Source organism: Mixophyes fleayi, chromosome 8, assembly GCF_038048845.1.
Source record: "Mixophyes fleayi isolate aMixFle1 chromosome 8, aMixFle1.hap1, whole genome shotgun sequence".
Classification (NCBI taxonomy): Eukaryota; Metazoa; Chordata; class Amphibia; order Anura; family Limnodynastidae; genus Mixophyes; species Mixophyes fleayi.
The window spans coordinates 45,974,065-46,118,243 of NC_134409.1; the positions used below are offsets into that span (position 1 = coordinate 45,974,065).

The 144,179-nt window shown below is 40.5% G+C and overlaps 2 protein-coding genes across 9 annotated transcripts; one reads left to right on the plus strand and one right to left on the minus strand.

Moving 5' to 3' along the window:
• The first annotated feature begins 5,034 nt into the window (after positions 1 to 5,034).
• On the plus strand, positions 5,035 to 14,558 carry UAP1 (UDP-N-acetylglucosamine pyrophosphorylase 1). Of its 5 annotated transcripts, none has more exons than XM_075182497.1 (11): positions 5,035 to 5,137; positions 5,659 to 5,955; positions 6,826 to 7,030; positions 9,321 to 9,496; positions 9,585 to 9,757; positions 10,049 to 10,242; positions 10,405 to 10,545; positions 11,158 to 11,346; positions 12,400 to 12,447; positions 13,284 to 13,350; positions 14,057 to 14,558. In XM_075182497.1, the coding sequence occupies exons 2-11, from the start codon at positions 5,676 to 5,678 to the stop codon at positions 14,153 to 14,155; spliced, it is 1,572 nt and encodes a 523-aa protein (XP_075038598.1). In that variant the 5' UTR covers positions 5,035 to 5,137; positions 5,659 to 5,675; the 3' UTR covers positions 14,156 to 14,558. The 5 variants fall into 5 exon arrangements, with proteins under 5 accessions (XP_075038598.1, XP_075038597.1, XP_075038596.1 ...); XM_075182496.1 differs by having other exon boundaries at positions 5,099 to 5,196; XM_075182495.1 differs by lacking the exon at positions 5,035 to 5,137 and adding an exon at positions 5,202 to 5,291.
• Positions 14,559 to 30,400: 15,842 nt separating this feature from the next.
• Positions 30,401 to 110,291, minus strand: NOS1AP (nitric oxide synthase 1 adaptor protein). 4 transcript variants are annotated; one of them, XM_075182500.1, is made up of 12 exons: positions 110,008 to 110,283; positions 102,940 to 103,011; positions 82,663 to 82,755; positions 80,478 to 80,536; positions 79,232 to 79,340; positions 67,419 to 67,560; positions 67,046 to 67,203; positions 65,987 to 66,136; positions 65,728 to 65,893; positions 65,310 to 65,450; positions 37,674 to 37,974; positions 30,401 to 31,685 (listed from the first exon to the last, which is right to left on the minus strand). In XM_075182500.1, exons 1-12 carry the CDS (start codon positions 110,110 to 110,112, stop codon positions 31,172 to 31,174), a joined length of 2,010 nt encoding a protein of 669 aa, XP_075038601.1. In that variant the 5' UTR covers positions 110,113 to 110,283; the 3' UTR covers positions 30,401 to 31,171. The 4 variants fall into 4 exon arrangements, with proteins under 4 accessions (XP_075038601.1, XP_075038603.1, XP_075038602.1 ...); XM_075182502.1 differs by lacking the exons at positions 102,940 to 103,011; positions 110,008 to 110,283 and adding an exon at positions 83,692 to 84,480; XM_075182501.1 differs by lacking the exons at positions 82,663 to 82,755; positions 102,940 to 103,011; positions 110,008 to 110,283 and adding an exon at positions 80,795 to 80,914.
• Between the last annotated feature and the right edge of the window lie 33,888 nt (positions 110,292 to 144,179).

Below are 144,179 nucleotides of genomic sequence, written 5' to 3' on the forward strand. Positions count from 1 at the left end.
ATCCGGTTTCCCATTAGGAACTGATATTGTGCGGACTGGGTACGCACCCACTGGTTCACTGACTTCAGGGGACACTACAGGATTTGTTGTTTCAAGATTTAGAACGCTTTCACTCCTAGTGATCACGCTACTCTCACCTATCTCAGCCATTTTCTCATACTTGCGCTGAGCCTCTAGTACACTAACAGCATGGGCAATGGCCGAAATCACAGTGGGTTCATCTTCATCTTCGGATACACTTGATTTAAACTGGCTTAAAACAGGATACAACTTAGCAATTTTTCTTTTTTCAGTTTTAATAACGGCTGTACTTACCGCTCCCGCCACAGAAGGTTTGCGCTGCGTTCGCCACGCTTCTCAACGGCCACGTCCGTTGAGCGCGCGCTTTTAGCCACGCCTACTTCCACTGTGTATTCGCTGCTCTGCCACGTGTTACCTTCCATTTGCCACAATTTTAAACAATCATTATTTCTATTTCTCTTTTTCGTTGACTTGACTAACCATACTTTATCTTTTACAGTATTTAGTACCTCTGCATTAAAACTTCCTATTGTTGGGAAAGGCCTATCACAATCTTTGGTCATCTTGACCCACGTGTCACAATACACAGTTGCGTATGCACCATATTTCTTACACATGAGAAACCTCGCTGAACCAATAGGACCTTCCTTAGGCAGTACACTGACCTTCTCTAGCGTATGCTTAGCACCCATGTTGAACAACTCCAATCTACACGGAACACAGACACACCGCAATGCTCTGTTCCTTCCGGCCAACAATACTTTTCTCTGTGGAATACAGACACACCGCAATGCTCTGTTCTTTCCACCCAACAATTTCAACCCTGTTGCTACAATCACTGCTAGAGATCTCTAATGCCCACCAGGGATGAAACCCAGCGTCTGGTGATGTCTATGTGTTCCAGACTTCAGGCTGTAATTGACTGCAAAGGATTTGCAACAAAGTATTAAAAAGTGAAAGTTTGATGTAGGATTGTTTAGTTTGTCCCATTACTTTTGGTCCCTTAAAAAGTGGGAGGCACATATAGAACCCAATGTACTTCCTCCACTGTTCAACTGATTTGGATGTAAATACCCTCAAATGAAAGCTGAAAGTCTGCAGTTAAAGCACATCTTGTTAGTTTCATTTCAAATCCATTGTGGTGGTGTATAGAGCCCAAAATCTAAGAATTGTGTCGATGTCCCAATGTTTATGGACTTGACTGTAAATGGCCATAAAAGCGCCCCAATCTGCATGACTAGAGGGACCTGCCAGATATACCCATTGTCCCCATTACTATTGGCCATTGATCCTTTACTTCGTATTCTAGAGGCCATGTTTGACTTTAAGGGTATCCAGACTAGTACATCTTAAACACTCTCTCTCCAATTCTAGATGCCATTACATAGTTTGGCATCGTATCTGGATTTACCATTAACCGAGACAAATCGATTGGCATGATCATTAATTCTACTTCTACACCCCATTGCCTTAAACATCTAAAATTATCTTAACTCAGCCATTACTTATTTAGGAGTTCAGCTTCTTAAAAATATCCACCAGCTGTACTCTGTATATATGAGGTTTCTTATCAAACAGGTCCTGGGAGAAATTCGTAGTTAGTCACATCTTCCCTTGTCATATCTGGACCAAACCAACTTACTGAAAATGGTCAGCTTTCCAAATACTACATATAATTTTAACCTTAGCTGATGAGACATTTCTTAATGGTGAATTTCGCACATTTATCTGGCACAACAAATGTCCACGTATCAGTCTTATTAAGCTCCAACAAAGACGTTAACCTCCTTACTCTAAAATTGTATAATTACGCTATTCTACAAATTATTTAAGACTGGCTACATTCTACAACCTCTTATACTAATGTTCTCTTAGACTACTCCTTCCTGTCTGACTCAGACCTTGTCTCTTTCATTCACACACACAAAGCTGAATTATCTCAGGAAATCTTACATAATCCCCTACTCATGTCTACATGGAGAACATGGAAAGCTGTCCGGAAAAAAATTAACCTTAATAGCTATCAATCCTTGTTTCTGCCATTTTTAAAAGAACCCTGCTTTTCATGATGGTAAAGCCCAACGTTCAGTGAGGAGCGGCACAGAGAGGATTCGGCAAGAAGAGAAGACAGAAGAAGAGAAGAAAGAAGCCGATAGAAAAGGTAAGTGCAAGAACGGAAGCAAGGGGTAGTAAAGGCAGCATGGCAGCGTGTGAAGGGGCAAAGGCAGCATGGCAGAGAGTGAGAAGGGGCCAAAGCAACATGGCAGAGAGTGAAGGGGGGCCAAAGCAGCATGGTAGAGTGTGAAGGGGGGCCAAACCAGCATGGCAGGGTGTGAAGGGGGGGCCAAAGCAGCATGGCAGCGTGTGAAGGGGGGGGCCAAAGCAGCATGGCAGAGTGTGAAGGGGGGCCAAAACAGCATGGCACAGGGTGATGAAGGGGTGCCAGGAGAAGGGGGAAGCAAAAGCAGCATGGCTGTAAGTTTACAATCTGATAAACGTTTTTTACAAAGATTGGTACTTCATCTGCACTTGCCCATTGAAGTCACATCCTCAGCTATCCTTCTCCAAACAGATTATTTGGCATGCGCACCATAACTCTGCCCAGTTAGTCTCCCAAATATTACCCTTTAGTGTCAAAATACTATGTTGACTAAGGCCTCAATCTCAGATTGAGAAAATCGTGGCCCCATTATTTTGTTTTTCAGTACATCCTTTGGTCTTGTATACAGTATGAGATTTATGGAAACTGGGATCCTGGGGAAAACTCATTTCCATGGGAGCAGTCTCAAACTCCTCCTCACTGCTTAAGTATGAGGACATCTAAAAAATATTTGAAAGCAAACATAAGCACTGAAAATACAATTCAAGTTATATTAAATACACATTTTTTTACATCACTCAATGGTACATGTGTGTAAAATAGGTGTTGAGCATTAAGTTCAAACTAGTTATTGTTTAATATAAATCATAAAAAGCAATTCATATGCCATATAATGTACTATATTTAGTTTATTTAGATTTTTTTTTCAAAATTGTAAAATAAATTATGATTCAAAAGAGGCATTACATATACAAACCATAATTACATTTGTATATAATGCAATACAAGAAGCAGTAACCTTTTTTATGTCTAAAGATATATTTTTTTTATAATCCTGTGATTCTTCAGAATAATGCAACGATATAGCTTCTGAAAACTCTAGAAATACAAGAGTGAAAATAAAAAATAAATTGTAATGAATGGAAAAAGACATTGCCAATATCTAAAAGTTTAAAAGTAATGAGCTAAAGATAAACAAACTAAAATATTGCAGTGTCCATGTCTTCAAAAAATGCCCACCATCCCCCATCTGTTTAGATTGCATTATCTTAATAAAATATATATATTTACTTAGTTCATAGTGATAAGAAAAGGTGTACAACCCTACACTTTGGAGACAAACCTTTTAGATACAGACAAACATGAAGCTGCTATCTTCAACCTCACAGTCTATTGTTATGTGTTATCAGACTATTTTGCATTTCAAAGAGTGAGAAAGGTTTAAAGTCAAGTCTGTGGGCTATTTCTTGGGAGAAAACATTAAATGTTTGCCATGTTTACATACAATATATATATATATATATATATATATATATATATATATATATATATACTACATTTGAATTTTTTTAATTCCCTGTAACTTAAAATAGTACGTGTCAGTCCACTACTCTCATTAATGTATTAGGGCCATAGTATTATTATTGCAATATTCCATTTTTCGTTGTTAGTAAACAATTTCTCTCGTCATATTCATATTATTATTATATTACATGCATTTGATCCTGTACTAATATACTAAAGTCCGAACATGGTACCTTTATATAATTTTAAACATATAAATTGTGTATGCCGGTCATGAGAGCATATGCTCTACTATTTGACACATGAAACTATTATTTATTTTCAAAAAAATTGCGCCAGTTACCATGTTAAGATAAATTCACAAATTCAGCCCTTACATTTTTAATAAAACGATTGACCATGTGCTACTAACTTACTAATGTAACTAGGTTTAAATTTATTTTAAACAAAATTATTTAATTAAAAAAAGGATGCTGGGATTAAGCCAGCAGAGAAATTGATTGGACGCTGAAGACTGTAACCAAATTGCTCTGACATCAAATGCCCCGATATTGATGCTCTCGTATCAAAAATGAAGCAACATCATTTCTCCAAAATCTGAACTTTGAAGTTGAAGCTTTCAAAGAAATTTTGAATAGATTGAATACAATTTTTAATTCCAATAATTAATAATATATGATTTCCTTCCTTTCAAATCAAGGGGGTAACATCAGCGTATCTAAATATATTTTGGGGTAAAAGGTAAAAAAGTTCCCTGACCCCTGATCTATAGTCTATGAAAACTTTTAAATCTTTGTGTACACAAATCTAATTTCTCTGTTGAAATAATAATGGTGAAAACTGGCAAATACACCCTAATTTTAACCAAAGGACAGCTTTATTATTGGCAGCTGATTATACTGCTGCATTGTAATAATAACACATTTCCCTGTCCAGTTGCAATTGTTGCTCTACTTCCTATGTATCAGTTGTTCTCCAAACCACTTAGAAAAATGTATTATAAAAAGAAAATAAGAATACATCTAACCTACACAACACGACTAATTTTATTACGCAATTGGTTAATACTGAAGTATACAGACATTTTAAAGATCAACCATCTGTAAGGACACATCTATAAGATCGGTGACCGGCCGGGACATTAGCGGTTATGTTAATGAAGCAGAACATGTACCCCATATGCTGCTGCTAACCTATGAGGTACATAGGGTGGTCCTGCACTGACGCCGCCCACCTCATACGTTCTCCTTCTAGGCATCACAATGTGCCACGCTGCATAGGGGGCGGGGCGGGACGAGCAGCGAAGTCTTAATTGGACGCATTATCCTGACGTAAAAAAGAGCCTACCAATCACAGAGCCTATTTCTGACACGGCCCCTTAGTGTAGCACAGGGACCTGACGTAAGGGGTTCGGATAGCGCCAATCACAAGATGGCTACAAACGTCACGAAGTGCCGTGGAGACACGACCAGCTAGCTGTTTATGGGCGAGGCCAGTACTGTATTAAATATAAAAGGTCACAGGGCGTGTGTGGATGAAAATCCTGTTTGGTGAGTGCAGAACAAATGAGGTGGGGTATAATTGCTACATTTACACGTCATATACATATATGTGGCTTGACTTCCACTGCACTAGTACATTACAGGTAATAGGGGCTTTATATTGCTTATAAGACAGTTGTGAGAACGGTGGGAAGTGATTTTAGAGAGAGTATTGGGGATGAGTATTAAGGTGTTCTAATGGAATGGTAAATGTTTGTCAATGGAAAAGAGGGAGACATGGAAGGGTAGGATGTATGGGATGTTCTGTAAGTTACAAGAGAAGTTGGTAAAAAGATATGGAGTTTGATTTTTGAGATATGTATTATTGGAAGGATAATATCTGAAGTAATGTGAGCAGAGTGTAACTTCATCTGAATAAGATGTGAGAGTTTAGGAGGCTTCAGGAATTGGTTGTTTTGGTGATGTTTGAGATGTGTTTTTTAATTAAGAATATATATATATTCTCTGCAGCCCCTGAGATCTGAAATATGGATGTGGATTCTCTACGACAGTGCCTGGCTGAGGCTGATCAGAGCCATGTGTTGCAATTTTGGGATGAGTTGTCTGAGTCACAGTGCTCTCATTTACTGGAGGAGTTACAAGGCATGGACTTTCTGGAGCTAAATGTCTTCTTTCGTAAAGCTATGGATGCTTTTTCAGTTTCTTCTGCACAAGAAAAAGTGGATGCCAGGATGGAGGCTGTCCCCCGAGAGGTTCTAGGCAGTGCTACACGGGACAGAGAGCATCTTAAAGACTGGGAAACTGAAGGTAATTACTAGACTTGATTCTTATAGCTTTTACTCTTTCCTGCTATCATTGATATGAATAAGATGAACTTATATGTGGCATTTACTGGCATCTGATCTTAGACTTGCATGTTTTGGGTTACTAGAGACAGAAAAAGGGGGTAGAGATTAGATGTTTTATAATGTTAGTTGTGTTAGCTGTTGAAGGTGGATGGATATAACTTAAAATTGTAGCCAGAGGAAAAAATCTGGACACTTGGATTATGTCTCTCCAGCCAAAAAGGAACGGGGCTTTTTAGAAAATTATGGCTCAATATTTACTAATATATGGCATTAATTTGTATTGGGAGGAGACTATTATATGATAAAAAGTAAACTTATCAAGATGTTATGCGTTGATTATAAGCCTAACTGAAATTAAAACTTCTGTTTGTAGTTCTAGCAATCTCTATAGTAATGGATGACCCGGATTATATATGTTGATTAAATGTTAATAATTGCTTATAGGAACCAGTATTTACCATGAACCTGTAATATCTAACTCCATATTAGCAGCATGTAACTTTTTGTAAAAGAGAACCACTTTTTAAGATTTGTATAAATACAAATATTACATTAATTAGATTGTACATTCTGTTGGGCATCTAGATTCCTTTTCATTTTATGGTTATTTTCTACTCAATTATAATTGTAATTTCTCCTTTCAGCACTACAGATTGTGTTGCTGCTATATAAATTTAGGGTGATAGTATGTTCTGGGTATTGGGGCTTGTTTGGGGATGTAACTTGTATAAGACACTACATTTATATAGTGTTCAATGGCATGAATTCAGATTCATGTACAAATGTATTTTTGCCTTTTACTATCTAATAGTTTATTTAATTTCTCCAGGTTTTACTCAGATTGCACATGGTAAAGTGGCTGTGCTGCTGCTAGCTGGTGGGCAGGGAACCCGCTTGGGGGTGTCCTACCCAAAGGGTATGTGTGATGTGGGCCTGCCTTCTTCTAAAAGCCTCTTCCAGATCCAAGCTGAGCGCATCATAAAGCTACAGAGGCTGGCAAAGGAGCAACATGGGAAAGACTGCATAATTCCTTGGTGAGATAGATAATGTGTTTGCTTGTATCTGTCTGGTCACTCCCCTCCCCCTCTTATCATCAAGCCTATAAAAAGCAGATAAAGTTTGAATCTAAAACTGAGAGCAGATCAAAATAAATTTATGGTATATGTCTAGAGCAAAATATCCCTGAATGTAATTTTTCTTGGAGCAGTGCAAACAAATCCGTTCAAGTTAATTCTTATTTTCTGAGTGGTGCTTTAAAATGACCCTGGTGCTGGTGATATTGGTTGCAGACAGTGGAAAGCACCAAAGACCTTAGGCAGACAGACCCAGGATATTGCATTCTTCCCAGAAACATTTGCCAGAGGGGTGGGAATTAAGTAGCTGGTCACACTTATTATTTATAAAGACTCTGGTTGTCATCGCCAACACTTATATCATTTATGCAGACTCTGACAGTTATTGGCCACTTACTGGTTGGACTCTTTTTAGAAATGATTAAAAAAAAAAAAAAAAATATGCTTGCCGGCCAAGCCTCTATCTGGCAGTACTGGTCAGCCTTGTCTTCGGTGGTTTAACCATACATACATGCCAACTTTCAAAACTTCTCACCTGGGAGGTCCCAGGGGAGAAGTCATGTGACAGGGGGTAAGAGGGGGTGTGGTGACGTTGTTGCATCACCATAGCCCACCCCCACTATAGAATGCTGAACTTCACGGCATTGAATAGCGGGGGCGGGGCTTAATGGAGTAATTAAGCCCCGCCATTCAATTCCTTCAATTTCGGCGAATCTGGGAGGTTTGCCTACTCGTCCGGAAGGACTCCCTGAAATTCGGGAGCCTCCTGGGAATTTAGGGAGAGTAGGCAAGTATGGGTTTAACACACTCTGCTGGCTACAGTGCCTATTAGGGCAAACAATTGTTTGTCATACTCTAATATAGCCTGAATCCCAAGAGCCGGGTGACAAGTAAAATCAGCTGGGTGGAACGGAAATAGGTTCTGGAGAGAACACTGCACATATCCTGTTGGATGATGTATCATGTGCAGCTTTGGGTAGGGGCTGAATGCATAATGGATGCCTGCCTCCTTAGGAGACTTCAGCAGATTATGGAGCATTTGATAAGATTTGTGGCCTTCAAAGAAACACAAATGGGAGTTCCAGAGACTTTTTTGTTTTATCTAGGCTGTTTAGACCCCCCCCCCCCCCCCCCTAGCCCCTCTGTTTGAAATAAGATATTCAGTAAGCCTCTTACCTGTGAGGTGAATTCCAATTGACCCTGGCCTGATATACAAAGCGTCAATACACTAGCAGGCTCCTAGATGAAACGATTATGGTCCTTGTTCCTAGTCTGACTTCTATGCTTGTACCAGAAGAGAACCTTGGACTTCCTTGCATCATAACAGTTAATACTTATATGGGGTACTCAGGGACTTGGACAGTAAGTGAGGTGACTGGGGGCCTGTGTTGACCACCTGTTTGGCTCACCTAGGCTTTGTCTACAAAAGCATTGTCTAGCTTTACAGCCTTCAGGACCATGTGATTGAGAAATTAGGTCTACATCATACTACAACACTGCATTTTTTAAAAGAGAAATGGTTGCAAGAATGAGCTCCTTTCTTCTAAATCACAGACTAAGCAGGGAAGTATTTTAGTTACAATTTGCGCGTGTTTCAGATGTACAAAGTGCTGCTAAATTAATATTGTGGGCAAGAATTTGATGGAGCAAAAGTATATTTAAAGTTAAAGGATACTGAGCATTACACAAAATTAAATTCTCTAATTGGCTTTATTTGAAGTATTTTTTATTTCACCTTGTATGGTTTAACTCAAGGAATATAGTACTATTATATACTTTATTTGATGTGTAAGAATTGGCTTTCTCTTCTTAAAAACAAAAAAACAAAAAAAAACTAAGCTTGTAGTGGCAATGACGACTAGAAAGCTTTTAAAAACCTCTTTATCAAAATCTTCCTTATCAACCTATAAAAAAAGGAGCAAATCTGAATGTGTGAAACTTGAGTCAGAGTATATCAGGGTAATTGTTTATATAGTATACTGGGGCAGAAATAAATGATAGAATATCTATTTGTACATGTTTATTTGGTTAGTGTGAAAAACTAGTTAACAATCATCTGGGTTTTCTAGCATCCTCTTTAATAGGACTGTGCTACTGGTAGCACTGTACTTCTGTGTTTTTCATGATATGTTGACTTATTTCTTCAAGACTTCTAGAGCTAGACATCTGGTTTAAGATAAATCAAATCCTAATGTGTGTTAAGGGCTTATTATGACCACCAAATTTAAAGATCATTCTTTGCATTTCACAGGTACATCATGACTAGCGGTCGTACTATGGAATCCACCCGTGCATTCTTTCAGAAACATCATTATTTTGGGTTAAAAGAAGAAAATGTAGTACTTTTTCAGCAGGGAATGCTGCCAGCCATGAGCTTTGAAGGAAAGCTCCTCATGGAAGAGAAGGGCAAGCTATGCATGGCTCCAGGTTAGATTGTTGATTGGAATTTACATAAATAGCAGCTACATCTTGGAGAGACCTTTTAAGTAATTAACTGCCTTTTTCTTGTATGCAGATGGTAATGGAGGTTTGTATAGAGCTTTGGGTGCGCATGGAGTGCTAAAAGATATGGAGCAGCGAGGAATAGATTACATACATGTGTACTGTGTCGACAACATCTTGGTGAAGGTGGCAGATCCTGTGTTTATTGGATTCTGTGTGAACAAAGAGGCTGATTGTGGAGCAAAGGTATGGAAACGAGGTCAATTGTAGGGAGTGCAAAAAAAACCCACCACATTGAAACCTGTTTGTTTTTTCAATTGACCTGTAGATCACATTATGTGAAAGCAATGGTCTCTTAACACAGTGCAATGTAAGCACATTTTAAAAATAAACCCTTAAAGTTGTATTTTTTTTTCCTACGTAATCTATGTGGTAATTTCCTATGAAGTTGATGACTCCTTCCTATTTATTTAACAGCTGAGTTATAAATCATTACGCTGCATTCAATATGAACGGTCATGTTCGCTCCTATTCCAGGTGGTGGAGAAGATGAATCCCACTGAGCCAGTAGGTGTGGTTTGCCGTGTCGATGGTGTGTACCAGGTAGTGGAATACAGTGAGATCACATTGGCCACAGCACAAAAAAGGAGCGCTGATGGAAGACTACTGTATAATGCTGGCAACATCGCCAACCACTTTTTCACCAGACGGTTCCTACAGCAAGTGGTGGAGTAAGTGACTTAACAGCTTATATCTGGGGTGCAAATAGAGTAGAAGTGAGGCATATTGGAAGCTTAAACAGTGAGAAGGCGCAAAAAGACTAAAGTTGTGTTTTTGTTTGGTTTGTTTTTCTTTTTTATGGTCTAATATTTTATTTTCAAAATAATGTGCAGGGTCCACGAACCTCAACTGCAACACCATGTTGCTGTGAAGAAAATACCTCATGTGGACACAAAGGGATTGATTGTTCACCCAGAAAAACCCAATGGAATAAAAATGGAGAAATTTGTCTTTGACATTTTCCAGTTTGCCAAGTGAGTACACATGAAAGTTAAATACCTCTTATGTACCTGTGCCACTTTCTTTTTGCTTTCTCAGTATTATGATACTACAGCAGTGCACCATTTCTTTTCAACACAATCTTTTCATAGTTCCTCTGTAGCATCCATTGACTGAATTCAATGTAGCTTCTTTTGCTAAATATACTTAGGGGTAAATTTATCAAGCTGCGGGTTTGAAAATGTGGAGATGTTGCCTATAGCGACCAAGCAGATATAAAAAAGTCTCTAAAGTAGGCTAGCATTTAGCTAAATCTACATTTGAATTATCAGTCAATGGATGATATAAAAGGGTCAGCAAGAACTGTGACTCTTAAGATTTGTGTTGAGAAATATAGTCTAAAATAAACCCCTCCCCCTTTTCCATAATTTGCGTATTACATATCAAACTGTTGGTCATTACCCTGTATTTGGGTTGGAAGCCCACATACTCCTATATGATAGCAATAGGTTATATAACGCTAAAATTCGGTAAGCACAGGCAATATACAACAATGATCACCTGTACGTTTACCCTGTCTGAGCACGCTGGACTGATCTTTAGTTAATATTGATAATCCTTGTCTCACTCGTGTCTTTCATGCACAGGAAGTTTGTGGTGTTTGAGGTCCTGCGTGAGGTGGAGTTCTCTCCTTTGAAAAATGCAGACAGCCAAAATGGAAAGGACAACCCTAGTACTGCCCGCCATGCACTTATGTCTCTGCATCACTGCTGGGTCCTCAATGCAGGAGGACACTTTGTGGATGAAAATGGTACACGCATCCCAGCAATACCCCTGTGAGTATCTTCATAACAAAAAACAATTTTGTACCTTGACGCAACATTCATAAAAACCAGCACCAGTAAACGAGCTCAGAAAGTGGTGCACGCTAGGTGTGACTTGGTTATAATCTGCTGCAGCTGTCAAGATCCTGGTCAGTCTATCTTTTTTTTTTTTTTTTTTTTTTTTTTTTTTTTGATGACCCTACATTTCCTCCATTTAAGTCTGTACAGCCTTGGTGTGCATTCTTTTGTGGACCACCTTAGAAGATTGTTTACCTAAAATGCTGATCTATGGTTGTGACTAGCAGAAATCTAATCAAAAATGTAATGGAAACCAGATAGATTTCAAAATTCCAGACAAAGCCCGTTATATATGTTAAGAAATAACTCGAGCCACAAACAGTTGGTTTGGAAATGTAATGTTTATGAGGAAAACACTGGTTTGACGGTTCTTCACATTATTATAATGTATGCAAATAGGGTAATGTGACTTTTTAGCACTTACTCCAAATACTGTCTCCACACTAGGAGTAAGTATACACACTTGTAGGCCTGATGCAAATATTATTTTTTTTTCTTTAGTTGAACATAATTTGAGAAGCTTCCAATGCAACATATACATATGCTCTCATTGCCTGCACTCTCCTCTGAACATTCCCTGTGCAAATATGTCTAATCAACAGTGCGGTGGCACAGTGGTTGGCATTGATGTGTCACAGAGGTGGGGTCATGGGTTTAATTTCAACCAGGGTCCTATCTGTGTGGAGTTTGCATGTAATCCACACAAGTTATAAATAATTGAATATTCTGTGAATAAAAAAAAAACCCAAAAAACTATGATCCTTACACTTAAAATAGGTAGTGGTTAATAAGTCATGATGTCTAGTGTAATTGGATGGATAGTTACTTTTGTCTTTAGTACACATTTTGGTATAGCTTGATCTGCATTTTTCAGTAGTGACAATAGTTTTTATTTTTGTTTGCATTCCACCTGACTCTCCTGGTATATACAGGTAATTACACAGAAGGATACAATCCAGTATTTTCACATGTTTATTTTTAAAACAGCCACCCCAGACAAGAGAACGGAACTGCGCAGGACCACATGCAGAACAAGTAACTATGGGTGCAGGGTGTCACTACTAACAGGAGCATCTGCTTCATGGTGGAGGGAATTAATGGCACAGATGCTGTCTTTCCTCTCTGCTTAGTCATTCACTTGAATGCAGGAACTACACAAAGTAATCTTTGCATGTACACAGCTAGCTCAGGGTTACTCTGGGGTAATCTACAGACATGCTGCGAAATGCAAGACTGAGTAAAGAACGGTGCTTCATGTTTGGATCTCTCAGCAGCTAGTAAACGGGGAAACTTTCACCTTCCCACATAAATCCAAAAACTGGCTGCTATGGGTTACAAACATGATATCCTTCAGGGTTTTTTTGTTTAATGTTTGGTCTTAAAGTACTAATCAAGTTTCTATCTTCTCACATTGAGACACCTTAAGTTGGCCAATCACCTTGTCTTTTTATTAATGGAGCCTAATGGTTGTGAAACAGACCTAAACATTGTCTATGTAGTGTATTGGCCTACTAGAGGTTTCTTAATTCCATAGCTGGACTCTTACTAAATCCAGCAATAAAATTCACAGATGGAACTACAGCACAGTCCTGACTTCAGGAGGCTAATGGGCAGCTTTGACTCAAGTCACCTAGTCCGAGTGCTCTGTAGCCCCTTCAGTGAACGATCTGGTTACTAATCTGATAATATGCATGAGCTTTTTTTTTTTTTTTTTTTTTGAATTGTTTTTTCTAGTCGTGTCTTCTACCTGCTGGCTGGGGAATGTATCCTATCACCTATACCTTTCTAATATTGTCAAACACTGTGTAATAGCCAACAAACATAGCTAATCATTCTGACACATCTATTTTTTTTTTTTTTCCTCACTTTAGCATGCAGGATGTTGGTGACCTACCCATTCACTGTGAAATATCTCCACTGGTCTCTTATGCTGGAGAGGTAAGTTTCTGGAACTACACCAAAATTGGAGTCTGCTTTCGATGGATAGATTTTTTCATTCCAATGTTTGTTACAGAAATAATTTTTATTGTGAACCAGGGAGCTCTCAAAGTAAATGTATTATAAGTTTGAGACTTTACGTTAAGAGCCCACTGGTGCACACTGAAATACTGTCTTGAACAATCTGTGTAAGTGACACTAGTAATATGGACAAATATGTTGACTTTTCTTTTTGGGGGTTGAATACTTCTGTAAGCCACTATATATCTCTATCTCTTGAAATATCTGTGTAGTCCCTTCCTAATGAGGGATGGGGACCAATTAGTCTATCAAGCTGGGCCAAACAGATCTGAGGGCAGAAATGTAAGGTAAAATTTCTTCCAGTACCTTTTACATTTTTCAAAATGGATAGAATAACACCCACTCCCTATCTTTTTGGGACAGACTGGCTTGGGCTGCCACGAAATTCAATTATGAAACCCAAGTCTAATTAGATATTGTATTTATGATATACAAGATGTGTGCTACAGAACGCTCCTTTACAAGAGTATTTACAGATAGGCCCTGCATAACCCACTCTGACACTAGGTGGGCAGGCCCACTTCCATTCAGGTTTCTCAGTGACTATTTTCAGTGGAATCACAATCATGTCTGTTTCTAATTGATCAATGCTTGACAAGCCAATTTGTTTTCTTCACCTATTCAGGGCCTGGAGCCGTATGTCCAGGACCAGGAGTTCCACTCTCCTCTTATAATAGATGGAAACGGAGTCCACCAGTCCGTGAAGAATGGCATCTCTTTTTAGAAGCTGCTATGAACATGATCCATATGTGCATAGTTAGTCTTATATTTATAGTTGGGGAGACTATGGTGATTTGAAAGGTACTTTAAAAATATGAATCGCATGCGTCTTCCCGATCAGTCTCTGCCAATGCAGGACTACTTCTCTGGAACATTTTAGCCAACATTTTAAATGCCAAACATATGTAAGAAATAAGCATAATGTATTTATAGTAGACTCCATATGAAGGTGAATATTAACTATATTTTTTTTAAATTTGTACATAGTACGCTCTTGTACATTTAAAAATTATTTTAATGGTACTGTACAATCTTTTACTTTGTCTTACTTTTGTGTATTTAATTGCTGAGGGGGGAACTTTTTTTTTTTTTTTTTTTTTCTTTCAAAATAAACTTTTGAAATTCAAGAGTTGTCTTTGCTTTAACTGTGAATGTAAGCTAGAATGTGCTTTTATAAACTTTATTTTTACTTTTTGTCATATACAAATATCAATCCTTTTTGCTTAAAAGTAACTCCATGTTGCAATAGATTAGAGGCCAATTCCATTTTGCAATAGAAAATCTTAACAGTAATACTCCCAACTCCCTTCAGTAAGTTATTTAAAACTTCTATAGTATTGTAACTGTTTGGATGGGTAGGACTAGTGTTGGGGTTAATTGCTACTTTGTAGCACATTTGGGCAACCATGTGACTGGAGCTCTGTTCCTCCACCCCAGGATCCTGTGCGTCAAAGTTGGCAAATACATGCATTAACAGGAAAACATGTCATGCTGCTGTAATGATGAAGTTACCACCAATGAAAAGAATGTCTGCCAGGTCATCTTGTGTGGATAAATAAATTATATAAAGTTTAAGTTTAGTACAAATCTTTTCACTTCACTTTTTTTTTTTTTTTTTTTTAAAATTTATAAGATAACATAAAAGGTCCAACACTATACATAACACATACAGATCCATAACACGTTACATGAAATACAAAGTGCAGACATGCTGTGTAAACAAAAAAAAATACAGCCAACATGATAATACAGGGACCTTGAGTGAGATGTCTAACGTAAAGTAGGTCTGTGCTTAAGAAAACAGGACTAGGGAAGCAGGCCTAGAGGTACAGAGAGTGATGTAATAGTAGAACTCAAAAGAATGCCCTGGTCCTAAAGGGAAGACACAAATAGGGTGGTACTGAATGGGGGAGTGAAGATGAGCGTTTAGGATGAGGACTGACAGACTTTAATAAAGAAATGAATGGCTTACGGGCACACACTGGAAGCCTTGGAGAGTAGAGACTAACCTGATGGGACGTGGGAGATTAGTTGGGAGCAGAATGAGCAAAGTCCTGTTGGATGTTGTCCTCATGTAGCAAAGTTTCCAGATAGAATGTTCCTCTCCTGTTCAACATAGCATAACTATACTATAAAAAGTTAGGTACACACCAAAGAAAATTTAATCGGATGCGATTTCTGTGACAATTTTTCCAACGACAAAGGCCCGATGAGCATGCTGATGTGTAGGTGTGCGTTAATTTTCTTTTATTAAAATCTAAACCCAACTTCTTAACATATTAAACACTATATATATATATATATATATATATAATATAATATACACACACTATATGACTATTACACCAACAGGGACTATAATGACATTGTATTCAAGTACATATACTTTAATATGGAGTTAGTCCCCCTTTTGCAGCAATAACAGCTTCCACTCTTCTTGGAAAGCTTTCCACAAGATGTGGGAGTTTGTGTCAATTTATTCTGTAGACCATTTATGAGGTCAGGCACAGATCTTGAACAAGAAGGCCTGGCTTGCAATCTCCATTCCAGTTCATCCCAAAGGTGTTCGATGGGGTTGAGGTCAAGGCTCTGTGCTGGCCAGTCAAATTCTTTCACACCGAATGCCTCAAATCATGTCTTTGTAGTCCGTGCTTTGTGCACTGGGGTACAGTCATGTTGGATTAGGAAAGGGACTTCCCCAAACTGTTGCCATAAAGTTGGAAGCATAGCATTGTCCAAAATGACTTGGTATGCTGAAGCATTAAGATTGCCCTGCACTGGAACTGAGAGCCTAGCCCAGACCCTGAAAAACCGTCCCATACCATTATCCCTCCTCCACAAAACTTCACAGTTGGCATAACGCAGTCAGGCAGGTAACGTTCTCCCAGTATCCGACTGCCAATCGGAGAAGGGTGATTCATCACTCCCCTGCTTCACACCTCTCCATCCGAGGCTTGGCATTGATCTTGGTGATGTGAGGCTTGCATGCAACGGTTTGGCCATGGAAACCCATTTGATTAAGTTTCCTTCTCATGGTTTTTATGCTTACATTAATGGCAGTGGAAGTTCAGAACTCTTCAGCTATGGAATTGGCAGTACGTTGGCAACTTTTACGCACCATGTGCCTTAGCAGTCGTTGACTCCGCTCTGTGATTTTACATGGACTTCCGCTTCGTGGCCAAGTTGCTGCTGTTCCTAAACACTTCCCCTTTCTAATATCACTTACAGTTGACCGTGGAATATCCAGTATGGATGAAATTTTGTGAACCGTCTCATTGCAAAGGTGGCATCCTATCACAGTAATATGCTGAAAGTCACTGAGGTCTTCATACTGACCCATTTTGTATCACAAATGTTTGTAAATGGAGACTGCATGGCTAAGTGATTGCTTGTATACACCTCTGGGAACAGGTCTAATTCAATAATTAACAAGTGTGGCATTATAAATATATATATATATATATATATATATATATATATATATATATATATATATATATGAGCCACACTCTACATCCAAACATAAATTGCACATAAATTCCTATCCAGACAAGACTAGAAACCAGCACTCCCTATAGAAATAAACATTATTGTTACTTTTTACTTCAATAAATTTTTATTGAGTTTTTCAAAGTTAAATGGGGTACAGAAAAAAGAAAGGGTAACAAGCACAGTTGAGGTAACAAACAAAAGGGTAATGAAAAAAACAAAAAAAGAACAAGAGGGGACACCCCCACGCAAAATAAAGGCAATTCAGCAGCAATTAAAAAAAAAAAGACAGATAAGCAGCATAATTATTTCACAATATACTCATCTTGTGCTGGTACTGAAGGAACAGAGGTCACGATAGTGTGTCATAAAATACCCAACGGCCGTTTCAGTGCGTGTGTGTTTAGCACTTCTGCTCACAACGCTGGGGTCATGAGTTTGATTCTTGACCATGGCCTTAGTTGTGTGGATTTTGTATGTTCTCCCCTTGTTTGCGTGGGTTTCCTCTGGGTGCTCCGGCTTCCTCCCACACTCCAAAAATATACTTGTAGTTTAATTGGCTGCTATCAAATTGACCCTAGTCTCTCTCTCTCGCTCTGTGTCAGGGAATTTAGACTGTAAGCCCCAATGGTGAGTGCTCTGTACAGCGCTCTGCAATTAGTGGCTCTACCTAAATAGCTGCTGCTGATACACACATACTCACACACATGCACTCACACACAGAAACATACACACATAAACATATATACACACACACCATCACATACACACATATACATATACACACACAGATAAACACATGCACACACAAACACATTAACACACATATACTCACAGACAGACACATATGCACACACACACACACACATACATACATATATACATATACATATACATACACATATATACATGCATACACACACACACACACAGATATACATATACACAAAAACACATTTACACGCACATACAAATACCTACACATACATATAAATACACACACACACATACATATAAATACACACAAACACACACACATATTTACACGCACATAAACACGCATACATATACACATACACACATATACAGACACACATACATAAAGATACATACATACATACACACATACATATACACACACATATACATACACACACATATATACATACATACACTATACATACAAACATACACACATACATACTATATACATATACATACACACAGTACTGTACAAAAGTTTTAGGCAGGTATGGAAAAAATACAGTAAGAATGCTTTAAAAAATTGAAGTGTTATTAGTTTATGTGTATCAAGTAACAAAATGGAAAGTGAATGAACAGAATATAAATTAAATCAAATCAATATTTGTAGTGACAACCCTTTGCCTTCAAAAGAGCATCAATTCTTCTAGGCTCACTTGCATAAAGTGAGGGGTTTTGTAGTAGTCTAGTCAGGTGTATGATTAACCAATCAAACTAAATAGGTGATAATGATCTTCATTTTCATTTGTAGGTTGAAACACAGTCATTAACTGAAACAGAAACCGCTGTGTAGGAGGCTTAAAACTGGATGAGAAACAGCCAAACTCTGCTGCAAAGGTGAGGTTGTGGAAGACAGTTTCATGTCACAGGTCATACACCATGACAAGACAGAGCACAGCAACAAGACATAAGGTAGTTATACTGCATCAGCAATGTCTCTCCCAGGCAAAGATTTCAAAGCAGACTGGGGTTCAAAGATGTACTGTTCAAACTCATTTAAAGAAGCACAAAGAAACAGGCAACGTTGAGGACTGTAGATGCAGTGGTGGACCAAGGAAACTTAGTGCATCAAATGAAAGACACATCATGCTTACTTCCCTTAGAAATCGGAAGCTGTCCAGCAGTGCCATCAGCTTAGAACTGGAAAAAAACAGTGGGACACATGTACACCCACCTACTGTTCTGGGAAGTCTGGCCAGAAGTGGTCTTCATGGAAGAATTGCGTCCAAAAAGTCATACCTTTGACATGAAAACAAGGCCAAGCGGCTGAACTATGCACGAAAACATAGGAACTGGGGTGCAGAAAAATGGCAGCAGGTGCTCTGGATTGATGAGTCAAAGTTTGAAATATTTGGCTGTAACACAAGGCAGTTTGTTAGCGTAAGGCCTGGAGAGTTGTACAATAATGAATGTCTGCAGGCAACAGTGAAGCATGGTGGAGGTTTCTTGCAAGTTTGGGGGTGAATTTCAGCAAATATAGTTGGGGATTTGGTCAGGATTACTGGTGTCCTCAGTGCTGAGAAATACAAGCAGGTACTTATCCATCATGCAATACCATCAGGGAGGCATCTAATTGGCTCCAACTTTATTCTGCAATAGGACAACAACCCCAAACATACAGTCAATGTCATTAAGAACTATCTTCATCGTAAAGAAGAACAAGGAGTCCTGGAAGTGATGATATGGACCCCAGAGAGTTCTAATCTCAACATCATCGAGTATGTCTAGGGATTACATGAAGACACATAAGGATTTGAGCAAGTCTACATCCACAGAAGATATGTGGTTAGTTCTCCAAGATGTTTGGAACAACATCCCTGCCAAGCTCCTTCAAAAACTGTGTGCAAGTGTACCTAGAGGAATTAATGCATTGGTGCTGTTTTGAAGGTAAAAGGTGGTCACAGCAATGTTAATTTGAATTAGATTTCTCTTCTGTTCACTTTGCATTTTGTCAATTGATAAAAATAAACTATGAACACTTCTATTTTTGAAAGCATTCCCACTTTGCATTGGAAAACAAGACTCAACCTTCTTGGAACCGTTGCCGTGGGTTAGGTCTCCAATGCCCCCAAGAAATAAAATGTATAAGTATTTGTATGTGTGTATCTATCTATCTATATATATATATATATATATATATATATATATATATATATATTCAGTATCAACTCCAAGTTCTTCCAATCATACTAACTTAAACGGAAGAAAATCTTATAATCAAAACATTTAGAAATTGTATTTGGAATGATAAAAACGTAGAACAAGCAAAACAGATGGAGGAATAAATTTTGCCGGATATTTTACTTTATCGTCAGGCTGCTATTTACCAATATATAAAAGACTGATTGCATAGGCATGAAATATACAAAAATACATCACTGGACAGCAGTTTATACCTTATATTGATTTATTGATAATGTCAACTTGGATTACTTGGCATAAGGTACTAAATATATGGAATTTGAACAGTCACCACACTTGGTTCCTCCCTCTGCTGGGTAAGAAGGAATTTCAACGGGGTCAGGCTGGGTACCCTTTCACTAATTGGGCTAAAGCAGGTCTATATTAAGTCCCTAGTGGATCCGCACACTAAGAAGCCGCAAACATTCTCACAAGCTAGAATTAAATTTGAAAACTCATTTGATTCCATAACATGGCCTTTTTACAGGCTCAACATATATAAGTACACAGTCCTGATCACCTTGTCAAACTCTGATTGGAATAATCAGCTTGATTATGTCTTTCACGATCTTCAAACTCTACAAAAGGCTACCTCATACTTTTAAACAATACTACGGATCCCCCACTATATAAATGAATGGAGAAGTGGTATTTCCCAATGTATATTACAATTAGAGATGCTCAAGCTTGGTACCCCGTGAACCAAACACACCCGAATTTAGCATATCCGAGTACCGAGCAGAGTCGGCTCGGTACTTTCGCGCTTTTTTGGAATTGAAAACGAGGTAAAACGTCATCATTACATCGTCAGATCTCGGATCTTGGATCTCGCGAGTTTTGAAATCTATAAGTACCGCCCTCCACGGCGATCTAGCGCCATTTCACAGAGGGACACAGAAGGGGTAGCACAGTCTGTAGAGCAGTTGGGCAGCAACATAGAATAGAAAGAGGTGGGGGTAGCAGTGTTCAACAAAGTCTACAGTGACAGGAGAGCTCCATTGCGAATTGTCATTGCTGAAATACAAATCCTAGTGCTGGCAGGCTTGGTGTAATTCTGCAGTCACATTCTACTGTGTTATATAGGTAACACACAAAGAGGACAGCTCCATTGCTATTTCTCATTGCTGAAATACAAATACTAGGGCTAACAGGCTTGTCTTCTGAATTTGCAGTCAAATTGTACGGTGTTATCAAAATGGATTCACAGCAGTACACAGAAGAGCAGGAGCACCAAGCAGCTGCTGGCACCAGACATAATGATAGTAATCCCTCTACGTCATCTGGTAAAGCCTATGTAAAAGTGCATAGTGTTTTTAAGTCGGAAACAAAAATGTAAAAAGACTTGTAATCCAGGCAAAGTTATCTACAGAAAAAAATAAAATTGCCAACATGCCATTATACACACGCAGTGAAAAAGAAAGAATGAGGCCTTTCTCTATGAGTGCGAGTTCTGCAACTGTCACTGAGGAATCTTCTTTTAAGGTCAGTCATGACCAAGCAAGACCTTGTCATTCGGACTCCAAAACTGGTGTCCAAGTACTTTTACATGTAAAAGCTGAGCTGGAAGAAAACAGTAAGGCATTAGAGGAAAATGTATGTTCAGATTCAGAAATGACACAAATCCCTGAGGAGAGTGCTATGTGTAATCATGACCATTCTGATAGTGTACCTATAAAGTAGGCCCCTTTTAGCATTTCTGAAGATGTGTGTCTGAACAGCACTTCTGCCTCACAGCGCTGGGGTCATGAGTTCAATTCCCGACCATGGCCTTATCTGTGTGGAGTTTGTATTTCTCCCTGTGTTTGTGTGGGCTTCCTCCGGGTGCTCCGGTTTCCTTCCACACGCCAAAAACATACTGGTAGGTTAATTGGCTGGTATTAAATTGACCCTAGTCTCTCTCTCTGTCTGTGTGTATGTTAGGGAATTTAGACTGTAAGCTCCAATGGGGCAGGGACTGATGTGAGTGAGTTCTCTGTACAGCGTTGCGGAATCAGTGGCGCTATATAAATAAATGGTGATGATGATAGCTGGTAATACACCAACTGAGGATGCCACTTTGGAATTGCAACAGGATGAGGGGGATATTTGTGTAGCCGACGAGGACACTTATGAGGATGTTGATGAGGATGATGTTGTTTATGTAAGTCCTGCACCAGTGGAAGCAGTCCAATTCTTATGTGTGGAATTATTTTCACCCAAATCCTGACAACAGTTGTCTAGCCATTTGTAGCGTATGTAAAGCCACAGTCAGTAGAGGTAGGGACCTTAACCATCTAGGAACCTCATTCATGATACACCATATGAAGCGAGTTCATGACAAGCTGTTGGGAAAATCAGAAACTTATGCTAAAAAAATAACACGCAGTCCATCATCAGCTTGGACCCTTCTCTCACCTACATCCCGATGCCTGCAATCTACACCCACAACACCGTCCTCATCAATATCCTCAGTAGCGATTGGAGTTAGTCCTGCGTCCAAGTTGCTAACGGTAGATGACTCCTCCACTATCCTGGATTCCTCAGATTTCTTGAGTGTCAGCCCCACTGTTGCTGCTACTGCTCCTGCTGTTGGGGGTGAATCTTCATGCCAGAAGCAGAACAAGAAGAAGACTACTAGTAGTTTACAACAATTGACTGTTAAACAATCCTTTGCAAGAGGAAGTAAGTATGAAAGCTGTCACCCAGTCGCAAAGCGGATCACAGACGCCATGGCGACTATACTAGTGTTAGATCTGCATCCATATCCACTATTAATGCAGCTGGTTTTAGACAGTTACTTGAGGTCTTGTGTCCTTGTTACCAAATTTCATCACACCATTTCAGTAGAAAGGCTATTCTTCACCTCTACCAAAAGGTTCATAAAAATGTAATTTGTCTACAAAATGCCATTCTACCCACTGTACACTTAACCACAGATATGTGGACAAGCGGAACTGGGCAAACTAAAGATTATATGACTGTGACAGCCCACTGGGTTGGTGATTCGCCTTCACCCAGCAGGAACAGCAGCAGCATGTACCAAAGTATGTCACATTTGTCAGAGGCAGGCTACTGTGTGTATCACCGGCTTCACTAAGAGGCATATAGCTGACAATCTGTTACAAAAACTAAGGGATGTCATTGCAACATGGCTTATCCTGCTTGGACTCTCCTCAGGATATGTCACTTCTGATAATGCCACCAATATTGTGAGAGCATTACAGCTGGGTGAATTCCATCACATTTCCTGTTTTGCTCACACAATAAACTTGGTGGTGCAGAGCTTTTTAAAAATAGCAGGGGCGTGCAGGAGATGCTGTCTGTGGACCATATAATATCTGGACATTTCTGGCATTCGGCAACAGCGTATAGGAGATTGCAGCAGCTGCAAGAGAAATTTAATTTGCCCTGCCACCAACTGAAGCAAGAGGTGGTGACAAAGTGTAATTACACCCTGTATATGCTTCTGCGGATGGAGGAACAGCGAAAAGCCATCCACGCTTACTCCACAAGCCATGACATTGGGAATGGAGGGCGGATGTATTTTAGTCAAGCGCAGTGTAGAATACTTTCTGTGTTGTGCAAGGTGCTGAAACCAATCGAAGTAGCTACTTGTGAAGTTAGTTCAGACCTAGCTGCTCAAGTTATTCCCTTGATTAGACTTTTGGAAAAGCAGCTTGAGAAACTGAAGGAGATAAAATAAAACAATTACGCTAAGTATGTCAGACTTGCAGATCAAGTACTTTATTCGCTTCGCCAGGATCCAAGAGTTATCAAAATCTTGAAATCGGATCACTACATTTTGGGGACTGTGCTTGATCCTCGGTTTAAGAGCTATGTCTTCTCTTTGTTTCCAACTGACCCAGATCTGAAGTGATGCAAGGAGCTCCTGGTGAGCAAGATGACAGCTCAAGTGTTATGTGACAGGATGGCATCTCCTCCTTCAGTTTCTCACTCAACTGCTGCTAGGAAAAAACTTAGGTTTTCCCAAGAGACCCAGGGATGATGCAGATGACTCAGCACCAAATTTTGACATCTGGGGGTAAATGTATCAAAGTTCGTGTTTTTTCATCTCGCGGGAGATCGGCGACTTTGCAACATCCAAAGGATGGTGGAGGATTATTTTCACGACAGCATAGAAATAGACACATCAGACAGTCCCTTTACATACTGGGAGGAAAAAAGGGAATTTGGAGACCCATGTACCAACTCGCTTTGCACTGCCTTTGCACTGCCTACACACTGGAGACCCTCCAGTGTGTACACGGAAAGAGTTTTCAGCACAGCCGGGAACCTTGTCAGCGATCGGCGTAGGAGCCTACTTCCTCAAAATGTGGAAAAGATGATGTTCATAAAAATGAACTTCAAGTTCCACGAGGAAGGCCTTTCCCGCCAATTACATCAAAATACTGAGACTTCTGTAATGGTGGATTCCAGCGGTGATGAATTAATAATGTGTGAGGATGATGTACACACTGATGAGGGTGAGGATGAGGCTGAGGATGATGACAACAACATCTTGCCACAGTAGTGTTCAGGTGCCTTAAGCCCATTGTTAGCTTGTTTTGTGGGGGCCCAAACAAACCAAGCACTTCAGCCACAATGAGTGGCACTTTTGTGGCTGAAGTGCTTGGTTTGTTAAAGTGTGCATGTCCTTGTTAAGAACCAACATAAGGGTGGGTGGGAGGGCCCAAGGACAATTCCATCTTGCACCACTTTTCTTTTCTGCCACTGCTGTGTGCCAATGTATCCTAGATGTGCTAGGAACTGCCGTGTGTTTGAGTTTTTGACCTGTTGCTTAGCATCCAGCAAGATCGCTGCAGTATTTGTCCGAAAGTGTATGAAAATAATATTGTGACCTGTAAGGTGGTGAAAACTGACTGCAAATGACTTGAAATTAGTGTTATTGAAGTTAATAATAATATAGGAACAAAAAAAAAAAACCACAATTAGGTGATTTTAGCATATTTTAGCAATTTTTCTAAAAAATACAGATCCAAAACCAAAACACACTAGGGTGGTTTTGCCAAAACCAAAATTAAAACACGAAGCTAACCCAGATCCAAAACCGAAACCACTTCACGGGGGTCAGTGAGCATCTCTAATTACAATGTTGAGGATACCGAATACTGAGGCAAAACTTAGGAAAGATAGTGGTAATCTAGATTATTAATTTTGTTGGCAGCAGCCCAAAAAATTATTTTCCATTGGATACAAGACAACGCACCCTCACTTTGTTTAAAGAAAAACTTGTATTATTTTTTAAGATGAATTGGTTGAAAACATCCCTCCATAAGGAGGAAATGATGAAAAAGGTGAAAGCTTTCTTTTAAATTTTGGAGTTTCATAGAAACTATGCCCATATCCGCAATAAAAATGAAAACAGGTTTCCAAAAGAGCTGATATGAAACCAGAATACTTTTGGATGACCCACCTATTTCGATATGAACCGTACTAAACTATGTGTTATGCAGTGGCATTTTCTTTATAAACCTCATTTCTCCCCCCTTGTTCCCATAGAAGGACTTTCTCTCACCCTTTTATTTGTTTGTTCTATATATTTGAATAATTTGAGTATCTATCTCAATAACAACATATTTATGTAGTTACACTATTGTCAATGTAAATGTAATTTAATTATAAGGTTAGATATGTACTTCAACTGTAAATGGAGATTTTTTTTTCCAATACTCTGTTCCTTTAATTGATTTCACTCTTCCTTATTTTTTGTTGCTGTACCATAAAGTTTATTCTTATAATAACAAGTTTTGCTTAAAAAAAAAGGAAGAAGAAATAATGAATCAGTTGTGGAAATAGAGATGTTGTTCCAGGGGAAAGGAGGGGGTGGAAAGACCTGCCTTCAGCTGGGCCAGCAGAATTGTACAGTACACATATGAACCTAGATGTAGTCAACAAACTAGCTATTAGTATATGTGTACATTATATTGTAATGAGAACCATGTGTTCCATAATGGAAATGTAGGGTATAGGTCTAGCTTGAAATGGGGCCAAGGGAACAGGGGAAATGTTGTAGGCATATGTATTTGTTTATATAGGAAGAGATGTTGAATTGCTTTTTTTTTTCTTTGATAAAATATAAGGTCTATTTTGAACACTATAGGCGGTACCTGGTGCTAAGGATAACAGTGATATTCAGACAACTTGGACATTTACTCATACTTGCCTACTTTTAGGCACTGAAGTCTGCGTCATTTTGGCCCCACCCCCTGCACAAAAAAAGATGTCTGTAGAGAGTCATTAGCTGCTTTTCTTTAACGCATAGTTACCTACTCTCCCCTCTCCCGGAATGTCCGGGAGTCTCCCGCATTTCTGGGAGACCTCCCAGGCTCCCGGGAGAGCAGGGCAACCTCCCGGTTCTCACCACTGCAATAGATAAGTCACGGGGGGCGAGGCTTAAGGACGCAAATATTGCATCATCGTAGCCCTGCCCCCTGCTGTAATTGGCCCAAATTGTTACAATCGTTTAGGGGGCAGGGCTAAAATAATGCAATTCGTAAAGCCCCACCCCAACACGCCCACCTCCCTGAGATCTCCCTGAAGCCAATAAGGAAAAGTTTGCAAGTATGCTTTAAGCATATCTGGCTATTGAATGTTATTGACACTGTTCTTTTACCGATTGCTGTATTTGTAAATTGCCTAATGTGCCCAAATATGAAACAAAATATTGCAATCATGTTACATTACAATATCTACATGTGTGGTTGTTTGTTTCTTAAAATGTTCATGAATAAAGATTTAAAAAAAAAAAAAAAAAAGCACATCAGTAATGATATGGACACTGATTGAATTTGTTTTTATTCAGTGTAGATCCTGGTCAGATGGGGGAAACTTTGGTGCAGCATAAAATGTATTGTAACATATGGAACCAGCATTTCCCATTTTTGTGTGCATTAGAAATTAGCTACATAGCTTATAATATCTTCTTTAATATATTGCTAAAGATGAGTGCAAAATTGACTGATCTCTTTTTCGGTCACAATACCAGAAATGTTTCACAGATAATAATATATATATATATATATATATATATATATATATATATATATATATATATATATATATATATATGTATATGTATATATATATATATATATATATATATATATATATATATATATATATATATACACGCACACACATAAAATGAGCATGTACTTTCTAGTTTCAAATCAATAGATACACAAAATTACATTGTAACTTTGAGAAACAGGACAAAATACATTTGTACAGATTAAAACCCTCCATATATCAGTTTTCCACAAATATATTCCTTGTCACCTGGCCCTGCCAATGTGCTATGCGTCCAGTGGTAGATTTAACCCTGCCAAAATGCTGGGTATTATGCTGAAAAAGTAGGGCATTATTTAGGGAAAGTGGTAAGGACGAAGCCAAATCCCTGGAATAATCGGGAATAAACAATGAATTAGAAGATGTTGAACCATATTTTGTTTTCTTGGGAAGTGATTGTTGCAAGTCTACAATGTAATAAAAAAGTGACCTTGCTTAGTTATAGTTTATAACACATTATAAAAAAACATTGTATTTACACATTTACTGCAAGTAGGTATCAGTACATTTTGCATACACAGCTGTTCTCTGTTATGATTATGTAAACCAGGGATAAAAGGTGGAGTTTTGAAGGCTGTGTATGGCCATTGGCTGCTGCTCTGAGTTTCAGTTAAGTTTACACATAAACTGTTCTATATGACATTTTACAATAATATTACACAATTTAGCAGTGGAAGTTGTAATTCTCATGTTCTCTAGTGGTGATATGTACAACTGGGGTTAAAATGAAGCCAACGACTTATAATCATTACTAATAGTCACTAAATATCTATCTGTTTTCTAAAACATAAAGGATGAATGAATCATTTTTTTTTTACAAGAATGGACTTCATTTCCAAGAGCAAAATAGCTGTGGCACAGTTAAAGTTCCTTTTGTTTGTGCTATGTGGCCAGGCATGCGCGATTGTGTGGCAGCACAGTGACGTAGTGGTTAGCACTTCTGCTTTACAGCACTGGGGTCATGAGTTCAATTCCTTATGGCCTTATCTGTGAGGAGTTTGTATGTTCTTCCCGTGTTTGCGTGGGTTTCTTCCGGGTGCTCCGGTTTCCTCCCACACTCCAAAAACATACTGGTAGGTTAATTGGCTGCTAACAAAATTGACCCTAGTCTGTGTGTGTGTGTGTGTGTGTGTGTGTGTGTCTGTGTGTATGTTAGGGAATTTAGACTGTAAGCTCCAATGGGGTAGGGACTGATGTGAGTGAGTTCTCTGTACAGCGCTGCGGAATTATTGGCGCTATATAAATAAATGGTGATGATGATGATGGTGTCTAGATTTCCCCCAAAGAGGTTTTATTCAATGAAACGGGTGGTTGTGAAGTAACAGGAGGTTCTATTTTCATGCGACACATCTTCAGATTTTTCAACCTAGGTGCCCTTCTAATTTGTGGAGGCATCTCCCGAAAGCAGAAAGTACATTGAGGAATGCTAGCGCATTTCGTAACTAAGGTCCAGTGTGTGTGGTCCTCATTAGAACTAACTTTTCCTCACCAGGTTTAAGTAACTCCATTAGAGTTTGACATTACTACTGTAGCCCATTTTACTCATCTCATTAAAGATGCTTCCAACCGTGCACCGTGGCAACATAGGTACATTATAATAGAGTCTTTGGAGTAAAAGAGATCTAATTAGTATTGTTTCGTATTTGCACTGTAGATTAAAGATGTACAATTTTTCACTGACAAATCATGACATTGGATAACATTTTCCTATGATGACAACAACCACTATAAATAATGTCAGAGAAATCCTCCCTGTTCTAAAGCATGAGTGTAATTATACATGAATCACTATAGGACAGGGATGAAGAACCCAGCACTAAAGCTGCTACAGGGCACAGACTTGGCAACACAGGGCCTAACCTAGTATCACTGGATATGTAGTTCCCCAACAGCTTCAATCCTGTAAGTAGACTATCCCTGCAGTTAGCTACAGTACTTACTGCTCTTGTGTTCAGTGCTCAGTCAATCAGAAATCAAGAGATATAGAAGAAAATAAAATGCTTGGAGGAGATGACAAGTCTCCCCATAGAAGCTAATAGAGTTTGGTGTTTAAAATGACATCACTTACTGGCCCCTCATAATGATTTTGCAATGTGGGAAGGGAGGAACGCTTTGGAGTAATGTTTTGCTTGGAATGTGCTTCTCGCAGAAGTATGTGTCATGGAATATTATTAAAACATTTTTGTCATATGCATAAGGCAATACTGAAAGGCAATTCCAGCAATCAGGAACTTTAATTGGACAAACTACATGAACCTGATAGCATGTCTGCTGTTCAACTTCCATGAACTTCATTTCACTCAGAGAACATTGTGCTGTCTTACCATTTGCTATGTCCAGATAAATATCACCTGTAGTCTCCTGTAACTATAATTATTATGGAATGGCAGAATACTTGTTTAAAGTAACCAAGAAGAAATAGTTAAATAAATCATCAAATGCAGTGGATTATATACACAATGGGGATATAGACATCCCATAGTTCATTCTGCATTTAATGTACTTAGTGTGTGATATATACATTTTCTTGCATATCTTGTTTTTTCTTAAAAGAGTTATAAAACATAAAATACAAGTTGCTATAGCATGAAAAGGCACATTGGATCATTCAGATGCTAACCATAAGATATCTGAAACTGTATGTGCCGGTAACACATAGCAAAGTGCAACATGTTGTTCTACGACATCCGTCATGCTAGGATGCACAAGACTAGACTGCGGTCCTTCATTGAAGGCACTCTGAGCCCAATTAATTTTGTCAAATATAATATTAATATTAAGGGATGAATGCATTAAAATATTCTTGTTCTGGGTCTGTACTGAATAGTGTGTTCTGCAGACCTACTAGAACTATCACCAAAATTATGCAGTTTCCACGGTTGGCGTTCCACCTAGTTGCTTTATAATCAGTATATGCCATGGAACTATACTTATAATTTACATTAGTCCACCTTACATCTCCCACAGCATTGCTGTCAGTATCCAATACAACTGCTTGGGGTGCAGCAGGAATATGTCTGACATCACTGGGGGTGGGGAATGATGTAGTTGGGGGTACGGTCTGTTACTAAAAGCTCCAAATATATCACCTCAGGAAAGAGGTGACAGGCACAGATCCCTATATTCTCACAGCCTTCACAGAAGTAACCAGCTAAGTCTTAGCATATCCTGCAAGGCACATTTATAGAAAGAACATTTCTGAGGTTATATCCCTTTACATTTATAGAAAAGACGTCTGTCATGCATATAAATTAGGCTTCCTCCATAATCACAGCCTTACCTCAAATATATTTAGTTCTCCCTGTACTCTTCCAGCATTATTAGATATACAGCTTGTTTTGGAATGTTACAAATAGGTTTGTAGGATTAAATTGTCCATTATATTTTTTTTTTATGTTTAGATATCACTAGAGACCTTTAAAGTCCTTAAAATATCATTGGGAGGCAAAGATACCACAGAAAAATAAAATTAAATTAAACTGAAATAGTTCATAAATACAATGCACTTCACATTATCAAATATTAGCTATAATTATTCAATAATGTTACAGTGCCCAGATAACTGACAACTTTTCATTTTGGGGCACAAATACACAATATTTGCAAAATCTGAAATTTTAATAGACCCTTTTTTGAAATTATTTTGAAATGTTGTCTCAAGTGCCCGATAAAAGTTGTCCTGGTCTTGAGACACATTTAATAGATATAAAAGTTTCATCTAAAACAAAGGCATTTCCCAACAATAGATTTGGTTACCACTATGCACCCCAAAGTGGTTGAGATGATGCAAAGTTGTTGAGAGGTGCAACAGAAAACACAAAATACATTTAAAAGCTGTGGCAACAGTAGAAAGACCAACTTGGTTTTTGGACCTGAACTGTTTGAGGTTTTAGATAGTGTCCAACAGAAGTCTACATATCCAACTTGTCACAGACTATGTTTAACTAACAAACACGGAAAACGATCATGAACGTGATGATAGATGTAGTTCAAAATGGCTGCCCATCACCACTGTAACACATGGATAACTAACAATATGCAGGACAATTAAAGATGAGCAGTCTAAAGAATAGCAATATGCATATAATGCATTCCAGTAATGTGGTTGAAAAGCAAAACAAAACAGGTTGACATGATTAATTACATTCTCTATACAACATTTTGGACAGCGCAGGTCATACTGACCAGCTTTAATTATAGGCTCCAGTGATGAGTCAGTCTGTTTTACCAGAAAAGAGTTCTATTCGAAGGATAAAAGGTCAGGATGTGGACCCTCATTATCTAAGGTAGAGTTTCTTGGCCATGAACTCCAGTCAGAATTATTGGCTTCCCCTTCTATTAGGTCCTCCTGGCTGAGGCAGACCACTTTTTTGTCGGGGTAGTGAGCAGTCTCCCTGAAATTGGTGTCTGACACCTCCTTGTGAATAATGTCAGGGACTGAGAGAGAGAGCTCAGAAAAGACTTCTGTTTGGTTTTCTGCATGCTCCGAGATGTGAGCCTCTGCTTTCCCATTGGTCAATGAACCTACTAGGCATTTGGACGGTTCTAATTCATTCTCTTCAAGAGCAATTTCAGCAGCGGTATCATTTGTCAAATCCAAGCTAGCTTCGGGAGAAATGACTTGCTTTTCTGGACCACTCAATACAGGGTTGGGAGAGATCATCATATCTTGGGTTGTCTTAAGAGCTCGGGAGATGCGTTTCTTTACCACTGGTGGAGGTGGTTCAATTCGAGGGAAACTTTCAAATTTTGACCTACAAAAGGTAAAACAAAATCATGTGTCATAGAATCTCAGAAGATTGCATTCAAATGGGCATATTCAATTGTTAGAATATCCCGCTGCATAAAAACTATTACCGTTATTACGACAATAGTAAGCTGGTTTTCATCTAGCGTAATAACGTTTTTTTCGTGCACTATTACCGCAATAACGGTAATAGTGCGCGCGCCGCGAGATTTTCTGCGTTTTCGCCGACAATTGAATATGCCCCACAGAGTTAAATATATATGGTTCTAAAAACTCCAATTATAGTTACAATGTTTAGTAAACAGTTAATCCCTCAAAGAAAAATAGCTAAACTAGCTTCCGGGCAACTAAAGAAAGCCCAGTCTGCTGAACAACCTGGAATATAATGGCTACTGGTTATGACTAATAGATTGAATTAATTTCATTTTCTTGGATCTTTTATACTGCAAAGTGCTCCTGGTCACTTCGCTAAACTGGGTTTGTAACCCAAAAAAACTGTGAAATAAATGTAGTAGTGCATAAGTACAAGACAGCACATTCTAAATAATGTAAATGTATAACTAAATGTTGCATCATTCTGTAATAGTGACATGTGTCAAATGTATATTATTTTAAACCAAATGTTTTATCTACACACATTGTTTCTGATTAATGTCTCCTGTCCATGATAAAACCAGGCTTCTGACAGGTTGTAGCTCAACAGAAATGTTTTCTGAAAAAGGAATTTCTGGAGTAGACTGTCTCTGGCAGTTAAATATCTCAATAATAATGTGTAAGATGGGTGACCATCTTGTAAATTAAATTATTATTTCAATACAGTAATTAGGCACCTAATAATTATAAGCTTGCTTTCAATCCTAAGACTGAGTACAAGGAGAGAGAGAGCGCGAAACACGGGGAGAGAGCGAGACATGGGGAGAGAGCGAGACACTGGAAGAGAGAGCCCAGGGGCATTGGTTATCCACGCTGCAGTGCTGAGTGAGAAGCGATACGGCTTCTTCTCTCATGCGGCCACAAAAAATATTAAGATGGTGAATACAGAGCTGCTGCAAATTCCAAGCTCCTCCCATGTTCTTTTGCGGAACTGAAGCGGTCTGGACTCAGTGTGCAGAGGCGAGTTGCACATAGGGAAATCCTGCCTACCTCCTACATATGTTCTATTAATATATGTGATTCACCATAATGTGTGTGTCTATATGAAATTGGGGACACAACTGGGTGGCAAGATGTGAAGGAGCTCCTATATGCGCCTGTTATGATGCCATCGGTGTGGGCGGAACTTAAGCCACGCATAATGGCCACTGGCGCTCCACTGCTGTTTGCACGCACCGAACTTATGCACAGATTAAGATAAGAACTGGCTAAACGCAGAGAATATCAAACACAGAATTACATGTGGCATTTGTCAGGGAGCATTTTAAACAAAGAAATCTAGGACTCCACAGGGAGTTAGATACAAACAAAGAAAAATGTGCTCAATTAGACAGGAAGTACAGCTAAGCACAGAATAGTGACTCATCGTTTAGTGTCCAGTTGTGGGGGTGTGGTAAAGGTCACCACCCCCCACCTGAAGCAATGCATTCTGGGTAAAGGTTTAAAAACTCCTGAAGCAGGATAAACTCTGTTTGTTACATTACAGCTCTCCCACATGGATCCTATTGGACACACACTGCAACATTCCACTGTGAGTTTACCCTGCAATAACTTTCTCTTTATTACCTAACATTCTTAATCTTATACCCTATCTGTTATTCTGTCTGCATTTCTGTTAACTTTTAACTTCTTATTAATGCTATTATCTCTCTGTATCTGCCTGCATCTTATATACTCTGCTTGCATGTATTCCATCTATTTCTATTAACTTTTCTAATATATGTAACGCTGCTTGCATGTATTCCATCTATTTCTATTAACTTTCCTAATATATATTAAGCACACAAGCTACAAAGGCTAATTCCTTCCCTCATCTCAGGAAGGCTTACTATCTACACTACAATGCACTCTAGCTTCCTTCCCCCCCACTTCTCTCTCTCTATGCTTGACCTGTATTATCCTTTTGGCCTGAACACATTTCTTACATACAATTGCTCTCCTTATACACATCCTCTTACTTACACACAAATGCATACAGACATTTATCTTTATTACACACATGCATGATGTGCATGTGGCTAAGTGGTAGCACTTCTGCCTCACAGCACTGGGGTCATGAGTTCAATTCCTGACCATGGCCTTATCTGTGAGGAGTTTGTATGTTCTCCCCGTGTTTGCGTGGGTTTCCTCCAGGTGCTCTGGTTTCCACCCACACTCCAAAAACATACTGGTAGGTTAATTGGCTGCTAACAAACTTGACCCTAGTCTGTGTGTGTGTATGTTAGGGAATTTAGACTGTAAGCTCCAATAGGGCAGGGACTGATGTGAATGAGTTCTCTGTACAGCGCTGCGGAATCAGTGGCGCTATAAAAATGAATGATGATGATGATGTATACTCATCTATCTCCCACTTAAACAGATCCTCTTTGCACACATACATAAATGCTTCCTATTTAAACACACACACACGATTGTTATCTCACACTGTCTCTCTCTCTCATTTAATCTTTCTTCATCTCCCACTTAAACACATCCTTTCTCTTTTTACATTTAAACATGCATTATCACAAAGAGAAAATACTGATAATACACTCACATACACTTCTGTTTTACAGCATACACACTAGTACATACATAAATATATTATATATATATATATATATATATATATATAAACACAAATAAAGGAATCCATGAATTTAAGCACAAAAATGAGGATTGCTGAAGTAAGGCTAAAACAACAGAATAGGATATTATAAACTCACTTCTGAAGTAATCTAGTAAAATCTGTGTTAACATAATATATACTGAAACTACAATGTATTATCTGTATTGTATGGAAGCATTTTATGTACTGTATATTTGATCTCAAAGTTATCTTTGTAAAGTAAAAGATTTTTACCTTTCTGTCTGTTTTGTATGTGTAGATATCCGAGGGAAAGGATGAATAGATAATATGTTCATATAGATAATGCAGTATAGTGAAGTGAATGATAGGTATTTATTTAGCGATTAACACATAATGGTGGGCTATCTGACATGGAGGTCAATAGATATGTAATAAACGAATCGCGTAAGTTGCTCTTATGGATTTCAAGTTGGGATGCGCAAGTATAACAACTGGGATTCCTTGTTTATGGTTGACGTGGTACAAGGCAAATGTTTAAAAAGGTTGTGTAAAATAATGCCTCTAAAATACATCTGAGATGTCACGGATGCATGTTATTCAACGTGACTAAAATAGCGAAAAAGTAGCAAATTCCATTTTATCCCGATATTTAATGAGATTAGTTATTAATAAGATCGAAGGCATTATATCATTATTAGGGCGGAACACATAGGATATTTTAACACATAATATAAACTGGGAGGGGCACTACTGTGTGGCATTATTATTTATTATTATTGTTATTTATGAGGCGCCACAAAGGGTCCTCAGCGCCATACATAGAGCATGGGACAACAGTACAAGGTAACAGTACACAGCATTCAGGCATTATAAAGAGCAATAAGTAAAAAGTGCAAATCAGGTGCAAACAATACAAAATGACAAACTAAGCAGTGAGCAGGTGCAAAGGCAAAGAGGTAAAATTGACTATCAGTGCACAGAGTGGGAAGGGAGAGAAGAGAGGGAGGTGCGGAGTGAAGAAAGGAGGCTGAGCCTGAGCCCACAAGAGTGGGTACCACTAACATGATCGGACAAGGGTGGAGATATAAAGGCAAGGGAGAAGGGAAGAGACAGCGGCAGGAGTCGAGCCACAAAAAGGAGAAAAGAGTGGGGGAGCTGGGGGCAGAGATAAACAGATAGAGTGAGGGGACAAGAACTCTAAGAAAAGAGATGAAAGTGAGTAGGCCAGAGGGAGGAAGAGTGAGGGGGGAATTAAAGTAAAGTAAGTGTAGAGGGATAGTGAAGAGAAATTAGAGGAGGGCAGGGTTAGATGGAGGAAGGATAGGCAACCAGGGGAATGACTGCTCTAGTAAAGATGGACAAAGCAGTATAGTGAAGGAAGACAGGTGCAGGGAGATTTCATTATTAGGAGGCCAAGGTAATAATGTCGCCTAGAATGTGAATGCCCTACAGTTTGAAGTATCCCAGGAAAGGGGTGCTCAGGCTCAGCATATTGTGGATAGAGTTGATACATTTTCGCAAAAAGTTGAATAAAACACAAAAGGCCCGGTTAAATATTGGTACTAATGACAGAAATAAAAAGTAAAATATATGGCCCGAAATAAAAAAAAGGTGTGCAAAATTTAAAGTAGCAACAAACATAAACTAACAAATGTCAGGAGTCTTCCAAACATACTATATAAAGTAGAATTGATGGTGCTGGTAGAAAATTAACTTATAGAGGGTATAACAGATGTGGCAGGATGAAAGTTCTAACTGGGCAGTGAATTTGGAAAAATATTGATGTTTAGGAAGAATAAGAAAGGTGTAGAGGATTGTGTATAAGTAAAAAACTGTTTTACCCATGGGCGTTTGTTTTGCATTGATGTTTCATACCCATGGGCTTTGTGTTGCAACGCATTTGATATGCAGTTGTTAGTAACATTTTTACTTGGGGCTTCATTGGATGATATCCAGGCTTACCCAATGCTTTCACTTGCAGTAGAAGCAAGTAAATGGAGCCAGCAGCATTTGGAGAAAGGCAACATGAGCATCTACGTGAGTGGGTATAACAATGGTTTCCAATTTCAGAACCGTTTCCATGCAATGTAGTAGTGTTAAAAATAGTATAATATGAACTGGGGCCACTACTCTGTTGCACAATATGAACTGAGGACGTAATGAAATGTGCTGCACACAGCATCAGCAAGGAACAGTGCGGCGTTAGTGGGACGCAGCAAGGTGCTTAATAAGCTCAGTGCTATGTGACTGCTAATACCCCTAAAAGTTTGAAGCCTTAGAATGCTGTGCCTAGCCTTCTAGTGTTCCAAAATTCAAATCTACTCAGAGTGAAATGAAACTGTGATGTTCCCTTTTTATTTTTTTAAAATAAATTGCAGTACATGTGCAGCGAAAGCAGGAGAAGAAAGTGGAAGCAGTCTGGCCAGGTCATAAGTAAGTTAGGTGGTACTGATGTGGGATACGGCGATATGGGGGAGATTGGGGGGACATAATGATTAGAGGGATGATTGATTACATGAAAATAGTACCAGATACACCTCCTGGACGGTGCTAGGTACACCCCCTCTAGGCACCAAATATCCCTCTGTGAATGTCCTTGAGTGCACACACTTAAGAGTACTTATAAGGTAGATCATTTCTGGACATCTTATCAGAGGAAGGTGGAAAAGGATCTGTAGATAATATGTAGTTTTAGAGATAGCTATGGTTGAAATCCTTAGATATGATAGTTCCAAAATCCTAAAATGATAGTTCAGATTTTTTTCAACATAAATTTGAATATTTAATACCTGTCCCTTTAGCTACATTTTCTTCTTAGTTCAATATGGGTAGATATTTGTGATATATGTAAGACCAGGGGATAAATGTATTAAGCTGAGAGTTTTAAGGCGGGTTGAAAAACCAATCAGAGTCTAGCTATCATTTATTTAGTACATTCTACAAAATGACAGCTAGAATCTGATTGGTTGCTACAGGCAACATTTCCACTTTTCAAACCCGCCGGAAAACTCTCAGCTTGATACATTTACCCCCAGATGTAGAATGATTTTAAACTCGTTAAGCGTGTTAGTTTCTATATCTTACTATCCTGAGTATGCAAACCTGCAAAATGTAGTTTTTTCAAATATGTATACCGTACTATTCTCTATTTTAAAAAACTGCTAACACCTTCCAGGATGTATTCACAACCATCTAGTTGTTTACATGGTCTGGAGTTAAACTTTATGGGGAAAAATCCTAATAAAATCTAAAGACCTTAGAAGAAAGACTCACATTTCTTCCTCGTTAAGACTTAGCGTCCGCTCTTTACTGCAAAGCGCAGATGCGACAGTCTTGTTGACTTCTGTGAGACCGATGTCCCCTCGGTCGGCGTCTCTTCTACGTAAGAAATCATTCACCTTGGCTCCAACTGCTTTTCCCAGGTTCTTCAAGTGCTGAGTGCTACCTGCCAAAATGCTGACCCCTGGCAGATCCGAGTTGCTCTGTGTAGGCTTCGTCAACTGAGTGAGTGAACAGCTTAACTGTGGCTTTGGCATTTGTGCTGCATTTGAGTTCTGGAACATGCTTTGGTCAACTGTAAAATAAAGATAGTATTAAGAATTGAATAAAAAGAGAAAAAAAAATGAACGTGGATGCGCATTAATGTGCCCACGGTGAAAGATATGCAGGTACCAAAAGCTTACATCATCATTAGTTATACATTTCATAGACTGAGAATTGGCGCAGGTTGAGATGCTATGACCGCTTACAAGCTATATGACTCATCCTTGTGGCTTTTAGTGGATATAAGTGTGAGAAACATTCTGGCCTTTATGGATTATTAAATGACCACAGTCCACAGTGATGAGATAGTTAAACTTCCAGTACTCATCCACCCTCTCTCCCCCCAGATGTGTTATTAGTGAATATCCTCTAATGTCAAAGTGATTCTTGACCACCAGAAGGCATCCTTCTGACATGGGAGGATAAGGAGGAAGAGTCAGTGTTCAATATAACATGTACAATAAATATAAATATCTAAGTGTTAGAGATCCCCAAACTGGAGGAAGACCAGGGTGTGTTGTATGACGGACTCTTATTTACGTCTAAAATATGTATAAAGTAAAGGTACCACATATAAACACATTACCCACTGCCCATTCCTATTGTATTAATGTCTCCAATATGACCAACTGTCATATCTGACAATTTACATAGTGATTTACAGACACTTTGGACAAGCCTCATTTTGCAATCAATCTGCTGGTTTTCAGACTTAGGCCATAGGTCTGCTTGCTATAAAGTGTCTTTACCATCCAGCAAACAGGCAAGATTATCACGTCACATCACAGTCATCACATGCCTATAACTGCTTCCAGCATAGCAACAATTACACTGGAAATGAAACGTGCATACATCAGAATATATTTATGGATGAGAAAATCACTGAGAGGAGATGACATGTGAAAGACATCTGAGCCATCGAAGGGTTTTGCTTCTGAAGCTGACACGAATAGAAAAAAATACAGATTGCCACAGCAGCTTAAGACCACCAGGGGGAGACATGGACGTCTTACCTTACTTAGAATACTCGGACAGCAAATGTTAAGAGGGAGAAATAAAAGGCATTTGAAATCAAAAGACTTATTTTAGAAATAAAACGGCAGCATTAACTGTTGCATTTGCAGGAGGACATATGGATACAAGCAGTGTCCTCATTTTACTGTGTAGCCATCTCTAAAAAAATATGAGTGAATTCATACCTATATCCATATACTTCTATTATATTATCTCAAATTTTATTTTATTATACTTATTTACAAAATAATAATAATACACATAATTATAACCATGTAGTGAATTACAAACTGTACTTTTCTAAATAAAGATGTTTATGGCAGTAACCCATAATTATATATATTTTAACTAAGAGTAATAAAAACACCCAAAACCCATAACTTTATATTATGTTTTTTCAAAGAAACATTTTAGTGAAAATTATTTGTATATGGCTCTCTTTTGTGAATATCACATAAACCTGGCAAATATAAATTTAGCCTTACAGGTTTTAAATTCTATTTCCAGTCTGCTCAACGTGAAAAACAGACTTTCAAACCTAAAAGCCTGGTTATTACATATTGAACTAGCTTAGACTTCCAATATAATTTAATTACAACATGATCACAGAGAGGGGGGGTTCAGTTCCTTACCTGAGGAAATACTTTTTGGCCCCACAGCTGAGTACAACAAGGCAAAAGTCACAGGAGAATGGTGAGTTATGGGTAATATGACCAGGAAGTCGATATAAACACGTTGACGCAATTAGAGGGAATTGTGGGATATTCAGCAAGATGGATGACGCAATCTTAGTGGAACCACGAGACACTGTTATTAAAGGACACCGGTAAAAAGGAGGATGCTAATATCGATTTAGGAATTTAAACGTTATAATCTACAGTTGAGGGGTTAAAGACTTTTCTGAGCATCTAAAAATATGCATAATTATCTAGATAATTAAAATAAGACTAAAAAGTCTTCAGTCAATTTTGGCTATTTTATACAGTGTACAGGTTTTTACTTATGTTTTTAGTCAATTAAAAGAATTACTTGACATTAGTGGCCACTTGGCCTTGTTTTTTGGGTGTCAAGAGGCTTCAAGAACTGTTGTATATGACCATTATGGAAAAAGAAGATGTCCTACTTCAGATAAACCTATCCTTTTTCTGATTAAAGTATGTATGACAATCGGCAGCAATAGAGCTTATTGGTTAAACTCAATACACTACATGCGCTCTCTTGCTCTTCTCTTTTTCCAGTTGTAACAGCTGAGTAATTGTCCACATTTGGTGATTCACAGAAACAGTGTTACACTGACCTCTACACATTGGTGGGTATATTTACTAAACTGCAGGTTTAAAAAAGTAGAGATGTTGTCTATAGCAACCAATCAGATTCTAACTATCATTTATTTAGTCCATTCTACAAAATGACAGCTGGAATCTGATTGGTTGCTATAGGCAACATCTCCACTTCTTCAAACCCGCAGTTTAGTAAATATACCCCCGGGTCTCTATCGTGTGTCAAGTTGGTTTTCAATTAATGAGATGTTTTAGCTAAATACAATTACGCCCCAATTTTTTGACTAAATCCACTCTACTGTGACTTTAATAAGTCTTTGAAATATAGACGGAATGAATGTAAAGTCCCAACTGGTTCCTGGAAACTTACCTGATGACTTTAAATAAATCATTTAGTGACAACCAGCTCTGGGTTCCGGACATTGAAATATAATCTTTTTTTCCCCCCAGAATTGAGTATTTTCTTCTCATATGTAGCAGATTCTAGTCTTTACAAAGTTCAGGTGGCCCTATTGAGGATCGACTCACACCCTGTAAAAGACCCATATGATACTGGCAGGTTGACCATCACACGTTTTCTTTTACTTACAGTCTCATGTCCGTTTTTAGTTTGGGAATTAGATCCCCGGTGGACCCCTGTGATGTGGGTAAGGTTTGTGTAAATGGCTGCTTCAAAAAAACCAAGCTTTCTGATTTTCACACAGTTTATTATATGCCCACATATCTTCTTATTATGAATCCTGGTTTAATTCACTTTTGTATCAGTGGTTGCGATTAAGTTAAAGATTTTAAACACATATGGTGGTTGTGACCTAAAGTCAAACTGGTTTAGAGGAAATTCCAAGCGCTCTGAAGTTGTGGACTATACTTTCCCAGGCTGTACCTCTGACTCATTTAAACATGCCAGCTCCTACCAAAAGTGTTTATTCTTGTTGGGACCAGGATCTCTATTACTCCAAATGGAAACAAGCCACCTTATACAGAAGAACAGTAGTTAATACAGTTTTCTGCTTGAGAAATTGATGGCCATTTCAGAAAATATAGATGACCTTCTTATAAAATGACAATTTTGGCTGTAGCAGCCCTATCAATCTCATCTAAAATTTTAACTTTTCTAATGTATTCTTTTAAACCTGGATGTATTCCATATTTCTGCACTTACATTTATGTAATATGTAAGATATATTAATTTGGTAAAATCTAGTAAATACAAATCTAAATAAAAATAACGATAAATAACAGTTCAGGGTGTTGTTTTGCTTAAGCTATAACCAATTGACACTATTGTCATAGTTACTGCTCATTTAGAACACGGATGAATGATGACACAATGCAATGTTTGATGTCATAGTGCTGTGCCACTAAGGAACATGATAAAGCACCGGTGTTCAGTCACAGGCTGTTTATCATTTGAGGAGCAGAGCCAAGTAGACATGGCTCGTTGTACTTTCCTTTCCAATTGGGGACCTTTGTTTTGGAGCAGAGAGATCCCAAAACAAGAACGTGGCATTTTCCCTGTGGTATCAACAGCCAATAATCAAAGCAAAGGTAAACTTAACTATATTAAATATACATACATTTATGTTTTATATATAATGTTAAAAGGATCAGAGGCAAAGGTGGGGGCTACCATAATGTTTGGTGGGAAAAAAACAAAACTTCAAAAGTCTAAATGATCAGACAATAAGCAATGAGTTCAACATTTCTAGTGGAAAAGGAGACTGGCCTGGGTAATACGGGACATATAGGAGCAGTAACTTACAATCTATAGGTTAGAGTTTCTCACCTCTCCTCTGTTAAGTGTCCCCAAGATCATAGGATTTACTTACTGTTTTTATAACATATGTAATATTATTTATTAGTCTAGCAAGCCGATAGGCCAGATGACGTCCAGGAGCCCTGGGGTCTGTTAGTGCAATCAGAAGATGACAGCTTACACAGACCAATAGTGGTTACCTGTGTCCATCATCTGACTGCAATAACCAGCATTCCTGATAGTGATCCAATCCATTGTCATTTTATTATTATTATTATTATTGGGATCACAGTCTTTTTTGGACCACACACTGCAATAATATAGACTAGGATATCACAGCATGTGTTGTGGCCAGTATCCTGAAGATATTATCACTAAAAATATATATTACTGTAGGATTCAGAAAATGGAAATGTATCAAATAAAGCAGATTAAAATATCTTATATTATTTTGTTATTGACAAAGTTTGCTGCTTGTGTTCCAGAAATCAGTGTTTTTAAAGATATTGCCAATGTTGGCAAAGGGATAACTAAGCTGAAATATATTTTATTGCCCACTGATCTGCGCTAAACTTAACCTTATTCATCTTACAGGCAGACGCTGTTCCAGCAATGAATATCATAATATTTCATGTTGCTGCTTACGCTTCCCTCCTCCAACTGACACTTCTCAGTTATGCTATAAAAGACAGAATCGCCAGAAATATAAGAATCCCAGGAATTCTCCTGATGGACCAGTTAAAAAACAAAAAGTAGAAGAAGAGCGTGATAACATCCCGATTGCCAAGGACAAGATGGAAATTAGCAGCCAAGACATCCTTAGAGTGTGTGCAGCTTTGGTGCCAGAGGGGAATGGGTATGGCTGTGCTGCCTGTTGCCACCGGTTCTTCAGCATCCTATCCCTACTAGAACATGTGCACACTGCACCCAGTCAGGGCTTTAGCTGCCAAGTGTTTTACAAAAAGTTCAAAGCCTTTTCTGAGAGAAACAGGGAGTACTAAGGAGATATGGAGAAGTATGAAATGGGAGCATGGTAGATATCAATAAAATATGAAAATAAGTATATAACTGGCTAATAAAATATATGTGAAATTACTATATTTGAACAGTATTGGTCTTGTTTTATTGGTATGTATTATATACAGTATATAATATAGAATATTTTGACAAGTGCAGGTATATACTAGCCAAGTGACGGAAAGTAGCAAATTTGAGTGGTAACAAACTTAATACTTACTTTATTAGTGTAAAATTTGTATTGCTTTCAGTATAGTAAAACTTAACTACACACTGGTGTTTGATTTTAGAATGTATTACAGGACCATGTAAAAGTGGATGTCACCTGTTTAATACATAGTCATCAATATTTTTTCAATAAAGCTGTAATAAGCACGTCTTATCCACCCACATAACATGTAGGGAAACAACAAAACAGCTGTGGACAGATGAAAACTGCAGCAGAAACTAAGGTGTGAAAAACTGACATCAGGTAAACAGATTAAAAAGAAGAGAGCCCGAGCGCATAAATAAATCAAATCAATGTTTCTCCTTCAAATTAAAATGGATCCCAGATTACAAATATATACTGGACATGGGCCAAAACCAATATTTGGGACAGTTAGAAAGTGTTCAAATAACAGCTGCAAATATGACATCTATAAGCACATACTTGTCCATTTTCTCAGGAATGTCCGGGAGACTCCTGAATTCCGGGTAGGTCTCCCAGGAGAGCAGGTCATGCTCCCGCATTGTGCCCACTTCCTATTGAAATGGGCAGGTTGGGGGCCTTCAAGATGCAATTCACAGCAAATTGCATAATTTTTGAATCACTGCATCATGGGGGCGGGGCCTCCTTGACGCGATTCATGGCACCCGCCTCTCACTGCACACTCAAAAAGTGGGCAAGTGTGCAGAGAGAGGCGGGGCCTTCTTAACGCAATTCATGGCACCCTCGCCTCTTACTACACACTCAAAAAGTGGGCAAGTGTGTATAAAGCCATTTCAGTAATCATTTATAATTATTGAACATAAAAGGAAGGTGCTGAAAATCTGAAGTCACCTAAGAATTACGCACCCTGTAAAAATGTACCCTGTTGCTGCTGTGAGGATCATGGAACAACATGGTAACTTCAAAAGCAAACATTTACACTACAATGTACATTATCCAATATATAATCATATATTCCTTTGCATATTCTGCAACAAAAATGTTTCTGCAGTAGGCTAAAAATATTTTTTTTAAATTTCTATTCAAAGAGGCACACATAAGGGGCGAAAAAACTACACTGGATTGATAACCAGATAAAAGCAGACTCCAGATTGCCATCATTCATATACTAATATAACATAATATAACTAATATAATGTGTTGCTTAATTGTCCACTATGCTAATTGTCTACTAAAACTGGCGTCATGTAAAAAAAAGAAGATTTAGAGAAAATAGAGAGGAAAAAAGAACAAAGTACAGAGAGAAATGTTAGAAATATAAGGTTTATTATTATTGTTAAACAAAGAAGAGGATAAGTGCACTTATTACAGACAACAAGTTTCATCTTTTCTCCCAAGAATTTCGAGCAGTTTACTGATCATTAGGTCCTTCACCACCAGAGGGCAGCATTGAGAAAATGCTTATACTAAATTCTGTACAGCAGTATATACTGTATGACACCTTGATATTTTTATAGTGGAGAAATGCATTATATGGAAACAATGCAATGTTACACCTTCCCAAAGAAAACTACTATGTCTTCTGGTGGCAGCTATGGCAAAAGTTACAACATGAAAGCAAATCAAAAATAAAAAAATGTAAAAAATAAATAAATACAAAGGGTAGCATATAGCATCCAATTTTCTGTACAGCTTAACTACATAAATAGGAATTATCACAAGATTTAACTAGGTACATGGAAACCATTTCAGTGAAATTATAGAAGATACAAATGAAAACTTAATCACAACATTCTTTAAAAGGAAAAAAGTAAAGCATAAGGTCATAAGCAATGTTACTTTAGGTAAGTTATTTATCTCACTAATACACACACACATTTATGTATAAAGTCATGGCCAAAAATATTGGCGCCTTTGCACTTTTTTTTTTATATAAAAAAAACCCCTCACAATTTCCTCTAAATATAAGTTGAAATGAACAACTATATTTGGTCTCCACAATTCTCTGTTACTATTCAGAACCTTTATTGTTAATTCTGAATTTAATACAATAGATCCCTTTAAATCAGAAACATGAAAATAAATGGCATTGATACAATTATTGACACCCTAGACTTAATATGTGGTATCACAGCCTTTGGTCAAAACAGCTGGAATCAATCGCTTCCTATGGCCATATGCAGTCTCTTCTGGCAGGTTGGCCCACTCTTCTTGAGCAAACATCTCAAGCTCTCCCAGATTTGAAGGCTGCCTTCTCCCAACAGCTGGTTTCAAATCTCTCCAAGAAGAGATTTTGTCACGGGCACTAGGAGTCTTTACCCAGGGATCACCAGATGGTAGGCTTACCAGAGCAATGTAGATGGTAATAGGGTACTCTGGTAGCTGGGTGATCACGGAACATGAAATGATGGCCGATGAGATGCTCAGGAAAGTCTATGACTAGCAACACTGGTAATAATGAGGTAATGATACACAAGGAACTGTATGGACAAGGGTACGTGAAGGTAGTCAGTGGTCTGCGATAGCAAGTTGTACCACTGCTATAGTGAGGAGGAATGTCCAACAGAAACAAGGAGGTGATGAGAGTCAGCGGTCTGCGGGTAGCAAGTTGTACCGCTGTCTGAGTGAAGGAATGGAATCCAAGTGGAGGTATCCAGGTAGTCAGTGGTCTGCGGTAGCAAGTTGTACCACTGCTATATATATGTGAGGAGGTGCACGGGGGAAGACTGCAACACAGGATATACACAGGCACCTTATACACGATCCACAGTAATATGCACAATACAGGTATATATATACGTAAATGACTGATCAGGTCTGCAATCTAGAAAGTCTCTTGAAGTAGTCCAGCACAATGATAACACAGTCAATGATGGCAATAGACTCAGCGGATAGCAGACTCCAGAGAGAACCAAACACAGTCCAGCAAGATATGCAATACACAGCACAGTCAATGAGAAGTATGCATACCGTGGTTCAGCAGTAGCAGTCAGATGGGATTGCAGAGGTACCTGAGCGGCTGGAGACCGACTGGATAGGAAGTCCCTGGATAGGAGAAGCAGCGGTCTAGCAGGTGCAGCGCACAGGTGAGTAGACCAACAGGGACACGAATCCACAGGAGCCAGCAACACGTGGAACTGGACTCATAGGAAACCCAGGAGAATGGAGATGATCCAGCAGAGGGTAGTAGAAGAGATACAAATCCAATGCTGACAGGAGGGTAGAGGCCAGTGGAACACGTGAAGGCGTGGAGAGTGGATCAGCAGGAGATGGACGATAGCGCTGACCACAGCGGCAGGACTCAGCGGCACACGGAGGTAACCAGTAGCAACCACAGGAACCAACAGCGATGGGAAACAGGAGTGCAGCGCAGGACAGGAGCTGTAGATCACGAAGTGTAGCAGATGGTAATGAAAAGCGGCAGTCTCGAGGAAGTCACAGCAAAGATGAGAAGAGAGTGTAGTGCACGGAGGCAGCGGATAGTAATCAGCTGGCAGTCACGATGTTGAACACAGGCGAGTTGCAAGCAGGAGACTGTAGTGCACAGAGGCAGAGGATAGTAGTCAGCTGGCAGTCACGATGTTGAACACAGGCGAGTTGCAAGCAGGAGACTGTAGTGCACAGAGGCAGCGGATAGTAGTCAGCTGGCAGTCACGATGTTGAACACAGGCGAGTTGCAAGCAGGAGACTGTAGTGCACGGAGGCAGCGGATAGAAATCAGCAAACAGACTTGATGAGAAGCAGGTGAGTGGGGTAAAAGCTGGAGTGCACGGAGGCAGCGGATAGCAATGAGTAAACAGTCACATAGATATAAAATAACGTTGAAGTGGTGTAGAAGACTGTAGTGCACGGAGGCAGCGGATAGGAATCAGCAAACAGTCATGATGACACAGATGATGGTAGAAGTGGTATGGAACCACAGTAGTAGAAGTGGTTTGGAAACCACAGGAATCAGCAGCACTGAATACACAAGTAATACAGGAACACCTTCAGAGACTCATGAGGAATGAGACTCCAAGATCAGGCAACGTGGTAGTGACCACAGGTGCTTAATATAGGGAGGTTGCCTGATCTGCCAATTAAGTTAAAGGGGTATACACTGAAGTATAGAAAAGGGCTGCGCATGCGCAGACCCTCAGGATGGTGGACGGCCACGGTTCCTAAATGTCCGGGAAGAGGCACTCACGGTCCGGTGAGTGACAGTACCCCCCCTTTTAAAGGTGGGCACAGAACGCCTGGAACCGGGCTTGTCCGGATTTTTAGAGTAAAACTTCTTCAAAAGGGCAGGAGCATTAAGATCTTCAGCTTTGATCCAAGAGCGCTCCTCAGGACCAAAGCCCTTCCAATGAACGAGGAAGTGGAGGACTCCTCGCGAAATTTTTGCATCTAGTACCTCGGTAATCTCAAAATCCTCCTCCTGATGGACTTGAACAGGCTGCGGAGCTGAGGGAGGAGTTGAAAAACGGTTGATAATAAGAGGTTTGAGCAAAGATACATGGAAGGCATTAGAAATCCGAAGACTCTTAGGAAGAAGGAGTTTCACACATACTGGATTGATAACTTGAATGATCCTATATGGACCAATAAAACGAGGGGCGAATTTCATGGATGGAACCTTCAAACGAATATTTTTTGTGGATAACCAGACACGATCTCCAATTTTTAGTGGTGGAATAGCCCGCCTCTTCTTATCAGCGAAAGATTTATATTTGACAGATGTCTTCTTTAAACAGGTTCTAACCTGAGACCAGATATTTTTAAAGGTCTGACAAACAGTCTCCACCGCAGGAACTTGGGTGGGCGGGAGGGCAGGAAATTCCGGAAAAGACGGATGGTGACCGTAGACCACAAAGAATGGAGTTTTGGATGATGACTCATGGTACATGTTGTTATGGGCGAACTCAGCCCAAGGGAGTAACTCTACCCAGTTGTCTTGATTGGCTGATGAAAATATCCTTATAAAAGTCTCAAGATCTTGATTGACACGTTCGGTTTGTCCATTGGATTGTGGATGGTAAGAAGATGAGAGTGCTAATCGTATGCCCAAGGTTTTACAAAGGGCTCGCCAGAATCTGGACACGAATTGTACTCCTCTATCAGACACAATCTCAGATGGACATCCATGGATACGGAAGATCTCTTTAATGAAATGTTCAGCCAGGATAGACGAGGAAGGCAAACCAGACAGAGGGATGAAATGAGCCATCTTCGAAAATCTGTCCACTACCACCCAAATAGTGTTATGGTTCTTACTAGGTGGTAAGTCAGTAACGAAATCCATACTAATATGGGTCCATGGTTTGGACGGAATGGGTAGTGGTCGCAGCAACCCTGCTGGGGTTCTGCGGGAGGATTTGAATTGCGAACATAATTCACAGGAAGCAATGAACTCTTTGACGTCTCTCCTCATTGAAGGCCACCAGTAACTTCGAGAAAGGATCTCAAAAGTCTTGTGTTCACCGGCGTGTCCAGAAAAACGAGAGGCATGGAACCACGAAAGGATTTTCCTCCTTAGAGTAGGAGGCACGAGGGTCTTCCCAAATGGTAGCGTTTTGGTGGATGAAGCAGCCAGTGAGATACATTTGGGGTCTAGAATGGTATGGTTGGAAACCTCTTCTATATCAGAGGACGTAACAAAGGCTCTAGATAAGGCATCAGCTTTTTTGTTCTTGGCAGCTGGTTTGAAGGTAATTATTAATTCAAAACGGGAAAAGAAAAGAGACCATCTTGCTTGACGAGGGTTCAAGCATTGGGCAGACTGGAGATATGACAAGTTCTTATGATCCGTGAAGATCGTCACCGGATGGCGAGCTCCCTCCAACAAGTATCTCCATTCCTCTAATGCGGCTTTGATAGCCAGTAATTCCTTGTCTCCGATGGTATAATTCTTCTCTGCGGGTAGGAGACCCCGAGAATAGAAGGCACAAGGGTGGAATTTTTGCTGTTCCGAGCGTTGGGAGAGGATAGCTCCTAAGCCCACATTAGAGGCATCTACTTCTAGAAAAAAAGGGAGTGTCACATCAGGCTGACGAAGGATTGGAGCCGAAGAGAAGGACTCTTTTAATGTTTGAAAGGCTTGAATAGCCTCAGTAGACCATTGCTTAGGATTAGCCCCTTTACGAGTCAGGGCCACAATAGGAGATGCAATGGAAGAAAAGTCTTGAATGAAGCGTCTATAGTAATTGGCAAAACCTAAAAAACGCTGGATGGCACGAAGAGTAGTTGGCTGGGGCCAATGTAGTACAGCATTTACTTTGTCAGGATCCATCTTCAGACCAACTCCGGAAACAATATACCCCAAGAATGGAATCTGGGGTAATTCGAATGAACATTTTTCTAATTTACAGAACAATGAATTTTTCCGTAGCCTGGAGAGGACTTCTGCCACATGTTGGTGGTGAGAAGGCAGGTCCTGTGAAAAAATCAATATGTCGTCCAGGTAGACGACGACACATACATATAATAAGTCCCGAAAAATCTCATTGATGAAGCCCTGAAAAACAGCGGGGGCATTACATAGCCCGAAAGGCATTACCAGATATTCGTAATGCCCGTCTCTGGTGTTAAACGCCGTCTTCCATTCGTCACCGGAACGGATTCTGATTAAATTGTAAGCACCACGAAGATCCAACTTAGTAAAAATACGGGCTCCCTTGATGCGGTCAAATAGCTCAGTGATCAACGGAATGGGATACCGGTTCTTGATAGTAATGGCATTGAGTCCACGAAAATCTATACAAGGGCGTAATGATCCATCCTTCTTTTTGACAAAGAAGAACCCAGCTCCAGCGGGCGAGGTGGAAGGTCGAATGAACCCACGCTGGAGGTTCTCCCGTATATATTCAGATGTAGCTTGAGTTTCAGGTAACGAGAGTGGATAGACCCGGCCTCTGGGAGGAGTCTTGCCAGGAAGAAGATCAATCGGACAATCCCAAGAACGATGAGGAGGAAGACGTTCAGACTGAGCTTTATCAAAAACATCGGTAAATGAAGCATATTGAGGAGGGAGTCCCGGTGAAATAGCTGAAATGGAAGCTTGCTGTACCTTGAGAGGAATGACTTGGGAAAGGCAATGATGGTGACATTCAGGCCCCCAAGACGTGACTTGAGGGGTGCGCCAGTCAATCTGGGGAGAGTGACACTGAAGCCATGGAAGGCCTAGGACAATCGGACTTGTCGTAACAGGAAGAATTAAAAACGATATCTCTTCATGATGCAGAGCACCAATCTGAAGGGTTACTGGAGACGTACTCTGGGTGATGAGACCGTTGATGAGACGTGATCCATCGATAGCCGTCACAGTAATGGGAGTTTTTAAGGTAATCATTGGTAGAGACCATTGATTAACCAACGATTTGGAAATAAAATTTCCTGCTGCTCCGGAATCAATCAATGCCTGTGACTCAAAGGTCTTGGTAGCAAAGGAAATAGTCACATCAAAAGCGCAGACTTTAGATTTCATAGACGATGGAGAGGACTCCAGGGACCCTAACTTCACCTCTCCAGAACTAGTTAGGGCCTGGCATTTCCCGATCTCTTAGGGCAGGAGCTGAGGACATGAGTGGAATCAGCACAATAGATACAGAGTCTATTCTTGACTCTTCGTTTCCTCTCCTCAGAAGATAACTTGGAACGTCCAATCTCCATGGGAATCACAGCGGGTGACACTGGACGAAATTGAGGGTTAGAGCGAAAAGGTGCTTTAGCAGAAGTCGTTTTCTCAGCCTCTCTTTCACGAAATCTCATATCAACACGATGGCATAGAGAGATCAAATCTTCAAGTGACGAAGGAAGCTCTTGGGTAGTCAGTGCATCTTTAATTTTATCGGAAAGCCCCTGCCAGAAGGCGGCAACTAGGGCTTCAGTGTTCCACTGAAGTTCAGAGGCTAAGATCCTAAATTGAATGACGTACTGGCCTACAGTATGAGATCCTTGTCGCAGACGGAGGATGCTGGAAGCAGCGGAGGTCACACGACCTGGTTCATCGAACACACTTCGGAATGTAGAAATGAATTTGGCACTATCTTGTAATATTGGATCGTTCCTCTCCCACAGAGGGGAGGCCCAAGCCAGGGCTTGTCCTGAAAACAAAGAGATAAGATAGGCCACTCTGGAACGATGGGTAGAAAAATTTTGAGGTTGGAGCTCAAAATGGACCGAACATTGGTTAAGGAAACCCCTACAAGTTTTGGGGTCTCCATCGTACTTTGACGGAGTAGGCAGGTGAAGCGTGGAAGCTATAGACACCTGGGATGGCAATGGGGAAACGGAGGAAAGCACAGGAGCTTCAGTAGTAGCTGTCACAGTCTGTCCAGATGTTCCTTGGGAGGTTAATGACTGATAACACTGAAGTAACAGCTGTTGGCGGGCATCCTGTTGCTCCACACGGCTAACCAGATGTTGCAGCATCTCTTTGGCGGTAGGTTCCACATCTGGGTCTGTCATGGCCTGATCTTACTGTCACGGGCACTAGGAGTCTTTACCCAGGGATCACCAGATGGTAGGCTTACCAGAGCAATGTAGATGGTAATAGGGTACTCTGGTAGCTGGGTGATCACGGAACATGAAATGATGGCCGATGAGATGCTCAGGAAAGTCTATGACTAGCAACACTGGTAATAATGAGGTAATGATACACAAGGAACTGTATGGACAAGGGCACGTGAAGGTAGTCAGTGGTCTGCGATAGCAAGTTGTACCACTGCTATAGTGAGGAGGAATGTCCAACAGAAACAAGGAGGTGATGAGAGTCAGCGGTCTGCGGGTAGCAAGTTGTACCGCTGTCTGAGTGAAGGAATGGAATCCAAGTGGAGGTATCCAGGTAGTCAGTGGTCTGCGGTAGCAAGTTGTACCACTGCTATATATATGTGAGGAGGTGCACGGGGGAAGACTGCAACACAGGATATACACAGGCACCTTATACACGATCCACAGTAATATGCACAATACAGGTATATATATACGTAAATGACTGATCAGGTCTGCAATCTAGAAAGTCTCTTGAAGTAGTCCAGCACAATGATAACACAGTCAATGATGGCAATAGACTCAGCGGATAGCAGACTCCAGAGAGAACCAAACACAGTCCAGCAAGATATGCAATACACAGCACAGTCAATGAGAAGTATGCATACCGTGGTTCAGCAGTAGCAGTCAGATGGGATTGCAGAGGTACCTGAGCGGCTGGAGACCGACTGGATAGGAAGTCCCTGGATAGGAGAAGCAGCGGTCTAGCAGGTGCAGCGCACAGGTGAGTAGACCAACAGGGACACGAATCCACAGGAGCCAGCAACACGTGGAACTGGACTCATAGGAAACCCAGGAGAATGGAGATGATCCAGCAGAGGGTAGTAGAAGAGATACAAATCCAATGCTGACAGGAGGGTAGAGGCCAGTGGAACACGTGAAGGCGTGGAGAGTGGATCAGCAGGAGATGGACGATAGCGCTGACCACAGCGGCAGGACTCAGCGGCACACGGAGGTAACCAGTAGCAACCACAGGAACCAACAGCGATGGGAAACAGGAGTGCAGCGCAGGACAGGAGCTGTAGATCACGAAGTGTAGCAGATGGTAATGAAAAGCGGCAGTCTCGAGGAAGTCACAGCAAAGATGAGAAGAGAGTGTAGTGCACGGAGGCAGCGGATAGTAATCAGCTGGCAGTCACGATGTTGAACACAGGCGAGTTGCAAGCAGGAGACTGTAGTGCACAGAGGCAGAGGATAGTAGTCAGCTGGCAGTCACGATGTTGAACACAGGCGAGTTGCAAGCAGGAGACTGTAGTGCACAGAGGCAGCGGATAGTAGTCAGCTGGCAGTCACGATGTTGAACACAGGCGAGTTGCAAGCAGGAGACTGTAGTGCACGGAGGCAGCGGATAGAAATCAGCAAACAGACTTGATGAGAAGCAGGTGAGTGGGGTAAAAGCTGGAGTGCACGGAGGCAGTGGATAGCAATGAGTAAACAGTCACATAGATATAAAATAACGTTGAAGTGGTGTAGAAGACTGTAGTGCACGGAGGCAGCGGATAGGAATCAGCAAACAGTCATGATGACACAGATGATGGTAGAAGTGGTATGGAACCACAGTAGTAGAAGTGGTTTGGAAACCACAGGAATCAGCAGCACTGAATACACAAGTAATACAGGAACACCTTCAGAGACTCATGAGGAATGAGACTCCAAGATCAGGCAACGTGGTAGTGACCACAGGTGCTTAATATAGGGAGGTTGCCTGATCTGCCAATTAAGTTAAAGGGGTATACACTGAAGTATAGAAAAGGGCTGCGCATGCGCAGACCCTCAGGATGGTGGACGGCCACGGTTCCTAAATGTCCGGGAAGAGGCACTCACGGTCCGGTGAGTGACAGATTTGAAGCTGGCCACCTCAGTCCAGCATCTTGTCTTGGAACATTCCTGAAAAGCGTTTGGGGTCATTGACCTGCTGGCAGACCCGTGACCATGGACCAAAAGTCAGCTTTCTGACAATGTTGAAAATTGCGCTCCAAAATAGCCTAATAATCTCCAGATGCACACGATCAAAACACCCAGCGCCAGATTCAGCACAGAAACTCTAATACATTGCTGAACCTTCTCCTTGATTGTCGGTAGGGATGAAGGTAAATAAGGACTTTTGGTCTCATCTGTTCACAGGACATTCTCCTAGAAGTGATTTGGATTTTGCTTTCCAGGGAGGTTAGCTAGAGGTGCCATGGGTGGTCTCTGGAGGCTGATTTCTAGCCTTCAGATTATCCATGCTTGGCTACAGTCTTCCATCTGTCCTCCTAAGACAATTTTCTGTATTTCTTCCTTGTCACCATGCTTATTGCACATTTAATAAATAACTGTTATATTTACAGGCACCTGCTACTCACCACAGATGAGTTCAGTTGTCAAAGAGAATCACCTGCTTGAAATCTAATTATTTATAACTACTTTTAAAAGGTGTCAATAATTTTATCTGGCCCATTTAACGATTTCTGTTTGGAATAAGCTATGACTTAGTGGAATTACACACAAAAAAAGCAGAAAATCTATTGAGAACCAGACACATACATATGGGAACAACAAAATATTTTTTCATTTCAACACTTTTTTGGAAGAAATAGTGCATTATATAAAAAACTGCAAGGATGCCAATATGTATGGGCACTACTGCATCATATTGTCAGAAAGTGGCTCTTACCAAAAGTGTTTATTTTTGTTGGGACCAGGATCTCTATTGCTCCAAATAGAGACAAGCCACCTTATACAGAAGAACAGTAGTTAATACAGTTTTCTGCTTGAGAAATTGATGGCCATTTCAGAAAATATAGATGACCTTCTTATAAAATGACAATTTTGGCTGTAACAGCCCTATCAATCTCATCTAAAATTTAAACTTTTTTAATGTATTCTTCTCTTAAACCTGGATATATTCCATATTTCTGCACTTACATTTATGTGATATGTAAGATATATTAATTTGGTAAAATCTAGTAAATACAAATCTAAATAAAAAAAACGATAAATAAAAGTTCAGGGTGTTGTTTTGCTTAAGCTATAACCAATTGACACTATTGTCATAGTTACTGCTCGTTTAGAACATGGATGAATGATGACACAATGCAATGTTTGATGTCATAGTGCTGTGCCACTAAGGAACATGATAAAGCACCGGTGTTCAGTCACAGGCTGTTTATCATTTGAGGAGCAGAGCCAAGTAGACATGGCTCGTTGTACTTTCCTTTCCAATTGGGGACCTTTGTTTTGGAGCAGAGAGATCCCAAAACAAGAACGTGGCATTTTCCCTGTGGTATCAACAGCCAATAATCAAAGCAAAGGTAAACTTAACTATATTAAATATACATACATTTATGTTTTATATAAAATGTGAAAAGGATCAGAGGCAAAGGTGGGGGCTACCATAATGTTTGGTGGGGAAAAAAAAAACTTCAAAAGTCTAAATGATCAGACAATAAGCAATGAGTTCAACATTTCTAGTGGAAAAGGAGACTGGCCTGGGTAATACGGGACATATAGGAGCAGTAATTTACAATCTATAGGTTAGAGTTTCTCACCTCTCCTCCGTTAAGTGTCCCCAAGATCATAGGATTTACTTACTGTATTTATAACATATGTAATATTATTTATTAGTCTAGCAAGCCAATAGGCCAGATGACGTCCAGGAGCCCTGGGGTCTATTAGTGCAATCAGAAGATGACAGCTTACACAGACCAATAGTGGTTACCTGTGTCCATCATCTGACTGCAATAACCAGCATTCCTGATTGATCCAATCCATTGTCATTTTATATTTATTATTATTGGGATCACAGCCTTTTTTGGACCACACACTGCAATAATATAGACTAGGATATCACAGCATGTGTTGTGGCCAGTATCCTGAAGATATTATCACTAAAAATATATATTACTGTAGGATTCAGAAAATGGAAATGTATCAAATAAAGCAGATTAAAATATCTTCTATTATTTTGTTATTGACAAAGTTTGCTGCTTGTGTTCCAGAAATCAGTGTTTTTTAAGATATTGCCAATGTTGGCAAAGGGATAACTAAGCTGTAATATATTTTATTGCCCACTGATCTGCACTAAGCTTAACCTTATTCATCTTACAGGCAGACGCTGTTCCAGCAATGAATATCATAATATTTCATGTTGCTGCTTACGCTTTCCGCCTCCAACTGACACTTCTCAGTTATGCTATAAAAGACAGAATCACCAAAAATATAAAAATCCCAGGAATTCTCCTGATGGACCAGTTAAAAAACAAAAAGTAGAAGAAGAGCGTGATAACATCCCGATTGCCAAGGACAAGATGGAAATTAGCAGCCAAGACATCCTTAGAGTGTGTGCAGCTTTGGTGCCAGAGGGGAATGGGTATGGCTGTGCTGCCTGTTGCCACCGGTTCTTCAGCATCCTATCCCTACTAGAACATGTGCACACTGCACCCAGTCAGGGCTTTAGCTGCCAAGTGTTCTACAAAAAGTTCAAAGCCTTTTCTGAGAGAAACAGGGAGTACTAAGGAGATATGGAGAAGTATGAAATGGGAGCATGGTAGATATCAATAAAATATGAAAATAAGTATATAACTGGCTAATAAAATATATGTGAAATTACTATATTTGAACAGTATTGGTCTTGTTTTATTGGTATGTATTATATACAGTATATAATATAGAATATTTTGACAAGTGCAGGTATATACTAGCCAAGTGACGGAAAGTAGCAAATTTGAGTGGTAACAAACTTACTACTTACTTTATTAGTGTAAAATTTGTATTGCTTTCAGTATAGTAAAACTTAACTACACACTGGTGTTTGATTTTAGAATGTATTACAGGACCATGTAAAAGTGGATGTCACCTGTTTAATACATAATCATCAATATTTTTTCAATAAAGCTGTAATAAGCACGTTTTATCCACCCACATAACATGTAGGGAAACAACAAAACAGCTGTGGACAGATGAAAACTGCAGCAGAAACTAAGGTGTGAAAAACTGACATCAGGTAAACAGATTAAAAAGAAGAGAGCCCGAGCGCATAAATAAATCAAATCAATGTTTCTCCTTCAAATTAAAATGGATCCCAGATTACAAATATATACTGGACATGGGCCAAAACCAATATTTGGGACAGTTAGAAAGTGTTCAAATAACAGCTGCAAATATGACATCTATAAGCACATACTTGTCCATTTTCTCAGGAATGTCCGGGAGACTCCTGAATTCCGGGTAGGTCTCCCAGGAGAGCAGGTCATGCTCCCGCATTGTGCCCACTTGCTATTGAAATGGGCAGGTTGGGGGCCTTCATGATAAAATTCGCAGCAAATTGCATAATTTTTGAATCACTGCATCATGGGGGCGGGGCCTCCTTGACGCGATTCATGGCACCCGCCTCTCACTGCACACTCAAAAAGTGGGCAAGTGTGCAGAGAGAGGCGGGGCCTTCTTAACGCAATTCATGGCACCCTCGCCTCTTACTACACACTCAAAAATTGGGCAAGTGTGTATAAAGCCATTTCAGTAATCATTTATAATTATTGAACATAAAAGGAAGGTGCTGAAAATCTGAAGTCACCTAAGAATTACGCACCCTGTAAAAATGTACCCTGTTGCTGCTGTGAGGATTATGGAACAACATGGTAACTTCAAAAGCAAACATTTACACTACAATGTACATTATCCAATATATAATCATATATTCCTTTGCATATTCTGCAACAAAAATGTTTCTGCAGTAGGCTAAAAATATTTTTTTAAAATTTCTATTCAAAGAGGCACACATAAGGGGCCAAAAAACTACACTGGATTGATAACCAGATAAAAGCAGACTCCAGATTGCCATCATTAATATACTAATATAACATAATATAACTAATATAATGTGTTGCTTAATTGTCCACTATGCTAATTGTCTACTAAAACTGGCGTCATGTAAAAAAAAGAGGATTTAGAGAAAATAGAGAGGAAAAAAGAACAAAGTACAGAGAGAAATGTTAGAAATATAAGGTTTATTATTATTGTTAAACAAAGAAGAGGATAAGTGCACTTATTACAGACAACAAGTTTCATCTTTTCTCCCAAGAATTTCGAGCAGTTTACTGATTATTAGGTCCTTCACCACCAGAGGGCAGCATTGAGAAAATGCTTATACTAAATTCTGTACAGCATTATATACTGTATGACACCTTGATATTTTTATAGTGGAGAAATGCATTATATGGAAACAATGCAATGTTACACCTTCCCAAAGAAAACTACTATGTCTTCTGGTGGCAGCTATGGCAAAAGTTGCAACATGAAAGCAAATCAAAACTAAAAAAATGTAAAAAATAAATAAATACAAAGGGTAGCATATAGCATCCAATTTTCTGTACAGCTTAACTACATAAATAGGAATTATCACAAGATTTAACTAGGTACATGGAAACCATTTCAGTGAAATTATAGAAGATACAAATGAAAACTTAATTACAACATTCTTTAAAAGGAAAAAAGTAAAGCATAAGGTCATAAGCAATGTTACTTTAGGTAAGTTATTTAGCTCACCAATACACACACACATTTATGTATACAGTCATGGCCAAAAATATTGATGCCTTTGCACTTTTTTTTTTTTATAAAAAAAAAACCCCTCACAATTTCCTCTAAATATAAGTTGAAATAAACAACTATATTTGGTCTCCACAATTCTCTGTTACTATTCAGAACTTTTATTGTTAATTCTGAATTTAATACAATATATCTCTTTAAATCAGAAACATGAAAATAAATGGCATTGATACAATTATTGACACCCTAGACTTAATATGTGGTATCACAGCCTTTGGTCAAAACAGCTGGAATCAATCGCTTCCTATGGCCATATGCAGTCTCTTCTGGCAGGTTGGCCCACTCTTCTTGTGCAAACATCTCAAACTCTCCCAGATATGAAGGCTGCCTTCTCCCAACAGCTGGTTTCAAATCTCTCCAAGGATGTTCTATGGGATTTAGAAGCTGGCCACCTCAGTCCATCACCTTGTCTGGGAACATTCCTGAAATACTTTTGGGGTCATTGACCTGCTGGAAGACCCGTGACCATGGACCAAGAGCCAGCTTTCTGACAATGTTGAAAATTGTGCTCCAAAATAGCCTAGTAATCTCTAGATGAACATGATGAGCCCATGATCAAGACACCCAGTGCCAGATGCAGCACAGAAACTCTAAAACATTGATGAACCACCTCCTTGATTGGCGGTAGGGATGAAGGTAAATAAGGACTTTCTGCACTACCACCAAGCCCTAATTTGGTCTCATCTGTCCACAGGACATTCTCCTAGAAGTCATTTGGATTTAGCTTGCCAGGGAGGTTGGCTAGAGGTGCCATGGGTGGTCTCTGGAGGCTGATTTCTAGCCTTCAGATTATTCATGCTTGGCTACAGTCTTCCATCTGTCCTCCTAAGACAATTTTCTGTATTTCTTCCTTGTCCCCATGCTTATTGGGCATTTAATGAACAACTTTTATACTACAGGCACCTGCTACTCGCCACAGATGAGTTCAGTTGCAAAGTCAAAGATAATCACCTGCTTGAAATCTAATTATTTATAACTATTTTTAAAAGGTGTCAATAATTTTATCTGGCCCATTTAAAGATTTCTGTTTGGAATAAGCGAAGACTTTTTCTGCTTTTTTTGTGTGTAATTCCACTGAGAACCAGACACATACATATGGGAACAAAATATTTTTTAATTTCAACACTTCTGGAAGAAATAGTGCATTATATAAAAAACTGCAAGGATGCCAATATGTATGGGCACAACTGTATCATATTGTCAGAAAGTGGCTTTAGTTGCTACCTATATTATGGAATACTACTACCTCTAATTGCAGAGTAACTGTGTGTGTCTCTCCTGCAGTGAAGGCGAGTCATCATATTAACAAACAACACTGGTCAGAATGGTCCAAACAGCAATATAATATGTTCACTTATTTTCCCATTCTACATGAATAGCTTTACAAGTAAACATTCAGAGCAGCTACTGCCACCTGCTGGTGATATAGATAAGTGCCATCGGAAATACTGCACAGCAATGGGAACATTGCTTTCGCTTATCTACACTACGGAAGTGTGCTACATCCTAATTAATCCCATGATTGCACTTGTGGCCCCTATTGGAAGGCCCAGCTGGATCCCACACAATTACTTGAGCCTCAAGGCTTTTCAAGAGTCTGTGGTTCTAGCAAAGTGGCTATAGGACTGCAGTCATGTAATGTGGATATGTAATGTGTGTTTAAATTATAGAAATAAACTTGGGACTGTAGATCAGATTCATTACATCCAGAATGACCTCTGTATAAATTACAGTGCTGCTACCGCAAGACAGCCTGGGTGTTTGTACATAGCAGCCACATAGTACCAAAAACCCAATATTAATGCACAAATCTAAACGACCGACACTGACCTTAGGACAGTGTGTTTGTCATACCGATTTTTCCTCATACTAGAGTATATCTAGTCAATGACTGTAAATAAGTAAAGTGTTAAATAATGGGCTTTTTACATTAAATTAAATAAAAAAAAAATAAAAAAAATAAAATAAAATAAAAAGTGTCTACAAAAAAACCCCCCATAATATATGTGATTTGAAGATAATGCTCTGCCTAAATTAAAACTCTACATATCATTAATCAAGGGCTAGACAAATGTCTCCAAATTTTAGAAGCAGTTTTGTAAGTTAAGATTGGTGGCACCTTAAAATACAACAAACCAAAACACATGTACACTGCACAGCATTTCAACATTGCATCTTATACACTGGATTTCAACCGCTATGAAAACTACACAGAAAGAAAAAAAGAAAACCTGTTAGTATTGGTGATCGAAGAGATAAAATATAATTATTTTTTTTATTTGCCGTCCACCGCATCTGGCTTGGTGACCGCTCAATTTAAGGGGGTATTCAATTGACTGCAAGTTTTTTTTTAGACCGCGTTAAGTCATTTTAACGCTGTTTTTTTATAATTTTCGAGCGATTAACTTTACCCACGATTCAATTCCATTTTTAACGCTACTTTTTTTTCCATGAAACAGTCCAGTAGAAGGTCTATTGAAAGTATAGGGTGTGCGAGAGGCAGCCGCGTTAAAAGCTATTCAATTGTTTTTTAACGCGGTGCGTTAAACAGGCAAATATGCTGTTTTATCTCGCACCTCTTTGGGGTGTGATAAAAATAAAAAAACCTAAGAAAAGTATTTTAAATCATGTAATAATGAAAAAAAAAAAGATAAAACATGTTTATCAGTAATGCATAACATGTAAAAGTTGATTTTCTTATGAAAAAATAATGAGAAAAAAAACCCCATAAAAAAATAAATAATTAAAAACAATAATTAATTATATTTATGTATGTTTTTGGTACAAATATGAATATACTAATGTGTTTTGACATGTATAGATGATTCTATGGTAAAAAAAACAGTACAATAAAAAAATATGCGAAAGAAAGTACTGTAATGTAGATATCATCTATGTGTAATGCAATCTAATGTATGAAAATGTATGCAAATCATTTTTTGTGTGTTATACATGACGGCGTTAAAACTTCCCTAAAAACTCGCAAAGGCAATGATTAACGCATGGCGGCAGCGTTCCCTCTTTTTCAATTGAATTGCACGAGTTTTTCGCGCTGTGTTAACTAAAAACGGTCGCTATAGCAGTTAAAAACCCGGGTGATTATTTATTTTATTTTTTTTAACGCTGCAGGGGAAAAAAAAAAACAACTTGCGGTCAATTGAATACCCCCCCTAACAGTCCTATGCCACACTACTCTCTCATTCCTGCTTGGAATGTTTGAAACATCTACATGAGAAGTTTTCAGGGCAAGGTGGCATCAACATCCACATGGCTTGTTTCACCCGCAAGATAGAGTGGGAAGAGAAGTTCGGTGAGTGCCATGAGACCATTAAACGCATAGACGACCCCAGTGCATTGAGTAGAGAGCAGGAGGTATGTTTATAATTTTATCTTATTGAATTCCATCGAAAACTAAACATTTAATTTTCTGTGGAGTTATCCTTTAAATATGCAATACATATTTTAAATGGCAGTGCAGAACCATACCCATTAATAATGTGATCTACAGTGCAGTAAACATAAAGTAATGAGACATAATATACATGTGTTTCTTGAAACATCCAAACCAATGACTAATTGTTGTGCTCTGCTATATACTGGCTGCACACAAAATATTTACGTGTAAACTTGCATGGGTGGGAACTTTTGGGCCAGAGAGCTCAGCAGAATATTGCAATTACAGAAATAAGGTAGGGATCACAAATGACTCCACCCTGTGTGAGGGCAGAGCAATATTGTGACAAATATTGAATTATTAAATGTCTATCACAATAAGCCCAGCCTCACAGGGGCAGAGCCGGATTTACCGCTAGGCAACCTAGGCACCTGCCTAGGGCCTAGCGGCTCTCGGGGGGCACAGTTGGGGGGGACAGGAGCAATTTTTTTTAAAAAAAAAGAAAAAAAATTTTTTGGAGGGGGGTGCCGCGAATCGGGGAGGGGGGGGTCGGGTGCCGCGAGTCTGGGGAGGGGCCACATGGGGCTAGTGTGGTGGCTGGTCTCCTCCCTCCCTCCTCTGTGTGGCCTGCTGTGTGTCACATGGGACATGCACTACATCACAAGTGCCGTCCCATGTGTGAAGGGGATGAATACTCCACAGCTCCTACAAGGAAAAAGGTAAATTGTGGGAGGGGTGGGGTAGTATATTAAGTGTGTGTGTGCCCCCACTGCGTCCTGGTATTTTGCGTGTGTGTGTCCACTGCGTCCTGGTATTTTGCGTGTGTGTGTCCACTGCGTCCTGGTATTGTGCGTGTGTGTCCCCACTGCGTCCTGGTATTGTGCGTGTGTGTCCCCACTGCATCCTGGTATTGTGCGTGTGTGTCCCCACTGCGTCCTGGTATTGTGTGTGTGTGTGTGTGTGTGTGTGTGTCCCCACTGTGTCCATGTATTGTGTGTGTTTCCCCACTGCGTCCGTGTATTATGTGTGTGTGTCCGCACTGCGTCCGTGTATTATGTGTGTGTGTCCCCACTGCGTCCGTGTATTATGTGTGTGTGTCCCCACTGCGTCCGTGTATTATGTGTGTGTGTGTCCCCACTGCGTCCGTGTATTATGTGTGTGTGTCCCCACTGCGTCCGTGTATTATGTGTGTGTGTCCCCACTGCGTCCGTGTATTATGTGTGTGTGTCCCCACTGCGTCCGTGTAGTTTGCGTGTGTGAGGGGCCACTGCGTGTGTGTATTATGTGTGTGTGAGGGGCCACTGTGTGTGTGTGTGAGGGGTCACTGTGTGTGTGAAGGGGGGGGGGGGGGGCCCCAAACCGATATCTTGCCTAGGGCCCCATGAGGTGTAAATCCGGCTCTGCACAGGGGTGCTGCTCATTTCTGTGATGCCAAATCATGTCATGGCTTGTTAAGTGTAACATTATGCAGAAATCTCCAGGTCAGAAGTTCCCACCTGTACGAAACTAGCTATGTGTGGGTCGGATAAAATTTGCACCCTGCCCTAATCCATCACATCATACTCAGCACTCTGACTAACTTGTGGCTATTGCCACTTTTCTGACCTACACCCAATACGCATGGATAGAGATGTCAGGGACACTGTTGATAACCAAATTAGGAGGAATAGATTACTAAATATTAATATCATCTGACCTGACTTCACCATTAATTTACACAATCCCTACTTTGTCCAACATGCAGATTAGATCTATCACTCAACATAATAAGATGTCTGCAGCCAATTCTACCTGACTCCTAAATTCTCTGGATTTCAGGCTAATACTCACATCACTATGCACACAGGGCAACTTATAGTAGACTTAAAAATGTATGTGTAGCTTTTAAACAGACTCCCACATATATTTGTTTAGTTTTTAAATAATAAAATGTTTCTCTATTTATCTGGGTTTATTGTCTGTCTCTTAATTAAATACATCCAGGGACCACGTGCATTTTTTACAGTTGTAGAGATGTTGTACTTTATAAATACACTTTAAGAACGGACTCTCTCAATACCACTACACCCAAGCTAATTTACACACAGAAGAGGATTAAAATAATGGGTCAAAATTTCATACATACATTGCTACTAACAGAGTCTTTTATTTACTTACCTCAATCCTGTGACCTAAAATTGACATTACAAATATCTAACCACCTACTAAGCATTCAAAGTGTGCACCCTCTGCAACATAGTTATTTTATAACATGCAGAACAGGTTAGGTTCCAATTACAGTTATGGTTATGTAAAGCCTTTCTAGAGAACTTCAAGGTGTGAGCAGTGTGTTTATTCTTGAGAACTAAAGGTAAAGCTGCATCCCAGTAGTGGGGATAACAGGGAAAGACGATTCTGGCAAAATGTAGCATTTGCAGTCGCCCCTTGTGGTTACGGTGTATGTATCCATTAATTACCAAGTGGGGAGTTAAACGAGCGGGGTGGAGAGGTAATGGAATACCTTTCTTTACCGGCCCATTGTCACCAATGGCTATAGGATGCCGTTGTAATAGTTGGCCACCTGAAGACGTCTGTTTTAGTACAGTGCCCATACTTTATTTAAAGGTTACTTAACTACTGTATTTTATTGAAAAAAAATATCTGTATATATACGATTTTATTTCAGTTTGTGCAATGTAAGGTAACATTTGTTGGTTGTGATGTAAGGCATGGTGTTAGGGGGTCCCCACAATTTTTTTTGTTTTCCGCTTAGGGATCTTGATGGATTCTATTCATCAACTTTAAAGGTGAAATATACTAAATTTAAAGTTGTTTTCAAACTGCATATTCATTGCACAGATCTTTTCCATTAGTCTTAAAAGACATGTCCACCTTTGTGTAGGGATTTTTTATTTATGTTTCCAACTTACGCACCCTACTTATCTAAAATTGTTCTCTAGATACACTCTCTATTGGGGTGTATCTAATATCACCAGAAAGGTCTGATCGTATGGCACTCAGCCAAGCCACTGCAGGATACATGGCATAGATACTAACCTTCCTGTTCAACATCTAAACAGCTCTAATCAGAAGTGGATAGGGATCAGTAATCATTTTGAGCTCATATACATTGCAATATATGACCAATAGTCTAATCACACAATCAATAGTTTGAACCAAAGACTTCCTATAGAACTGACAGAGTACTGTGAAAACATACATCGGCCACAATATCACCAATATGTACAAATCCTTCCTTTATAAAATACACATGGTACACAAATTTCACCAAACAGTGCTGATAGCACAAATGGGGTATAAATACAACAAACTCTCCTGGTACCACAAATACATAACTTAATAAATAAAATTCCCAGTTTTCTCATTCCAAAATATCCTCCCCTTGTATACGATCACACAGCAATCTCATCCTCCAGGCTGTCCCCCAGCATGTCCCTGTGCAAGACATGGGCCAGCCTGCCACCCTCATCCTGCCAGGATTCCCTCTCTTCACTCTCATCGGTGTTCGATTCATATTCGGACGCAATGCCAGATTCCCTAAACCTATACAGCTCAAGGCTGCCCAGCAGTTCACCTGCCCCATCCCCCTCGCCTGGGATAAAGCGATAACACTGCACCTTCACCAGGCAGTCTGTCCTACCTAACGGGCTGCCCAGCTGGAAGGAAGGATCGGGATCAGTCAGTGGGGGGAGATCTTCCGGTTGTGGCGTTGAAGGGTCACAAAGCACTGGTAGGACACTGGAACGGAAGGTAATTTCCAAGAGGCTGTCCTGAGATCCCACTGCAAAGATTCAGGAATATTATTACTTCAGTAACCAATGAACATAACACGCTCAGCCATTATAGCACCCAGTCCTCCCAAGATCAGCACTCATGAAGAGACATGCAATCATAGTACTAGCAAAAGGCACAATATTGTACTGGTAATCTGAATAAATCAAATAAAACCCAATTATTATTATTTGGGTGTTTGTATTTTTACTTTATAGGACATTAGAAACTTCCCAAAATGGACCTTTGTAGAGAATACAACTATAAACCTCACTGAAAAAACTTACTGCCATTCTTTCCAGACAACTTGAACTCCAGCTCCTGCACCTGTTTGACCAGCAGGGAGATGTGCTGCAGCAAGTCCTTGTTCTGCAAGAGCAGCTGGTGCACTCTGGCCTGAGACTCCAGCCTGGCAGCAGCTTCTGCAGACAATTGGTCCTTAAGCAAATGGACCTGTGATAAACATAAGAGGCATAATAAATGTTCACTACAGTGCGCAGGGCATGGGGGTAGGTACCAAACACTAATACCCCTCCCTTATCTCACCTGAGCCACAGCCACTTGTGTCTGCTGCTGTTGCTGCTGCAGCTGCTGTTGAAGGAGCTGTATTTGATGGTGAATGGAGAGTGGAGTTCCAGGGGCTACTTGGCTACCTGAGGGGAGCAACATTTTGGGCGAGGCGGATAGGACTTGTTCCTGGAGAAAAGAAAATACAGCTTAGTGAACATAGAGGGTACAAGATCTGGAACTCCGGTTCTCTTTCAAGCATCATGGGAGTTATAATGCATCATCATCTAGTGCTGAAGATTGTTCATGCATCGTATACACTTATATACAATATACAGGACTCCTTCAGATGTAACAGAGTCATTTACAACAGTGTATTTTCCTTTGTGTTGGTCTTTCAACTTTAAAATGGCCACTTTGCACATGAAGGGGACTGCTTTGTAGGCACAAGCAGAATTAATCTGTGGTATAGATGGATTTCTGGTATAACTAGGGAAGCACAGCACAAGTCTACAATAAAATGGCAGTCCTACAAGCTTGATATTTAAATGAGCCAAAGTGCAGATGATTTGTCCAGCTCTGCGGTGTGCCATTCATTCATTCATTCAGAGAGTTTTCAGAACACAAACAGGCTGGATTTTTACTTTGATTTTTAAATGGAGAACTGCGCTCACCAATAGGCACAAAGAAGACAAAAAGTACTGCACAATGGAGAGCAATGTAGTTAAAAGTTTAAAGCCAGAAACCTTTCACATGAATGAGAAACAGACTCTTTGTTCTCCTACTCCTCTGAGTAATAATAATGAGGGTGAAACAAGCAGAAAAAAGGACTGTACTTTGGTAAAGGTTCCAAAACAATAGGAGGGTGAGGTGGTCCGTAGGAACAATGGTAGGCAGTGCTTAGAGATTGGCTTTGCGTCTTGAGTGCAAACAATGTATGTAGGGATGTCAAAGGGTCAGAATCCCATACACAGCTCAAAAGTAGGCCCAAAAAAAGAAAATGTGCACAATTAGGCACACATTTTTGCATTGCAATAATGTGCCCTAAATGTCCATCAAGATTTGCCCAGTATACCTAACCAGGAATTCTGCATGTACCTTCTTTTCATCAGTGCAGTCACTCTCTCGATTCACAGCATCCAAATCAGTAACGCCGCGGCTAAATGTAGTACCCTGGTCTCCTGGCAGAGGGCTGTCCAGAGCATCAATATCTGTCTCATCAGCATTGTGGTCCACACTGGCAACTATATGCGTCACTGATGGATAGTGAGAAGGGCAAGAGAAATAGTACCATGAAATGGGATACAGGAAAATAAAATAAAGAAAACCAGCAAGTGTCACGTTTACCAACCCAGCAGAACACATGACATGTAATGGCTACAGAGAATTAGAAGAGTTAATGATGAGTTTGTATTGAGAGCCTTATTACAGTGTGTTTAGGCTGAGCCACGACTGTATCCCCATCACATACCTGGAACACCGGAGTCATCATTACTCTTCTCACTCTCATCATCCTCTCGTCCATCCCCACCCTGCTCTGTGTGCTGCAAACTCAGCTTGTGACAAACCTCAAATGCTTGTCCAACAGTCCGCACTACTCGCATGGCTTGGCTCTACAAAGGAGAATGTGATATAATACATACCGGTACCTTATCATAATGCAGTTTACCACATCAAGAAAACTAGTTTACACAACAATATAATGAAGGCCACACTCTAACTGCACAACCAAACAAGGTTTCTGAGCTATGAAAGGTTTGCCATTTTGCTGCACATTGTCTGAAAAGTACATTTCTCCTGATAAGTACATAGTTTAACACAAAAACATAGTTCAACACAAGGAAGTAGGAAAGCAAAGTATATTTTACCGTGGTGGTGAGATGCTATAAAACATTGTGATTTATTTTTGTTCTGTTTTTAATCTACTGTAAAATATAACCTTGTTGTTTTAAGAAGTCTCTAACACTGTATTAATAATCTGTAGTACTCATCATCATCATCACCATTTATTTATATAGCGCCACTAATTCCGCAGCGCTGTACAGAGAACTCACTCACATCAGTCCCTGCCCCATTGGGGCTTACAGTCTAAATTCCTTAACACACACACAGACAGACACACAGACTAGGGTCAATTTGTTAGCAGCCAATTAACCTACCAGTATGTTTTTTTGGAGTGTGGGAGGAAACCCACGCAAACACGGGGAGAACATACAAACTCCACACAGATAAGGCCATGGTCGGGAATTGAACTCATGACCCCAGTGCTGTAAGACAGAAGTGCTAACCACTTAGCCACTGTGCTATATGCCATTATTATGTATTCCCATACAGTTTAGGTACATGGAAGAATGTGTTCCACGATTAATAACACCATCCAGGGCACATCATCATCATCAGCTATTTATATAGCTGCACTAATTCTGCAGCGCTGTACAGAGAAGAGAGAGAGATGAAGAGAGAGAGAGACACACAATTTGAAAGCAGCCAATTAACCTACTTCTATGTTTTTGAAATGTGAGAGGAAAAACCGGAGCACCCAGAGGAAACCCAGATAAGGCCATGGTCGGAAATCAAACTCATGACCCCCGTGCTGTGAGGCAGAAGTGCTAACCACTAAGCCACTGTGCAGCCCATGCACATCATGAGCTATGTACGCACTTGTGAAACATACCGTATATACTCGAGTATAAGCCGACTTTTTCAGCACATTTTTTATGCTGAAAAAGCCTCCCCCTACTCAAGTGAGTCCCTGTTCTCCGGTCCCTCAGCTCTTAACTTCCGCAGTGAAACGCATGTGCGTTCCAGTGACAGGAAGTTCAGCATTTGGAACACAAACTTGTGTTCCAAATGCTGAACTTCCTGTTAGTGGAACGCACACTGCGGAAGTTAAGGGCTGAAGAAAATCCCTCCCTCCCTACCAGGCACAGAGTAGTAAACACAGGGACACCCCTCCAGAGCTCCTCGTCAATGAGAAAGAGATGCAAGATGTGTGTACTGTCCTAAAGACAGCCTAGTAGGAGACAGCGCAGTACCTGGGGTGAGCAGTTTATCTAGAGACATTTTGGGAGCCTGAGTTTATTAAAAGAAGCAAGTCATTTCCCACCCTAGGCTTATACTCGGGTCAATAAGTTTTCCCAGTTTTTTGTGGTAAAATTAGGTGCCTCGGCTTATATTCGGGTCGGCATATACTCGAGTATAAAGGGTACATTCCAGGGTGAATACAGCTGTGCTAGATACGAGCGATTTGCTCATCTGGAAGCCCAGACTGCGGATCTAAAGGAGCATCTGGCATCACTAGGTAACTGGGTCACAGTAAATCCCCAATAAATTCTGCAAATTGGTCCGATAATGGGGATATTAGTTTAGGAGAAGCATTGTTGCAGTAGGACACCTACACTACCAATCAGGAGAATGACTGCTCTAGTAAAGATAGACAAAGCAGTATAGTGACGGAAGACAGCTGCAGGGAGATTTCATTATCAGGAGGCCAGGATAATCTGTCAACTAGAACGTGAATGCCCTACAGTTTGCCGTCTCCTGGGAAAGGGGGTGCTCAAGTTTAGCATATTGTGGATAGAGTTGATAGATTTTCGGGAGAAGTTGAATAAAACCCAAAAGGCCAGGGTAAATATAGGTACTAACGACAGACATAAAAGAGATATATGTCCTCAATTAAGAATAATAGTAAGACTAAAAATAGATACATCATCATCATTTATTTATATAGCGCCACTGATTCCGCAGCGCTGTACAGAGAACTCCCTCACATCAGTCCCTGCCCCATTGGAGCTTACAGTCTAAATTCCCTAACATACACACACACACACACACACACACACACAGACAGACACACAGACTAGGGCCAATTTGTTAGCAGCCAATTAAGCTATGTTTTGGGAGTGTGGGAGGAAATCGGAGCACCTGGAGGTAAGCCACGCAAACACAGGGAGAACATATAGACTCCTCACAGAAAAGGCCATGGACGGGAATTGAACTCATGACCCCCGCACTGTGAGGCAGAAGTGCTAACCACTTAGCCACTATGCTCTCCCCTTCCTGCTCACAATTTTTTTTTACTTCAATCTGGCAGACCATAGACTCACTTACCAGGGGAGGGCCGGCAAATTTTAGCCCGGGGGGCAAGACTCGACTCAGCAGCCTATTAGAAACATTTTGAAGGAAAGAAATGCAGGTAACCCAGTGACTCGGCCCAAGATAGCCCACCAGGCCCGGCGCTCCCATTAGGCAACCTTAGGCAGTTGCCTAGGGCGCCGGGACCTGCAGGGCGCCGCTGCCACTGACTAGATTTTCAAATCTAGTCAGCGGAGAGAAGTGGGAGAGAGGTGCACCGCCGCTGTTTTTTCAACTTCCGCCGCCACTTGCAATTAATTTCGATGCGCCCGGGCTGCCCGGCGCATCGCTCGCCTGATCACTGGCGTCAGTGATCAGGTGACAGGTCTTTACCCGGCGGCGCCTGTGCTGCTGCTGCTCCCCCTTCCCTCCCAGCATGCATCGCTCCGCCTCCTGTGTGAAGAAGGTGAGGAGCAGCCATAGGAAAGAAAGAAAAGAAAAGAGAAAAGAAGATAAGTGAAGAAAAGAGAAGAAAAGAAAAGGAGAAGAGGTTTGAAGAGCCCCCCTGCATCTACTGACGAGGCTTCATGAGAAAAAAGAGCGAGGTAAATAAAATCTAATTATTTATTTATTTAGTGTTTTCGGCGGGGGCGGTGGGGCGTTGAAATTTTGCCTAGGGCGCCTAGAACCCTAGCACCGGCCCTGTAGCCCACTATGGGATACTGATAATACCTATTTGCGCCTAAGGTATATTTTTCTCTGCTACTCTACTACTAGGGGTTGCAATCCCCAGGTAATCATTACAGGAAGCATTTAGGTTTCAGCAACTTAAAAAGAGGAAAGTGCAGAGAGTAATATCCTTCCATTATAATGGTAATAGTTATACTACTTACACATGAAGTGAACAGGAAGTGAATTTAGGAATATGAGACTATATCAGCACACACTGCCAGACAATGGCTCTACGTAGGTGTGTACACATTAGTCTACATGCTCATCGGGATTTTCAGCTGTTGGCAAAATCATTACAGAAATCCCATCTGCAGTAATGTTCTGTAGTATATACCCAGCTTAAGAAGGAAATGTGAAAATCAAACAGGGTTCAAAAGCCAGCATCCTCATTAATAAATGGAGTGGAAGGGTTAAATAATCAAAGAGATTTAAAAAAAATAGGTTTATTTATTTTGGGGTAAAAGGAAACTTAGAGGTCATCTAATGGATATGTATAACTATATGTCAGGTCACTCCAAAGATTTGTGTAACAAACTTTTTTGCATCAAGGAGCATACACCATGCGCATAGGAAGAGATTCTTTACTGTAAGGGTAGTAAGCTGTGGAATTCCTTCTACCATGAGCTGGTCATAGTAAATTAATTTAGAGAATAAAAAAATGTATTGAATACTGTTCTAACTAAAAGGTTTAAAAGTGGCCTTAGTACAATAAATGTAGCTATAATAAATAAAGTATATTATGGAGATGATGGATTAATGCCCAAAATCAGATTTACATTTTCGGAGTCATAAACAAATTCCTCACCACTTGGAAGCTATATTGGTAACATTCATATTGGGGTTTTTTTTGCCTTCTGCTGCATAAACGTAATTAGAATTTATGAATTGTTGAACTTGATAATCCATGTCTTTTTTTTCAGCCTTAATATATGTAAGATATCAAAGTTAAGGTTTTCATCATGGGATAAACATTTTTTCTATACACATCATTTGTCCTGTCAGTAATACCACAAACAATCTTACAGTCACCTATCTGAGCCTAAAACAGAAGCATGAAATATGGTACAAAGCAAGGTCAAATATAATGTTAAATGCTTTATCTGTACACATTTTTCTACATAAAAGTCTCCATCTGAAAGGGCAAACCTCAGACAGGGGCATACACATGGTGAGGCATGTCTGCTATGCTGAGGATACTGCCCATGGTGTCTGGCAATGCTTGAAGGTCATACAGAGGACACACACTTTTTATCAGAGGAAAACTGAAGCCAAAGAATAAGAACACAAACTTGAAAAACTGATTTTTGGTGAGTTATGGTGTTACCGACAAATCTGTTTTTCAAATCATCATAGTTCTAAACATATTAAAGGTATTATTTGTCTACAGCAGGGATTCTTAAAGACACACAGAACGGACAGGACTCCCCCCTGCATCCCCCATTGTCTGTTCCAATGTTGGTGTTATTCAGTACCCCTAGAACCTGTGTCCTCTCGCTCTGCGGAAGGTGCAGAGTGGTTTGGGAAGTGGAGAGCGTGAAGTAACAGGGGCATTTCCAGATTTGTCCTCAGCAGGTGCAGAGGCTATTGCACCCCTCTCCAAAAGAGAAAAGGACATTTTTCCAAGAGCAGATGCAGTAACAAAAATGTGTGTGTGTTCTTTCTTAGGTACAAGGCAGACAATTAAGTGCATTATTGCCTGTATTATTTTGTGGCTCATGGAAGACTCTTACTGTTGGGGCAGGACCAGTGAGATCACATTAGCTCACATGACTGCAGCCAGCCTTTTGATCTGGTCAAATTCCATTAGGATACTATGGTGATGTATTACTCTACTAACCCCTTGAGTGCTAGGGACAAGTGGGACTTGTCCTCTACATGACCTCCTAAAGTGCAAAGGGTGAGTCCCGGTCAGCCTCCATATTTAAGTGGTTAAGAAAACCCACTGATCACATCCCACCACAATCTGTTGAACTGGAGTTTCACCAAACTCAAACAGAAATATAAAAACAATAGATGTTCTGCTCTCGCTTTAATCACTCTAAAACAACCAAAATGAATAATTCTTTCAAAATAGATTATAAAAAAAATTAAGAGTATCATTTATAAACTTTTTTAAAAAAAATTCACTGAGAAAGTATAATTCCTCTTGGTTATTTTAGAGTGATTCAAGTGAGCGTCTATAACTGAGGACATCTATTCTATCTTTATACAGCTTCCGGGACTCCAGGACCTTAATAAAATTCCTTTACTCATGTGGTAATTCAGCTTTAAGTGGAGCAAGAAATCAGGTTCTGCAAGAAATCTGTCTGCATAATTACCAATTCCCAAATCTTCAATAATAAATACTATAGTATAGTATAGTATACATTCCACTCAATAACATTCATTTGGAAACCATAGAGCAGTGATGGGCAACAGGCGGCCTTCACCTGCTTATAACTCTTCAAGTCATTTCATCAGTTTTATGCCTCACCAGTCCCATCTCTTATTCTAAGCTTTAATCCCCGCCAAGCTTCACCTGCAGCCCCAGATGTTATTAAATAAGTGAGATGGGAAGATGATGTGTATTTTAAGAAAAATTAGAGGTCTGAGAGACTTTTTGAATCTGGCATTTTAAAGGGGCATACAGGGTTATTTTTGGTGAGTGTGGGTTTTGAGTAGAGATGGTCACTGACCCCCGTGTTTTGTTTTTGGATCTGGATTACCTTCGTGTTTTGGTTTTGGTTTTGCCAAACCGCCCTTGCGTGTTTTGGTTTTGTTTGGTTTAGTTTTGCAATTTTGTTTAAAAATCAATGTTTTTGTGCATAAAATAACCTAATTTAGTGCTCCACCTGTTTCTTGGATAAGTAAGGTAATTCTAAAGCTAATAAATTAGGAAGAAAACAGTTTAATCCCTGGTAGGCCGTCCTTAATTCTCCACACAAACCTGGTTGTCTTCCTCTTCATCTTTGCCTATTGGCAATGCAGCCATCGTCTTTGGGTGTATATTACACCCTCCACTTGTAGTTGAATAGAAAAAAAGCAGCCTGCATAGACTGTGGAATTAGAAAGTAAAAATAAATGGACCACGGTAGTTTGGTGACTACACTCGGGCTGTTAAGGCACACATCAGTAGAACTGCTGTAAGGAACCTTCTTTATGGGTACACTGTCACTATCCTCTAATGCCTTACTGTTTTCTTGCAGCTCGGCTTTGACGAGTAACAGTACTTGTGCACCACTTGTAGGCTCGGTAACATTTTTTGATCTGCCACTAATAGAGAAAGGTGAAGGCCTCATTCTCTCTTTGCCACTGCGTGTGTAGAATGGCATGTTGGCATTTTTTTTTTATCGGCACTTAACTTTTCCTCAGTTACACTTCTTTTTCGCTTCAACACGGTAAAATTTTTTGGGGTGTGTGGTTTTTTGACTGATTTCAAAAGACTGTGTAGTTTGACATCGCCTTTCCCAGATGACGTACTGGGAATACTAACATCAGGACTTGTGACAGAACCTGGTTGCTTATTTTGCTCATATGTGGACTGCTTAGAATCCATTATGAGCCCAAAGCACTTGTAGTGCTACAAATTGTTTTAGATACTGCTGACAAATATGACTTTTGACAGCCACAAAAATTAATGCAAAAGAATGGGGGACACCCCAAAAGCACTTGGGAGTGCTAAATATTATATTTGAAGTCTGCTGACAGATAGTACTTTTGACAGCCAGAAATATTAATTCAAAAGAATGGGGGACACCCCAAAAGCACTGGGGAGTGCTAAAAATTATTTGGTAGATACTACTGACAGATAGTAATTTTGACAGCCAGAAATATTTAGGCAAAATAATGGGGGACACCCAAAAAGCACTTTGAGTGCCAAATATTGAAGAAAAAAAACCTCCTCTATCCTCCTCTCTTCTCTAGCGATATTTGTTAGCACAATTGGAATCAGAATATTGTATTCTCTGTCCCTGCTCTAATCAGTCTGTGACTAGACCCTGCTCTCTCCCTCTGTCAAATGGCGATGGATTGCTGTGGAGGCGTGTATTTATAATCTTCAAGTATCGTGAGAACCGAGCCCCGAGATCTGACGACGTCACAATGACGTTCGGCCTCGATTTGGATTCCGTACTCGGATACCCAAAGTTCGGGTGGGTTCGGTTCTCGGGGAACCGAGCCCGCCCATCTCTAGTTTTGGGTGTCATGTGTGGTCTATTTTAAGGACATGTGTTGTCTCTTTCTTTAATTAAATGCATTTTAACTTATGACTGAAATAAAGGGTAATGTGCTACCCTTTTGAAGGTTGGCATGTATCAGGTTGCCCATCACTGCTATATAGTGATTCAAAACTAAGGAAAATATATTTTTATTCAAATGTTCTGCATGCTCTAACAAATAAAATGTTACATATTCAATCAAAAGTTAAGTTACTTAACTTGTTCTTACATGCTATCTGTACCCACCAGAAGCAGGCTCAACACGGTGGTCGCACATTGCCATGCACTTCCCCTTACATCTGGGCACGGCCGGATTAGGGGGAGGCACAGGGGGCTTGTGTCACAGGCCCCCTTCTCTCATGGAGCTCCCTGAACCAAAATACCAGTAAGCCATCTGATTATTTTTTTTTTAAATGGTCTTAATAAGCAGCCAGGCCACTCGCTGCCTGTGCAGTTGCACAGTTCGACCTGGCACACATATAACGCAGTCATGTCATTTGTGCACTCCACGGGTTAGATTTACTAAACTGCCAATTTGAAAAGGTTTAGATGTTTCCTATAGCAACCAATCAGATTCTAGCTGTCATTTTGTAGAATGTACTAAATGACAACTAGAATCTGATTGGTTACTATAGGCAACATCTCTACTTTTTCAAACCTGCAGTTTAGTACATCTAGCCCCATAAGTGAGCCCTTTTGTCTCCAGGCAGCTCCTACACCACGTGGGCAGATACACTACACTGAAGAAGCTATAGGACCCATTATATGCAATGTAAGTGGGACTTTGAAAAAATTAAAAGGGCTGTCAACGATCAATGTGTGGCTCTTCCGTACTGTGGAACTTACAAGGCACTGCATGCATTGCCAGAGGACATGCTGGGTGGGACTTGTAGTTACAAAATAGCAGGAAAGTCAAGTTCTTTACTCTAGATTCTTTACTCTACATTTTATGTTTTTACTTTTTACCTTTTCTTCCATTTTTTCTACTATGTGTATTACTTTATCATTTGAGAACTTAATTATGTTTCACTTGCAACTAACGTTCATCAGGTTGTCCCTGGTGGAATAACATTTCCCCTACAGAGTCACAACGTTCTGTAGTCTTTATGCACAGTAGGTGCGCATGGAGAAATTAAAGAGCTCCTGTTGCTGACACACAGCGCATGTAGTCATTTTGTAGGATGACCCAATAGTCATGAGAACGCAGACTATTAACTAGGAATTCATATGCTACATTCTCATGAATATTGTCTCAGCCCGCAACATGGCGACTTCCAAAAAGTATCTCAGTGATATGACTGGTTCCTTCCTAAGGAACGGACATGCTGCGCTTTCATAAACATTGGTTCAGCTAATAAAACAGATGCCTGTATTTTGTGTAGGTGGCAGACACATTTGTAATAGGGACTTTTACAGACTGAGAGGATACTTCCTGTGACAGGTGTCTTTTTCATTATAATGAGAGCACTTAAAATATCAGACTTGTAATTGCATAGCATATTTAGTTTGTAGAGCAATGCAAGCTGCCCACATGGATGGACGAAGCTCCCCTGCACTGCTTCGGAGAAGGTACGAGGATAGGTAGATCGACCAGAGTACAAGCTACAGGGTAAGTGGGCCTTCAGTCGCTGACAATTTTTATCAGTGCCTCTGGCACTTCTGTGTTGGGGAACTAAAAAGCACTGCATGCCCTGGAAGCTGGAACTTGTAGTTCCAAAATAGCTGGAGAGCCATAGGTACACTGTATACAGCCAGCATTATAGCAAACTTATAGTGGAATTGACATAATAGAGATGGGCCGCTCCTCATGGACTTTGGGCCAGTGCTATGGGATCAACTCAAAGGCTGACATTTGCAAGCCAACCCCTGTTTGGGCCTCTAGCCCGCTCAATTTTCCTGCATGTTTGTCACTCTCATACGGACATGCAGGACAGATCCAAATCGGGTGCACAGTACGCAAATGGATGATGCGTGCGCCACACACCATAGTTTGCCACACAGCCCAGCAAATTAGAGCGCGCCGTCTCGCTGGCCACTAGAGAAGGTGAGAGTTGTTACTGTCTGCCACCTGCCTAAAGCTTACGCAGCAAAAGTCTGCAAAGGTGTAACTACTTGTATGTACAAATCAAGGTGTCACAAAGATACATTATAATTGTATGTGAAAAAAATACTAAATATATCAAAAAGAAATCTCTCTCTCTATATATATATAGAGAGAGAGAGAGAGAGAGAGAGAGAGAGAGAGAGGGAGAGAGAGAGAGAAAGAGAGAGAGAAAGAGAGAGAGAGAGAGAGAGAGAGAGAGAGAGAGAGAGAGAGAGAGAGAGAGAGAGAGAGAGAGAGAGAGAGAGAGAGAGAGAGAGAGAGAGAGAGAGAGAGAGAGAGATCTCTATATATATTTTTCACATGTCATATGTGTGCATGTACATAGCTATATATCTATCTGCACACGCACACACATATTTGACATGTGAATATGGGCAAGAGACTTGCGAAAGATGAGGAAACGGAGTACAGAACATATCATCACAATGGACAATTTTCACCTTCATCTCCATATGAGTCACAAAAGAAGAATTCAGCGCCAAGGATTTTATTCTTTTGTTACTAATGCCCCAACTCTGGCTGCTGCAATTTGATGCCTATACAATATCCGGCAATGTGAAACACAAACTTCATCGGACACAGAGATTTATTTTAGCCGCTACCCTGGAGTCTTTAGATATTAAATTCTCCATGGAAACAGACAATAATGAAACAGAGGACCACAGTGTTCTCCTTTTAATAACCAAGGCTCTCTTAGATACCGTACTGTAAACATCATGAAACAGCAGAGGAAAGCCATGGGTGAGTGGTTGGCATCTTTATAGAAAGTAAAAAGGTGAGAAGAATAGCTGGAGGCCACTGCTTTGTATGAGTAGTCAGGGGAAGCAGAAACTATTGCAGGTCATTAAAGGCAAGAGAAGAAGTTACATCTGATGGGCTGTTGTATTAATGAGCCACTGAAGACCCAAGTAAGAAGCGCCATAATTACGGTTATTGCAAATATATAGCAGTTCCTAGAGTATGAATAAAACAGTTCAAGGCCATTTGTAAGGATGGGTTAGATGCCCTTCCTTGTTTTTTACATGTTTCCCTTCCACTTAGGCACAGTTTGTGTATATGGTTGCAATGATATTTATGCAAATAAGACTAGAGCACTTTTCTAGACAAGATCATGAATCTCATATGGCAATAGCAACAGAATAATCCCAAGGTTCAGGTAAAATAAGTCATATATAAAACATCTGTAAATTTAACAGTTTAATTAGGACAAACATGCAGATTTTTTTCAATTCACGTGCACTAGAATTGATCCTGCCAGTCTAGTCCCACACAAACACTAACCACTTCCATCGTACGTACACACAATAGTGCATGCCATGCTCACAAGAATGTGACCATATGACCATCCTCATGATCTGAGTCCACCCGAAGTACACCGGTAATACATGCAGGATCCCAGTATACCTGTACATCACAAAGCTGCAGTACCTTCTAAGCCTCCAGATTTCACTGCTGAAATTTTTTGCAATAGCTATCTGTAGAAAATATTTGACTGCAGGCTAGATCTCAATACAACCCACTACGTAAAACAGTGAGAACATAAGACATCCTAAGGCTACAAAATAAATTAAATATTTCACAAATCACTATATTAGAATTGGAGTTTAATTTAGTGTGAAAAGCTCTACAACATGTGTATGATTTTGTTTTTCTAGAATACAGAGAGCAGAGAAGGACAACCGAAACTCTGAAATTCACTACACAATTTGTAATGTTTGGGATTGTAATCTGTAGAAAGATTTCCAACCTATTTTAATGTGGCACCAATGTATTGTAAATGCGCAAACTGGTTTACCAATATATTGGACAGTGAGTTTCTGCTAAAGACACCATCTTTCCACCCAGCCTCTCAATCCTACTATGCCTTATCTACCTTCTCTTCATTCCCTCCAAACTACTTGAGCGACTCAAGTACAACCACCTCTCTCTACCCCGTGTCGACTCACTGTAATCAAGCTTCTGCCCCTAGCATTTCAGCATCAGAGGCCAATTTATAAATGAGCATAAATGGCCTGGAACTATACAGGCATTTTCCATATAACTACATGTCTTTCTGGTTTGCTTTGAGCTGGTTGTGGACCTGCAATCGTGCACAAATTATAAATGGGCCACTTTATAGGAAAGCACCATGTACAATATACCCCCAAAACACGAGACCAGGAGATATTGAAGACTTACCTTTTTCTTGGATTTAAAGACATTGCAGCGGAAGATATTACTGGACCCATCTCTGGCTATGTAGCTAAAGATCTTGAGATCTTGGGAGTCATGAGACACATAAAATATTCTTTATCCAGAAAGAAGAGATTGATGATGATGTTGAGAGAAACATACATTTAAACAACAAACAAAAAAACAAAACAAAAAAAAACAGATTAGAGCAATAAATATAATAACTGTACTATATGCAGAAACCCACAACACAATTAATGTATTGTATGGATGCTTAGCAAAACTGTATACAAGACTTCTTTAAATGACAATTCCACCTTGAAACAAGCTGTTCTCAATACATATTAGGGACAAATATGTATATTTAATAATACAATATGGAACCTGTGAGCTTTAGTGTAGAACATATAGCAATGTCTGGCCTCCTGTGGCGCAAAATGTGTTCAGTTCCTCTGGGTAACATACTCCTATGCAGCTTTCGGACTACCCCACCCCTCTTTTCAAACTCCATCTTGGGTCACCTTCTCTGCAGCTGCTAGCTGTATGCCACATTCAAATTCCACCTGCAGCAACCAAGCTGTATGCAGATTAATGATGTCACAGGAAGGAAACGGATCTGTTTAGTGCTACTTTTATGCTTGCAATGGATGAAAGCACACGCTGCAGATTGCACTGCACTAACTCCTCCTTCTGATTGGCTGATCTGTGAGAGCTCCCTGCAGTGTGCACTGGAAGTCACAGGACATAGAAGCCAGCTGCTCCCATTCAGTCTTATTCTCCGCTAATGAGGTAGATCGGGAGCCGCTGGCTGGGGGGCGCAGATGAAGGCCCAGCGAGCCCCTGGTAGCCTGCGGACCACCTGTTGCCCACCATTGTCTTCGATGGACAAGTAAATGTCATACAATATTAGTGGTCAACATTCCATTCTAAAAATATAAAATTAGCTATTCTTAGCAAATAGATAAGAAAATGCTTCTTTCCCCACTTAACAAGTGGTGGAGGGACAAAACATTGTCTATTCGCTGGGTTACTTAAAATACATTTTCCATCTTTGAATTGTTGGATTGAAGTAGCTTCAAACATTGAATGCAGGTCATAGTTTAAATCACATTAATTACAGACTTTAAAAAAACAAACAAACAAAAGAAAGCAGCTGGTAGCAATTATTCTTTCCTGCTTTTCCTCCAGGAGCAAATCAACAAGTAGTGACAGTTTATAATGATAAAATGTATTCAAGTGCAGTGACACTAACCTGTATATAGGATCTTGCATGATAAGCATCTTGTTCTGATCCCACGCCCACTCCTTTTTCTGCAACAAGAACAGTTAAACATTTAGAGCCTGAGTCATTAACGAAAGTAAAGCACAAAAACGCAGTATATTTGCACCTTGGCAAAGCCATTTTGCATTGGAGGGGGTGGTAAATTTAAAATGTGGGAACAGATTTATATTTGGGATAGGGCATGTCAGTTAAATGTCAGTGTAGTAATAATGTTATCAAGTATTTGTGTGCTACATGACAAACAGACAGTATTTATCTTATGTGCAAAATAATAAACTAATTTGCACCTCTTGCATTGTAACATGGATTGCCCAGGATCAAATTTCCTTTTTTGTCTTGCTCTTCTTAATGACTCAGGTCCTTAGTCATCTGTTGTCTGAGCGCCAGAAAAGGTATCTCCAAATAAAATATAACCTGTTTTAAATTTACTGTACAGAACCAAAATTTTCTAATTGATAATCTTTATCATACAATATCCCAGATGCATAGTTATGTTTCCGCTGGCTAGCAGAGAAAAGGGCTTATAAATAACAATAATAAAACGGCAAGATGTTTGAGTAGAACCTCCCCTCCCACCATTCGGGGTTACAGTCCACAGCACATTCATGTTATTACACTGGACAGTCCTGCAAAGCAATGCAGCAGCACGAACCAAGGTGGAGGGAAGAGAGGGATTGTTATTATTGAACTGCATAACTGAGCCCAAACATATGGTTTCCTCATGAATATGCTGTTCAACCAGGTCAGCGCAAGCTTGGAAACTGTAGCACTCATTTCCATAGGTAGCCAGACAGCATAGAAGTCTTAACAGAGACATATAGAAAGTTTCCCAATTACTGTCATTATAGGAGATGCTAGTTTTCTATACACTAAATATTGCACTTCTGAACAGTGCTAGTGCAAACTACTAAAACACAGCAAGAAGCTGGTAAGATAGATAGATACAAATAAATATATAAAATAAGATTTGTTGCTTTGTCGTTATGTCATGAGGTTTCCTTCCAGCAGTCAAACACTATGTGATGTAATAGCTTACTTATTTGATACAACAGGGTGTGCCCAAGGGTACCGGTAATTCAGGCTACAGCACTGAGTGAGAAGTGTTATACTTACCAACTTTTTAAACCACACTGCTTGATTAAAAACACCTATTGATATGGATCCTAACAATACTCCTTGTAGTTTAGAGGCACTAAATGAGGCAAGTTATTAGTGTAGGTACCCATCTGAAAGACGTCCCCTTGACCTGATAGATGAACAGCCACAGTTTGATCAAAATGTGCACCAAGATCCTCATGTTTATTCAAATTCTATTATAAAGATTATATTACTATAGAATTGAATAGATATCTGTCTTTATGTGTAAATATGGCCTTAGTGCTTAAAGAGTGCACCTCTACCTTGGATTGTGTATTGTACTTTCACAGCAGTGTAGCCCCTTTAAAATATTTGAAAAATTAGGGTGTGCAAACCATCCACCCTTTAAAGTGTATGTGTGTGTACATATATATATATATATATATATATATATATATATATATATAATATAAATGCTTAGTGGCGTGTGTTAGTCTGTCTGTGTGTGGAAAAAATAAAACCAAGCTGCAGCGCCACCTGCTGGGCGGAGTTATACACTGACCTACTAAATTCTTAGTGTGTGTGGAAAAAAAAATTCAGAAAGGGCTGAAATTTGGTATACTAAGATGTTTTTAATTTGTTAATTGAATTTGTTAATTGTTAAAAGTGTTTATAAAGATTTAAAAAAAAAAAATATATATTTCTTGAAGGAGAAGTGACAGTTGGGAGTGGTTGGTGGTTGCCGGGGGTGACAGTGGGGAGTGGTTGGTGGTTGAGACCTGGGCTATGGCCCAAATGCATGACAAGAACCTTTTTAACACATTAAGTAGCTTGATTTGACTAGAATGCATGAGTATCATGCACGGGTTAACTTGTGTATATATATATATATATATATATATATATATATATATATATATATATATCTATCTATCTACCTGTCTCTCTCCCTCTCTCTCTATATATGCATATATACATATACACACACATTATATAGCTGTATTATAACAGAAAGAGAGGACCCACTGGTACCAGGACCCAAATAGATTAATATTATTTAGGAGTATGTGTCAATCACCTTCTTTTTCTTCTTTAGAACTACTTTCACTCCATCCACAGACACCAAGAGATTTACTTTCTTCTTTTTAATGTTCTTTGCTTTGAATTCATACTGTAAAAATAAATATTTGGGTTAACGACAAGGACAATAGAAATGATGTGAAGCAAAAGATTCAGACAGTCAGAGGTCAAGAGATTTTATATATATATATATTATGATATAATATATCAACTGGTGTGTCATCAATTCAAGTAGGGTCAGACAGGAGACATACTATTGAAATTCGAGCAGTAATTAAGGGTCTTGCAGAAGAGACTGCGCATCACTATTTCATTGGGTCATAAATAGATTGGGTGCACTTAACATTTGGTAAACAATAGTATCCATTAACTTTTAATCACACATTTAAGATAGGTTTATCAGCATTCTCCACAACACATTATTCAGTATCTGCAACAGACTTCCAGAAGAAAGCAAGTAAATGCAAATAAGCTTTTCAACATCTAAATTCATAAAACAAACCAAAAGCTTTGGACAAGTGCTTGTTATATCCAGACAACTTTGAGACATGCTCCATCTCACATTTACTAGCAAGTTTAAGTTTCAGCCAACCAAAAGGCTCTCTAGCGTTAGCTACATGGCAGACTTCTGTACAAACTGTACTCACTATTGCCAAATGGTGCCTGGAGTTTAAAGCAACTGCAAAGCGCGCCCATACTTTGTTTACAATTTAGCGGTGAGCACAAACGTCATCTCAAGGCACAGATGGGTACGGAAACAAATTATTCAAAAAGCATGCCGAAAGGTCATACACTAAGCATAATCTTATTAATCATATCTGTATTATTTATTTTTGTGCAGCTGTCACAGTGATCAATAATAACCCGTGTGGGCTCCTCAGTTCCAGACGCTCACTACATGCATCATTCCCACCAAGAACTGTAACGTGTGAAAAATGTGCTCACCAAGAGTGAATGTGTTAGATATGATAGAACTGAAGCAAAGAGGTGCCAATTTGAGCAGGCCCAGCATGCAATCACTACTGACCTGGTTAATGTCCACAGGGTTAATATTCCACCAATGAGAGCTCAGAAAAGAAAAGGAATCAGGTGGACATAAATCAACACTTGTTTACATTGTTCAGTACATCTACCCTAAATGTTATGCCAGTTTAGACAAAAATCCTGTCACTCGTATCCATCAGCGGGATATTTCCCTGTGCATTGGCAAATTAACACATTCCTTAAATTTGGACGGTGTAAAAAATAGCTCCTAAGCACCGTAAAGCATCCACCTCTAGCCCACAAAACCAATAATTAGGGATTTGATCCTAACTTAAGTAATTATTTTTGGAAATATGCAAAATGTTTCCAAGAACAAAAGTGTAGTACCTCTCACACGTCTTACACCATAAAAGCTATTGATCAGTGCCATTGCCACTAGAAAACTGTATGCAAATTGGATATATGGCTCGGTATCTCTGATTAAGTCTCTGTTATGAACTAGTGGTCTCTGGTCAAACAGTCGGCCAAAAGGGACGTTAAAGGAATAGTTACACATATGAACCCACAGTTCCTTAAGTAAAGATTAAATTGTCCCATTTTAATAAGGCAGTATTATATTTGTACCCCTGAGATTCAGTATGAAATGATTGTAGTCCCACTAGCAGGTTACTTTCAATAGGATGTGTAAAAGTAACAGTTACCCAAATAAATGTTAAAAAATCTTTTAGGCAGGTTACCCACGGGGCATTAGGAAAATGCCAGTGACACTGTGGGGGGTATTCAATTGTTAGCGTTAACGCTAAAAAACGAGCGCTCAAAAAATATTACAGTTTATACGGTAATATTGCACTCGAAAAGCGTTAATACGGTAGTTTATTCGCAGAATTTCAGCTCGCCACTCAGAGGGCTGCGAGCTGAAATTCCGCGAGTAATTACCGTATTAACGCTAAGATTTTTTGAGCGCTCGTATGAGAGCGTTAACGCTAACAATTGAATACCCCCCTGTGTGTCAAATGCAAAATGAGGTGGTAACCAGCGCATAAGGGGTCAATGGGGAACACTCCACTGTACCATTTGCGTTTACTCGCAGAACACAAGTACCGTAAATAGAGCAGGTAGCGCCAGAGACAGCATCGGTAGGGACATTTCCATATTGACCTTATCACCATAATTGAAATAGGCTTAATAGCCATAATTGAAATTTTCCGATATCAACCATGAAGGTAAAATTAATTCCTCAGTTGTGAGCTGACATTTCATTACGGCTCTGTTAAAAAAGTAAAGAACAGTTTCTGGATAGACTTTCCCATAGCATACATTACCTCATATTTCCAGATTACCAACATCCTTTGATTTATCCTAATCATTGTTTTTTTAGCTAGAAAGCTTTTCACCTATGTTTAGGTCTAGTATCCAATTTAAAATATGGCCAATTATATATTTCTCAATGTTTATTGTCATGTTGGTTTGTCTGTATTTTCTGCCGCATCGTGCCTTTTAATGTTATATATTTTCTTGCCACAGATAAAAAAGTAAAGTATCACCCCCACATTCTATCATCGACAACTGAAGTTACTTCCAAATCTTTAATACAGGTCAAAAAGCTAAAAGCTAATGTGATATCACTGGCTACATCCAGTGTCTGATTTAACCAATCCACAAAGTGTATTTATGCAAAGCAAGTTTGGAAAGTGGTCATTTACACCGTGCCTGCTCATTTAGAGAAGTACCTCCCTACTAATATGGCAACCTGGAATAGAAGAGTACATTGAGGACTTTTTTAGTGAAGTGTAAAAAATGCTATAAAGCTTTCATACACAGAGCACTGTATAATCAGCTACCCTCACTGAACAGACCTTGAACTTATACTTTGGATACAATGCTAAACCATTAAGGCCACTGATCTGCCCCATGTGTTGTACAGTCTATATATATATCTTCATCTTAATCTACATAGATCTGAAGTGTGAACTTCCATTTCAGAGACAGGATGTTACGCTACTAGGGAAATCGCTTTCCAGCTGCCACAATAAAACAAAATTCATTTAATTTTCTAGCATCCCCTGATACCCAGACATCTATCACAGCTGCTTCCCTCAGAAGCTCCATATGCCTCGACCAATCTTAGTATTATTGGTAATTACTCTGTGCAAGTTCTCTATACAGCATTAAATCACGCATCAGAAAACGGTGATTTGTATTCACTGAAAGGGACCACTTCACTGTATAGTTTATCATCTGGTACACAGGAGATTGAGCTAAAGGAACGTTTCCATCATTTGAGAAGAGTGCGATTGGGAAGAGCTATCGTCTGCACCCCTGCAATTGGCCCAGGTTCACTTGACCAGATGCTGTGAGTTCAGCAGTGTTTTATCTCCTATATTTCACAAGGATTCTTCTTTCAGAGGGACAGCTTCTAATTTGGACCTAAATTATTGTCTCTCTGCTTCTCTTCCCTCCTGTTCAGTCGATTATATTGAATGAAATGAACATAATCTTTAAGTATCTCTCAAAAGTGTTGGCAAGCTTTCAAAATTGATAATAAACATATTTAGTTTTGTTATTTAAACAATAAGGTTATCTAAGGACTGCAAAATTACATCTAAGGGGTCGGGAATACTCCTTTGAATACACATTACAGAAATAATAAAGCATTACTTCAAAGTCCAAACTGCTCTTTAGGACTGATCTCTTTATGCATTAAAATGACTGTTCTAAAATATTGTTTGGTTTTACTTTATTTGTGTATTAATCATGAAAGTTGGAACATACTCTATATTACATATGTAACTTTTTTGTGTTTGAAGCTTGTCATTACGTTGGTAGAAGTGCACCTTTTCTGCAGATATTCAACAAGAGCTGAAATAAAGTGCCTTTACAGGGCGAAAAAGGCTTTGTACCCTCCCATGAAACAGGGAGGGACTCAGTGCAGCACGGTGGCCTAGTGGTTAGCACTTTTGCCTCACATCGCTGGGATCATGAGCTAGATTCCCGACCATGGCCTTTTCTGTGTGTCGTTTGTATATTCTCTCTGTGTTTGTGTGGGTTTCCTCCAAGTGCTCCGGTTTCCTCCAACACGCCTAAAACATACTGGTAGGTTACTTGGCTGCTATCAAACTGACCCTAGTCTGTCTGTCTATATGTGTGTTAGGGAATTTAGACTGTAAGCTCCATTGGGGCAGTAACTAATGTCAACGAGTTCTCTGTACAGTGCTGCAGAATTAGTGGCGCTATATAAATAGCCGCTGCTGATGATGATGTACATGCACTTTCACCATTCCTTAAACTCCTCTAAATAATCTTGTCCTGCAAAATAAAATCTTGTTTATTGCATGTGGGTGCAAAAGCAGGAGTGCTACAAGCTTGCACTTTTGCAACCTGTAAATTACCCTTCGTGTGTGCGTTATTATGACTATTGGAAACTTTGTGCTTGTGCCGCATATAGGAAATTATATGTCAAGTTGTGTCATGAAGACTGAAGAAATGTGTCTATGTATAAAACTGCAACCCATGGTCAACTGTGTTTATGCTACTCTTTCTGACCCCTGTTAGATGTATTAGGAAACATGCGTTGATTGCCAGTTGAACAACTGTAGCCATACTTGTTACTTATGACGCATGCAGGATAAGTAAAGGTAGCGCACAGCTTAGTAAATTGAAAATAATTTGTTGAAAGGTTGATGTTTATGTGCATTAAAGACGCCCAGATATCTGTATATATAACTAAAGAGCAACCCACCTACCTGGAACTACAGACAAAGATCAACTCTCATTCCCAGTGCCTGGTCCAAAGCATACTAATTATTACATACAGTAATCAAAAGCATATACTACCAGTACTGCATTGAGCCTGCAGAAACTACAATAATCATCTATATTGAGGATACAGACATTGAAGAACAAATTGCATAAATGAGCTGGAAAAAAAACCTATTTTAAATCAATAAAAAAGTTCAACATAGCGTTTTGAAAACTACAACGATCATCTTTGACTGGGTAACTGTGGTTCCCATTGACTGACACATTACTGTGTTACTGAGTATTCTTCAGAATATTGTGTTATTCTAAGTGAAAAAAAAACAACGCATGGTCTCATGTGGCGTTCAGAGCAAATCCAGAGAGAGGGAGCAAATTTGCACATGGACAGTCCACGTTCTGATGCAAGGGGTGACCCCTTTGCAGCATTACATGGTTTGGCCAAGGTGCAAAATTGGTCTTGCTCCCAAATCTAAATGAGATCTGCAGTGTTCAATCTGACACCACCCAAGTGCGCATCCTAAAAATCTGCAAAATCTACAAGGCAACCTAATTGGCTTCATGTCGTTTCAGGTACATTTTGTTTTTTGTTTTATGCTTTTTATAGAATTATTTTGTTTGCGGTCTGCAGAACATATTTATAATATATAAAATTAAATAATCTGTAAGACCTGCAGAGGGTGTTGGTGTAGTATTTTGGGTTAATATACTCAGAGAACTAGAAGTGTGGAACTCGCTTGTTGTGAAAGGACAACCTGAATTTGAGCAACTGGAGAATAAGTCTTTGTCCCCTTGTTGTCCTCAGGCTGCAGCTGACCATGTCATGTAGTTTACCACACTTCGTAGCCAGTGTCAGTACGTACAGCTAAAGGAGGAACGGTGGTGCATCCTAATCCTGCTATAGCCTCACATAGAGCATTGATATTTCAGGTATATTTAGATGTACTGTAGATTAAATTATCTGTTTGCAGTGGTGAAACATGGGAGTTTTATTCACCTGACTTCTTGCCAACGACATTGCCAGAGTAGGAGTAGGTTAAATGAGTCATGACTCCCAGGGAGAATATCCACATAGGAGTTCTGTAGTAGCATTAAACTCAAACAATATACATTGTGTGACTGTACAGGACACTTGATCACGTGATGTGAAACAGCATTTACATACTAAAAATTATTTACTTTTCTGCTCTAACTCTTGAATGCAGCATTGTCTGTTTACTTTTTCAGTATACGAATTTCTAAACGTCTGGATTGGAGCACCCAAAAAGTCATAAGTTATCAGAATGATTTCTTCAACTGTTTTTTTTTTTTTTACTTTTTGTTGTGCAAAAATGTTGATTTGTCCAAGTAGTAAACCTTCACATTTTTACTTTATTGATAGATGATTCACAGTGGACCCTGTTGTTACCTTGTGTGAATTTTAAGACCAAAATACATTGATAGACCATTGTGAAGTAAGAAGTTGTATTGAATACTGTGATGTTGGGACATTACAGGGATCCATTTATATGTATATTGGTGACAGGCTTAACAATGCCGTTGCTATTCCAACGCGTAGAACTCCATCAGAGTAGTCTTGCTGCTATTGTACCTCACCCACATCTCCCTTCTGAAGACTGTCAGCTGTAGGAGCCAGGTACTAAATAATTGCACAGCCACATATGGGGCAGGGAGGACATTTTGGGAAAGGGACATGTAAATTAAAAGATATCCAATGTTAAATCTCCACTCCCTTGGGGGAAACATTTTTTTTATGCTTACATAATATAGGCAGGCAATATTTAAATATTAGAGCAGTTCTAAAATCTTGAATAAAATCTTGCTTTAATTGTACTTTGAAAATGTAATACATGCCCATAGATTTTTGTTTATATATTTGTTTTAGTAAGTGATTTTTGTTTTACTGCAACTCAGTCATGGTTAGTAACTATGTGAGCGATGGAACTGACTCTCCTGTGGACACTGTGCTCTGATATTCCAATACTGTGACATCATTCTGAGGTTTACTTTTATGGGTGACATAGTGACATTTGGCTTTTATTTAACTCTGTTATCATTTATTTATAAAACATCCACATTGGTCACAGCACAGTAATACACCATCATTTACATCACTAACTAAACTAAAGGGATTCCAAATTCCAGATTGTAAACAATGAGTCATAGGAGGTGCAGTCAAGTATCACACTTCCTTCAATGGAAATTCAGAGTAATTTGTGCACAGTTCTGTGCTGGCACTCTTGCCAAACGATTGTTTTGTATTGTTTAAAATGTAACCTTATATTTATTTTTATAATGATTAAAATCACTGTAAAAAAAAACGTTTGTATTTAATTTAGTTGTATCAAATGTTTTTATTGAAAACGGTTGTAATTAAATGGCTTGCAGACCCAGGGGTTTCATTGTTTGTATTTACTGGGCTCTGTTCCACATGCGGTAAACATAGCACAAACCAATCTTGTAATGTGGATTATTGGTTCCTTGCAGTCTGCATAGCTATCATCAGGGTTGAACTGGGCTGCCAGGGGGTCGGGCTATCACTCGGTAGGCTCCGACCCTGATTGCTCCCCTCTTCGTTGGTGGGGGGAGCGGGAAAAAAAAAACTCACGTGACCGCGGTGCCGCCGCCCCTCCTCTCTGCTACATTCTCACTGAATGTTGGGTGTGACGTTATCCCGCCCGACGTTCAGTGAGGAGCGGCGCAAAGAGGAGTCGGCAAGAAGAGAAGACAGAAGAAGAGAAGACAGAAGAAGAGAAGAAAGAAAGAAGCCAATTGCAAAGGTAAGTGCAAAAACGGAAGCAAGGGGGAGTAAAGGCAGCATGGCAGAGAGTGAGAGAAGGGCCAAAGGAAGCATGGCAGAGTGTGAAGGGGGGCCAAAGCAGTATGGCAGAGTTTGAGGGGGGGACAAAGCAGTATGGCAGAGTGTGAGGGGGGGACAAAGCAGTATGGCAGAGTGTGAGGGGGGGACAAAGCAGCATGTCAGAGTGTTAAGGGACCCAAAGCAGCAAGGCAGAGTATTAATATTATTTGTCCAAGACTTTAGTACTGTAGCCCGAGTACCGGCCGCCACACTCGTGCGGAGGCCATCTTGAATTGGTCTCCGGAGGGGTTAAAGCACCGTTAGGCGCCGCGTGTAGAAAAAAAATGTATAGATGTTTTTATGTAAATAAAAATGTATGGTGTAGTGTGTGCCTTGAAGGGGTTAAACCCCGGCGCCTAGAGTGTATGGATAAGGGTTTTAAATAAATAAATGTAAAAATATAGGTGTCTAGACACTGCAGTGCCTGTAGGGAACTGGTGTGCAGCGCTGAAAGGGTTAGCTCCCGGCACTAGGCGTCGGGAGTGTAAAACAGTGCAACTGTGCAGCCTAATGTAAATGTGTACAGGTTATGTGTAAAATGTATGTAATATGAATGAACTATGTGTATGAAACTGTGTGCAGTAGAATAAGTGTACCAGCCGTCCCTGGTCGTCCAGTGGGGATTCGGGCACTGCCAGCCGGGTTTACATCCATACTCCGATTCCGGTTTGTGGAGACTGGAGTGCTGGTTGTGATTCCAGTCCCTGGTGGTCCCTGGATCCTTCACCCCCCCCCCCCCAGCAGCCAGCTTTCAGTGGCTGCCAGAGGGGCTTCCACAGTAGCCTCCTGAATACAAGTAGATCTAGAAGGTGCAGCGCCTCCTGGGGGTCCCCGGAGGCTAAGCCGCATAACTGAGCTGAAAGAGCTTCAGCAAGCGACAGGACATGCGCCCCGAGAGCTGGCTGCTCTCTTCTGGTACTATTTTCGACCAGGGGCGAGAGCCAGACCTCGGTACAGGGTCCCTGGAAGTAGTTTTAGCCGGGAGATTTAAAAGATAAATCGTCTCAAACAGAACAGCACCAGGGAGGAAAGTGGGCTGAGTCCCCCTCTCCCTGGCAGCTCGTGGACAGGGGGGGAAGCACAGCACACTCCTCCCTGCCACTAGCCTCTATATAAAAAGGTGTTAACCTCTCTGGGCTGATTCACGTGCAGCCTGCATGAATCAGCACAGATTGGTTAAAGGGACCGGAGAATCGATTACCTCCTGCTAAGCTAGTCTCCAAATACTGTATAAAAAGAGCGCTGGGTTGCATTTAAATGTATTATTGTTTCTTCTGACTTTTTGATCACTGGTACCTTAAACCAGTGCGAACTGTCCTTGTCAGGACACTTGAGCTAAATAAACATAACTTGCTTCAAGACCTGCGCCCCCCTTCAGCGTTGCACCCTGGGCTGTCGCCCCTATCGCACAGCCCTAGTTACTGCCCTGTGGGAATGTATGTACTTTTGGCCACGCAGTGGAGGAAGACCATAGGGGTTAATTTGGAACCCAGTGAAGGAACAAATTACCTGATACAATTGGATTAAGGAAGAGCATCTATTAATTATCCCAGGACCTTTCTGGAGAATTATAGAGCTGTACATGCTATAATAATCGTGTATATCTGGTAGGAGTAATTGCATTACCCTGAGAGAGAACTCTTATGCTTTTACATCCAAGTTAATTCTTATGTTAAATTTTCAATGTTATAAAAGGTAATGCACCAGAAGCTATCTTCTCTTTTCCATTTCCACATTCTTTATGGTAATCTATAATCCACTGCATGACAACACAACTCAGTAATTGAAATTGGACTATACAGATAGAAATCTAGTGCAGGCATAAGAGGGTGATGGTCCTTGGATGATTTCTATTGGTGGAATATTCTAGATTTGGAATTCTGGATTCTTCACCTTTTAATTTTTCATGCACCTAGGGTGTTTTTTATATTCTAAACTTACTGCTTTATGTTCATGTTTTTTTGCTTTGAGTACAATGAATGAATATTGAACATTTAAAAGTTTCACATCAAGAACAACTGGAATTGAGGACAATTTGAGATTTACGCTTGGAACCAATTCCTGATAAGTACAGAACAGTTTCGATTGAAAATTCCATATTTGTATATTGTGTTTGGGTCATCACATGTACATTTTGTATCAAGTTTATGGTGTGGTGACACGGTTTGTTCAAGTGAGACAGCACACATTCCAGTGCGCTTGTGACTGTTATTTTTTATTTTTAAAATATTTCACAATTGTTTTAGAGACTCTGTTAATTTACTAATGATTAGCAACCATGCCATGAAACAGGAAATTTAAATGTTAAGTACTCTTCTATATTGATGATTTTAATGTGGAAAGAAACTTCGTAAAACAACAAAAAAAGAGGGTAGGTTTAGTATGTCAACCACTATATGCTAAAGGCATAAAAGACCATAATGTTTTTAAATTATGAGTGAATGTTGTAAAAATATATATTTTATATATACACACACACTCATTAATAAATATATATATATTTACACATATATATATATATATATATATATATATACACACACACACTGGTAGCAGGACAGCTATAAGAATCAATATGTTGGTACATTAAAGTCAAATGTATTTCCTGAGCTTTAAAAATAAATTTGTGCCCCATATATAATGGTAAACACAGTAAACTGTACAATCGGTTCATATGGCTGCTTATGGCAAATAGGATCATGATTTACTATAAAAGGGAGAATGCAGCCGATACGTTCAGTCCCTGAACTGCAGGTTGCACTGAAATGTAATTCATCCACTAAACACAGATACCATGTTCCCTTCGAGAAAAACATTACATTTTCATAAGTTAGTAAGCAACACCCAGTTTAAATCTGTACTAAAGCGTTTCTCCTCTAACTTCTAGTGTTTTGTGACAGCATAATGATCGCCATCATTTACCGGTCACCGGTCATTTTTAAATGCAGATTGACCAATCCTGCACATCCCATTTACATTTATTTTATTTCAATCTATAACATTTAATATGATTTGGCAGTGTCCTATGCAAGCTAAGTAATAGGTAGGTAATGGATGGTCCAAGAACCTATATTTTCTGTTCTACAAGCTAATTACTAATCATATAAACCTGCAAATATGTGTTTGTGAATTTATTCATATTATTAGCTTGGGGAGGCTCATCTGAACGCTGTGTCCAGCCATGGGTTAAAACCTAAAAAAGGGGATGCTAAATAAATGTATGTCTTTGACTGTGTTAAAAGCTTCTAATCGCCCCAGGAGGTGTTTATGGCTAGAGAACTGGGGGGGGGGGGGGGGGGGTCAATGGTTTCAGATGAGTGCCCAATAACAATTTATGGCATGGGTCACAAGAGTTGAGGCCTTTGAAATCTCTCTTTAAGGTTACATCAATAATGTCTGGAGGCGCAGACAGAGTAGCTGGGATAAGTGTGAATGAAGGGAAATAAAAACACATTATATTTGAGAAAAAAAATAATGTGATATTTTCCTACAGGAGTCATGTTTGTGTGCAAATGAAAAGAAACGTATGACCAGTTTTGTGAAGGTAAATTAATTGTTGTAGGACATTCTGGTGAGAAGTTAGGTCAGGGTGAAGAAAACCCGACTTGAACGGTATTTTCAGAGGTAGAACTAATTTGCATTTACACAGACTTTCTAGTTCTGACATCACAGTGGAAGGAGGCTGTGGGTACCTGCAGCATATTTAAAAATGTCCTGGGACGCTAAAACTTTGTTCACTTTTTAGGCGTTAATATCAAAATTGACCCTAGTCTCTCTCTGAATGTGTATGTTAGAGAATTTTGACTGTAAGCTCCAATGGGACAGGGGCTGATGATTAATATCAAATATTGATGTGTCTCCTTATTCCGGTTCTTCCAGCAAACAAACATGATAATTTGTAAGATTAGAATTTTTGTGTTTGTCAGTTGAATTTTAAAAGACATTATAGTATTAAATCTTTGTATGTCATTGTGTTAATTGTTTTTATCTTAAGCATTGTGGATTTATTTGCCACATTACATTACACTCCTAAGCACGGTAGCTTAGTGGTTAGCACTTCTGCCTCACAGAACCAGGGTCATAAGTTCGATTCCCAACCATGGCCTTATCGGTGTGGAGTTTGTATGTTCTCCCCATGTTTACGTGGGTTTCCTCCCACACTCCAAAAACTATAGTGGTAGGTTAATTGGCCGCTATCAAATTGGCCCTAGTCTCTCTCGGTCTGTGTGTGTACGTTAGGGGATTGTAAGCTTCTATGGGGCAGGGACTGATGTGAAGGCGTTCTCTATACAGCGCTGCTGCACTAGCGGAGCTATATACATTGATGATGATGAGCAAGTTCAGGTCCCTGTTCTTACGAATTCACATGTCAGACTTAACTTGGTTTTAGAACGCTACACAATTGAAACAGGGCAGGTCATTTGGTTTATGAGAACTCTGGGTCAGGAGAGGTCATTTAATTTATTACACTGATGAAAGTAAATGATAGATTAGTTTAAAGGGAGCACCAAAGGATTCCTAATTAAGATTGTCGGCTCTTCACAAAAAACCTTGATGGTAGCATAACTGGTAAGGCAAAGTTAGTGTGTGGAATTTTTAGGGGAACTTTTAATCATTTTAAGTAGAACAGGTGGTTGTTTTTGATTAACCCTTTCTCTCCCACATCATGTAGGCTCAAGTGAGTGCTGGATCATGACAAGCAGAGATTCAATTTGGCGCATGGTGTTTCTCGAACCTCCACGCAAACACTTTGCGCTGTTAACAGCTGTAATCTCCGCTCATTTTTCCTCACACCTCTATGGGCAAATATTCCTACCATAATTGCCAACTAGGTGCGCAGCCCAACATCACGGTGATGTCAACACATCACAACACCAGCAACTGTATCTCCCACTAAAACGTAGAATACGAAAGAATATACTATAGAAGAATCAGTAGTGCGAGTAGCAGGCTCCGCTGTCATATATCCCAGTGAAAGGCAGAACTTCCTTATCAGAACAGCTTTTTACAGACATGTAAATGAAAAATAGATAATTAATAAGCAGATGTCAAAACAATAACTTACATTCATGAAGAATAAAAGTGGACTGTGTTTAATAGATTAGAAATTATATATTTTTTTTTTTATTTATTACACACTCATATCTGTGATCACATTACCCATTTATTAAACATATACAACCTATATTAAGAACAAATTTTTAATAGTTCTTGGTACAAAAGGTTAGATATACTATTGTAGTGTAAACACACATATAGACATAAATTAGGTCTATTCTTCAGGGCTTGAAAAGAATAAATAAAATAGAAATCTTCCATTTCTTAGCCGAGTAGATGTATTGCTCAGGAAACAAGGCGCCACAATATTCAAAAGAAAGTGTCTCTCATTTGAATTCTCTCCTTAATACTAGGAATAAAACAGGGGGTAGCAAGGGTTACTTGTATATGATTTATGTCCTCTTCCCAGTGTTTTCTCATGCAGAGCTCCGCTGTTTGAAGTGAAATATCCATTATATCGCAATTGTAATACCAGCCTGTGACCCGATGGACTGCCTATGCCACCCTGTCTGTTGCTGGGCTTACTTTGCCACCGTCCGCCCCTGTTTATCCCAAATACGCCCCTCCGGTTGCAGTAGAAGGAGCCTGCTGCCACCACTTGGCTCCTACACCAGCATCTAGAACCTCCTCCTTCTGGGTAACTCTCGCTGCTAGGGTACCCTCTTGCTGGTACACCTGGGCTGGTATACCTGACCTCTTGCCTTCAGATCAGGGTTGCTGTGGATGGCTCCCCCCTGGCCAGAGCTGCAGGTAGCCGGCAAAATGTTGGCACTGGAATGCTGGGTCCACCTCAGATCAAGCAGAGAACGGATTAGATTTGGGTCTGACCTGTAGGTCACAGGAATTTACAGCAGGGTAAGTAGTTGTCAATGCAGGTTCTTGAAGGAAAAGATTCTTTATTAGCTCAAGTAGTCCTATCAAGGACAGTTCACACGCCCGTCTGTGGTACTAGCAATCTTTCCAGAAGTATAGATGGTACAAGAATGATACATTACATACTCAAACAGCTCACTTTTCCAACAGTTCTGAGATAACTCCTGGCAGAGGGTAAGCCAGCACCTTGATCCAAGATGGTTCCACAACATCTGAGCTATTTTTAGTATCAAAATACTATGTTCCCCCAAACAGATTAAAATGTAATGCATACTTAAAATTTACACTTATCTGTGATATCATGCATCCTGTTTTAGACACTGAGGAAATCTAACAGCACGTCTAATTAAACCTTCCTGTGCCTTCAGGTGTGTTGGACACATATCAAAGGTCTAATTAACATGAGTCCTCTCTTCTGTCAATTGCAGAATAAACATTTCCTCCACTCTTTAGCTAATCTGGGAATTTCCAAAGAAAAGTTACAAAACATCAAAACAAATCATTTCCCTACATAACACATCCCAATATAACACATTATGTGCATTTGCAATTATACATTGGTGCCAGCCCCAAATAAGTTATTTATAAGTAATCTAGCCACATAGACCAAATCCTGGAGATCCTTTTGTCAGTCACAAAAATAAACAAGCAGCGAGACCACACACTTTCTTATCTGGACAGTTGCTACTTTCTTCATAGGGTTCAATGTTACCTATCCGAATATTATATTGAGCACAGCCACCTTGACAAGGCAGGTAATGGAGCAGGATATCTATATCAGGTGCTGTGTATTACCGAGCTGAATCCTATACATGAAGTAACTGTACTAAATGTACTTGAGCACACAGAATAAAATCATGCAGTTGTGAGCAGGGCACCTACAGTACACACCAGGGTTTTCATACGGGTTACCCATTGGTAGAGAGCAGCGATATTAAAAGGTAAAGCGTATTACATTGTCAACTTAATTATTGCAGTGCTTTGAAAACAGTGGCTATGAAGATTGGTAGGGAGGGGGGGGGGGTAGTATAGACTGGAGGAAACTGGAGTAATGCTAAGGGTAAGTATTGAGGTTAAACCAGTTTATCATGCACATTCAGTCCACAGCGTCATTGTTCGTTTTCTCTATGTTCCTGTCACTATGTTCTCAGTTATCAAGCTTAGTCCTGCTATGTATACAGAAGTGCCAACAGCTTCTTATGACAAAGCAAGCAATGGTTATGAAGCTTAGTGTTTATGCAGCAAACCACAGAAGGGTTAAATAAACCAAAGTAAAAGGACAGGAAAGAGAAAGATCTCTTGACTGGCGCTATGAGGGCACAGCACAGGTTGTCATGGAAACCACTGTATTTATCAGCTATATTGAAAATACCAACTCTGTACACACATCTCTCACGCTACAACACCCGACACCCTTTAAACTGCACACAAGAAAAAGATGGGTAAGAACACCATTTCCCTCAAGAGAAAGGCCCACATGTATCGGTGCTAAAACATGCTCATGGCACCATACAAAAATATATAAACATGCTGTAATATGTACAACACTATAAATAGGTTGGTTCTAGACCAGCAACCTCGAGTTCATCAGCTGATTTTTTTTCTATACCTACATATATTGTTTTCAGTCCATATTTATACCTTGTCCCTAACTTGTGCCCAGGTTTAGGGCAGCACTGTACCATTGTGGTTAGCATTGCTGCCTCACAGCACTGGGGATACAAGTTTAATTCTGACCAGGGCCTTATCTATGTTCAAGGTTATATGCTCTCTCCCCTCAAGTTTGTGTAGTCTTCCTCTGGGTGCTCAGATTCACTCCCACACTCCAAAGCTCTGATTAAATCCACCCTATTGTGTACATCAGTGTAGTAGGGGTATAGATTGAAAGACCCACAACGGGACAGGAACAGTTGTATATGATTACTAAAGGTGTATTATGCAGCTACTATATGAATAGCTGTTACTATTTTTTGTAATATATGTTTTCTACAGCCATATCTTATGTGCAAGTGTAGCCATATTTTAATTGGAAAACAAGTATACTTGTTTTTAAAGCCAATTTGAATTGATCGCCAAGAACTGCAATATTAAATCGAATGCAACGTCTGGACTTCCAAAATGTTGTTTAAGCCTATTGCCTATTGTACAATAGTAATTACTCTATTATATGTTTTGGGCATTGTAATTTAGTTTATATGTGCCTGAAGTGTACACTTCACATTTAAAATATGCACTTTGAAGCAGAGACTGTATAACCTTTTTTCAGCTCACGGTCCACTTTTTGGAAGTTATTTAACATTTAAATAATATGGTGACTCTTGAAACATATATGACTAGATCAGGGCTAGACAAAATCCCAGAAGAGGGGAGATCTAAAGGATATCCATTTGCTACCTATACTTAAATGTGTCCTAAAGACACATGTATAACCACCTCATTTTAAACACACCAATATCACATGTAAAATGTATATAGGTGTGTGAGAGATTATATGTCTATGAGAGTAGTGAGGATAAGCCTCCGACAGGACTGGCACATGACCAAATACAGCAACAAACAAGCAATATTATCAGGCAGCGATATACCTTTCAAAGGTTCATATGCTGTTTTAATGAATAGATGAGTTTACATGACCCCTGAAAATTAGTTACAGAAATAATACATGGTCTACAATGGATAGCACTCCAAATCTGCAGTTTCTAAGAATATATCTGCTCCAAACCAATTTTTAGAATAACTGGATAAATTATTTTCATATCCAACCTGCTACTGTACCTTTAAGATCTCATTTTTAAGAGCTGGGTGTCTGATTTTCAAGTGCTGAAGTAGAAACCCATATGACCTTTAAAAGCTGCCAAGGACTTTCATTCATTCACTGGATTCAGTTATTTGAATCAATCAGCATCATTTTCTTTTCTCTTGGCATACAGCCCTCAACAGACCCTGTAGCACAAGACTTTTTGAACAAGCAAATACATTAACTGGAGGAGAACTACCAAGTTTAATCCAATTTCTCCTCCCAGTGACCCTCTCCCCCCTAATGAACTCTGGTCAGTGAATTCCATGGCTTGCCCTCCCACACTCGAAAATTCCTCAGATTCCTTTGTAATACCGAAGCCTGGTACAAGTCTTTAACCTCCCACCTCGACTTATAACCTCACTTCTCTGCCCTCTTTCGACAATAGCCTCATCAACAATTTCAGTTTTCACCATTCTTTCTAAAATGCCAAAACTGTGCTAGAAACAACCAATTAAAACAAAGCTATAAAGCCCACACACAAGGAAAAAAGATGTAAGACTTTTCATGAGTTATACAAAGAAAGAGGCCACAATTCCCTGATTTCTAAAGCTAAAGACAGACCCAGTGGTAAACAGTTGTCTGGAAGCATCTACCAAACCAGATCCCCTTTTATACCTAAATCACATGTTAGAAAATATGTAAACATCTGCTGACCAGCGATAGCTTGTATCATACCTATTGGAGAAAATACTGTATAAAAAGGTATTTTATATTTATACATATTGTCTTTTAAAATGCAACACGTCTGTCAAAGGACACAATTTCTACAAAAAAGAAACAAAAAATATACACATTTTAAAAATGTACTAGTACTGCCACATGTGTGCCATAAATACATGTATGCAGATGCCATTACAAATACATGCCATAGTGTCTAGAATGTCCGGGAGACTCACAATTTCCGGGTAGGTCTTCCTAGTGAAGTGAACAGGATGGGAGCCTCCATGACACGATTCGAGGTGAATGGCGTCATTTTGGCCCCGCCCTACGACAAAACCGTCATATTGTCATGATGGAGGGGTTTAACGCAACCCACCCCCCTCCCTGAGGACAAAAACTCAATGTTGACAAGTATAAGTTAAGGAGAGCTAACTCGAACCCATTAGCTCTCTCCTTCACTTATAGGTTAACGCATAAGCAAACAAGATGGCACCCTGGATGGAACCAAACCCACGGCTCCAACACTAAGGCAGTAATGTTAACCAGTGTGCCACCCACACGATTAATATACTATGAAAGCAGAGTATGACCATGAAGAGACCATGTGATATAGCACATTTTTCAATCATATCTTTCACATCCTTGGGGTGAGGTATAAAAAAAAAACGAAAAAAAAAAAACACGACAATGACCAGGTGCGACAGGTGTAATTGAGAGAAATTATATATATATATATAATATATATATATATATATATATATATATATACACACACATACATATATACACATACATATACATACATATATACACACAGCATGTGGTGGGAATGGTACATTTGATGTTCAAATGCAGAGAGATGGGAGGATTAGTATCCAGTCTGTGCTGTAATCTTTCTGCTCCAAGCATATTTATCCCCATTCCTCCTCTATCTGTGTCTGTTTTACAATGTAAAACATCTAGCTGACTATTTCAAGCTGCAGAGTAACAGACTCTGCAAGTCAGATTAGTAGCAAACAGCCCCAAGAGACAGTGTCAGCAGCTTGCAGTGTTGGTTAGAGACAGCTGAGAGCACAGTATCTTGCTACTGTACTTTTATCCCCAGGAGAACTTGAACATTAAAATGCAAATCATAATACCATGTCAATGGATTTGGTTCATTTTAAACATTTTGCTGATTTTTGCTAGAATTATCTGTACTTTGAAACACTCAAAAAAAAAAAATTAAATAAATCTCAAAGTATGCACTATGTAAAAACATTTCTCTTGTGACATACCACTAAAGGATGACAAACCTTTGCCTTGTTACTGCATGAAAGGGGGAGTTGATTGCTTTGTAAAGCCAATCACAGCAGTATTTAGAAGAAAATAATAAATTAAATTGGTAGGGTTGTCCTAAAGTGGACGTAGATAGCACTTTGTAGTGATATTTCTACTGTGGCACCATGGGATTTTTATCACCAAACCTAGGATCATATTGATTTTCCAATAACAGTTCTAAGGACTGTACAGTTAGCATGCACCTTGAAATATGCTAGGAATATATGTAAAGCCGCACCATGGGTCAACAAATTACCTTTAACGTGTTTAAAGTGGACGTGCACTTTTGGACAACTTCGGTTTAATAAGTATACAAAATCTTTAACAAATTAGAATTTGCTCAACAAATCCTACACTGAAATGTTGTTCTCTGTGACATTTGTATTTTAAAACACAAACGCCATACCAGTTTTTGTTTTAATTCGACATGGTTTGTTTTGTTTTTTTAAATGATAACCTAACACTTTCTGCAGCTTTAAGTCCTTTGGTGTCAATAGGCACCAGCTTTTTACCCTGTTTGGTAGTGATTCTGGCTATCAGGCAGATTTGCTCCAGGTTGGTCAGATGACACTTGTCATTAACTCATCTGTCAGATAACTTGAGTCTCAAACAGAGCGAAATTGGGGTTTGACTGGGCCATTCATTGGACATTCACCTTTTTTGTTGTTTAGCCACTTCAATGTTAATTTGACTTTGTGCTTGCGATAGTTGGCAAAATAAAATTGAACATTAAAAAAATGACTCTGAATTTAATGGATTTTCATTACAAATATCACATAGAAGTGTAAGGTGTGTTATTCAATGAAATGAGAGAATTGGTCAAGTGTTTGAATACGGTTGTAAGACACTTTATCCTCCGTCCAAACCCATCCCATTATGTAAAGTTACAACGCAGATTGTACCAAGGCTACCTTACCTTGAAGCGTTATCATCAACATTTATATAGCGCCAGAATATTCCACCACGTTTTACAATCGGGAACAAACAGTAATAAAACAGACAAATATATAAGAGGGGCACTGCTCTCAAGCTTTCAGTCTACAGGAGTTCAATGAAACAATAAAAATCAGAGTCTGCAAGTAGCATCTAAAACAGGCCTGTCCAACCTGCGGCCCTCCAGATGTTGTGAAACTACGAGTCCCAGCATGCCCTTCCAGCTATCAACAGGTTGTATACTGGCAAAGCATGCTGGGGCTTGTAGTTTCACAACACCTGGAGGGCCGCAGGTTGGACAGGCATGATCTAAAATAAGCTCCAGGTAACAGGTAAAATCCCAGAGCACCCACATATTTGCTACAAGGAATGGGACTGGTTATATGAATAGGAGGCCTTGTCATTCGAATAGAGATGAAAGTTTTTCCCTTTTGTCATTTGTTATAGCAGATATATTTTTTATTTTCTACTATATTTGGACTTTTTTCTCTCACCACTGTATTAGACCCAGTATATCATAATCCTGACTTACCAGCCTATTAATATCCATAATTAGTAGCCAGGACAGGACAAATTCCAGGTGAAATATAGCCCCAAAATTTGAGTCATGGGCATAATTGGTATATTCTAGCAAATACGAGTTAGATCTGTAAAGAAGATTCTAATCTGAAATCAGTCACCTGCTTTGGTTTTCATCAGTTGTTTACCAACTTTGATCTATACTAATGCCAAATGTTTATTTTTCAGATATTACAGCTTCAGGTCCAGGGAGTTAAAAAAAATAAACAAACAAAAAAAAAAAAAAAAACACACGACAAGCATACAAGCTAATTGAATTTGCAAAAGTCTTTAAAATTCATCACGGTACCATAATTTGGAAACATACTAAGCAAATGGTGTCATTTGTCCTTCATGGACACAGTTTACAAGCCTATATGTAATAACTTGTTTTACATTACAAAGAAGGAAGGCAGTTACAGGCGTTTCCCCATAGCAATATATAATGCAGACCGCAAAAACATGTAACATACCCGTATTCGTCTCATGGCTGCTACAATCTCCACTCTGCTGTTAGGACGAGGAACATCCAAGCTTCCAATATACTGCAAGACAAAGACAGACTTTATATTACTTCTAATGTGTGAACGGTACACTATTCTGACTTAACAAGTGAACGTCTGTTTTTTCAGTGATATGAACACACGCTGACTTTCCTATTGTTCCACAAAGCTAGTGAAGGGTTTACAGTTAACTTGGCTCATACAGCAGAAATACAAGAAATATCAGTAGCCAATAGAGCACAAGAAGGGCACAATACTTCTCAGCATACTGCTACATTAGTAGTATCTACAGAAGAACTGCCGCAGTACAAGGAAATTCCATAATCTAAATGCTACAAGGTCGTACAAGGGAACAATTTCCAAATTTGGCTACCTCATTTGGTTCACTGATTGGGGTCTAGTGCATGACCAATCTTCATCTTCCGCTACTATTAGTTTTGTGTAATACACCCACAAATAGACCATTATTCCCTAATATAGACACACACACACACACACACACACACACACACAGACACACAGAGACTAGGGTCAATTTTGATAGCAGCCAATAAACCTACTAGTATGTTTTTTGGAGTGTGGGAGGAAAAAGGAGCACCCGGAGGAAACCCACGCAAACACAGGGAGAACATACAAACTCCACACAGATAAGTCCATGGTCGGGAATCGAACTCATGACCCCAGCACTGTGAGGCAGAAGTGCTAGGCCACTGTGCTGCACCTACATGATTTCTATTCAGATATGTGCTCTTCATCTCTCATAACAATATGCTGAAATAATCGCGACTCCACACATGCGCCTACGCTGCTGGCCGTGAGTGCGTACACACTTCCACATTTGCCCAACATCATTGACTGCGATTTGAAGGAAGTTTATAAAACCAAATGATACAATGTTCTTTGGTAAAGATAAAACCGGATTGTGGGAGGGTATACACTAATGCAATATATTACCAAACGGTCGATAATTGGATGAAAAACTTGTAGTGTATACCCAGCTTTACTCTGATAGTATTTTATTGTTTTACTACATAGAGCCTTACGCAGTTTATAGATAAAAAAAAAATAAAAAATATATAAATTGTTGTTTTTTTTTTTTTTTAGATAAATAAATTCTATGGAATTCCCCCTTCATCCATGAGAGAAAGCACTAAATTCCACATGCCCTTTAATGACCATGCTATTTCAGGGACTCTTCCTTCACACCTCACAGCAGGAGAGCTGTGGAGGTATAGAGGAAGACTTCCCAGGGGCACTCTACACTGACAACCAGAAGCACCTTGCTACCCCCCCTCCCCACAAGCACTTGTAGAATCCAAGGAGTCTAAAGGGATTGTTGGGAGTCGGGACCATCAAAAACCTGATGCAAGTGGGAGCAAAGTTGTAAAATATAAAACTTATCACAAACGTTAAAATGACTAAAGCTGTGATATGTAGTTTACCATAACTGTAGAAGTCATACGACGTCTGGAAAACACAGCTTCTGTAGGGCCTTCACATGTGTTGCCATTTGATTATAATAAATGAACGTATTCACAGGGGGATGTGCCATGTGAGGTTGTTAAACTTGCGCTACAACCAGTATACCCAGTGAGCCAGGGCAGTTCAAAAATTACTTATTGCTAAGCATATTAGGGGGCTCCAATAATACAGGTGGCCTGACGGAGATCAGCGTATAAAAACGAAAATCAGCCAAAACCAGGAGAAGGTTACAGTGCAGTGTGTGGGAACACCGAAACCCCACCTTGATCACAGGCTTTATAATTGTTCTAAAGAGATTTTATTCAGATGAAAAAATCCATCATTCATTTATGAATCAGACCATGAAGGATTTAAAAGTAAGTCTCCTGCTGCCACTATAAGATGAGAGCATAAGAAATGTTCCCAGCCAACAATATACTAATAAAAAATACCACAGCCTCAGGCCTTGCTGCATACTAAACACAGAACACAGCCAAGCACTAGACAAAGCAGGATATTTCCTACAAGCAAGACGCAATGTTTCTTTTACCCAAGATTTACAGAGGACTATCTTTTACCAGCTTCCAGCTGGCCATAATAGATTTACTTTGCATGAAGTTTTGTTAAGTAATAAAAAAAAAAAAAAGCAAAAACAAACAAACATATGAACAAAAAAATAAATAAAGTTATTTTGGCATTCAAAGTGAAGCTGAAAGCAATCTAACTTTAGAGTGGCATAAATTTGGTGAAGGGTAAAAGATAATTGAATATCCTTTTGTGCAAGTGCATTTACACAGCCTATATAATGTTACGCATCCTAAACTTAGTTGTCGAACAAGAATAGCATTTGTCAGAGAAGCAAATATAAAACAAACTATGACAATACACAAGCTACAAAAGTCAGATGCCAAGATGGACAATGATGCCCCAGGGTCAACAATGTTAAAAGATTTCCACAAAAAGGGCCTTTACATAGGGGGCCACAAGGTAGAAGCAGTGGCCCTCGCCCCATGTTGCCAGGCAGTACTAGCATCATGTTATGGGGATATGTTCGAGTGGCAGGGATTCAAGTAAATATTGACCATGGGATGGATATTTATTAAATTATAATATTTCAGGTTTATTTGTATTACTTTGTTTTATAATTAGCACGACTCGGAAGAGGAAAGTGTGACTCACTAAAATGCCAATGCTCAGAAATGGCTGATTGGTAATCATATTCAGGTGCCTCCAATAATACAGGTGGACTGATTTAAAAGATCAGAGAAGGAAAACAAAAGCATCAAGTAATACTTTTTTAAGAAGGTATATACACTGCTTATATATTATATTACACTCCGTGTTGGAAGGGAGTATATGTCTGCTTTGTGTGGTCTAAGGTCTGACTGCGCAGCAAGATAAAACACTAATTAGAGTCTCCGACTACCGCAATATCCCAAAAAGAATCCCCAGCCTTTATCTAGTTAGAATAAAGGATTACAGATCATTATGAACCACAACAACACATGTATAAAGAACAACGTACAAGTAAGAAGGTGAAAGAACAATGAGACCAGCACCAAGTCAAACTGTACAATGGCCCATTGTATAATAGGTCAAGCAGGATATGAGGGACTTCCAATGACTCATGAGGTTAACCCAACGACTAGATCACCTCCTATTAATAGTAAGCACCCTTGTTTATGACAACACATGCAGTAAGTTCTTATTTATAATTTTACCCTACATCAGTTACTATAGAACCCTTAAACGAATATTTGCACTTATCAATAACTATCATATTTCCATCATTTAACTGGAATTATATTTTTCTCCATGTAACAGCTTGGCCAACACCAAAGATATGAATACAGTATGCCAGGGTTTCCCAAACCCAGTCCTCAGGGCTCCCCAACAGTGCAGGTTTTCTGGATCACATGTGACATAATTAGGACCACCTGTGGATCTGTTACAATGTGTCAGTCAGTAATGACTACACCTGTGCTCCAGCAAGGAGATATGGAAAACCTGCACTGTTAGGGAGCCCTGAGGACTGGGTTTGGGAAACCCTGCAGTATGCTATTGTGCTCAATACAATACTAGGAATACTAAGAATTAGCTCAAACCTCTACATATATTACAGACTGCAATACATGGTAAGAAATTTAAACTTTGCAGTCATCCAAATAAAACAAAATAATAAAAGGAGATGTAGACAAACACAAAGATAAAAAGGTGCTTGTTCTCTTGGTATTTCTCCTTTTCATTCTTCAAATGTATACATCATTTTATATTCTAAGCATAAAAATTCTGAAACTGGACTAATATAATAAATATATATATATTATCAAAGCTGCAAACAGGCTTTAAAGTTTTAAGCACTTCAAAATATTATTAGTAGGAGGACAAAGATCAGCCTAATAGATTCTGTGAAACAAGTGTACTGCAAGTTCCCAGATTGTGGAGTTTAAAAACCACCCAAATCTCTGCCTTGTTTCAACTGTTTATCTACAGTCAGCCACAGAAAAAAGTTGTAGCTCAACTGAAAAAAAAAAAAAAAAAAAAAAAGGATTTGTAGCAGTCAATTAAACCAAACCAAGTTAAATCACCTATTAAAAGTGATACCGTGGTTTAGTGCACATGTCAAAGATACATCTTGTGATAATCTATGTTAAGCTGGCCACATATTCTGTTGTATTAATAGAGATATTGGGCAATAGACATGATATTGCAATGTATGTAGACCCAAAAGGAGCCCGATACCCTATCACAATTAGTAGGAAAATTACCACTATCCGTCTGTGAGTCATCTCAAAATACATTAACAGGTCCCATTAAAGGCAGCAAAGATATGGCTGGTCAGTCCATGCACCCCGGTGTTGGGATCTTCTCCAAGTGGGCCATTACATGGGTAGCCAAATTGTATACAGATCCTGAAGCCACATATGGGCAGAGCATAATGACCACCACAGTCCAATGCCCACCATATAGGTGTACGTACACACAAATTCAATGTACCCAGCATAACAACTGCACGCCTACCATATGCAATCAACATCCACCACATAATGCACTGTAAAACAGCCTTCTGCAGCCCTATTTCCCACTACAGTCCTATGCCCATAATAAGTGCGATAACCACCACAGTCCTATGCTCAACTCTTCTGCACTGGTGATAGATGTATACCCATAAAAAATAAAATACCCTTTCCCAACATGTTTCTCTAAATTCTCCTTCTTTCAGTGGTGGTTAGTGATCCACGAGTGATAAGAGGGAGGAGAAACGCCATGCTAGAATGGCTAGCCCAGTGTCGGCTAACCTGCGACACTCCAGGTGTTGTGAAACTACAAGTCCCAGCATGCTTTGCCAATATATAGCAGCTTATTGCTGGAAGGGTATGCTGGGACTTGTAGTTTCACAACACCTGGAGTGTCGCAGGTTAGCCGACACTGGGCTAGCCAATGGATAGAAAGCCAATGACATTCCTAAAGTTGTGGCGGTTCATCCCAGTAAAATAGTTACTGATTTCATGTAGTGCAGCCAAAGCAGAAGTGTCATATTGTAGATTGTACGCTCCCTTGAGCAGGGCCTTCTCTCCTCCTGTTTCCTACACCTTCAACTCTGCTCTCCAGCTACCTTTCCCCCCACCCCTCTGGGGGGTCTCCCCGTCATCCACGCCCTCCCTCTTGGGCTCCGGCGCCTGCTGGTCTTCCCTCCCCCCTCTCTCTAGCTGCGCTTTGAGCTTACTGAGTTACTGTACCGTGCTGTCCCACCTTGTATTGTACTTGTTTGTCCCTGTACGGCGCTACGGACACTGAGTGGCGCCTTATAAATAAAAATTCATAATAATAATAATAATAATAATAATATCTAAGCCCACTTGTGATACAGTAACAGCACAAGGCCTAAACTTCAGGAGACACTTGGGTTCCTTTTGGTGTGCTGTGCTATCGCTAATTTTGCCTGCTAGTAAAAAAAAATTTAAAAAAATGAACAGTGCTGGGCCTCTACTTGAAAACTTACAAGAGAAAAGGATACACATAAAGGAAACTTATTGTTAATGGCTTGGAGCTGTGACTGGCCTGTGTTCTGTGCTTTCCATACAGGTACATGCAATGGGAACATAGGGTGAGTGGAGACTGATGCCTATGAGTAAAACATACACCCCCCCCCCCCCCAGATATTCATGCTGCTTATTAGATTATATAAGCTCACCATTTGCCTACCTGTAAAAAACAAAAATAATAAATAAAAAAAGGACAATAGTAGCCTCCCTGTGCACAAGACAATAAAGTGTCAGTGGTGTAAATAATGGTATATTTGAGTATCAACGTGTCAAGTTCAATGAAAAAGTTACCATCACAGTTAATAAGCATTTTGGGCAACACCAGTTTTTAGTGTGCGAGAAGTAGTGTGAGCAGACATTTGGGTGGCGGAGTGGAATTATGTGAGGCTGTGCAGCATCGCAGAACTTTGTATGTTTGTTTACACAGACTTTAAGTTGTGTATGGTAAGGAATAGGCAGTGAATGTAAAGATTGAAAGGGAGAAGCAGCACTGGAGTTGTGGAAATTACAGACTATGGACTGGATTCATTAAGGAACTTAAATTAAGAAGTTTCTTATTTTAGTCTCCTGGACAAATTCATGTTACAATTCAAGGGGTGAAAATTAGTTTTCTGTTTTGCACAGAAGTTAAATACTGACTTTTTTCATGTAGCACAAAATATCAACTTCAAATTTCAGTGTACAAATAAGCCATCAAGCTTTTGTGTGCTACATGAAAAAACAGTCAGTATTTAACTTATGTGCAAAACAGAAAATTATTTTTCATCCCTTGCATTGTAACATGGTTTTGTCCAGGAGACTAAAATAAGAAACTTCTTAATTTAAGTTCCTTAATGAATCAGGCCCTATATATGGAACATTCAATATTGATGATTGGAGTGGTGTTATGTGCTCATAAGACGGCCGGCCAGCTTACGCAAATCAAATCAATACCATAATCTCTTTACATACAATGATGCGATTGCTGTCAGTGGCAAATAATTTAAAAGAAATTATAAATTTTGGATGATAGTCAGCCCATTGATTAGTACAATTCTACTTTAGTGTATGGAAGTGATTTCTAGAATAATTAACCACAATGAATCTGAATCTGGTAAGTGGAGTATATTTCCCTTGACCCTATAGACTATAAAAGCAATATACATTAATTCTCAAAGCATACATTGTATTCGACAGTACTGACTTTTATGCCATCCACTTATAAAATAACAGGGTGTTATTTTTATGTAGTGTCCAGTATCCTACTTTATAATAAAGGACGGATCTCTCACCCCAACAGACACGAGGACGGGGCATCCCTTACCCCCCAAAAGTATTGCACACCTCTACCCGCAACATAGAGTGACCATCTCTTGCCCCAACATACAGAAGATAGTGGTATATGTAGGGACTGTCACCTTGCACACAGAACATAACTACAAGGATCACAATGCACTATGTATCCCCGATATCCATAACCATGAGGCATCGATCGCCCAATACAGAAGTTGGGCTTAATAGCCACAACATAACGCCCATTAGTAGCTCTCACCTTGGCCTCGAAGCAAATCCCGTGCTGGAAAGCCTCCTCATTGTGCAGCGGGATCCGCAGGTCTTGCCCATCATCCACCAGGTTGTACCTGCTTTTAGCTGGCATTTTGTAGAGCCCGAGATTTCCTGACAGGTTCCCATCCAGGGAACACACACTGTGTCTCAGCGATCCCAAGGCTGGGGAGGGGGGCGGGAGGTTCCGAGGGAAGAGGAAGCACAGTCCTAGTGGTGGGAGGACGTTTTCCCACCGGTGCTGGGTTGGTGAGAGTGTGAGAACTTCCCACAGTGAGGGCTGGCGTGGAGGAGAGCGCAATGATAGACTAGGATCTAGTGATTGTTCCCACAGCTAGGCGTGACTGAGCGACATCGCCCGCCCCAATTCCTTCAACAGTAGGTATGGCAGGCCGGCCCCTCTGCCATGCATAACATTACAGGATCTTTATTTAGCTCATTGAAATGAATTAGCATTGGCAAATGGATCATCCTTCTAGTTAATGAAGGAAGAAACTTCCCCACATTGCATATATAATGCATTCTGCTGGTTTGGACTGCAGTGCTGTTAGGAAATACAGTATACAGTCATATAGGCTATAGATCTGTGGTGTGTATACCAGGGAGGTGGATCGCCTGGAGAGTCACGTCCTACTCATTTCTTTCCGGATAGTATATCTGAAAGTGACTAATGCAAACATGTCAAACAGGCACACTCCTAAAGCATTTAACCAGAGATATCTTATCTACTAAACCTAAGCGGGTATATTTTGAAAACAATTTATAGATACGATATCACTGGAGAGTGACCTTTGTTTTTTATTTATATATCCTATTTTATTATTTTCCATATTATTTTGTATATTATACTAGTACACTCAATTCATCGCCTTATTACCAAGGTTGTTTTCTTATATTATATTTTTTTTTTTTTGTAGTTTTGCAGGAAAAGCCACCTGGATTGTACAGACTAGATGGATCAGGCCACAGATGTGTACGATTTTAATTTTAGTCAACATCTTTTCATACATTTTTTCTATTGATTGATTTGTATACATAACATTTTGATAAACTTGGTTTACTGAGCAAGTGCTCTGTTATGAGGGAGATACTAAAAGGAATGACAGCTTCAGTCTGGAATGCCAATTGACTAGAATGATAGCAAATTGAACTTTTAGATATATGTTTTAAAATATCTTACACTTATCATCACCATTTATTTATATAGCGCCACTAATTCCGCAGCGCTGTACAAAGAACTCATTCACATCAGTCCCTGCCCCATTTTAGCTTACAGTCTAAATTTCCTAACACACACACTCAGACAGACAGACACTAGGGTCAATTTGATAGCAGCCAATTAACCTACTAGTATGATTTTGGAGTGTGGGAGGAAACCGGAGCACCTGGAGAGCATACAAACTCCACACAGATATGGCCATGGTCGGGAATTGAACTCATGACCGCACTGCTGTGAGGCAGAAGTGCTAACCACTTAGCCAACCGTGCTGCCCACTTATGAATTACTAGCTGAAGTACCCGGCGTTGCCTAGGTTTAAATCTTCAAGTTATCAATGAGTTGGATGTAACTGTCAACCTCTTAAAAATTATTAGCAGCACTTCCAAGACACCCATGAGGTGGCAGCCCAGTTTCTGTTTTGTTTTTATATTAAAGGTCATCCAAATCTATCCAGTGGAAGGCCCAGAGCAGTCTCCCTGGGTCAAATTTCTGCCCAGCGTACACCAACAGGAGGAAACCTGGCCAAGATTCAACTGGACTACCAGATGTTGGTTTCATCACAATCGTTGCAGGGGTGTCCAGATGCATAACAGGACAAACAAACCAATTAATTTTATATATAAAAGATATCTTTCACACACTTATTGCCATGATACTTGGTAATGTTTTACATGTGGAATGATAGCTGTATTATATGTCACCAGAAATATCAATACAGATGCTTGTGTTTCATGGAAAATGCCCCCATTTCTCCTAGATTCCCTAATCCCACACACTAAACAAGTGATATATTTAAGAAGCACCGCTTAATATGAAAGATAGTTTTCAATCCTCATCACATTGATAAGGATTTAACTTTCATATCTATCAATAAACTTTAGCAGGGACAGAAGTTATGTTAAACTGTTTTCACTTACCTTTTCGCAGCCTTTTCAGTGCCAAGAGAAGTATTTTCACGGCATTCTAGTTAAATCCTTAAATTCCTATTGTGCATGCGCAAACCGAAAGTATTGGGCATGCACACTGGGAGCCATTGGAGTGTGACCTTGACTCATGTGACAGGGAATGATCCCACCACACATGCGCTGTGAAGCTCTGCTCTTTGGAGCAGAGCCGTCTTCAGTGAAAGTTTTCGATTATGTTAATGTATGCCAGCTTCACATCACAATAGCAAGTTTTTTTCTTGATAAATAGCGATACGGATACACTTATGGGGACTGCTCAGTAAAATGAAGAGAGATGATCTATGATATCTGCTGCGATGCAATGATCATAAATAACAATTTTGTGGTTAATCGCCTAAAACGTCAGTTTTCAGCGATTTAAGGTTTGATAAATAGACCCTAGAATGTAAAATGATGGCCGATTACTATGGCATGACAGCTGTTTTACTCGCCATATCAATTTATAAATGTCAATTAAAAGTTCTCAGCACAGCAAATTATAAAAGTGATTTAATGGCCCCCGAATCTTATCATCAGATGCAGCTGTGTATTGTTAAGCTGCCTTAACAAGAATTTAATGGTAAATTGCAGCTATTGGAGATTTTCTATCGCCGCCATAAGTAGCAATAGAAAATAAGCCTCGCCACAATTTAAAACGCACTAGAGCAGTACGTCATAACTTATCGCTTCGCCTGTCCACTCAGGTGATGTGAACTATTATTATCATATGTTTATATAGCCCCACCATATTATGCAGCGCTGTATGGAGAATATATAGTCCTTCACATCTGTTGAAGGACTATACCCCATTGGAGTTCTATAACTCACACACACTAGGGTTCATTTTAGTCAGCGAATTAGCCAACTAGTAGGATTTTGTAATGTGGGAGGAAACTCACACAAACGCCACACAGAATTGAACGGAAAGACTTTGGCATTCAATTCCACCACTTGAGAAAACAGTTTTTCATTAATGTTTCCCTGCTATGGCCATCCCAAGATGGAGATGAAAGAACAAGCATTGCAGCAGAACAAGTAGTTCTGCGATGTTGGTTAAATAGGCTTCCAGGGGGAGCTATTGCGGGCCAAAATTGGCACATTTTACCAAGGTCAAGCGGTACTGTCAACGATACCAGTGCCAACGCAGGCAGTGATCCCTTGTGGTATAAAGGAGAAGCCTTAATTTAAGTTGGGTACACACTACAGATTTTTCAACCAAATTATCGTGCCAATCACATGACTGTTGAGTCCAATATTGCATTAGTGTGTATGCTCACATGATCATGTTTTATTGTACCAAGGCACATCGTATCATTTGATTTGATTTTGTAAACTAACTAAAAATCACTATCAACGATGGAACAAATGTGAAAGTGTGAATGCACTCACGATCAGCAGTGTAGGCAGATATCTATAGAGTATGCAGTCACAATCTTCTCAGCAGATGGTTATGACAGAAGAAAAGCACATAGCTGAAGGCAAATCGTGTAGGTGTGTACACATAAATCTGCATGCTGAAGGGGGCTATACAGAAAATTGCTGCAGATGAGATTTCGGCAGTGTGTATCTTTATTTCTGGTGTAAGAAAAAACAAACAAACACGTTTTCACTAGAGATGGGGGCTTTTCATCCTTCAATAGACAATGGGTCGTGTAGGGATAGTTGCAGGTAACAGTCAGCTATAGTTTATTGATTTTGTATGTGTGATCCCTATTGAAAAGTCCCTAATAAAAAAAACAATTTCTTGAGTCAGACAGTGTTATTATATTATATTATACTTGGCTAAGAGGTCTTCTCTACATGAATTAATCCTGTTCATGAAAACATGACTTGTAATATTTAAATCAATTACTTACAGTTGATGTAATTTGCAGTCTTATTTAGCTTACATTGCAAGCTTACCTTAAATAGGTTGCTATGTTGTACTTGAGATAATATAATCTTAGCCTAGCAATTGAGAAATAAGTTCTACCTGCTTATGTGGAACTACAAATCCAAGCATGTGGACAGGGTATGGCCAGACTTATCCTAAAGTGGATGTGGCACTCCAGCAGTTCCGGAAGTCCAACAGCAGATTAAGAACCACAGGTTGCCTACCTCATCTAAGCTACCCATATATATGCTATGGAAAATTAATGCTTGTGCCTCTTGACGTTTTATCTGAAACATAACACATTCTGAGCAGATAATACTCCCTTTAAGAGCAAAAAAGCTGGTTGTATAGATATAAATATGCAGTGCTTTTTTTGTAAGAAAAAAGGTGCCGGAACTCCCATCACATAGTTAATCACTGTACACACACACACACATCAGTTGTGTAACGATACATAACAGTTGCCGCCTGCAGTAAGCACTCAGCGAGCGACCACACGACCAAACACAAGCTGAGCAGCGCCACAAGCCAAGCAGTGACATCACAACCAGCAGACGATGTACGCATGCATCGGATTCGACACACAAGCAGCCCGCATGCACCATTTTAATGCTTTTGCCGACGACCTGTTACGCTCGACAGGATGATTCAAGTCCACGTGGACCAAATGTTCAAAAGATACTTTTAAAACTTGTAAAATCCATTGTAAAAGGTGCCCGGAACTCAGTTCCGGTGAGTTCAATGACAAAAAAAAACCCACTGTAAATATGTATATATTTTCACAAGATCAGGTTAGGGTTGCCATCTCCTGGGGTAAACAACAGCACTTCCCATGCAGCAGCCAAGTAATAGCACAACAGTCCAGTGCCTCGGTACAAGTAGCCACAACTAGCAGTGTAAAACATAACATAAAGCCTAGCCTGCCCGGCTCTAAACACAAAAAAAGAGTTTTCTTTCTAAGGTAGAAGGACCTAATGTCCACCCACACACAAAATAACCGAACCTGCAGGTAACAATAGCAGTGTCTCTCAGCAGGCCTCTGACCCATTCCCCAGGCAGTGAGAGACTGTAAATCCTATTAAAACCACCAGAGGCCTTACATAGCAATACCAATGTATTGTAGGACCCCAAGACAGAATATATTCTACTTAATGCACATAAAGTACCATATAGGAAGCTCTGTCTACACATGAGTGAAAGAAAGAAAAAGGGGGGGGGGGGGGGGGGAATGTATGGCAATAATATACATTAATTAAAATTGTAAACAGTTTATAGATAGGCTTGTGAATTGTAAGAAACAAATCCACAGTAACATCTAAATGGCCACATCACAATACAAGATGAAATATTGCCTAAAATAGGGATTTTATATAAACTAGCCTTTCTATGCTGGTTTAATAAAATTACAAGCTAGAGCAACATACCCTGTAGTGTCAACAGTAACCAGAATACCTCTGTAGGATTGTAGGAAGTCCAGGGACAAGTACCAGTTGTAAGATTCAGAATCCATATTCCTGAAGCATGTCAGACAGGTGAGAGTGTTACATGCAGACACCACAGGTGGAGAAGCAGGGTGTACAGCGCTATATGCATTATACACAATCAGAATCTGATGTCAGCAGAGAGAGACCACCAAATAAACACTCAGCTGGGCCTTGTGAAGGGGATCACTCACTTGTTGATAGGAAGGGGTGAGGATAACCCAGGTAACCAGCAGGGTTAACTCATTTTTCTCATGTAGTAGGTGATCACTCTGCCATAACTCCACTATTTAAACCCAGTGTAAATGTTGTGACAGAATATTGGGTACTGTTGTGGGAAGGAGATATTTTGGAACAACTATATTGTATGGACTTTACCCCTACAAAAGAGAAATCAGAAGTCCCAGGTTGTCTGACTAGCAATTAACAAACCTTGCAAGCTACAAAGTACTGGAATGGGACTCTGGAGTAAAGTATTTGGAGTGGAGGGTAGGCTAATACTCCTAACTAAGGTTGCAGCGACTAAGTCTAATCCGGTCCAGGATTTTTCTGAGCCTGATTGCAGGGATACTTCAGGTAATTGATCTCTCCTGAACAATTAGAAAAGAAGAAACCACAACATCTTGTTAAACCTGAGAGGCAGACATATTCATGTTCCACTTAAAAAGGGAAAGTGAGCTGACTTTCCAGGAAAGTATCTGATGCAGATTCATCAACAGGGAAAATAAATAATTGAGTGTTACATATTTATGCTGGCAAGTAGCCTAACTGCTCAGTTGACAGGTGTAATTATATTGTGATACATTTTTTTCTCTCACTATAAATACACAATACTTAAAAGGACAAGTAACAATCTATTAATAGTTCAAGTATCAAATCCTAATAGATCAGGCTTGGCCAACCTGTGGCTCTCCAGGTGTTGTGAAACTACAAGTCCCAGCATGCCCTGCCAACTATCGGCTGACTATCTACTGGCAAAGCATACTGGGGCTTGTAATTTCACAACATCTGGAGAGCCACAGGTTAGCCAGGCCTGTAATAGATGATACAGCACAGATGACATTGGTGAATAAAACATATGGGATAATTAGACTAAGCAAGTCATTTATGCCAGTGTTGTCTTTAAGTGGATGCTTGTTAATACTTACAGTTAAACTTTACAATTGTGCTGATTTCTGGTCTTTCCATAAATACCTGGGTATGTTGCTATGGCTGGGTAAATTTTACTTATCCTGTGCAGAAAAAGTTACTTTATTCACAACACTTAATTTATTCAATATTTTAACTTGTTATAATACTAGGCTGTACACATTATTGTGATGTGGTTATTCAAACGACATTGCAAATTTAATTATTTATATTTTCATTTACAGGGCCGGACTGGTCATCTGGCACTTTTGGCAAATGCCAGAAGGGCCGATGGCTAGATGGGCCGGTCCGCATGCCCGTCCGAGCAGCAGCACCACTCTGTGCGCTGCTCGGCGGACGGAGACTCAGCAACGTGCCGCCTATGCAAGTAATCACATGGGACGGCACCATGTGACAGGTACCTTCCCATGTGATTACTTGCATAGGCGGCACGTCACTGACCCTCCGTTCACTTAAGAGGCGGACATGCGGATGGCTGGATCGAATGTAAGAAGGTAAGTGTGTGTCTGTGTGTCCCCATGTTGCTATAGTGTGTGTTTGTGGCCCCATGTTGCTATAGTGTGTGTGTGTGTGGCCCCATGTTGCTATAGTGTGTGTGTGGCCCCATGTTGCTATAGTGTGTGGCCATGTGAATATAGTGTTTGTGTGTGGCCTCATGTTCATATAGTGTGCATGTGTGTGTTTGGCCATGTTCATATAGTGTGTGTGTGTACGCAGTATTTTAAATATAGTGTGCGTGCAGTATTTTAATATAGCTTGCGTGTGTGTGCGTGCGCAGTATTTTAATATAATATGTGAGGGAAGGGAGGATCTTAATATAGTGTGGGAGGTAGGCTATTTAATGGTGGAGTGTAGGTGGGGGCTAATTATTTAAGGTGAGGTGAAGGAACCTTTAATTTAATGCTGGGGTGGTTTAGGGCTATCAGTTGTAGATGGGTTTAATTTTGGGGAGGAGGGCTCTTTATTAAATGTAAATATGAATATTTTATTGCCTGGGATGGTTGTGGAAAATGGTAATAAATATAGCCATATTCCACAACCATCCCAGGCAATAAAACATTAATTTTCATTAGGTCTACTTATTAAATGTGAATATTATTATTGTGGGGACTGGAGGGATGCCTAATTATAAAATGTGAGTGCTAATGTTTTAACACTAGGGCTGATTAGAGTTTTCTAAATCTCATGTACCCATTTTGTTTTCAAAATATGGCATCAAATATTCCAGGATCAAGACAAGAAGGAACTGCGCTAAAGAAACCAGCTGCCACAAGTGGTGAAAGTGACCAAGACAGGTAGGAGAGAGCAGGACAGTGTGCCAACTGTCCTGAATCTGGTGGGGCAGTCCTGAATTTGGGTGACTATATCACTTAGTCAGAATTTGGTCCGACTGCAAGGACATTTGGGAGGTATGTCCCGCTTCACAACTAACTGCTTGTGAAGGCAGAGCTGTGTGCTTCTAACAGTAGTGCCTGTGTATTTTTTCTAAAATGATAACCATGTTACATAATAGGGGCCCTGCTGTTTTAAACAACCTGGGCCCCTGAGCCTTAATCCACCTCTGCTTAGGGGAAGGGAACTGATAGCTGCTCCCGTTCCCGGGCAGGACACAGACTGCAGAGCAAGCTGAAGAGCTCTAAGTACAGGGTCGGACTGGCCCAGCATTCTACCGGTTAAACCACCGGTAGGCCCGGATACCGTACGGCCACACACCCTTTCACCAGTGGGCGGAGCTTACCTGGAGGCCCCTCACGTCGTCTCCGCTGCTCACTGACAGCCAGTCATCTTTCACATGCGATCGCAGCTGCGATCATGTGACCTGCCCCCTCACCCTGTCAGCTGACATGCACTCCCAGCCTAGATCTGGCAATGTGTGTGGGAGCTGAATGGAGGAGTGAAGGAAGTAGAGAGGTCACTAGTGAGGAGAATGGACAAAGCAATGTCATCCCCATTTGTGGAGAACATCAAAGGTTCTGCAGTGTTCTACTCGCTGGAAGATGCCTGTGCTGTACTCCAAGAGGTGAGATATAATGTACATGGTGAATGCTGTAGTCATTGCTGATACCTACTTCATATGGAATAACAGTTCATGATGTTCTCTATTCTTTATGTCAGGCAGTATTTAATACACATTATTTACACATGCCAATCAGTAACTCTATCTTACAAGCTCTAGCTTTACTCTAGCTTTAAAGTATTGTCCTACTTTTGTATATATGTGCCATACTTTCTGGTCATACATAGCAGAGTCATATAGAATATAAATAATGTGCATTACACACAGCCTAATATCCCTCATATACAGTAGCATGCTCACTACAAACAGCCTCATACCCACTCCATAAAGCCACATGCCACATTTTAAATTCATCCTTTCATCCTACAGCTCTGCCCTCTCACTCGCTAAACAATCTTTCTTTAAATCCCTCATCTCTTCCCAGTCCTCTAACCCCCGCCGCCTCTTTGCCACCTTCAGCACTCTCCTGGCCCCCTCCCCTCCCCCTCTCCCTCCTCCCTGACTGCCTCCGATTTCGCCTCCTTCTTCTCCTCTAAAATCGAGGCCATCCGACTTGAAATCTCCTCCTCCACTCTCTCTTCCACCCCTCCCACTCTTCTGTCCTCCCCCCCAACCACCTTCCCCTCCACTCCTTCCGACCCACCACCGGCGAGGAAGTCCACTCTCTCATTTCATCCTCCCCCCCACTACCTGTCCCCTGGATCCCATCCCATCCCACCTTCTTCGCTCCCTTTCCCCCACCACCTGCTCCCACCTCGCTCACCTCTTTAATCTCTCCCTCTCCACTGGCATCTTCCCCTCCTCCTTCAAACATGCTCTCGTATCCCCCATTCTTAAGAAACCTAATCTCGACCCCACTTCTCTCTCGAACTATCGCCCCATATCTCTTCTCCCTTTTGCCTCCAAAATTCTCGAGAGGCTCGTCTGCAGCCGTCTCACCTCCTACCTTTCTGAATACTCCCTCCTTGATCCTCTCCAGTCTGGTTTCCGCCCCCTCCACTCCACTGAAACTGCCCTGGCTAAAGTCACCAATGACCTCCTCTCTGCAAAAGCCAGGGGCCACTTCTCCCTTCTCATCCTCCTTGACCTCTCTGCAGCCTTTGACACCGTTGACCACCCCCTCCTCCTTCACACCCTCCAGTCTTTCAGCCTCTCCGGCCCAGTCCTGTCCTGGTTCACCTCTTACCTTACTCACCGTTCCTTCTCTGTCACCACCTCTGGGTCTCTCTCCCCCCCATCCACCCTTCCAGTCGGGGTCCCTCAGGGCTCTGTTCTGGGACCCTTACTCTTCTCTCTATACACCTCCTCCCTGGGTGAACTCATCAGCTCCTTCGGCTTCAGCTACCACCTTTACGCTGACGACACTCAACTATACCTCTCCTCTCCTGATCTGCCTCCCTCCCTCCTCTCTAGGGTGTCCGCCTGCCTCTCTGCCATCTCCTCCTGGATGTCCTCTCGATTCCTCAAACTTAACCTTGCCAAAACTGAGCTCATAGTTTTTCCTCCCTCTCATACCCCATCCCCTTCTGACCTCTCCATCACTGTCGACAACACCTCTATCTCCCCTGTCCCCCAACTTCGCTGCCTTGGTGTCATCCTCGACTCCTCTCTCTCCTTTGGCCCCCACATCCTCTCTCTTGCTAAATCCTGCCGCTTCCAGCTGCGCAACATCGCTCGCATCCGGCCCTTCCTCTCCCAAGATGCCACCAAATGCCTTATCCACTCTCTGATCATCTCCCGCCTGGAAAACTGCAACCTCCTCCTCACTGGCCTCCCCCACTCTCATCTCGATCCCCTTCGATTCGTCCTTAACGCTGCAGCTAGGCTTATTTTCCTCTCTCGCCGCTCCTCTTTTGTCTCCCCCCTCTACCTAGCCCTTCACTGGCTCCCATTCCCCTTCAGAATCCTCTTTAAGCTCCTCACACTCACCTACAAGGCCCTCGCCAACTCCACTGCGCCCTACATCTCCACCCTCCTCTCTATTCATGCTCCATCCCGCCCTCTCCGTTCTGCCTCTGACCGTCGCCTCTCTTCCCCCCTTATAACCTCCTCCCATGCGCGTATTCAAGACTTCGCCCGCGCTGCCCCCCTCCACTGGAACAAGCTCCCTCCTTCCATCAGAACTTCCCCTAATCTGTCCAGTTTCAAACGGGCCCTAAAAACCCACCTTTTTCTTAAAGCCTTTCTGTCTCCAACTTAACTTCCTACCTTATCTTCTGCCTCTGTCCCCCTACTCTCCCTCTATCCCCTGCATCTCTCTGTCTGTCCACCCCTCCCCTTAGATTGTACGCTCCTCTGAGCAGGGCCATCTCTCCTCCTGTTTCCACCACTTCTAACTCTGCTCTCCAGCTACTTAGCCCTCCTCCTCGAGGGTCCTCCACCCCACGTCCACTCTCGCTCCCTCCTCCCCCCTGGGGGTCTCCCTGTCTTCCGCACCCTCCTTCTTGGGCTCCGTCATTTGCGGATCCTCCCTCCCCCTTCCCCGCCCTCTAGCTGTGCATTGAGCTTACTGAGTTGCTGTGTTTACTGTACTGTGCTGTCTCCCATTGTATTGTAATTTTGTTTGTCTCTGTACGGCGCTGCGGATGCCTTGTGGCGCCTTATAAATAAATATTAATAATAATAATAATGCCCACCTTAGTGTGCCTATCACATACTGTCTCATGTCCACCTTATATTTCATTATTCCTGTATTACAGCATTGTACCCACAGTACACTGTCCAAAACCAACATAAAAGCATCATGCCCACTACATATTGTCCCATGCCCACTATATATAGATTCTGTAGTACTGTTCTGTACCCAGCATAATATTTTCACATCCAATGTATAACCAGCCCTCTGCCAAGTTTGTTTCATAGATGGTCAGTAAATCACCAAAGTCTCCCTTCTTACAATATGTAAATATAAAACTCTCTTCCCGGTACCTTGTTCCAGGGTCGGACGCAGATTTTATATTTTGCACTCACAAGGGTGTCCTGTTATATGATTTTGGGATTCAGGTCCCATACACTTTATAGAGCCTTGGTGTTTAGTGGTGAACTATCCCCATTAGGTGTATTATCTATTACGGTGTTACACTATGTTTGCTATTTTCACTTTGTTTTGCTGATTGGTGGAGATTTGGAGGAATACGACCATAGCAGAGGCTACTCCATCTTCTCCAGGTGTTGTGAAACTATAAGTCACAGCATACCCTTCCAGCAATAAGCTGCTATATATTGGCAAAGCATGCTGGGGCTTGTAGTTTCACAACACCTGGAGTGCCACAGGTTAGCCAATCCTGGTCTAGTGGGACAATCGTGATTTTTGGTGACTGTTCTGCCCAATCTAAGGGGGAGGTCAAGACTGTGTATTCTTTATACACACACTGCATTCTTTATATACTGCACTAAGTTGCTAGCTGTCCTTAATGGCCTGACCACTCCCCCTCTAGTGTCTGGTCCCGCCTCTATGATGGCTGACCACACCCCCTTTGGTGGGTCCCTAGTGTTGCATTCCCCGGTGGGCCCTTCATGCCCCAGTCCGACACTGTCTAAGTATCACAATATTTGGTAAACTTATGAGACAAAGAGCTTCCTTGCTCACTCTACAGGAAGTTCCGACCCTTATGGATGTCAGTAGCACCAGAAGCATAGATAAGTACAGTGACCTGGGAGTGTCATAATGTGCCTGGCGGGATGGCTGATGTGGCTGGGAGGGCGTGATAAATGTAATGTTTTATTATAATGTATATATCAATGCCCCATGTTGTCCACACCCACAACACATTTTGGTCACGCCCTTTTCGGCGCCGGCACATAGTTTCTTTCCTACTGGAACTGAGGTGGGCCTGTGTACTTTAAATGCCAGGGCTGATTTTTAGTTCCAGTCCAGGCCTGGTCATTTATATGACTGTAACAGCTCTGTGATGTATTTATGACAGTTTGCTATAGTATCATATTTTTATTCCATTGATGTGTGCCTTTGTAGCAAATACTTAATTTGGTTAGCATTATCTTAATATACCACTAAATGCTGTATTTAGGCTGTAATAGATAATTGTTTGCATGACACTATGGGGGGGAATTCAATTAGCCGCAAAGTGTCAAATTTTGACAGAATTCTCTGCTCATTTTTCCTCACATGTCTATGGGGTGCGAGGAAAAATGAGAGGAGATTTCTACTACATGTGGCGCACAATGTCCACATTGCCGTCAATTAGATCCCCCTTATGTGTAAAGCTTCCAGAAGACTGATCCTGTTCAACGTATGATAGTAAATCTGATCGGACAATGACCGTATTTAACATATGTGGTCATTGTTTAACTGCACTTAAGTGACCTGTTTGACCTGGCACACACCACTTACCAGTTCAAGCCTTCTCTTCTGTTGTTTCTCCACTGGGTTTTGCTTAGCACCAACTCGGAGAAGGGCGACCTGCGGCACGGAAGCAGCCAAGCCCCTATTCCCTTGCGGGGTCACTGGTAAATACCTTTCGTATCGTTAGACTCTGTGCCTCCCAGTAGGTGGCGCCAAGCTAAGCAGACCCAGAAAATGATTCTCTGACCACCGTTGTGTGACAGTAGCCTCTTATAAAGTTTCTATGTTGCTTAAACCTTGATGAACATTTGCACAATTGGCTTACATAACCTTTTTAGTTGGTGGAGTTTTCAGACCCATTTGTGGACCTAAAAATATCTGCAGTGTCACATGAAGTCTGAGTTTTTTCCTACAGCACTCTGTCATGCACATTTTTATCTGTACAAAATGACTCCAACTGCTCCAAAACACTTCATTTACTATACTCAACCTCCCCAGGGGCAAATGCAGGATTTCGAGACTGGAGTTTCCACGCCACCAGAGTGGGCATAATCATGATGTTTCCTGCTACCAAACAACCCATCTGTAACACTCCCCCTTCCTACTTCCAGACATCCCACCTGGCAAACTCTCTCTTCCTCCTTTGAAACACTCCATCTGCCACACTCCCCCTTCCTGCTCACAGACACCCGGTCTGCCACACTCCCCCATCCTGCTCCTGGACACCTGGTCTGCCACACTTCCCCTTCCTGCTCCTGGACACCTGGTCTGCCACACTCCCCCTTCCTGCTCACAGACACCCGGTCTGCCACACTCCCCCTTCCTGATTACAGTCACCCCATCTGCCACACACCCCCTTCCTGATTACAGTCACCCCATCTGCCACACTCCCCCTTCCTACTCTCAGATACCTGGTCTGCCACACTCCCCCTTCCTGCTCACAGACACCCGGTCTGCCACACTCCCCCTTCCTGCTCACAGAAACCCGGTCTGCCACACACCCCCTTCCTGATTACAGTAACCCCATCTGCCACACTCCCCCTTCCTGCTCACAGACACCTGGTCTGCCACACACCCCCTTCCTACTCTCAGACACCTGGTCTGCCACACTCCCCCTTCCTGCTTACAGATATCCGCCCCATCTACGACACTCTACTTCCCTGATATCGCTCTGATCTCCACTGCCAGTCACCTCATTTTATTGCTGGCCCTTCCAACGCATTTCTCTTCCCATCTGCCAGATATCCCCTGCTGCTGTGCATAACTGCACTAGAGACATCAGAAGAGATTACATTCACTATGATCTAGGTAACGGCATATATAGTAGTTTTATATATATTACTCTTATTATAATGATGATGTTTTTATTTTTTAGGATTATTAAATAGCTTATATTATATATAACTTTTCTTTTTTTTCTTTTGGTAGTTTTTAATTACATGGACGCCACAGTAGCTCACCAGTGCTGTGCCACTACTTGCAATTGAGCCACTCTTTTCAAATCTTCCACCTCCTATCTGACATGATGACTTATACACTTACTTGAGACTGGCAGCGTGGGATTTAAAAAAAAGCAGTTCAAGAGGAAGAAGCGGCGCAGTACTGAGGAGAGACTGTGACGTCCATATAATTAATCATTCATTAATAATCAAGTGCCAAAGGAAAAAATTAAACGTTATTCCGTGGCCTGACCACACCCTCTCTAGTGGCTGGCCATACCACTTCTGTGCACACACTATTCCATGAGCCCCTACTATTTCATTCCCCCTGATGGGCACTGCATGCCCTAGTCCGACACTGCTAAGTATTATCTTTATTGTAGTTCACTAAAGGAAGGACAACCGTTTTAGCAGCATACACCATACTTTACATAAGCAATCAGCATAGGTAAATCCTGCAAATGAACACATTCTCTGTTTTCCACTGAGTTTTGCCGTCCCCTTTTCAGCAATCGCTGTTTTTTGTGCTGGGGTGGGCTCTATGAAGATGGTTGCTGTACACATAAGACATTTGGAATTTTCCTGATGTCTACACATGTAAGCAACAGTCATCTGGAGATTGCAGTGACCACTGCTGCTGTAGAATTTAGTTTTTAAGAAATGGTGATCACATGAGGCTCGACATGAGTACTGATCACAAATGGAGGTTTCAGACCTAAATTCAGAGTTTATATGCAAAGTTTATTCATAGCCTGAGTGTATGTGACAGTTCAGGTTCTGGTGGTTTGTGGAGCAATGAATACCATGAGTACCCTATGATACAGTACTGGTTTTGTAAATGCAGTCCACAACTCCAGAAGATGCAGAGGCATGAAGTAGGGTTGGGATTGACAAAATTCTATAGCAGCCAAATAGAATTGTTGGAGAAAGAAACTGATAAGCAGCTGAGTAATTCTCCATGTATCAAATCCATGCAGCTCAAGCAGCAGCTTGTAGCAGCCAATTCCTATATACAAGTTGCAGATAATAGCTAGTAGATGATTTTACATGGGACACAGATGATGGTTTCCTCTATTGACAGGGCCAACAGCAGCTGCATAAGCTGCTACATTGGTGGTTATGTTTCTTCAAACCTTCCATAACATGCATTCTACCAGTGGTTTAGGCTAGGTACACCCTTAAGAATTTTACGACCAATGTGTTTTCTACAACGATTGTATCTATGACCGAAGGCCAGATCAGTCAGTTGTTTCACGCATACGTGTATAGTATATACTCATTTTAAAAGATTTTTGCACAACGAAATGACCGGGCAGCATTTTTTGTCAGGCATAACATTGACTCAAATCACTGCGATTCCGTACACACTAAAACGATATATAGCCTCCCTGCAGCGGTATGCCAAATAAATTTAAATAACAGGCTGACCATCAAAAACTCCCACAAACTCAAATTCATGAAAATGAAATATGTAATTGCCATTCATTCTATAACATATCCTTGTGTATAGTGTACATTTGTTTGCTTGCTACTGCACATTAACTATTTTTTTTTAATATAATGGATACTGTTGAACTACAGCAGGTTCATGGTCTTTTGCTACTCACTATAGCAAGAAGACTGCAAGCACAGACCCAGAGGGAAATAAAGTAAAAGAATCGATCTTGTTGGACCAAAGAGTGGTTCCAGATAAGAGACTCATTTTCTCATATGCCCCTGCTACAGGAGATACAGGACAACAATCCTGATGAATGAACCCACATTCCAGGAAGTGCTCAAACTTGTCACCTCCCTCATCCAGAAGAAGGTCACCTTTTAAAGGAGACCCATATCTGCAGAGCAGAGCCTGATTGCTACCCTGCGATTTTTGGCCACAGAAAGGACACTAGCAGATCTCAAATACAGCACAGCAATTTTCTCTCAAGCTCTGGGTGTGATCATATCTGAGAACTGTGACACTATAGTTCAAGTTCTGCATGGTCAGTATATCAAGGTTGGTAAAAGAAATATTCTGTATTTGCAAAAAAATATTTTATTAAAATAGAAAGTATACAGATTATATAAAAATGGTGCAATACAATTAAAACAATTAAGGCTTCACAGCTGTTCATAGTGCAAATGTTCACTACTTTCCATTGGGGATGGACTCCCTGTATACTGTTGCATACCTATGCAAAGGGGTGTATGAATGAAAATTTTCATGGGGGGGCAAAAGGCCAAGGACTACTACAGGGCTTGGAGCCCCTTTTTCTTGTGTTTGGTATCTTGCTTTATGACCGTTGTAACAGTGACTGTAGATATACAAAGACTCCCAATCCTATGTTAATTTTTGTCAGTGTTCCAAGGGTTGGGCAATTTTTTTTAAACATTATGAAGTCAATATTATTATTCATATTAATTACCAATTACTATAATAGCTGTTAGAAAGATAGCTAAATTCAATTGTTCATCTTAAAAATGTACATTTTTCATAGTCATTAACCTAGTTTTTATTTAGATTTCGTTAACAGCCAAATCCCATTTGATTGGGAGTATTTTTAAATCTATAGTCACTGCCTCACTGGTTATGGTATGTGCTATAAATGTAAATTGCTATATCTCATGTCTGTTACTAGACCGCACGTAATTCAGGGTAAAAGTAAAGTGAATAGTTGTTCATCATCAATACAGGTTATTTATTAAATGTTTATAAACGGAACACTTAGTTATTTAAATAAACAAATCAATCAATCTGTATTAAATCTACACTAAAGCAATCTATATTAAAAAAACATTTTGTAGTTATACTAAGACAATCTATAATTTAAAAACATTTCACAATTTTAGAACAGATACCATGATTTCAGAAAGTAGCACGAAGGCTTTTGTGTAGAAGTTCATGGTGGGGCAAAACACCCACCCAACATATATCATGGGGGGGCAACTGACCCCCCTGTTCCTACACCCCTGCTTGTTCCCATAGGTGTGGAAGTCATGTAGGGTTCTAGGGTAACTGATTGTCCTCCCATGATGGAATGTTGCAGGTGGAGTGGCCGAAATGTATATGATGGTGCCTATCTGAATTCTCATTGTTCCTGTGTTGGATGTTGTTAAAACAGTATCTGGCACGAGATCCTCCCTGGTTGCCCTACATATGATGTCATGCATCAACTGTTCCATCTCTATGTGCATTGGTTGGCTAGCCCTTCCATTTTTCTTGCAAGCGTTGCTCCAAGCCGATCAAAATTGTTTTGTCGAGGTTCTTCGCCATCAAATGGTTGGCACACTTTACCATCTTTTCTGTTATTACATCACTTTGTTCGAGATCGCGTACCCTTTTTTTTTTCTCCTCCTTTGACCACCTTCTGGCTGTGTTGGTATATATGTGATGTCCTGGCTGTCTAGTGTCCGCTAGCTGGCATGCGTACATGGATCATTTTGCTCTGCCACATCAAAGAGTACTGCTTCAGATAGGACAGCAGGCTGTGTAATGAAAACAAAATGTAAAGTAGTGAGTATAACTTTACATGTTTGTACCAATTTCACATTTAAACAATGTTTGTCTTTCAATTTCCTGCAACAATAGTGCCATGGCAAGTTATTGCAGAAGATTTTGAATGTCTTTGGAATTTACCAAACTGTGGCGGTGCCATTGATGGCAAACATGTTAGAATTATGCCACCCTCAAACAGTGGATCCTATTATTAGCACTATAAAGGATTCTTCAGCATTATGCTAATAACCATAGTGGATGCCAACTATGAATTCCTAATTGTGGAAAAAATGGGAAAGTGACAGACGGAGGTGCATTGAAGCAGACTCTTTTCCATGATAAACTTAAAAACAATGAACTAATTTACCCAGGGCCGGTGCTAGGGTCCATGGCGCCCTAGGCGAAATCGGCGCCCTCCTCCCCCTCACCCCGTCTTTTCTTACCTTGTCTCACCACCGCCGCCTCTCTGCTCCATCTCCTCCCCTCCACTCACTGACACTAGTGAGTGGAGGGGAGGAGACGGAGCAGAGAGGCGGCGGTGGTGAGCAATAGCCTCTTCCCCCCCCTCCCAATACATCTGAATGCTGTGCGGCGGCCATGACAGGTATGGTCAGTGGTCGCCGCACAGTTTTAAAATTAATTTCCAGTTCTGTGGCGCCCTCCAGGCGCTCTCCAGAGCCCGGCGCCCTAGGCAAGTGCCTAACCTTGCCTAATGGGAGAGCCGGGCCTGAATTTACCATCACAAAGTGACATGAAATATGGACTAAATTTTGTATTTGTGGCAGATGAAGCATTTGCGGTAAACAGTAATGTATTGAAACCTTACCCACAATGCAATCTGTCAACAGAAAGGAAGATCTTTAATTATAGGTTGTCAAGAGCTAGGCGTGTTGTGGAAAAAGCGTTTGGTATTTTGAGCAACAGGTTCAGAATTTTTCATTCAGCTATAAATCTACGCCTACACAAGGTGGACAAAGTATTGATGGCTTGTTGTATCCTACACAACTTTCTTAGATGTAAAAGCCTCACTGTGCGCAGTACGCATACCAATATGAACAACAATGTAGAAGTAGCTGGAAGTTGTTGGGTTGACACCACTAGAAATGGCCAGAAGAAAAATGTCAGTCACATGGCAAAATTAAACAGGGAGGCCTATTTACAATATTTTAATGGTGAGGGTGCTGTGCCATAGCAGAATTACATTTTATAACATTTGGACAGTAGCATTGTATGCTTGCAAACTATATTCTGAGGTTCAATTAAGAGAATAAATATTTTACGCATTTACAATGTTGTATGTTTCACTTACTGTTCCACTTGGTGGTATGTCGTCTGTGCTTCAGATGGGGAACTGCTGTCCGTCTCTATGTTGCAGGTGGACTGTCTAGAAAGTTCCTCATCACGGGTGAAGCGAAGGAGGTCAAAGTATGACAACTTTGTCACATACACATCCTCCGCAAATGCACCAGATTTTTCTGAGGCCTCTATTTTGTTTAATTCATTTTTGAATACAGTCTTCAGATTCTGTATCTTTCCCTTTGCCTATTCTGCATTTGCTCCTGGGTAATGTGGAAGGCATGCTTTCACAAGTTCTTCCAATATCACACTTAACTTCTGCCTGTTTGAGTATTCTTTTTATTTAGTGATCCACAGGCAGGAATGGGATCTGTAGGCCTCAATGAAGTCCTTCATGAGCTTCACATCTCCGTCAGATGCCATGGCAATATATTTTCTAAAAAAAATAAAACATATTGTCATATATAAAACAAAAGGTTGGCAACATTAATGTGTATCAATAAGAGACGCACTTATACCAGCTGATTAAATACACACCACCAAAAAACATACATTAAAAAAAATGACATACTGTCATATTTAACATGCGCACAAGTCAGGTAACATTACAGAAATTCTCGGGCTGTAAAGTGCGTACCTTGCTATAATAGCGATGAAAGCAGGTAAATTATTTGTAGTATCCCTTCGTTTTCTACGGAAAGTTATGGGTAGATTATTCTGAATACATGAATGAACGTTCACCCACAATGCTCCATTCTTTACCTGTACCTGCCATGATTGGTCCATACCAGTTGCAAACACCCATCTCTGTGTCTATAATATTAGAGAGGAGCCAGTCTGGGGCGGCGATACGAGAAAGATGACATACAGGTGAAGGAAAAAATTAACAGTAACGAATGAGTAGAGTGGTATAGAGATGAGAGGAGGAAATGTAATTAACAGACATCAAAAGAGCAAAGCCAATGAGACCAAGAAAAATGGAGATGATGATGAGAACAGGGCCACCAAGGGGAATTTGGAGCCCTGGTACAGCAAGTTTCTGGGCCCCCCTCCACACATAGCAAGAAAAGGGAAATGCATGGAGGGGGCGTGGCCACATAGTCATGGGCTGTGGCTGCTCCTCTTTACACATGACATTTTGGGGGGAATTCAGTTAGCCAAGAAGTGTCTCTGGAACGTCTGTGAGACACTTCACCACAGAGATTTTGTCAGATATTTCTACCGTAATTGAAGGAAATGTGTGCATCGAGATGTCTGCACACCACGTCACCGGCAATTGAATTGCCCCCTATTATGTATTAGAACAGTGTTGCTCTCACCTACCTGTTATTGCAGCTTTCACTGCAACAAGATTCTTGTATGGATCCTGGAATGTTGAGAGTTTGGAAAATATATAGATACATGATATATGGAAAATAACCAGGGAACACAGTACACAGCACTGATCACACAGTATACTTAATAATTTAATATTTAATTATATATCAAGCAAAATATGTGTGATAAAAATAATCACAGATATCTATATGTTTGCATATGGTCAGATAATGAAACACAATTGTAAGTGTATAAGAGAAATGGCTGCCTCTAGGGGCTCTGCAACCCCATACAAAGATAAGAATGCAATAAAAATTAAGAGGCGCTCAAAAACCCTTAAACATGACCCCAATATTTATAAATCCAGACCACTAAGATCGGTGGGGCCTGACTCAACCATAGGTCCTTCAACAGCATTTCGTAAACTGTTAGCGGAATACGATCTCTATGATGTCTGGCGGGTCCAATCTCCAAATGTACGGGATTATACTTACCATTCTAGTGTGCATAACACATACTCTAGGATAGACATGGTGTTGACAGACAAATGGACATTACAGCACACTAACACAGTGAATATCCTTCCTATCGCATGGTCAGACCATGCCCCGATAGAATGGACCTGGAACTTAAACCTCACTAAAATCCCCCCGAGACCGTGGCGGATGCCGACCTACCTACTCACCTCCCTGGAGGCCAAGCTTGGCTTGTCAGAAACACTATCGCAATATATCCAGGTGAATAACCCGGAAGATACTTCCCTCTCCACCCACTGGTGTGCCCTGAAAGCTGTTTTACGTGGCTCAGCTATCCAAATTGGTGCATGCTTGAAAAAGCAATACCTTTTTCGACAGCATACACTTGAATCTACTCTAACCACCCTAGAATCACAAAACCAGTCACGCCCTTCTAAAGCCCGCCAAAAAGAGATAAACAGCATTAGGAAACAGCTTAATACACTTTTTATATCTCGCATGAAATCAGCCCTTACTAAATTGCGCCAGAAATTCTACTCTTCAGGTAACAGAGCCAGTCGGCTTCTGGCCCGTAAACTCAGAGGGAAGCAAGCTAGGAACCAAATAAAAACCCTACATGACTTTAGGGGTAACAAGATCCACAATCCCGCTGACATAGCAAACCAATTCGCTAAACATTATGCCAGACTACACAACCTACGGGATGACAAGGACACAGTGCAGCCATCAGGACTGTCTATCTCTACCTTCCTTCACCAACTTAATCTCCCCTCGTTAGATCCTGAAAGTCTGAAGCAAATCAATCTCCCCATGTCTCAGCGAGACATTGAAGAGGTCATCAAGTCCCTCCCTAGAGACAAAGCCCCTGGTCCGGATGGCTTCGTTAATGCATTTTACTCCACATTTCGGTCGGAGCTGGCCCCGCTCCTTACCAATCTATATAATAATGTTTTGATGGGAGGCAACTTCCCGGCTGAGATGTTAGAAGCGCAAATAATAACAATCCCTAAACCCGGAAATGAGCATTCCGATTGCAAGAATTATAGACCTACAGCACTACTTAATACTGATCTAAAGATCTATGCTAGGTTAATAGCTGATCGCCTGAATCCTCTCCTACCTCAGTTAATTCACCCGGACCAGGTGGGCTTCATATTGGGTCGCCAGGTGACAGATAATACGCGACGCATTCTAGATGTGGTGGACCTTCTATCCGGGACTGGAGAAGAGTTAGTAATGCTTTCTCTGGATGCAGAGAAGGCGTTCGACAGGCTCCACTGGCTCTATATGAAAGAAGTTTTACTCAAATTTGGGTTTCAGGGTAACATCTTACACTCCATATTAGCTTTGTATCAAGGCCCTTCTGAAAGAGTATTTAGTAACGGTTTCCTATCCCCTCCCTTTCCTATTACTAATGGAACAAGACAGGGATGTCCCCTTTCCCCTCTGATGTTTGTTGTGGCCATAGAGCCTTTAGCACACACTATCAGACATGCCTCTCGTTTCCCAGGCATCACATTTCACTCCTATACACATAAGCTATGTCTATTTGCAGATGATGTATTTCTATTTGTCACCAGCCCGGAGACCTCGTTGACAGCCCTGAAGCGTATCCTAGATGACTACAGCTCAGCTTCACTATATAAATTAAATATGACTAAATCTGAGGCCTTACCTATTAATATAACGCAATCCTCATTATCGTCTTTGCAAAATAAATTTCCGTTTGCCTGGGTAAAGGATTCTCTGCCGTATTTGGGCATCTACATTCCCCCTACCCTGTCTACAGTATTTGAAACTAACTTCACTCCAATTTTTTTGCATCTTTCCTCCCTAGCTAAGAATTGGCTTAACTTCGAGGTCTCCTGGCTGGGTCGCATAGCTGTTTTTAAAATGATGTTATTACCCAAACTGATGTATATTTTTCGTGCTATTCCCTATATGCTACCCAGGCGATTGATGGCCCGCTTCCATACGTTAATGATGTCCTATGTGTGGCGGCAGAAACGCCCCCTCCTCTCCCATAAACGCATGGCCCTATCTAAACAACGTGGGGGGCTGATGCTTCCTAACCTATCTAGTTATCAAGAGGCTTGTATATTGAGCCATCTGCGAGACTGGGCGCTCCCCCCCCCACCTCTATGCCATGGGTGGACTTGGAGAGAGCCTTGTGTCCCAGCTACCCGCTGCTGGACCTCCTTTGGACACCTAGGCCGGTCCGTCCATCTGTTGTATGCAGGCTACGGTCCATTTCGGATGCCATGCAGGTGTGGGATAGAACTATAGGGCTGCATCCAAACTTTGTTCTCCCGTCTCGTAATCTCTCCCTACAGGCAGTGGCTCAGCTTATCCCAGACCTAAATCTTGCTGTTTGGAAAGCTAGAGGGATTACCTCCATGTCGGATTTATTTGCCCAAGACCTCTTTCTTCCCTTTCCACAGCTCCAAGCTCGTTATAGTTTGCCATCCTCAGAGACATATAGGTACTTGCAAATCAGACACTGGGTCAGAACTGTCTCTAGGATCCCCCACTCCCTTATTTCACTCCCAACACATGTCATTGATAGATTGACGAAGGGTAGTGGGAGAGGCGGAATAACATTCTGGTACCACTACATTTACTCCCTGATCCCCCCAACTAAAATACCTACACAAACCCAGTGGGAGATGGATGTGCAATTAGTGCTCACTGAGCGACAATGGGAGAGAATCTATGTAATGTCCCACCGTATGTCTAAATGCATTAACCATACCGAGATGCAGGTTAAACTTCTCAACAGGCTATACCTTGCCCCGGAACAGCTACACAGGTTCTGGCCAAGCCAATCAAAATTGTGCTGGCGTCAATGTGCCCAAATAGCAGATATCTTCCATGTATTCTGGTTATGTCCAGTGATCCAGCCACTGTGGAGCGAGGTATTTGCTTTGATTTCTTCAGTTTTGAAGACTCCTGTTGCTCCAGACCCAGCTTTAGCTCTCCTTCACATCTACCCGACTTCTATTCCAAAGCACGATCATTATGTATTGGGACACATTTTGATGGCTGCTAGAGCAGCAATAGCACAAAATTGTAGGTCTCAGACCCCCCCTACCACTGCTCGTATCATCTCAAAGATACAATACAGCTTTGAGATGGAAACAACAGACACGCCCTACGCCTCATCTGCATCAGCTCCCATCATGAAGTGGTTTAGGTGGCACGTGTACATTACGGACGGCCCTGGGTCTCCTCAGGATATTTCTGGTTTCCCATCAGACCACTCTCCAGCGGCTCTTATAGAATCCCCCCGGCCAGCCGATCAGCCCGCATCCCCTGTTAGTCTATCCATGGTGGAATAGCCTCCAAAATGCCAAAATGTAGTTTGACATGCCCTGCAACATTTCTCTATGTTAAATTGTATACTGTTAATATTATGTGCCTTATCTTAACTTAGTGATCCTCCTTCCCCCTGCGTGGGGATTCCCATGTGTTTTTCCCCATGTCTGTACTTTCTTTCCCCCCTTCCCTTTTTTTTCTGTACCCCATATACCTTTGGAAAAATTCAATAAAAATATTGATGCAAAAAACAAACAAACCCTTAAACATAAATTTAATAATAGAAAATAGGAGTCCCCGGCTTGCTGGATAGGGGGGAGGAAAAAATGGGGGGCGGGGAGGGATGAGGAATGGAGGGGTGGAATTTTGAATACTTATTTGCTCGTGGACTAGAACTTGAGCTACTATTGATTGTCCACTGTGAATTCGTTGGGCAATACTTACCTGGACTATCATCTAAGATATTTATTTGACATTATTCACCTTGAGCCGGCTGGCTTTGGCATCATGTGATATTGTCTTGGTTTTGTTTTTGCCTGTTGTTTGTCTAGTTTTTGCTGTATGTTTAGAGTTATCACTCTCATGTTTTATTGTAATTGTATTATCCTTTACAATACATATTATTATTATTATCAATCCACTTTTTCTCCTATTCCATTATAGACCCCCACCTCCACCCTCCACCCGTCCATTCCCCATCCCCCCCTCTTTTTTTTTCCTTCCCCCTATCCAGCACACCGGGGAATCCTATTTTCTATTTACCTTGAAGGGGTTTGGGACCATTCGCATATACATCTTCCCCTTGGCTGCATACATACCTCTATTGGGAAGCGCAGATCTCCCATTTTCCTTGTTCTATAAATTCAATAATGATAAGAGAAAATTACATAAAATTTTAAACTCCAAACTAATTTATTCATAAAATAACTATGATGGAAATTTAATTGCCAGCGATATGGCACGCGAACATTGCACTGCGCATATATATATATGTTTAAGGGTTTTTGAACACCTCTTAATTTTTAGCATGCAGTATATAAGACATACATTATAATAAAATATAACATTTAACACGCCACCCGCACAGCCACATCACGGCACACCCACAGAAACATTACGCCACCCCCCCTCCCAGGGTTCTTGCTGGTGAATCTTACCACAGGCAGGGTTATTGCTGGTGAATCTTACCACAGGCAGGGTTATTGCTGGTGAATCTTACCACAGGCAGGGTTATTGCTGGTGAATCTTACCACAGGAAGGGTTATTGGTGGTGAATCTTACCACAGGCAGGGTTATTGCTGGTGAATCTTACCACAGCCAGGGTTATTGGTGGTGAATCTTACCACAGGCAGGGTTATTGCTGGTGAATCTTACCACGGGCAGGGTTATTGCTGGTGAATCTTACCACAGGCAGGGTTGTTGCTGGTGAATCTTACTACGGGCAGGGTTATTGCTGGTGAATCTTACCACAGGCAGGGTTATTGCTGGTGAATCTTACCACAGGCAGGGTTATTGCTGGTGAATCTTACCACAGGAAGGGTTATTGGTGGTGAATCTTACCACAGGCTGGGTTATTGCTGGTGAATCTTACCACAGGCAGTGTTATTGCTGGTGAATCTTACCACATGCAGGGTTATTGGTGGTGAATCTTACCACGGGCAGGGTTATTGCTGGTGAATCTTACCACAGGCAGGGTTATTGCTGTTGAACCTTACCACAGGCAGGGTTATTGCTGGGGAATCTTACCACAGGCAGGGTTATTGGTGGTGAATCTTACCACAGGCAGGGTTATTGCTGTTGAATCTTACCACAGGCAGGGTTATTGCTGGTGAATCTTACCACAGGCAGGGTTATTGCTGGGGAATCTTACCACAGCCAGGGTTATTGCTGGTGAATCTTACCACAGGCAGGGTTATTGGTGGTGAATCTTACCACAGCCAGGGTTATTGGTGGTGAATCTTACCACAGGCAGGGTTATTGGTGGTGAATCTTACCACATGCAGGGTTATTGCTGGTGAATCTTACCACAGGCAGGGTTATTGGTGGTGAATCTTACCACGGGCAGGGTTATTGCTGGTGAATCTTACCACAGGCAGGGTTATTGGTGGTGAAACTTACCACAGGCAGGGTTATTGGTGGTGAATCTTACCACAGCCAGGGTTATTGGTGGTGAATCTTACCACAGGCAGGGTTATTGGTGGTGAATCTTACCACAGGCAGGGTTATTGGTGGTGAATCTTACCACAGGCAGGGTTATTGGTGGTGAATCTTACCACAGGAAGGGTTATTGGTGGTGAATCTTACCACAGGAAGGGTTATTGGTGGTGAATCTTACCACAGGCAGGGTTATTGCTGGTGAATCTTACCACAGGAAGGGTTATTGGTGGTGAATCTTACCACAGGCAGGGTTATTGCTGGTGAATCTTACCACAGCCAGAGTTATTGGTGGTGAATCTTACCACAGGCAGGGTTATTGGTGGTGAATCTTACCACAGCCAGGGTTATTGGTGGTGAATCTTACCACAGGCAGGGTTATTGGTGGTGAATCTTACCACAGGCAGGGTTATTGGTGGTGAATCTTACCACGGGCAGGGTTATTGCTGGTGAATCTTACCACAGGCAGGGTTATTGGTGGTGAAACTTACCACAGGCAGGGTTATTGCTGGTGAATCTTACCACAGGAAGGGTTATTGGTGGTGAATCTTACCACAGGCAGGGTTATTGCTGGTGAATCTTACCACAGCCAGGGTTATTGCTGGTGAATCTTACCACAGGCAGGGTTATTGCTGGTGAATCTTACCACGGGCAGGGTTATTGGTGGTGAATCTTACCACGGGCAGGGTTATTGCTGGTGAATCTTACCACAGGCAGGGTTATTGGTGGTGAATCTTACCACAGGCAGGGTTATTGCTGGTGAATCTTACCACAGGCAGGGTTATTGGTGGTGAATCTTACCACGGGCAGGGTTATTGCTGGTCAATCTTACCACAGGCAGGGTAATGGCTGTTGAATCTTACTACAGGCAGGGTTATTGCTGGTGAATCTTACCACAGGCAGGGTTATTGGTGGTGAATCTTACCACAGGCAGGGTTATTGCTGGGGAATCTTACCACAGGCAGGGTTATTGCTGGGGAATCTTACCACAGGCAGGGTTATTGCTGGTGAATCTTACCACAGGCAGGGTTATTGCTGGTGACTCTTACCACAGGCAGGGTTATTGGTGGTGAATCTTACCACGGGCAGGGTTATTGGTGGTGAATCTTACCACGGGCAGGGTTATTGGTGGTGAATCTTACCACGGGCAGGGTTATTGCTGGTGAATCTTACCACAGGCAGGGTAATGGCTGTTGAATCTTACCACAGGCAGGGTTATTGGTGGTGAATCTTACCACAGGCAGGGTTATTGGTGGTGAATCTTACCACGGGCAGGGTTATTGCTGGTGAATCTTACCACAGGCAGGGTAATGGCTGTTGAATCTTACCACAGGCAGGGTTATTGCTGGTGAATCTTACCACAGGCAGGGTTATTGGTGGTGAATCTTACCACAGGCAGGGTTATTGCTGGGGAATCTTACCACAGGCAGGGTTATTGCTGGTGAATCTTACCACAGGCAGGGTTATTGGTGGTGAATCTTACCACAGGCAGGGTTATTGGTGGTGAATCTTACCACAGCCAGGGTTATTGGTGGTGAATCTTACCACAGGCAGGGTTATTGCTGGTGAATCTTACCACGGGCAGGGTTATTGCTGGTGAATCTTACCACAGGCAGGGTTGTTGCTGGTGAATCTTACTACGGGCAGGGTTATTGCTGGTGAATCTTACCACAGGCAGGGTTATTGCTGGTGAATCTTACCACAGGCAGGGTTATTGCTGGTGAATCTTACCACAGGAAGGGTTAATGGTGGTGAATCTTACCACAGGCTGGGTTATTGCTGGTGAATCTTACCACAGGCAGTGTTATTGCTGGTGAATCTTACCACATGCAGGGTTATTGGTGGTGAATCTTACCACGGGCAGGGTTATTGCTGGTGAATCTTACCACAGGCAGGGTTATTGCTGTTGAACCTTACCACAGGCAGGGTTATTGCTGGGGAATCTTACCACAGGCAGGGTTATTGGTGGTGAATCTTACCACAGGCAGGGTTATTGCTGTTGAATCTTACCACAGGCAGGGTTATTGCTGGTGAATCTTACCACAGGCAGGGTTATTGCTGGGGAATCTTACCACAGCCAGGGTTATTGCTGGTGAATCTTACCACAGGCAGGGTTATTGGTGGTGAATCTTACCACAGCCAGGGTTATTGGTGGTGAATCTTACCACAGGCAGGGTTATTGGTGGTGAATCTTACCACATGCAGGGTTATTGCTGGTGAATCTTACCACAGGCAGGGTTATTGGTGGTGAATCTTACCACGGGCAGGGTTATTGCTGGTGAATCTTACCACAGGCAGGGTTATTGGTGGTGAAACTTACCACAGGCAGGGTTATTGGTGGTGAATCTTACCACAGCCAGGGTTATTGGTGGTGAATCTTACCACAGGCAGGGTTATTGGTGGTGAATCTTACCACAGGCAGGGTTATTGGTGGTGAATCTTACCACAGGCAGGGTTATTGGTGGTGAATCTTACCACAGGAAGGGTTATTGGTGGTGAATCTTACCACAGGAAGGGTTATTGGTGGTGAATCTTACCACAGGCAGGGTTATTGCTGGTGAATCTTACCACAGGAAGGGTTATTGGTGGTGAATCTTACCACAGGCAGGGTTATTGCTGGTGAATCTTACCACAGCCAGAGTTATTGGTGGTGAATCTTACCACAGGCAGGGTTATTGGTGGTGAATCTTACCACAGCCAGGGTTATTGGTGGTGAATCTTACCACAGGCAGGGTTATTGGTGGTGAATCTTACCACAGGCAGGGTTATTGGTGGTGAATCTTACCACGGGCAGGGTTATTGCTGGTGAATCTTACCACAGGCAGGGTTATTGGTGGTGAATCTTACCACAGGCAGGGTTATTGGTGGTGAATCTTACCACGGGCAGGGTTATTGCTGGTGAATCTTACCACAGGCAGGGTAATGGCTGTTGAATCTTACCACAGGCAGGGTTATTGCTGGTGAATCTTACCACAGGCAGGGTTATTGGTGGTGAATCTTACCACAGGCAGGGTTATTGCTGGGGAATCTTACCACAGGCAGGGTTATTGCTGGTGAATCTTACCACAGGCAGGGTTATTGGTGGTGAATCTTACCACAGGCAGGGTTATTGGTGGTGAATCTTACCACAGCCAGGGTTATTGGTGGTGAATCTTACCACAATCAGGGTTGCTGGGGACAAATGTTAGAAGATGGGGAATAGATGTGATAAGAGGGGCAAATGGAGACAAACACACAAAAGGATATAAGAAAGGACAGGCAACCAATTGTGCAGAGGAACAGAGGTGGTCCTGCTCGTCTGTGTGACTGCTGAGTCTGACCATGCATTCCAAAAAATAGCTCCATATAGCAGACCTGTTTGGTAGTGTATATTTAAAACCAACTTTATAAGAATACCAATCACCCTAGTGCAAAAACATTGTCAGATTGTACATCTCATACAGAGCTTTGAACACGTGAGACCAACAACTTCAAAATAATTGTAAGAACAGATTTATTCTAGAGTTTATAAAATAATCTAAAATAAATAAGAGTGTCAGTGAATTCATTAACTGGATTGCAAAATATGAGAAACCAACCTGTAAATTACCTCATCAATTAAGTTAATTAATTTTGTTCACCATATACTGACCACTTTTATTATTAAAAAATAAATTAATTGCCCTATTGTGTTTTGGTTTTAACTGTACAATGTCCTAGATCAAATAAAGTAGTAAGTGCAGTATTATACAGTTTTCTTTTTTGTTGGCTTGCCTTGCCTGATAGGACATAATTATAGCACAGTGTAAAGTGCTCCCGGCTTCTTCCATCAGACACCGTGTATCCTGTCCTGAGCATACAGCACCTAACTTTGTGTTGTTGCCCCAGTGTGCCCTTGGCTGGTAGAACGCAGGGAAAGCTTACTTCCTGCTTCTTTGTTCATTACTTATGTCCCAGACATTTTTTCTTTTAGATTAAGAGGGATATTTAAAACTGCCTCTAGTGGTCACTCAGGAACCTACAACATGCCCTCTGTGCTCTCGTCTTAATCTGGCTCTGCCTAAGGGCACCCTACCCACTTTCATGCACGTCCACCACCCCGGCTCAACCTTATATCTACATGTACTCCCTCCAGGCTTGAAGAGGATCGGAAAATGATTTTGCAATGGATTTCTAATCTTTGGGCAATTGGATCCACACTGAAAAGAAAATCACCTAGGACCACTGGGGATATCAATTCAGAGTTTAAGGAGATTTTTACATGCCGATTTAAAATTACTGTGAAATCTGAACGGTATGTTAAAATGTTGGAGACCTTTCTGTGTCCCAATCTGGAGAATGTGGATACAGAACATGTGTGGTCCACAGCTCACACAGCACTATGATCGCTCAGAGTGCTGAGGGAAATGTTCCCTGGCCACTTGATCTCTTTAAGGAGATTTAAGCGCATGTGACTTTTTCCTTTGGGGATACCAGAAGGAAAAGGTTTTCAAACATCGTCCTCGATCTCTTAAGGATTTGAAGGAAAGGATCAGACAGGAAATCAATGCCATTCCACCTGATATGACCCGGAGAGTGATGGGGACGTCTTCAGCAAAGTATTGCCAACAACGGCCGCCATTTGTCTGATATGATTTTTAAAACCCATTAAAACAAAACTGTTTTTTATGTTCTTTTCAGAAATAAATGCAATGTTTTTCTAAATAACTTCATTCATTTTTTATACCCTTTCAAAATGTGGGAGATCTTTATGCCCCACCCTGTAGTTAGCCAGTTCTATGCTGCTACTTTCACTGAAACAATGGTAAGGGGTTAGTCCAAGAGTGACAGTATGAAGCTGAAGTGACATTTTTGTTTTTTTCCACCCCGTGCATTTCCGTCTCACAAATTACATTTTCCAGAATCGGCAAGGCGCAAAAATAACATACTAATCAGCTCCTCACTCTTACAGGTGACTCTTACAGAGTAAGACTGGTAATCCCTTTATAAGTGAGTTGAAAACTAGAAAATATATCATCAAAAATGTAAATATCAGGAACAATTTGGGGGAAAGGAATGATGGGGAGTTTAAGTAGAAATGGGGAACTGTTCTACCACAATATAGACCCTTTGTAAGTAGGGTTTTCATTTGAAATAAGGTTAGTAAGTCAGCTTAGTATATGTACAATAATGAGTCACTTGTTTTTAGGCAAACTCGGGAAACTGCGCAGCTTGTAATTGCTAAAGTTTTACGTTCGTGCTCCAATGTACAATAACCGAACTCCAATCTCCAATTAAGAAATGCTTTATTAGCAGCATGAAATCTTGTTTGTATTTAATGTGCAACATTCGAGTGGTGTCACACAGGAGCACTTGAACTCTACATATTTCCATCTAGAAAAGCACACTCATAAGAGTTCAATTACTGCTGTGGTGACAGGTTGAATTGAAGGGGAAATGCTTTATCCCTGTTACATTAGCACAATTAAGCACTGAAGCAACATGCAATATTTTCTGAGCCAAAATGCTTCTCTGTGATGGGAGGAAAGTCCCCCTTATGCTTAAACCTTTGGCCACTGCAGTGATTGAGCTCTTATATTTATTTCTTATACATGTTTGCAGGCCCAACCAGAGGGGTGGGCGGCTAGGGGGGAAATATCCCAGGGCCTCCGATTGGCATTCTGTTTCCTTTAAAATGTTCATAATAGGCTGCTAATATGAATATTGCCCCCCTTGGTTAAATTTGCCAGCACTCCCCTGAGGGAGAGTGACTTCTGAGCATAGGGGTGAGGCTACACGGACTGAGCAGCAGCTGTCAGACTTACAGCGAAGAGGAGGAGGAGCTGCAGCCAGGAAGGCTCACTGTTTTCTAAAGTAAGTGTGATTGCTGGGGTAGAATTAGGGTAAATGTGTTTGTGGGGGAGGGGAGGGGGCAATTGAAATGCTAGGATAAATTAGGGAAGTGGAAAAAAATATTTGGAGTGCTGGAAAAGGTCAAGGGTATGAAGGGAACAGTTTGAGGTGTGAGGGGAACAGTATGAGCAATGAGGGGAGCATTGTGAGCTGTGGGGGTAGGGAGCAAGCGTGATTTAAAGTCTTTAACCCCCCCATCCATATGTATATTCAGTTTATAACTGCAATTTCGATAACAAATAATAATAATAATTTTTATAAAATTGATGTTTCAGAATATTAAGAGAACACCATATGAGGAAATTTGAAAATGGGGCGATGGCAACAATCAGTGGAAGCCGAATCTAAAAAGTTAATGTCAATAACTTCATTTTTTAAATCACCAGTACAAGTGCTTCAAGATCAGGAACTTCGGGTTCAAATCCAGTTGAAAGTGAAAGTGAAAATGACAATTCTGTTCTAAATTTAATGCCTGAGGGTGAAGTTCAACATGCGAATGTAGACATTTGTCGAGAAGGAAATGTGACAACACCGATACTTGTGAGTCCGCCAACACCGAGGCAAGAAGCAGAAGATCCAGTTTGCAATCCAGAAACTCTACTGCAAGAACGCCGAGAACTAGAAGAGCAAGAATACATTTCTGCTGAAAGTTTTACCATGTTCAACATTGGTATTATCAACAAAAGCAATGCTGCCCAAATTAAGTTATTTCTTAAGATTCCTAGTTTTGAAATACCAAATAACATTCCATGAGACACTAGTAAGCATGCTTTCCCTTTTTTTCTACTTAAGGAAAACCTTCCAAATAGTGAGACCTGCCCACGGGACTGGTTATTTTGGAGTGTAGCAAAACAATCTCTCCACAGTGCGCCTTGCTTCATTTTTAATAAAAGTGCAGCAAACGCTTTGGTTATATCTACTCAATCCAGATGGACATTGAGTAGAGGTTGGAATAAATTGTACAACCAAATACCATCACACAAGTGTTCAGCACTGCACAAAGAAAATTATGTGGTGTGGAAGTCAGCCTAAAGAGCAATATTATCTGAAACTTCAATTGACAGTTTACTCTTCACCCAAGTCACTAATGAAGCTAATTATTGAAAACAGATCCTTGAGCGCATCCTGCATGTCGTTCTTTATATTTCTGAGCAGGGATTAGCTTTCTTTGGTTCTAGTTCTCGCCAATGGTGACCGTAATAACGGAAACTTTCTAGGTATAATCAAGCTTATCAGCATCTATGACCTAAATTTATCGGGTGTAGTACGAGTAATTGGTGCTGTAAACACAGACACTGTTTACTCCTACATAATTATTCCAATAATGAACAAAGCGAAATCGAAAAAATAACTACTTACCAGTAAAAAGACACAGAGTAAATCCGATGAGAGGACATCACGACACTTTCAAATTACGTCAGTCGCCTGCGCCACTTTGGTTTTTTTTAAACGCCACGGACTATGGTAATATTAATTTTATTCCTAACCCTAACTTCTAACCCTAACCCCTAACCCTAACACTGACCCCTAACTTAAAGGTAATCCTTACCTGCGTTGCCACTTTAAAAGCCGAAATCCAAAAAGTTGCGCACTCAACTGACGTCATTTGTAAGTGTCGTGATGTCCTGTCATCGGATTTCCCCTGTGTCTCTTTACTGATAAGTGGTTATTTTTTCTATGTCGTTCTGTTCATTATCAGAATAATTATGTAGGAGTAAACAGTGTCGGTGTTTACAGCACCGATAACTTGATTACCACCGAATTTAACGAGGCATGTTAAACTTGTACATGGATCGCAAGATAGCCAAAAACACCTGCAAGTTCATTACATATTG

What these genes read in the sequence shown, in the direction of transcription:
- NOS1AP (XM_075182500.1), bottom strand. Translation starts at nt 110,112, where the DNA reads ATGCCAGCTAAAAGCAGGTACAACCTGGTGGATGATGGGCAAGACCTG. An exon ending in CAGCCATGAGACGAATACGG is followed by an intron (nt 82,756 to 102,939) that starts GTATGTTACATG and finishes TTATTTTTACAG; the next exon opens with TATGAATTCAAAGCAAAGAA. An exon ending in TCTTTAAATCCAAGAAAAAG is followed by an intron (nt 67,561 to 79,231) that starts GTAAGTCTTCAA and finishes TCTCCTTTGTAG; the next exon opens with AGCCAAGCCATGCGAGTAGT.
- UAP1 (XM_075182497.1), top strand. Translation starts at nt 5,676, where the DNA reads ATGGATGTGGATTCTCTACGACAGTGCCTGGCTGAGGCTGATCAGAGC. An exon ending in AAAGACTGCATAATTCCTTG is followed by an intron (nt 7,031 to 9,320) that starts GTGAGATAGATA and finishes TGCATTTCACAG; the next exon opens with GTACATCATGACTAGCGGTC. An exon ending in CGCATCCCAGCAATACCCCT is followed by an intron (nt 11,347 to 12,399) that starts GTGAGTATCTTC and finishes TTTTTAAAACAG; the next exon opens with CCACCCCAGACAAGAGAACG.